The 120,086-nt window shown below is 45.0% G+C and overlaps 1 protein-coding gene across 2 annotated transcripts; it reads left to right on the top strand.

Annotated features, from left to right (window-relative positions):
- The first annotated feature begins 36,852 nt into the window (after positions 1 to 36,852).
- On the top strand, positions 36,853 to 114,002 carry PCGF3 (polycomb group ring finger 3). Of its 2 annotated transcripts, XM_048503583.1 has the most exons (11): positions 36,853 to 37,121; positions 88,036 to 88,078; positions 96,120 to 96,296; positions 99,073 to 99,190; positions 104,131 to 104,227; positions 104,946 to 105,001; positions 106,489 to 106,599; positions 107,983 to 108,071; positions 109,206 to 109,343; positions 111,085 to 111,165; positions 112,867 to 114,002. In XM_048503583.1, exons 3-11 carry the CDS (start codon positions 96,258 to 96,260, stop codon positions 112,912 to 112,914), a joined length of 777 nt encoding a protein of 258 aa, XP_048359540.1. In that variant the 5' UTR covers positions 36,853 to 37,121; positions 88,036 to 88,078; positions 96,120 to 96,257; the 3' UTR covers positions 112,915 to 114,002. The 2 variants fall into 2 exon arrangements, with proteins under 2 accessions (XP_048359540.1, XP_048359541.1); XM_048503584.1 differs by lacking the exon at positions 96,120 to 96,296.
- The last annotated feature ends 6,084 nt before the right edge of the window (positions 114,003 to 120,086 follow it).

Below are 120,086 nucleotides of genomic sequence, written 5' to 3'. Positions count from 1 at the left end.
TGCAAATCAACGAAAACCGAGGCAAACCAATGAAAACGGAGACAAATTTTTCACTGAAAAAATCAATGAGAACCGAAACCGATGAAAATAGAAGGCAATGAAAACCGAGGTTCCACTGTACTTCTTTATTCGATGTGTAGTTGCTAGATCCATTTCTAATGGGTATTGGGAGGTGATTCACTAAAAAAAAAAAAACCTGGAAAAAAACCCTTAATTTACTGAAAAATCCCTCCCCCCGAATAGATTGGTAGCCAAATAGCCTGGGAGCCAATAAAGCCGAACATGATTTGGTTTTATCGGCTTTTGGAGGGGGAGTGAAAACTGGATGCTGTGCTTGGTTCAGCTGGGCACAGCATTGAGTTGCAGTACTTCTCAAGTCCATGTGGGCAGAACTGAGATTTTTTAGGTTTGGTTTTTAACCCCTCCCACAGTCAGTAAAAAATGAACAAAGCTGATGGGTTTTGGCTTTATTCGGCTTTACCAAAAATTTCCAGGTTTTAAAAGCCCCTGAACCTGAAATTTGCCAATAAGAATTATCGGTGCTCGCCCCTTGTGGGTATAGTGATGGCCATGACCATCAAAGGCTTGAAGGGGGATTGGATTAAAGGAGAGCAGGTCTACCAGTGGTTAGTAGCTATAGTGATTAAAGGGAGCCTCCATGTCTAGAGCCAATAAACCTCCGAATACCTGTATTAAATGGCAACATCAGCCTTTGACCTATTTGCCCTGTTTGTTGGCTCTCTAGGGTATCTGGTTGACTACTGTGTGAAACTTGGTGTTGGGATAGATCAGGGGTCTGCAGCCCTTTGTTGGGCGCTGCATGTGGAAACTCTTTTCAGCCTTATACTGCTGGCTCCAGCATGGCCTGGAGGTTGGAGGGTAGCGTGGGCGTGTGCCTCCAGCCCTCCAAGGACAGAGCAGCACTGGAAGGAAAGGTGAGTGGAGGGGCTGAACTGGAGGCTCTCCGGCTCGGTAGATCTTTGGGGCCATGGAAAACGGGTCCAAATGGCTCTTTGGGTGGTAAAGGTTGCCGAGCCCTGGGATAGATAGACCACTGGTTTGTAATAGCAGGGCTTTTTTTTAGTTCTTATGATGTCAACAGGTGCACATATGAATCGGGCCAATTCAAGGTATTTTGTTGTCCAGAGCAAGTTCTACTCACTGCTACAAGCTAAATCCCTGCAGGATCCCTGCTAAATCCCAACACCAAGTTTCACAAAGGCTATGCAGGTCCCAGAAGCTATGAATTCACGAAACTGCCTTATGCTGAACCAGACCATTGGTCTATCAAGGTCAGTATTATCTATCCAGACTGGCAGGGGCTTTCCAGGGTCTTAGGCTTCCTTGGGAACAACAGGTTTCCCCATCACTTATGACCTAGTTTTTTCAACTGTAGGTGCCAGGGACTGAACCTGGGAACTTCTGCATGCAAAGTAGATGCTCTACCACAGAGCTATGGCTCCTCCTTACTCTGAAAACATCCTGTGGTTCAGTTGTCTGCTGTGCTGAGCTTGCTGAAGAATATGTAGAAGACTGGATCCATTGGTATCGTGTTTCCCTGAAAATAAGACCTACCCCGAAAATAATCCCTAGTATGATTACAGATTCCCTGGCACAGCTCCCACCCTGTGCCCCTGCCACACCCTCGCCTACCCCCAGAACCCCCCGGAATGCCTGGGACACCCCCGCCGTCTGGGTGCTACGCCCCTGGGGCACAAAAAATAAGACATCCCCTGAAAATAAGCCCCAATGCATCTTTTGCAGCAAAAATTAATATAAGACCCTGTCTTATTTTCAGGGAAACACGGTATCTAGGATGTGGAGTACAATCTGAAATAATCCTTGAAAAAGTTACACAGGGAGACACTCCTGTAGCAGTGATGTACGTGGCTCCAGAAAAGTGAGCCAGGAGTTGTGACTGCATTAACGGCTGCATGCTTTTGGTGTCTTAATCTTCCTCGGGGGCAACAGCCTTATCTGGCCACTGATAAAGGCTTTCTGATTAACACTTCTTAACAATACGTAGCACATTCTCAGGCTTTCATCTATAAATCTCAAGGGCATTTAAGGGAGATAAGTGGGTTATCCTTTCCTGAGGTGAGCTACTCTCAATTGCCTGTCAGTCTGAAACCTGAAATTCTGGAGATAGCAGCAATCTGTGTTTTTCAGTGCTGGGCTTTGCATCTTCATTGGGGTATTAGGTAACAGGATGGTTGTAGGAAAATACCCAGCTTCCTCTTGACATTGTGGGGACTGTGCTTCAGGTTGGCAGATTTTGATCCTCTTGTAATCAGTACCAATACTGATCTGTTGATTCTACATGTAACTTTGCATCATAATTTTTTGATACCAAGGGCATACTACCCATGGGGACAGGAGGGGTCATATTATCCCGAATGCAATGGCAGGGTGTGTGTGTGTGCAAAATCGCCCCCACCCCTCCTCCCCCACGCTGACCCGACTCAGAAGAGTTGGGTTGGCGCAGGGGAGGTGCCTAAAGACAAGGTCACGGCGCCCATCCGAGCCACCTCCTTCCCTCCTCAGGCCACACCCCCACTCCCTGCAAGCCGGCTTCTGCCCTCCCCAGGGGTGCCCAGAGGAGGTGTTATCCTCGGGCACCCTTTACCCCTGATACACCTCTGCTTGGTACTGATCCGTACCTAGCAGTCTAACTGTACTAAAGTCTGTTGGGGAAATTACATCAGAACGCATCTTTCTTTCGCCATTTCTGCACAGACACTTGAAAATGTTTTGAAGCAGGAAATAAAATGTTTCCTCTGTGGAGTTCTGCTTTACTTGCAGCCTCAAAATGTTTTAAATGAACGCCCTTTTAAAATGATTCTTCAGGTGAAACGTTTTCAAGATGGCTTCATTTCCCTGTGTGGTCCCTTAACATTTCCCAAACCACTCTGCCTTCTCTGCGTTTCTTCCTCAGCACCATTTCCTCAGCTTGCTCCTTGCCCCATGTCAGTTTTTCCTGCAGTTTTCTTTATGGGGGGGGGGGGGGATTAAAGGCAGTGGCATACCATTACAAAATGGCAACCAGAGTTTGCCCCAGGCACCGTGTCCCTCTGTGCCCAGCCCCCAAATGAACTCTCCACCCCCTGCTGCATCCCCTACTTAACTCCCCACGCCACCACACAAAAATCAACAAATCTTTACTCTGTTTCAGTGACGCTAAGACTGGCAACACACTGGGGGCGGGGACACGGCCAAGGAGGGTGTGTTCCTTCCCTCGCCTTGTCCCCACCCCCAGTGTGTTGCTGGCCTTGTAACCACTCAGAAGGAGAAAAAGTTTGTTGAATTTTTTGTGGGAGGGTATGGCGAGGGAGTGGGGGGAGTTCACTGGGGGAATGGTGAGGGAGGCAGGGGAGTTTGGTTGGGGGCTGGTCATGGTGGGGGAGAGAGGGAGGGGGCAGGGACGGATGGCCAAAATGTACCCCCACATGACCCAGGCGAATGGCACCTGGGTTGTCTATCCCCTCTGGCTCCCCTCGATATTCCGCTGATTGAAGGTTGGATTGCAGGAGGGGCAGAGAATTGCAGCACTCAGCTGTGAACCATAAAAGCAACATTCTCCAACAAAAAGGGGCCGAAAAGTGAGGAATCACTTTATGGCAGCCAGGAATCATATGGAGGGGGTGAGTGCAGAAATACATCATGGTAAAAAGGGGGACTGAAAATGTTTTACAAATGCTTCGGGGGATTTGTGCAGAAAGAGCCCTGGTTAATGTTCCAACGAAAATGTGGGAGAGCCACTCAGGATAGGTGTAATTCCTGGTATGCTTGAGAAGATCATAGTGGCGTAGGAGGTTAAGAGCTCGTGTATCTAATCTGGAGGAACCGGGTTTGATTCCCAGCTCTGCCGCCTGAGCTGTGGAAGTTTATCTGGGGAATTCAGATTACCCTGTACACTCCCACACATGCCAGCTGGGTGACCTTGGGCTAGCCACAGCTTCTCGGAGCTCTCTCAGCCCCACCTACCTCACAGGGTGTTTGTTGTGAGGGGGGAAGGGCAAGGAGATTGCAAGCCCCTTTGAGTCTCCTGCAGGAGAAAAAGGGGGGGCGGGGATATAAATCCAAACTCTTCTTCTCTCTTCTACTTGTACTAGCATTGGTTTTGTGTTTGCTAATGTACAGGGATTTGGTACAGGGACCATCTTCAACCCATTAAATTTTACAGATGGAGGAAATCCTGCTAATCAAAAACTGCCAGTGCGTGTATTTCCCCTGCTATGCTTATGCTTCAGGGACACCACAGCGAGCTGCCAGATAGTTTGGACATTACAAAGAGAAGCTGGTTCAAAACAAGATTCCATTTACCTCTTGCTTTTCCTGCCTTCGATTGTCTTAGGTTTAAAATAACGAAACATCAAGTGATGAGGCTGCTGCGATGCAGAGGGTTAGAAGAGACTGATCTATACATTTACTATTTATTCATTAAAAGTAACTTATCTTTAATAAGCCTTTATTGGCATAAATTACTTTTTTAAATTCATTTTTTTATTGTATCATTTGAATTTTACAGTTTATAGTAATTTTCTTCTTCATACATTTTCAAACAATACTTCCCCCCCTTTTCTCCCTCCCCCCATTACTTCTTCTTCATAGTTTTGTCACACAAACAGCAGTAAGTTCATTCTCTGTAGCCTGAGCCTCTTCTCCCATATTTCTTCATTGACTCGAGCTTCTTTCATCCAGTCCACGTATATTATCCATATCTTCAAAATTTCATTCTGTTTATCTTGCCACGTCTTATTTTTGGTTAGTACATCGAAAATATCGAGTGTCACTTGTTCCCAGATATATTCTAACCATTTCTGAAATGTCCATTTTTTCTTTTCTTTCCAGCCCAAGGCTATTGTTGCGTGGGCTGCCTTAATCATTATTTTATACATGTAACTATATTGTTTATCCACCCTTCTGTCTTCTATTACACCCATTATTGGCATAAATTACAACAGTACTGCAGCACATTGGCAGTACCAACAACGTTTGAACCGATGAGCAAAGCAACGTTAAGCCGTCGCAATTTCAAGCAGAAAATTTGCAACTGTCTCACAAAATGTCAAATCAGGACTCTTCAACAATAGTCTGGCAACTGAAAGCAGTTTGCCAAAATTGAGTCCTTATATTTGGACCTGATTTTTTTTTCATGTCTAGGGCATTCAAACAAAGGCTCATTCCGCACATGCAGAATAATGCACTTTCAAACTGCTTTCAGTGCTCTTTGAAGCTGTGCGGAATAGCAAAATCCACTTGCAAACAGTTGTGAAAGTGGTTTGAAAACTCATTATTTTGCATGTGCGGAAGGGGCCATAGAGTGCATAAGCATTTTCGCACTGCCATTATCACAAGGGCAAAATCTTTTGGTTTGATCAATGTTTCTGTACCTTCCCAGTCAGAAGAGCCAAAGGTAGTACATTAAACCTTGCAATTTCCAGGCTCTTCTTTGATTAGGATTTGACAAGAGAAAGATACATTGCCCTGCTTCCTTGCTGGACCAGGATCAACATGCTAATCGGAGAACATGTTCTTTTAGCCACTAACATTAAATTTTGAAACTCAAAGTCCAACAGTTTTTGTTTAACCATTTAAAATGCTTCACAGAAGTTAAACATATTTAGTTCATCAACCAGAAGTTCAATGTTTTCCAGCGTCTTCTTTATAAGGAGATGCCACTTAGAGATGAAGCTATCCACTGACATCAGCCGAGAGTAACCAGTTGCATCTGACATTTTGATATTCAATTGCTTTAACTCGCACATTGCTGTGACAAATTTAATGTGCTGACAGGATATCAGGAGATGCGCACATTCTCTTTGCCCTTTCTGGACAGGGAACATTATTGTTTGTGCTACTATGATGATGAGCCAATCCTTTTTTTCTCAAATGGCTTTTTAAAGAGTACCCTTTCATCTACATCTAAAACGTAGTTTGGTACATGCACACTCAACGGAGAACTGGGACTGGATGGTGGAAATATATGTAGTGCTGATTGAAGGGCAGCTGCCCAAAATGGCAGGCCTGCGTCAAATTCTCCCCTTCCTCTTCATAAAGAGGAATAACATGAAACTGAGGTGAAGAAAGACTCAGTAATAGAAAAGGAGGGATGAACTTGCCACAAGACTTCCACTTTGGGCGGCAGCCTTGTGCTTAATGTGCTATATAGTTCAACCTTTGGTCATTTAGGTACAAGCTCAGATTTACAGCCACAGAATGTATGAAAAAGTATATGTCCTTGTTAGTATTCTTCCAAGAGCTGTGATGAAAGGTAGCTTATATATTCTAGATTTCCCTATTTAAAATTGATATTTTGTCCTTATTTTTTGTCTTATAGGTCTTGCCAAAGCTGCTAGACTCCAGAGCTATAAGTTGCTGTAAGTTGGAGGTGTAAGTTGCTAGACCTGCCATTCTTTAGGGCTCATTCTGTTCTCTAGGGTCTCTTGCTGTTCAGTCTTATTTCTAATGGATATACATGTAAACATATGGGCATGTAACTGGGGCTCCCAGTCACCAGATGGGACTGGGAGATCTCCCACGATTACAAGTAATCTGCAGACAAGAGATCTGTCCCCCTGAAGAAAACAACTAGAGACTGCACTCTATCGTATTATAGCCAAGTGAGGCAGGGGTGTAACGTGAGGAACGAAACTGTATCCCTAGTTGGAGCCATTTCTAGGTTGGGATTTGAATTCGGTCGGCCACTTCACCACGACCAAATTTTTTTTGCACCAGGACATTGGTGCGTGCAGGGGGTGCATTTTTAGACATATCAGCACTAAAATTTCAGCATATCATCAGGAGACTGTCCTTATGCTACCCCCCAAGTTTGGTGAGGTTTGGTTCAAGGAGTCCAAAGTTATGGACTCCCAAAAGGGGTGCCCCATCCCCCATTGTTTCCAATGGGAGCTAATCCCCAAATTGCGTGCCCTATGCAGCCCTTTGGAGTTAGGTCAAAACTCCTTGGAATCAGCCGCTTGGCTGAGGGGCTTTTGGCTTCTGGCGGTAAATTCACTTTCTCTGGGACTGTAATTCCCTGGACCACCGTCCTGTTTCTGACACCCATGTCAACCCCTGTTTTTCCATAATTGAATAAAAAATGGCCTCTATTGGACTTGTCAGGTGCGATTCACTTTGCCCTTTGTCCTATTCAGAAGCTTATAGAAAATTAAAGAATTCCCAGCTATTGGATAGAGAGTTCTCTACCCTAATCACGCATGCCACGAGAAAACATGCTCCCCCCCTGTATTTTCTCTCCCGATTTCAACAAGAGGCCACTTGGCACACTACCTGTATTGCTTAATAAACCCTGCTCAAAGGGAGAGCCATAATGCTTGCCAAGGTTTAATGTTATACCTATCTGCGCTTGTTACATGGCAGATTTAATAAGCAAAAAAAAGGCTAAAAGATTGTGCCCATGTAATGAGTAGCTCCAGTTGAATCCTCTGGCCCGCAATTACTCTGGCCCACCAATGTCTCAGGTTGAAGGAAATCCAGATCTAAAATTGTATGTGAATCTTACTCCTTTACATTTACCAGATCTCCCGTTTTAATTAAATTACACTACTTGTTGGACAATCCTGATCCTTCTCTCTGTATGATAGTGGCAGACTTTCTCCTGGAAATTACTAAACGCTAGTAGATTTCCTTTGACCTAACATTTATTTCCTGTATTGTATATGCTTTTTAATCCATTTTTATTATTGTTGTACGGTTGTCTATGCCAATAAAGGCGTGCAATGGGAGCTAATAGGAGATGGGGGCTACAGTTTTGAGGGTCCATAACGTTGGCCCCTCTAAACCAAACTGCACCAAACCTGGGGGGTATCATCAGGGCAGTCTCCTGATGAGTCCCTGAAAGTTTTGGGACTGTACCTTCAGAAATGTGCCCCCCCCCCAGCCTGCAACTTCCATTGACAGCAATACAGAAAACTCAATGCAGAGCAAAGATTCTTGGGCAAATTTCTGGGATGTTCCTGAAGGGGGCGCATTTTTTTATGTATCAGCACCAAAATATCAATTATCATCTGGAAACTGTCCTAATGGGACCCCCCCCCAGGTTTGGTGCAGTTTGGTTCAGGGGGGGCAAAGTTATGGACCCTCAAAGGGGGTACCCCATCCCACACTCTTTGCTAAGGAGATGGGGGCTACCCTTTTGAGGGTCCATAACTTTGGACCCCCTGAACCAAACTGCACCAAACCTGAAAGAAGCTATCATGACAGTCTCCAGATGATGACCCTAATCTGAGGGATTGCTGATAAGTCCCAAATGCCCTCCTGCAAGAACATCCTGAAATTTGCCCAAGAACTCTTTGTTCTGCATTGAGTTTTCTGCATTGCTGGCTCAATGAAGGGTTGAAAGCTGGGGAAGACTATTCTGAAGGTTACGGTATCTCGAAACTTTCAGAGGTCTCATCGAGAGGAACTTCTAGTGATACCAGCTTCAGGATTTAATTGCAGTTGTCGGGGGGGGGGCAACGTTATGGACCCTCAAAACTGTAGCCCCCATCTCCTATTAGCTCCCATTGGAAACAATGGGGGACAGGGGCACCCCCTTTGGGAGTCCATAACTTTGGACTCCCTAAACCAAACCCCACCAAAGTTGGGGGGTAGCATAAGGAGAGTCTCCTGATGATACACTGAAATTATGGTGCCACTGGTCTAAAAACTGCGCCCCCTGCAGGCCAAAAATGGAAAACCACTAAAATACCCAAAAACGAACCCAGCATTTTGATGCCCCCCACAAGGTGATGCCCTGGGCAGCTGCCCACCTTGCCCAATGGGCATTACGCCAGTGAAGTGAGGTCTCTCCTCTCTTCTCCTCTCCTCTCCCTTTCCAAACCTTGCCCCCTTCAGACACCACCACAAAATCTTGAGGAATTTCCCAACCTACATGTAAGCCAACTACATAGTTCCTATGACAGAGCAGCATTTCTGCTCGTGAAAGAGGACCAATGATTTCCCCTCATTTCTTTCCTTCTACTGCATATCCCTACTTTGTTCCCTGGGCTGTTCCTGAAGATCTTCTGACTTCCCCCTGAACAAAATTTCATGGGGCTCAGTGCAGTAGGACAGAGCAGACGAAAAGCCCCACTCCACTAAGTTCTCAGATGATTGGATACGTGATGTGCACATGAATGTTCGTGCACCGTGACATTTCACTTTGTGAACCAATAATAGCTGGCTGTAGAACTATAGCGCCTTTCCTGTGATGACAAAACACGCTCTTGACTTTTAAAACATTACATGGCTGGTCAGGGTAGATGAATAAAATGTACAGCAAGTAGAAAAGTGCCTTCAGGAATGGGCAGCAGTTCTCGACAGGGATGTTATAAACGTGTTGATATTTTTGTCTGTGCAAAGTGGTGGGGTGTGGGAGCTCAAAGCACAGGCGAGTTCTGAACAGCAGATAAGAGGGATTGAAGTCTTCTATTGAGTGCACGGCAGCGGGTGCTGGTGTGACTCATTAGCTGATATTTCACAACAATCGATGTGTTCTATCTTTTCCAAGTTGTGCCATTAAGTGAAGGGACTTATTTGCCAAAGGTGGCTCCTCAATATCCTGCAGTTGCTACCAAGGCAAAGACTTCCCTGCTCCACAAACATTTTGGTGGTTTAAATTATGTTAGTCAAACCATTTGGGGTGATCGAAAAGGAAATTGCCCTGACCTGAATAGCTCCAGGCTAGGCTGATCCCATCACATCTCAGAAGCCAAGCAGTGGTGGTCCTGGTTAGTATTTGGATGGGTAGCCTACAAGGATCACCAGAGTTGTGGACTGGAAGCAGGCAATTGCAAACCCCCTACAAAAGTCAGATGCTACGAAAACCCTACGGGGTTGCCGTTAAGTCAGCTGTTACTTGATGGCCAAAAAAGTGGAAACTTTACCCTTATCTGGATTGCCCATGAGTGCTGAATCTTATCAGATCGCAGGAGCTAGTCAGGGGTGGCCCTGGTCAATGTGTGGATGGGATTCCACCAAGAAAGAACTCCCCCCCCCCCACTCCCTTGCCATGCCCTCCCACAAAAAATTCAACAATAATAACACAGTAAACAGAAAAGACAGAAAAGACAGTTAACTTTTTTTGGAGGAAAAAACAGTTGAATAGGCACTGGAAAGTAGCGTCTAGTATCAGCAGGAACAGTTCTGAATAAACAACTCTCTCCCTACAGAAACTGTAGACATTCTATTCAAAGTAGGCTTCATTGATTTTTCCAACAAACTCCTGCCTATTGTTGTGGACCAGCCGGGTCCAGGAGTTACTGAAGACTCCTCTGATGAAGAGTCAGCTGGTAGCCCTAGCTCCCGTCCACAGATAGTGATGAAAGTGGTTCAGGAAGAAGCAGCCCCTGGGGGACTAGATGTGAACCCACAGCCAGAAACCAGCAAAGTGACTCCTTAAGCCCTCCAGCTCTGAGCTGGCTGCAGAAAGTCAGATGCCAGTCTGCTAACCTCTTCCATCACCAGAACCTCAGGAATAGCATAGGAAGAGAACACACAGGGCCTCAGGGTAGAAGGCAAAGTGTGCCCCTGGGAGTCCAGCATGGGCAGTAAGTATGAGCGTTTGCAGGAGCAGGTCTGAGGCAGCCAGAAGGTGCACAGTGTTACAGGCCCTCCGAATGGTGTTGTGTTCATAAGCAGCTGGGAAGAGAGTAGCTGTCTGGAAGCATTGCTATTGGCTTTGTGGTTCCTACTCTGAATTCTCTGCTCCATCTAGACCAGTGATGGCGAACCTTCTCAAGACCGAGTGCCCAAATTGCAACCCAAAACCCACTTATTTATTGCAAAGTGCCAACATGGCAATTTAACCTGAATACTGAGGTTTTGGTTTAGAAAAAACAGTTTGCTCCAAGGCGTGTGTTACTCGGGAGTATGCTTGGTGAAGCAACCGTGCAATGCTTTGAATGGGTGAATCACGATCCTAGGAGGGTTTACTCAGAAGCAAGACCAGCCTAGATATATGTGTGTGTGTGTGTGGGGGGGTGATTTTCCGCTCCCCCTACATGACGAACTCTGTGTGCGCGTGCCCACAGAGAGGACTCTGAGTGCCACCTCTGGCACGCGTGCCATAGGTTCACCACCACTGATCTAGACCAAGGGTGTCCAACTCTGGCCCTCCAGGTGTTCATGGACTATGATTCCCATCAATCCCAGCCAGTTGGCAAGGGCTGCTGGGAATTGTAGTCCATGAATATCTGGAGGACCAGAGTTGAACAGCCCTGATCTAGAACTTGGCCTGAATCTCTGGACTTGTGCACTTGGATTACCCTGGGACTGGCCACTTTGAGATTTTGGACTTTGGGGATTGACCTTTGCAACTGAACTTTGGCAACAGAAACCAGGCAGGTTCTGGTGGGTTTTCCAGGCTGCGTGGCCATGGTCTGGTGGATCCACCAGACCACAGCCACACAGCCCGGAAAACCCACCAGCTGAGGGGGTGCAAGAGCGGCAGGGTCAAGGCGGCTGCGTTGTCGCTGCCTCTGTAGTGGGGAGGGCTGCTGGACCCCACGTTACTTGGGGAAAGTAGTGTGCAACAAACGGTGAGTGGGGAAACGGCCAATATTTAACAGATAGGGGCCTCATTTTTTCTCACGGATGTGCTTGTATATTACATGTAGGAAGATTTTTTTTAATTGAGGCATAGTGAAAAATATTCTTCTCACACCAGTAGTCTGAAAAGGCTTAGTGCAGAATTCTACCCAGAGTGACTCAAGTTATTTTGCTGTGAATGTGAAACCCCTGGCCGGACCCCTGAAGCCCACCTTAGACCTCAATGACAGTGGCATCGCTTTCGAATAAGGGTTACAAGTAGAAATGCCAACCTTCAAATGGTGGCTTGGGATCTCCTGGGATTACAATTGGTTTCCAGGCAACAGAAATCAGTTATCATGGAGAAAATGACCACTTTGGAAGAAGGTGAACTGTATGGCAATACCTGCCACTGAAACCCCTCTTCTCCCAAAACCCTGCTCTTTTTGGGCTGTACCTTCCAAATTGACAAAATACCCGAAGAAGAAGAAGAGTTGGATTTATAGCCCCCTTTCTCTCCTGTAAGGAGACTCAAAGGGGCTGACAATCTCCTTTCCCTTCCCCCCCTTACAACAAACACCCTGTGAGGTGGGTGGGGCTGAGAGAGCTCAGAGAAGCTGTGACTAGCCCAAGGTCACCCAGCTGGCGTGTGTGGGAGTGTACAGGCTAATCTGAATTCCCCAGATAAGCCTCCACAGCTCAGGCGGCAGAGCGGGGAATCAAACCCGGTTCCTCCAGATACACGAGTTTTTAACCTCCTAAACCACTGCTGGAGGGTGGGGTTTGGGGCCTGGAAGCACTTCAATGGGTATGATGCCATAAGTCATAAGCCCTTCAGACGCTCTTGGATGAACTTGTTTTAGTGACGCTTCTTTTAAATTGGCCTCTCGTTGTTGTAAGGATGTTGCTCTCTTCTTCTTTCCCAGCTCTCTCGACCTTGGCAGCATTCCTCGATCTGGGCTGTGTGCCCGGTGAGGCGAAGTAACCTTGCTACTTCTTATCTTGTGTGTTTGAAGCTAGATTCTGTCTTTCATGGGAACCTGTCTGGGTTTATGGGGGAAGGGAGGGTTTCAGACTCGTAAAAGAAGTCTGTTTGTTCGGGACGGGTCAGATTCAGCATTTCGTGTGTTGTGTATCATGGAAGCTTAGGAATAAAGATCCTTCAACGGTTACTCTATTCTGGTCCTTTCTGGTTCCTTACATTATGCTGAATCTCACTACATTCTTTTCTCAACATCTGTGAGCCCCTGATGTCGTCCAACATGCAGAGGCTGAGATTCCATGGTCCGCTGAATGCGGAATATGAGGAAGGAACGGTAACTCCCAAAGAGGGTTCCGATCCCCCTCTCCCGGTCTCTACCGAACGAGAGGAACCTATGGAGTCTATCTCTCTAGTAACTCTCTCCAAGCCTCGGCTCAGCCGTAGTATGGCCTTCCTACACCTCGAAGAGCAGGTGAATGAAGCTGCCTGGATGGCTAGACGCACGGTATCTGCCGAGCGTCTCGAAGTCCGCCAGGAATTTTTCGATCCAGGTGGCGGAGTGTCGATGGCTCGTGCCCCTCGTGAACAGCACATCGCCACCCGCCAACATGTGGATTACAAACCGGTCATGAGAACGCTTCCTGAGGAGATTGGATTGTCAACCATTCATGGAGATACCCAAGAATCCTTAGAAAAGTTCCTGGAACGTTACCTCGAAGACCCACCGCCGACCGAACACTGGCAAAGTACCGGCGCGCGTCCGAAGGAGCCACGACCTTTGGTAGAATCCATTCTACCTTCAGCTGAAGATGTTTCGACGGTCACAGTCCTGGTGCCCTGTAGCTCTCGAGTTCAACTTTCCTTCCCGGATGACAGCCGAATCCGAGAACTAACGGAGGATGAGGAGGAACTCCTCGGAGCTACTGCCTTACCGACCAGAAATCCGGAGCCAACCTCCGACCAGAAATCGCAGCAGTGGGCAGAACAAATGGAAGGGTTGAAAAGAACCCAACGTGATTGGGAACTGGAGCGCGAGGAATTGGAAAAAGAACGAGAAGCCTTCCAGGAGGAATGTGACCAGCAACGCCGATTGTTCCAGGCGGAAATGGATCGGGAACGAGAAGTGCTGCGTCAACAGTACCTGCAAGACCTCACCGTCCACGATAAAGTTATGGAACAATCCCGCATTGATCTCCAACATCAACGTGAATGTGTGAAAGCCTTGCAGACGCAGAGCGAAGCAACTGCGGCGGCACAACGGGCCGAGCGAGAGCGCATCCAATGGGACCGAGATGCCCTGGAACTTAGAAGAACCGAGATGACACGCCGTGAGTGGGAGCTACTTGAGAGGGAACGAGCCCTCCAGATGGAATGCGCCGCTGACAGGGCCCCGCTTGCTCAGCCCCCTGCAGCCCCAATGCCAGCAGTTCCCGGTCCTAGGGATTGTTATCTGGCCGCTCATCCACCTCCAAGGAGGCCTCAGCAGTTGCCGCCACCGCAGCCCGCACAGCCCCCGATTCAAGCGCAATGTCAACCCGTGCCGTTGATTCAAGCTCCTCTGCCCGCTCCAAGGGTAGCGCAGGCTCCAGCTAGAGGTTACTTTCGCCCGCCTATCCCGGCTCGTTTTGATGGGACCGCGTCTAAATTACCTTACTTCATTTTACAACTTGATGCTCACATGCTGGAATTCGATGATATGTATAGATCCGAAGCCGAAAAAGTACGTGATATCGGATCAGTACTGGATGGTGAAGCTGCGCAATGGTTCGTTGAGCTTTATGAACTTGGGGCAGATGAAACCCAAACTGTAGCTGAATTGCTTCAGGGACTTCGTCTTCGCTTCCAAGATCCAGATGCAGAAAATAAAGCCATTCAGACTATCAAAACCATCCGACAAGGTAACCAACCCTTCGCTGAATTTGCCCGTGAATTCCGGGCAGCGGCTAGTAAATTCCCCGATTGGCCGGAGCGCATGAAATGCGAATATTTCTTTGGAGCTGTAAGCGATGATATTCGAGAGAAAGCGGTGTTGTATCGTGAGCCCCGAACGATCGCTGACTGGATTACAGTCGGAACATTGATATCCACCCGTCTCACCCGTGCCAGATCCGGAAAACAGCCAATAGTGAAGACACCAGCTAAACAGCCCGTCCCTACGGTTGCCAAAAAACCCGGTGGCACGACTCCAGCAGAAACTACATCAGAACGCCGTCGCCGTTTAGGTCTTTGCCTTTATTGCGGAGGTCCGGGTCACCTGACTGCCAACTGCCCAAAGAAACAAAAAGCTCCTACTCCGGCTCCTCGCACCCAAACCGCGAAGTCTCCACGCAAGCCAGGGCCGAAGAACCAGCAGGGCACTGCAAAAACGGTGCTCGAGGACGAAGAGGAAAATGATGATTTCATTGATCCAGATGGGGGAATGAGCCTGTCGTCAGCCCCGACGGATGGAAATCCTGCGCCAGATGCGGTGAGTGACGGTGGTGCCCCCATTACTTTAATGACTTCTCTTGCTAACCCCACAAAAACACGCGTATCTTGGCACGCGCCCTGGTTTACTCTGGTTGCTCTCATTGCCTGATGAGACCTCAAGTGGCAGAGCAACTCGGCCTGGCGCGCATAGCATTGGTTAAACCCATTACTTTCACCCAAATGGATGGCAGTCCGTTAGGGACTGAGGGACCCGCTCTCTTTAGAACCCAACCAGTGCTTCTACGATGCGCAGAACATTGGGAGAGACGCAGTTTCATTTTGGCGCCTGTAGCCAAACATCCTATAGTTTTGGGAATGCCCTGGTTATTATCCCATGAACCCACAATACTATGGAAACAACGCATTGTCCGTTTTACTGAACCCCCTTGCGGGGATCACATGCATGAAGGGGAACCACCTGAGGACCCTTCAGAAAATCCCACTGATCATCAGCCCATAATAAACAAGGTGTCTCCCAACTCTGAGTTAACAGGAATTCCCCAAGTCTATTGGGATCTTTCCAAAGTCTTTGAAGAACAGGAGTGTGACCAACTACCCCCCCCCATAGAGACACCTATTGCAAGATTCTCCTGGTTCCGGGTGCACAACTTCCCAAGGGTAGGATTTATAGAATGAGCCCATCAGAGGAACGGGAGCTGCGGGCCTTTTTCGATAAAAACCTAAAACGAGGATTTATTCGGCGGGCCACTAAGCAAACTCATGCTGCTCCGGTTCTTTTTGTTAAGAAAAAGGATGGCACGCTTAGATTGTGCACCGATTATAGAGGTCTCAACGCCGTTTCAATGTCAAATAAATATCCGTTGCCCCTAATCAAGGATTTGCTTGATGCCCTTGGGAAAGGACGCATTTTTACCAAGCTCGATCTACGTGAAGCATATTATCGAGTACGTATCGCCGAAGGCTATGAACATTTGACAGCTTTTAATACTAAATTTGGCCAATATGAATATCTCGTATGCCTTTTGGATTATCCGGAGCTCTCGGAGCTTTCATGTCTCTTATAAACGAAGTGTTACAGGATTTTTTATATAAGGGGGTGGTGGTGTATTTAGATGACGTTCTAATATGCTCGCAAAACCAAGAGGAGCATGAACAATTGGTCCGTGCAGTGCTGCAACGGGTTCTCGATCACTCCCTCTATGCAAAACTTTCCAAATGTTGCTTCCATCAGTCATCCATAGATTATTTGGGTTATAGAATTTCACCCGAAGGTCTGGAAATGGATCCAGCAAAAGTTGCGGCGGTTGTGAGCTGGCCCGCCCCAACAACCCACAAGGAACTTCAGTCATTTTTAGGGTTCGCTAACTTTTATCGTGACTTTATCCCCCAATTTGCTAAGCTTGCCCTACCTGTGACTGATTTATTACGTACCAAAGGCAAAGAGCCTTCGGCTGCAAAACCGGGGGCACCCCTCCAGTGGTCCTCTGCTTGTCAAGAATCATTTCAACAACTAAAGACCGCATTTACCACTGAGCCCGTGTTAAAACACCCTGATCCGAATGTACCGTTTGTGGTGCATGTAGATGCCTCGGACAAAGCTTTGGGAGCCGCCCTCTTGCAGAAAAATAAAGATGACAAACTTGTGCCGTGTGCTTACTTATCCAAAAAGTTTACTGGTCCTGAACTCAATTGGACTGTGGGCGACAAAGAGACAGCTGCCATTAAGGAAGTGCTCAGCACTTGGCGCCACTGGTTGGAGGGGTCGAAACAGCCCTTCCAGGTTTGGTCTGATCATAAAAACTTGGCAGCCCTTTCCACCCCCCTGAAAATGTCTGCTAAGCAGTTGCGGTGGGCGGATTTCTTCTCGAGGTTCACGTTTACGGTTCATTTCTTTCCGGGGAAAAATAACAAATTAGCCGATGCCTTGTCCCGCCTACCCAAGGGAACAGACTCTTTGTTACGGGCCATCCCTCGCACCATTCTCTCCCCTGTTCAACTTGGAGTGGTGGTTACCCGATCTCAAGCTTCAACCCACCAGCCCCCTCCTTCTCCGGCTATCCCGGACATCGTTTCCCCTTTCCTTCATCAACTGGTGGAGGTGGGACGAGGAGACATTCCCACGGAGGAATCCGACCCTCTTTTATGTTTGGAAGGGGGTGTATGGAGGAGAGGCGATTGTTGGTACGTCCCGCCTCCTTTACGAAAGTTGATCCTTCTGGCTGGCCATGATGCCAAGCAAGTGGGACATTTCAGATTTTTGAAAACGTTGCACTTGCTTCGTCGTCAGTTCTGGTGGCGCTCCATGCGCAAAGACATTGAATCATACATTAAAGGTTGCCCAGTGTGTGCAGAGGCCAAATCCATCCCGGGAAAACCCCACGGTTTGCTGCACCCTATCCCGGCTGCTTCCCGACCTTGGCAGATCATATCCATGGATTTTATTACGGATCTCCCGGAAAGTCACGGAAACACGGTGTTGTGGGTGGTGGTGGACCTTTTTTTCCAAGCAGGCACATTTTATCCATTGTCCCACCATTCCTTCCGCTCCCAAACTGGCCAGGTTGTTCATACAACATGTCTATCATTTGCATTCCTCTCCGGATAAGGTGGTTTCAGACCGCGGGCCACAATTCATTTCTAAATTTTGGAAGGCATTCTTGGGGTTGTTGGGAACTACCTCAGCTGTCACCGCCCCCTACCACGTGCAAAGCGACGGTCAGTCGGAACGGACCAACAGAACATTGGAGCAGTACCTACGTTGTTACACTAATTATCACCAGGACAACTGGTGTGACCTACTACCTTTTGCGGAATATGCTTACAATAATGCCGTTCATAGCAGCACCTCCAAAACACCTTTTGAAGTAGTGTCGGGACGCTCTTTCCCTCCTTTGCCTCAACTACCATCCCAGGCGTTGCAACCCCCTGAGTTTGATCAATGGATTCAGTCCTTGGCAGAGGGATGGAAGTCAGTCTCAACCTCCCTCAAGCAGGCTCAGGAATCACAAAAAACCCAGGCTGACAAACATCGCTCCGAGTTCCCGTTGCAAGTTGGGGCATGGGTCTGTTTGTCCACAAAAAACCTCAGGGATGTGCACAAATATTCCAAGCTAGGCAAGAAATTCATAGGGCCCTTTCGGATTACAAAAATTAATCAATGATGTGACTGCTCGTTTGGAACTTCCTAATTCCCTGAGTAAAATTCATCCTGTCTTTCATTCCAGCTTGCTCAAACGGGCTCCAGATTCCAATGCTTGGCACGACCCTCCAGAGGCACCCCCGCCAGTGATTATTGACAGGCACAAACATTATGAAATCGACGCCGTTCTGGACTCCCGTGTATTACGCAAACGCTTGCAGTATTTAGTTTCTTAGGTGGGCTATCCCTCTGGGCATAACCAATGGGTATATGCGGAAGATATTAATGCCCCCCCATTAATTTCTGCTTTTCATAAGTCCTTTCCTCACAAGCCAGGGGGAGAAGGGGGGGAGACATCTTAGGGGAAGCGGAGTGTAAGGATGTTGCTCTCTTCTTCTTTCCCAGCTCTCTCGACCTTGGCAGCATTCCTCGATCTGGGCTGTGTGCCCGGTGAGGCGAAGTAACCTTGCTACTTCTTATCTTGTGTGTTTGAAGCTAGATTCTGTCTTTCATGGGAACCTGTCTGGGTTTATGGGGGAAGGGAGGGTTTCAGATTCTTAAAAGCAGTCTATTTGTTCGGGACGGGTCAGATTCAGCATTTCGTGTGTTGTGTATCATGGAAGCTTAGGAATAAAGATCCTTCAACGGTTACTCTATTCTGGTCCTCTCTGGTTCCTTACAGTCGTAACATCTTTCTGTTCTTTCGCAGTTTTCTGTTGCAGTATGGATGTACACTTAAACATTGAAGTGAGCTGTGAGTCATGAAAGCTTATGCTACAAACCATTGTGGTATCTAAAAATTACGACTGGCCTGAAAGACATAGCACTTCATTGATGCTATCGCTCTGTATTTCTAGAATATGTATGATACTATTAAAAATAATGCAAATAACGGACTCAAGAAGGAATGGGAAAAGTCCATTCCGCACAACTCAAATAAAATGTTTTGAGGCCGGAAATAAAGTATTTCCTCCATGGAATTCTGGAATGTTTTGAGCCTAAAACATTTTATTTCCAGCATCAAAATGTTTTATTTACATCTTGTTCCCTAATGATTCTTTTTTTCTGAAAACATTTTCACTTGCTGTACGACCTCTTTAAGACGGTCCACATGCCTCCCGGATTTCCTTGTTTATGCCATTTTCTGAGCTTGCACCAGCTGCCTCATGCTGTTTTTTGGTCAGTTTTTTTAATATTGAGGGGACATGTCTCTGTAGCCCCTACAGCATGAGACTTTGAAGCTTTGTAGCATCGGATTGCCCAGATCTTAAAAAACAAACCTGGAACGTCCACAAAATGGCGGCCAGGAATAATTTTGAGGGGGCGAATATGAACAAATGGGGTGGGAAATTGAAAACACTTTGCAAACATTTTACAAACATTTTCAGTGACTTATGTGGAATGGATCAGAGTGTTCTGGGATTAACTGGCTTGGGGATTTTGTCATTTTACCAAAAACAAAAAAACCCCTTAGAGTTTGTGTATAAATGATGTGTGACTGATTGTGATTGACAGTACAAATAACTTCCTACTGGGTGGAAATGCCATACAATAGTTCCCTTGCTCAGATCTTTCCCTAGTAATTCAGGTCACCTAAAAAGCATGTCAGGGAGCTTACTGAAAGGCTAATGGGGCACTTAGTGTCCACCCATAATGGCTGCTGTTGAAGAATTCCCCAAGAAAGCTCTCTAGGCTTCATGCACAGAGGTTGGCTGCAGGCCACTATTACCAATCACAGTAGTCACTAGTGATTTACCAGCAAACTCACTTTAGTTTGATAGCAAAGGAGGATAGTGCTCCTTCACTTTTAACACTTGAGGGGGTGCACTGGCAGGCAAAAATAGCAGTCCTTGCTGAAATTATTTCTGCTACTTATAGGCACAAGAACCTTATGTATTTACTTCATTTGTAGGCCCCACCTTTCTTCACAATAAGATACTTGATGGCAGTGCCATCTCCAATTGGCATTCCGGAGGTGCAGGGAAGGAGAAGAAGGGAAAAGAACTCCCCACTGTGGGAAGCCCTTCCTAGGGTCCAATGGACTCCTGCCACCAAAAAAGTTGGTATAAGTCCAAGTCCTCGGGCGCAGTGCAACTGGCCACAAACCTGAAGTGGAAGCCAATGAACGTCGGCTCCACTAACATCATCTCCATCCCAGGAACACACCAGTACATGGTGAGTGAATCTCCTCTCGCAGTTGTTTTCCTCACACACCAGCATTTCACACCTGTATTCACATCTGTGCTTATATGGGGCCCAGAACCATTCAGGAAGAACGGCTGGTCAGTGTAGATTTGGGGGAAAACAAGAGGTAGAAGAAGTGTTAAGCACCTTGTCTCCCTGCTTCTTTCCCCTCCAAATCAACCCTCCTGAAGCACTGTTCCACAGACAAGGGGTTGTTGGGCTATCATTACATGTTGCCACAGTCTAATGGTATTTATTGTTAATGTACTGATTGAAAAAACAGGAAAGGAAAGGAAACTGATGGTAATAGTTTTGTGAACAGCTAAAATAGCTCAATTCATTCATCATCCTGTTATGGTATAATTTCAAACCTGAGATGACTCACCGAACCCTGAAAAATAATGGGAGGAGAGCTGCTAATGTACAGAACCTATAAAGTCTATTACTCTGGTTTTGGAAAATCATGGAAATGCAGAGGTCTTTAAGGAAACATGTCAACATTCAGGGTCTCTTTTGGGGAAAAACTGAATTTGATAAGGGAGTGTAGAAATCTTTAGGCCTGGTTTAGATGTGCGGAAGGATTGTACCCCAATTTCAGAACAGCACTTAAACCAAATCAGCACCCACAAAACAGCAAGAATTGTCAGGACCCAAAAAGCACTATTAACAAAAGTCTGGGAAAACAGAATTTGTGGAACTTCACCAGAAAAGGGACGCTATTTCTACTCTGCTGGAAGGTCGTTCCACAGAGTGGGTGTAGGGTTTATTTATTTATTTATTTATTTTATTAGATTTTTATACCGCCCCATCCCCGGAGGGCTCTGGGCGGTGCACAACATGTCGGCAATACAGTTAAATAACAATTAAAATAACATATAAAAGCAGCAATAGAATTTCCTAGTGCATTTATCAGATATACACCCAGATTAAAATTAAGTTAAAATTCAAGATATAAATTAGTTGGTTGGCGTCCAGTGTCCCGATCAAATAAAATCCCTCCCTCCCTACGATAAAGGGAGGCATGGCGAGTCGCAATGATGGATTAGCGGCCCAGATGTTAAGGGCCAATGTCGGGGGCACTATTGGCGGCTGGATCCTCCGAAGGCCCGGCGGAACAGCTCCGTCTTGCAGGCCCTGCGGAACTCTGCAAGGTCCTGCAGGGCCCGGACAGCTGGAGGGAGAGCGTTCCACCAGGCCGGGGCCAGGGCTGTGAAGGTCCTGGCCCGTGTGGAGGCCAGCCGCATTATCGAGGGGCCAGGGACCACCAGTAAATTGGCCTCCGCCGATCGGAGAGGCCGCCTAGGGACATATGGGGTGATGCGGTCTCGAAGATACGATGGCCCCAGGCCGCGAATGGCCTTAAAGGTCAGTACCAACACCTTGAAGATGATCCGGAACTCTACTGGAAGCCAATGCAGCTGCCGCAGGACAGGCTGGATATGTTCCCGAAAACCACTGCCTGTAAGCAGACGTGCTGTGGCATGGTGGACCAGTTTTAAACACCGGATCAAACGCAAGGGAAGGCCCGCGTAGAGCGAGTTACAATAGTCAAGTCTGGAGATGACCGTTGCATGGATCACAGAGGCTAGGTCCGCTCTGGAGAGGAAGGGAGCCAGACGCCGGGCCTGGCGAAGGTGGAAAAAAGCAGCCCGAGTTGTATGGGCCACCTGGGTCTCCATTGAGAGAGACAAATCCAGGTGGACCCCAGGCTGTGAACGGAGGGGGTCGGTGCCAATGTGGCCCCCTCCCACACCGGCGGCTGGAAAGTCCCCTCCCTCCCTTCACGGCCAAGCCAGAGGATCTCCGTCTTCGAAGGATTCAGTTTTAACCTGCTCTGTCGCAACCAACCAGCAACCGCCTCCAAACAATGCTGTAGAGCTGCAGGGGTGGCGGCTGCTCCCCCCTCCATCAACAGAATGAGCTGTGTGTCATCAGCGTACTGGTGGCAAATCAGCCCAAAACTCCGTACTAACTGAGCAAGGGGTCGCATGTAGATGTTAAATAACAGCGGGGACAGTAATGCCCCCTGGGGCACACCGCATTGAAGCGGGCACTTCCGGGAGGCTTGGTCCCCGCACCTCACTTGCTGATTCCGGCCCCGGAGAAACGAGGTTATCCATTGAAGGACAGTGCCCCGCACTCCGGAGGCGGCCAGGCGGTGGGCCCAAAAGATGCGTGGTGCGACCACGTCAAGCGCTGCGGTGAGATCTAACAACACCAGCAGCGCCGATCCACGCCTTGGTCAAGCTGAATCACGGAGAGTATCTGTGGCGGCGACAAGAACAGTCTCCGTCCCATGCTTATGCACAGAAGCCGGACTGGAAGGGGTCGAAAGCCGATGTGTCATCCAGAAAACCTTGAAGCTGCTCCAACACCACTCTATCAATTACCTTCCCCAGAAACGAAAGATTCGAAATGGGGCGGTAATTGGCCAGATCTCCTGGATCTAACGATGGTCTTTTTAAGAGTGGGTGGACCACTGCCTCCTTCAACCCATCGGGGAAGGTTCCTTGCGCAGGGGAACCATTGATGATGCTCAACCGATGGGGTCGTAGCTCCGCCCGGCAGGCGTTCACAAGCCAGGACGGGCACGGATCCAGAGGACAGGTAGTAGGTCTAACAGCAGCTAAGGCTCTGTCAACAGCGGCTTCAGAGAGCAGGGAAAACTGGGTCAAACAAGGACCCGAAGACGGCAAGGGAGTCTCCAGTTCGCTAATTGTAGCAAACGTGGATGGAAGGTCATGGCGGAGCCACGCGATCTTATCCGCGAAAAGCTCATAAATGCCTCACAGCTAATGTCCAATTGGGGATTTGAAGATCTCTCTCCGATAAGGAGGTCAGTGACGAATTAAAAGCGAAATAATTGTGCTGGGCGAGAGCTAGCGGACGAGAGAGAGGAGAAGAAGGTCCTCTTCGCCTCCTTCGTCGCCATCTCATAGGCTTTCATAAGCGTCCTATAGGATGTTCGCGCAGCTTCGTCGCGAGACTTCCTCCACACTCGCTCTAGACGTCTAAGCCCCCGCTTCATGCGGCGCAGCTCCTCGGTGTACCATGGAGCGTGCCGAGAGCGGGGGCGAAGAGGACGCCGGGGAGCAACAGCATCGATGGCATCGGAGAGTCGGGAATTCCAATCCTCCACCTGCTCATCGAGTGTGCCGGCGGGATCGGGGTCCCGCAGAGCATTCAGGAAACCAAGTGGATCCATGAGTCTCCGTGGGCGGGCATAAATCAGCCCGTCGCCTAGACGGGGTTGGTGCGGCAAGTCCACCCGGACCTTCAGGGCAAAATGGTCAGACCATGGCACTCTATCAATAGAGGATACGACCAGGCTTATCCCTGACCCAAAGATCAAGTCCAGCATGTGCCCGGCCTCATGGGTGGGGCCAGAATTTATCAAGGAGAGGCCTAGCGTTGCCATGGATGACACTAGGTCCGCGGCTGCCGTACATGAGGCAGCGTCGGCGTGGACGTTGAAGTCCCCCAAGACAATAAGTCTGGGGAACCGCAACGCCCAGTCCGCCACCACCTCCAGCAGCCTCGGCAGGCTGTCTCCCGGTTCAAATCCCCAATTGGTTGCTAGGTCCCCCTTGGCCACTGGCAGGAGATATGGGGCAGGGAGACTAGAGTTGTCAGTTTGAGGTTGGGAAACTCCTGAAGATTTGGGGGTGGAGTCAGGGGAGGACAGAGACCTCATCTGCTCCTGAGACTGGTGATGAAGGAGGTAAGCAGACTGGCATCTGGCTTTCTGCAGCCGGATCAGAGCTGAGGGGCTTGAGGGGTCACTGCGCTGACTCCTGTCTGTGGGTTTGAGTCTGGTCCCTCAGGGCATGAAGAGAAGTCCTAGGCCAGTGATGGCGAACCTTTTTGAGACCGAGTGCCCAAACTGCAACCCAAAACCCACTTATTTATCGCAAAGTGCCAACACGGCAATTTAACCTGAATACTGAGGTTTTAGTTTAGAAAAAGTGGTTGGCTCTGAGGCGTGTGTTACTCGGGAGTAAGCTTGGTGGTAGAAGGTGGCTTTGCTTTGAAGCAACCATGCAACTCTTTGGACGGGTAAATCACAACCCTAGGAGGGTTTACTCAGAAGCAAGCCACATTGCCAGCAACCAAGCTTACTCCCAGGTAAAGGACCGTGTTTTAGTTCTTCGCATGAAAATCAGTGGGGTTTAACAGCGTTTAACAGGGTTACCTATGCTGCTTCCCCAAAACTAGGACTTAGGTTTAATGCTAATGTAACCCCCATGCCCAGAATGGGTTGGCCCAGAATGGGTTGACCCAGTAAGGGGTGGAGACTCAGAGCAGCAAGAGGCTGCAGGAGAGAGCTCTTTGGAGAAGACAAGGGTACCAGACTCGGACCTTGATTTCTATAAGCCCTTAACACCTTGTTAAGGTAATTGCAATATTGTTGGGAACTACTGGGAAGGTAGTTGTTGTTTTTGCTATGTTGTAAATGTTGGAGTTTATTGTTTCAGGGTTTTCTTTTGTAGGTTGTAATGGGTGAGAATTCTCCTGGAGACCTTCATCATGTTTCAACCTGTTCATCAAGCCCTTGGAGTCTTCAGGAGCCAACCCACTTGCAAAGAAGAATTTGGACTTGGCAATATCAGTAGACTGTAAATAGGAGGACTTGAAATGCAACCTGAACAGGACCTTAACTTGAATTGCGCCAGCGTTAAATGTTGATGTTTTAAAAGTGTTAATTGTAAAGAAAAAGTAAATACTTTGTTGTTTTTAAAAAGGAAATTTGTTGTTGCAACTCATTCCAAGTACTGCCCCACAGAACCCACAAGCTGATGTTTACAAATGGTAAGCCAACATGGGAGGAGACTTGGAAGTGAGATTGCAAATATAAATTGCTTTGCAATGGAAGTGTGCAGCAAGTTGGGGTTTGAATCCACATTATGAACTTTGTTATTTTGTTATGTGATGTAAGGATTCAAGAGATGTTGCTATGTGAATTTGAAACACTGTTTGGAAGTTAAATGAAGGGAAAGGGATTCCAGTTGCAATCCCCATCCCTTCTGCACCAAAGCCTGCTTGGCTGAATTTGCAACATTTGCTGGAAAGTTTTGCAAACTTCCAGTGCAGCTAAGTTTGGAACAGTTGGTTAAATCCTTGCAAGGGAAAGAGACAATGTTCTGCATTCCAGATGCACCAAATGTGGTTCCTCCAAGTACAGGGAATCTCTGGGAAATCATTGTTGAATGATTTCAAAAGTTGCGTGTAAATTACTGTCAGGAGGGACAGAATTTTAGTGGGGGAGAATGTAACCCCCATGCCCAGAATGGGATTGGCCCAGAATGGAGTTGACCCAGTAAGGGGTGGAGAACTCAGAGCAGCAAGAAGGGCTGCAGGAGAGGAAGCTCTTTGGAGAGAGACAAAGGGGTACTGGCAGACTTCGGGACCTTGAGGTTTCCTATAAATGCCCTTAACACCTTGTTAAAGGTAATTGCAATATTGTTGGGAACTACTGAAGGAAGGTGGTTGTTGTTTTCTGCTGTAATGTTTGTAAGAATGTTGGGAGACTTTATTTGTTTTAGGGGTTTTCTTTTGTGGTTGTAATGGGTGAGAATTCTCCTGGAGACCTTCATCATGTTGCAACCTGTTCATCAAGCCCTTGGAGTCTTCAGGAGCCAACCCACTTGCAAAGAAGAATTTGGACTTGGCAATATCAGTAGACTGTAAATAGAAGGACTTGAAATGCAACCTGAACAGGACCTTGAATTGTAACGTTAAATGTTGATGTTTTAAAAGTGTTAATTGTAAAGAAAATAAACCACTTTGTTGTTTAAAAATTGTTGTTGCAACTCATTCCAAGTACTGCCCCACAGAACCCACAAGCTGAGGTTACACTAACAATCGTGCCCAGTGGTCCAGGCCAGCCTAGATGTGGGGAGGGGGGGGGGCTCTGTTTGCAAGTGCCCACAGAGAGGGCTCTGAGTGCCACCTCTGGCACCCGTGCCATAGGTTCGTCATCACTGTCCTAGGCTATTCCACTTCTGGCACCCCTCCCAATCCCACTCCCTCATGACTAGAGGAAGATGGAAGAGTGTTTTGAACAAAAATTAGTACAGCTGAGAATGTTGATGGGTGTTGAAAATTCTGCAATTCATAACCCCTCCTCTAAAGGACACAATATGTTATTGTTAAATACCACTGTAACTGAAAAAAAGGCATAAATAATAAAATTAACACAGTGAAACTTTTTTTTGCCATAACTGAACTTTGTAAATATTTTGTGGGATAATTTTTAGGAAAATGAAATTGTAATTTTACTGTTATATTCTTTAAAAATAAACCTTTGAGCTTACAAATGTTATTGCCTAGGAAGTGTTAATAAGATGATCACGACTACTGACAGTGACAGTGTGACACTCTTAGATCCTACTTTATGTTGTTATTAAATAGTTGGTTTTAGAATACATATTAAGAAACTGCAATCACCAAGTACACGAAGGCTGAAAGTTGTTTAGAGACTATAGTGCATTATGACAGCACTGTGTAAGAAAGGTGTGTGACAGTGTCAAAATCATTATACACCTTGGCCAGAACCCCCCTAGATTTTTAGGCCCTAGACTTCAGCCTGCCAACCCTGTAGGTAAATCCAGCCCTGCCTCAGGGGCTGCTTCTTCCGGTACGACTTCTTCCATTGGCTGTGGACAGGAGCCAGGGCCGCTGACTGACTCTTCATTGGAGGTATCTTTGGTAATTGCTGGACCGACTGGTACATCACATTAGGTATAGGTCAGTGGTGGCAAACCTATGGCATGGATGCCAGAGGTGGCACTCAGAGCCCCCTCTGTGGGCATGCATGCCCAGAATTCGTCATGTGATAATAGACCTAGTTTTGGGGAAGCAGTGTAGGTAACCCTGTTAAGCGCTGTTAAACCCTATTGATTTTCATGGGAAGAACGAAAGTGTGATCCTTTACCTCGGTTGCTGGCAGTGGGGCTTGCTTCTGAGTAAACCCTCCTAGGGTCGTGATTGGAAGAGTTGCACTGTTGCTTCAAAGCAAAGCCACCAACTACCACCAAGCTTACTCCCGAGTGATGCGCACCTTGGAGCCAACCGTTTTTTCTAAACTGAAACCTCAGTATTCAGGTTAAATTGCCATGTTGGCACTTTGCGATAAATAAGTGGGCTTTGGGTTGCAGTTTGGGCACTCGATCTTGAAAAGGTTCGCCATCACTGGCATAGGTGGTTACTGTCAAGTCAGATGCCTGAACTCAGAATGGGGAAGGCATGAGTGGCTGCTGCAAGGAGGGGGCAGCCCAGCCCTGGAGGAAGCACATCTGAGTACTATTAGAGGGAGCCTGCTCTTTTTGTTTTTTCTCCATCAAGTGCTCAGAGCTGTGGCTCAGAGGTAGAACATCTGCTTTGGATGCAGAAGGTCTTAGGTTCAGTCCTTGGTATCTCCAGTGGAAGACTTTTGCTGCCAATCTGAGTATACAGTGTTCAGTATAAGGCAACTCCATGTGCTCAAGTGGCCCCTGTGGTCCATTGGCTAAGACTGCCCTGGATGAATCTGCCCTCTTAATTTTTCCATTTTTCTTTGTATCATAGATATCACCTTCCTGAGAATTTCCTTTATCCTTGGCAGTCTAAGACCTATCCACTTTCGGGGACTGTTATGCAATCTAACAGCATTGTGCTCCTGATGAAAACTTAGACCAAAACCATAACTATATCTTTATGCTCTTTATGCTGGGAGCTAATATTATATGGTGGTTAGAGTGCCAGACTTGGATCCAGGTTTATATCTCCAGTTAGCTGGGAAGTTCACTGGGTGACCATGGAATAGTCAGTTTCTCTTTCTGAGGTTAAGCTTCTTCAAAGGGTTGCTGTGAGAATGTGGGACGCAGATTTATATGCCACTCCTGGAGGAAGGATGGGATAAAAATGTAGTAGATAAAAGATGGATCTCTGTTTCATTAGTCACACACAACACAATCCTAATGCAAGTTTACTTGGAATTGACTCATGGTGAAGACAGTGGGATTTACTCATAATGGATGTGTGTGAGCCACCTTGCCTTACCTGCCCAGCAGCCTCCTTGTGGCGTCTTGGCCGCCTTACCTACAGCGTATCTGTGGCGATGCTTGTACCTACCTACACACACACACACACACACACACACCCCTTAAAGGCCTGTGAAGGTTTAGCAGACCAGGATAAGGGAGGCTCCACTTCTTCTCATCCCACACAACCATTTGTCATATCATGTTACAATCCTCACTCTGGTCCTTCCCAGACTACATTCAGAGAAGAGTGGAACACGGGTGGGGAGCTTTCCCTCTGCTCCCTCATCACCGAACATGTTGCCATGGATACAGCAGGAGGCCAGGTCAGGCCTGCTTTTCCAAACTTGCCCCTTGTTACCTTTACTGGACACAGCCTCCTTCCATCCTTCTCTCTCCTGAAACTAGTTCCTGAGTGCCCCCCTCCCTTTTGTTGTTATTGAGGGAGGGGAGAAGTTTTGGAACCCCACTAGTCCCTCTGGTCCACAGCTCTCGAGATGTCTTTGTAAAAGGGAGAAGGGACAGAGTTCAATGGCCAGGGATGCCAACCTCTAGGTGGGACCTGGAGACCCTTCAGAATTACAGCTCATCGCTAGAATACAAAGATCAGTTCCTCTGGAGAAAATGGATGCTATGGAAGGTAAACTTTATGGCAGTGAACTTTATGGCAGTGAACTTTATGGCAGTGAACTTTACGGAAGTCCCTGCCCTCCGCAGGCTGCACTCCAGTGGTGGGATCCAAACATTTTAATAACAGGTTCCGATGGGGGTGGGATTCAAACAGTGGCGCTGCCGCACACACGCGCCTCCAGTCCCTATTGGGCAGGGAGGTTGCTTTAGTAACCCCTTCTCGGCACTCAGAAAAAATTAGTAACCACTTCTAGAGAAGTGGCGAGAACTGGTTGGATCCCACCTCTGCTGCACTCCGAAATTTCCAGGAGTTTCTCAGTCTGGCAGCCCTATTCCCCACCCACCACTGTTGGCCACGAGGGGCCTGACAACCATCTCCGGGGCCAAGTTTGCCCTTTACTTTCACAAGCCATTTTAGTTAATCCCTGCCATTGGTTAATCCTATTCAGGAAATCTAAGGAAGGACCTTTGTCTGAGAGCTGCTACCAACCAGAATAGGCAGTACTTGGCTTCATGAACCAGTGGTCTAGTGGTCTGTCTGTCATTAGGGTTGTCAGCCTCCAGAAGGGGGCTGTAATTCTCTTGAAATTACTATGGATCTCCAGACTAATGAGACTAGTTCCCCTGGAGGAAATGGCAACTTCAGAGAATAAAGTCTGTGGCTTTACAATCCTCTGAGGTCCTGTCTTCAAATTCTGCCCTGCCCAGCCTCCGCTCACAAATCTCTAGGAATTTTCTAGTTTGGAACTGACAACCCTGCCCCGCACATCGGTGACATCATCGAGAGCTGTGGCCACACAGTGTCAGGAGCGAGCAGGTTAATCTGTCCTCCGAATCTCCAAATACAATGGTTTGTTAGGAGAGACGGAGGGAATGTTGGGAACTGAACTATAAGTTCCCCTTACCACTTATATAATGGTACTGTTGCTATCTAAAAACTGGACAGGGATAAAGCATGCTTCAGAGATTCATGGTGTGCAGATAAATATTAGTTCTGGTGGGTTTTCCGGGCTGTGTGGCCGTGGTCTGGTGGATTTTGTTCCTAACGTTTCGCCTGCATCTGTGGCTGGCATCTTCAGAGGTGTATCACAGAGAAAAGTCTGTTTCACACTGTGTCTAAGTGAGAAGGGAAAGCTTAGTGGGGTATATTGTCCATGTCCCAGGGTGGGGAACCATTCGTTAAGTGTTTGGGTGGAACTTGCTATGCAAAGGTGGGTTGAGTGCATTGTATTGCGGGTGGGGTTATCAGTCCATTTTTTAAGTACTGGGAGCCAGGCTTGCTAATTTTTAACTTCTCTTCTTTCTTATTAAAGTTGTCCTGGTGTTTGTGAATTTCAATGGCCTCCCTGTGCAGTCTGACATAGTAAGCTTCTGAATTGTCCAGAATTTCAGTGTTCTCAAATAAAATGGTTAAGCCGATAGCGTCTTTCGTGTTCCTTAATATGGGTCTGAATGCTGCGTTTTGTGGTTCTTATGTAGACTTTTCCACAGCTACAGGGTATGCGATATACTCCTGCAGAAGTGAGGGGGTCTCTCTTGTCCTTTGATGAGCGTACACTGTCGGCTTAACCATCCTGAAAAATCTGCAGTTGCAGAACATGTGTTAAACAAAACGACATAATATTTTATTTGTCACGTACTTTCAGCGTAACCTGTTTCACAGGAGTGTTGTGAGGATAAAAACAGAAGCTATTTTGGGTTACAGTTGTAAGAAAAGGGGGATATAAATGAATGAACGAACGAACGAACGAACCAACGAACGAATAAATAAATAAATATGCACTGCTTTCATGGAACGTGGCTGGTTGGGCCAACAAGGCAAATAAATAAATATCCTGAAGTGAGGATTAAGAGTAGCGGGATATACATTCTGCCCAAAATACTTTTTTCAGCTAAGAAGAAAGCAAAATCTCTAACATCTTAAAGTATCCTTGTGTGTGTGTGTGTGTGTGTGTGTGTGTGTGTGTGTGTGTGTGTAAAAACAGGATCAGAGATATACTTCATGAGGTGTGTACCCTCGATCCAATTTTTTTCTCCCATACTCTTATTTTTCAATGTTCCCTTCTTCACACTGAACCACTCAGTACAATTCTATTTCATCTAGTCCAGAACAGCCTTAGCCACCTTAGGGTAAAAGATCCTGCTTGACGTACTGGTTACAGCATTGGACTAGGAGCTGGGAGACAGAGGGTAAAATCCTCAATGTGTCATGAAGCTCACTGGTAGACCAAAGGGTTGTCACTTTCTCACAACCTAACCTACTTCATCAGGTTGTTAAGAGGACAAAGTGGACGAGGAGAGATCAATATATGTTGCCCTGGTCTCCTTGTAGAAAGGGCAGGGTAAAAAAGTTTCTCAATAAATAATACAGTGCTGGGCTGATCAGATAGGATCGGGGAAACCCAGGTTCGAATCCGCACTCTGCCAAAGAAACTTGCTGGGTGACCTTGAGCACAGTCACACACTCTTAGCCTTGACCCTGGCAAGTATTTGGATGGGAGACCTGCAAGGAATGTAGTGGTGTATCTAGGAGGGGAACAGAGGGGGTTGATGCTCCAGGCGTCACTTGTGTCACTTGTGATGCTCCAGGCGTCACAAGGTCACTTGTGTCAGCCTCTGCTAACTTGATCTGCCTGCCACTCACTCAGTTGCCCGGTCCACCTGCTGCTCACCCAGCCTGCTCGCTGTCCTGGCCAGGCCGCTTGCTTGACTTGCCCACCGCACACCCAACCTTAGAAAAGTAGCCATAGGTGGTGGAGATGGCAGAAACATGAGGGCGGGGCATTGAGAGGCTTGGGCAGTCTGCGTCCTCCTGGCCCTGGCAGTCAGTTGTGCTTCCACTTTGGGGTCTCCGCAGCCTGCCCCTCCCTTCTCCTTGGCTGGGTTTGTTTCCGCACCTGCCTCCAGCTTCCAAACTGATCTTTGCCTAGTCCTGGAGCTGAAGGGACCATGGAGGCTCGATGGCTTCTCCCTGGGCATATCTGTGGCTTGGAGGGGACCAGGGGAGCAATTTGGGGGGCGGGGCAATTTCAGGTCTTTCCCCGGGTGCCATTCTCTAATAGTATGCCAGTGCAGGAATGCCAGGGGGGAATGTGGAGGCAGACAATGGCAAACCACCTCTGAATGTCTCTTATCTTGAAAACCTTATGGGTTCACCATAAGTCACTTGTAACTTGATGGCAAAAAAACGCCTTCTGACGTTTGGGTCTAAGTGAGCATGAAGTTCCTTTTTTAACTCTGAATTTCAATCATCAGTGTTGTGTGTGTTTCTGAAATTTCTAGGCGTTCATCACTCCTCCCCTTGTGATTCCTTGCAGCCCCCCTACTTGTTAGGAACAGAGTATCTAAATTATAGCTGTCGTACGTTGCATAGGAGAATTTCATATTCTTGGATTATATAGCCGCTTAGTTGAAGTAAACAACCTGTCCAAGTCTATTTTTACTGTCCTGAGGTAGAATGTATTGGATATGGATAGGAATCAAGAACATGGCTACAAGTGAGATCTATGGGGGTGTGGGGGAAGGGGGCGGATCAGGAAGAATGAATATGGTTCTGGTTGTGTGATACAATAGAAACAGATGATGTACAGTCTAAGGCTCTGTGGCTATTGAGGATTGCATATAATCTATTTTGGGAGTGGCCTTACTTGCTCTTGGAAAAGTTTCTCTGGTGTTTGTTCCGTACCTGTACATTTTTTTTTGTAAACAAAACAGATTGTAAAGGGGTAAAAATTAGCCTCTCTACTACACTGCCGCAAGTATGTGGCTAATGGAAAGGGAGTGTACTCATTTGGGGCTAGTGATATGTGCCTTTCCTGAAACTAGGTGTGAAATTAATCATCACCCACATAGCGAAGCCACAAAAGGGCAACCACAAAACCAGTCAAGCAACACATTTGCATTGAGTTTGTTGTAATACCAAAAATCAGTACTGCTAACTGTGTGGCACTGGTAGCAGGCAAGGTGAGAATGTATGGTACTACTCCTGTTTGATAGCAGGAAGGGACTAGATCCTGTCTGTGGCATAGATTTAGATCTGGAGTCTTGCTTTCATTCCTATGTCTCAGCTTGTACCTCTGTTCAGTAGACTAGAGGAAAATCCCTTGGTACTTAGGAAAAGCACTTGGTACTTAGCTCGTGGTGGGTTGCTACTGAATGATGGCAACCTTACTAGAGGAGAACCATGACCCTCTAGAGTTTATATAGCTCTGGATGGCATTCAGGGATACAGTTGAAGAAGAAGAAGAGTTTGGATTTATACCCCCCTTTCTCTTCTGTAGGAGACTCAAAGGGGTTTACAATCTCCTTTCCCTTCCCCCCACACAACAAACACCCTGTGAGGTGGGTGGGGCTGAGAGAGCTCTGTAGAGCTGTGACTAGCCCAAGGTCACCCAGCTGCCGTGCATTGGAGTGCACAAGCTAAACCAGTTCACCAGATAAGCCTCCACAGCTCAAGTGGCACAGTGGAGAATCAATCCTGGTTCTCCAGATTAGAGTGCCCTTGCTCTTAACCATTACACCACTGCTGCTCCTAAGTTAAGGCATTTTCGCACATGTTGATTAATGCGCCTTCAATCCACTTTCAATGCACTTTGCAGTTGGATTTCACTATGCGAAATAGCAAAATCCACTTGCAAACAATTGTGAAAATGCATTGAAAGTGGATTGAAATTGCATTATTCTGCATGTGCGAAAGTGCCCTCAGACAGCCAGGACTCAGGGGGACCAGATTCTGAACCTGACAGAAAGTCTTTGCAAGATGAATGGAACATTGTATTGTCAAACCACTCTGATGGACAGGGAGTCTCAGCGAGTTCCTTCTCAATTTTTAAATATGTTAGAAGACCCAATATCAGCTGGAGTTCTCTCATGGGCTTCTGTTCTAATTGTCGTTCCATTTCTCCAAAGGGAGGGGAGAGCAGGGATCATTATTTTTGAGAGAGCTGTAGTGAGCAAACAGCATCATGTAGAGGTTACCTTCAGTACAACTACGTCTTGAGGGTACAGACTTTCACAGTGGCTTCCTGCCCTGATAAACATACCTAGGAATATAAAGTAAATATTTAGGATGCAAACTGGCAGCTTGAGAAATCGGAAGTGAATGGTTATACATTAACCTGGCAACTTTTAACATTCCTCTTCTATGTAAAGACATAGATCTATCAAGTCTTTTAATGGAAATTAAAATTAGAGAGTCTTTCTATGCAGACAGAATTCCAGGAGGTCTGAACTGTGATATCATAGTCAAACAACTGGAGATTCATGCACTGGGTTGCTTCCTTTCAGCTTAGCTTATCTGGACAGAGCAGTCATTTACTGCATTAACAGGGGAAATCTCAATACACCAATGAGCCAAGATCGTCCCTAGATTCTCAGTGAAATTCTAAGCCGAGTTACACCCTTCTAAGTCCATTAAAATCTAGGGACTTTGAAGGGTATAACTCTGTTTAGAATTGCACTGTCAGTGCAGAGTGAGCGGTTCGCCTGCCACACCTTGACCATGTAGCTCTGGGTTCTGAGATCTGAAGAGTTGCTGTCTCCCAGCCTAAGTTATCTCACAGGGTTGTTGTGCAGCTAAAATGGTTCCCAGCGTGCTCAGTGAAAGTGCTCAGTGGCCCTTTCCCCACTTACCTTAAGCCCCGCACTACTCTCCTCAAGTAGCGCGGGGTCCAGCTGCACTCCCCACTTCAGGGGCTGCGAGAACGCAGCCGCCCCAATGCTGCCTCTCTCGCGCCCCCTCAGCGTGCGTAATTCCTGGCGCCTTTTGAAATGGCGCCTTCGTGGGGAAGCTGGGGCGCGCACCAGGAATTGCGCGCACTGGGAATTGCGCGCAGCAACCCTTGGACAAAGGTAAGTGGGGAAAGGGCCAGTGTCAAGTAACTTGCCTCCTTGATGTACAAATGCAGATGTATAGCTTCTTCAAATGTGAGGCCACCTTAGCCACAAGGCATCTGGGGCAGCAGCCCGGGGCCCTGCATTGGGGGGGGGGGGCAAGCTAGGAATTCCTGCCACCCTTCAGCCAGCTACCCCAACTGTTGCCCTGCACTGACTGAAGATAAAGCTCTCCCCCAGCTGCTGACCCCCTCCACTGCCTGCTTGAGCCTCAGGGTAGCTGCAGGGTAGCTGCCCTACCTCAATTGTCCGCTCACTGTCCTCCTGTCATTGTCTGAGTGATTCTGGGGTCCCATTCTTGATTTTTTTCCTGGCCCCCCGGAAGCACTGTAACCACCCCTGTTCATAAGTTACTGCAGTGGCTGTGGGAGCCATGTGCTTCTTTGTGGCATTCTGTCACACTGATGCTCAGAGCCACATTGACAGAATCAACCATTTAATACTTTTTTACTTGGAAGCTGAGTAAAGTTGGATGCAATTAGTACATGGGTGGGAGACGACCAAGAAAACTGGGGTTGTTGTGCAGAGGAAGACCATGGCAAACCACTATTCATCTCTTGTCTAAAAACAACAACGTGGTTTGGAGGGTTGCCATGGGTTGGTTGTGACTGATGGCACACAGTTAGTTAAATTATGCTATATTTGCCCGGTCAGGAGGGAGGGTTCCAGATTGGGTGGAAAGGATCATGTAGTCAGACTGATCCTTGTGGTTCAGTTTGTCAAATGCACAGCACCCATGAAATACACAGGGTCACTTGCTTAAACCCATAAGACTTAGATTTTGTACACTTAATCCTTACTGTGACCTGACCTAGATGCCCCAGGTTAGCCTGATCTTGTCACATCTCAGAAGGTAAGCAGAGTCGGCCCTGGATAGTATTTAGATGGCAGACCACTAAGGAAGTCCAAAGTCATGATGCCGACTCAAGGTGATGCCAAAACATCAGACTCTGAACATCTCTTTAACTGAAAACCCTATAACATCAGTGTAAGTTGGTTGCAACTTGATGGCACCCACTCCAGATGACCAAACTAGTGGGTGTTGGATAGTTTGACTGTTGTGGGTTTTCTGGGCTGGTAGTCTGGTGGTTTTTGTTCCTAACGCTTCTCCTGCTTCTATGGCTGACATCTTCAGAGGCAGGTCATGGTAAAATGTGTTTCCCTCCATGGCACAGTATGTTGGATGTTTGTTTTTACATCATCCCTCAATGTGATAATGTTGGACATCTCCATATTATAACTAGGGAAGAGGTCATGAGTTGACGATCTGTCTTGCATGCAGAAGATCTCAGGTTCAGCGCTCCCTATCTCCAGTGAAAAAGGATTAACTAGTAAATCATGTGAAAGATCTGAACCTGACCTTGATAGATCAGTGGACTCAAAAGCTAGAAGATGGCTTCATGTGTTAAAGTACTGTACGGGCGACAATTCTGGATCAGGTGCGAAGGGCGCATGTAATCAGAGTCTTGCTTGAAGTCCTGGCATCCAACTATTGCTTTTGGGAAGTGCTGGTTTGCCTATGTTTCCCTTCCATGTGATGATGAAGAGGGCTTCACAACACCTCAGGTGCAAATCAGCACATGTGGTATATGATCCTGTGGGGGGTAGGAGAGAGGAATTCATTTATTTTTAATTTCCTTGATGGAAGACGCTTCTAAGTCCGCCTTCCTCTCAGCTGGGTAATCGGGACCCAAGGAGGGAGCCTCTCCCTCAACCACCTGTAGCGTGTGGAGGACAGAGGAGCCATGACCCAGGTCAGCACTAGCAGCAGCCCGTTGCCATAGGAACAAAAGGTGTAGGTGAGAGGAGGGGGGCGAAGACCACTTGCCCCCGCACCCCCACAGGGCCCCACCCGCAGCAGCAGCGGCCCCAGTCAGGCCCCGCCCCTGCCTCCACTCCTCCCCCTCCGATATGACTGACGGACCGAGAGCAGCCGCGGTGGGAAGGACAGGGAGGTGGAAAGGTGGGAGGGAGGAGAGGCGGCGCGCTCGCTCCGCCCGAAAGTGCGCATGCTCCGTTCTCGCGGCGCCCCCGCTCGGGCGCTTTCGGCTCCGCTCGGCTATTTCCGCCTCTTTGTTGTACTAACTCCCGACCGGAATAATTTCCCCCCCTCTCTAACCTTCTCCCGGTTCCTCTTATTAAAAAAGGAAAATAAAAAAAAAAAGCCACACGGAGCCCCCGAGCGGCCCCCGCGAGTGCCTGAGGGGAGCGGGTCCCCTCCCCCACTGCACCCCACCCGCGTGGCCGGCGCCGTCCTCGTTGCTGCTGCTTCCTCCTCCTCCTCCTCCTCTGCCTCCTCCCCCCCAGCCAGGTCAGTGTCTTCTCTCTCTGCCTTTTGCTTGCCTTCCTCCCTCACCCCCCGATATAGGGGCCGTGCGGGGCTGCCCCCTCCGCCCTCTGGGCCAAAGGGGTTGGCATGGAGGGGGCTGGTGAAGAGCCCTCCCCCCTGCCTGGAGGGGGGGCGACGGTGGTGGCGGAGCACCTCCAGGGGAGGGGGCTTTGAGGAAGGAGAGAGGTGCTGAGGAGCAAATGCCTTCCTCCCCACTCATTGCTGGGGTTTCTTTTTTTTGGGGGGGGCAAGCTAGCATTTTGGAAGGGTGGCTGGCTGGTGGGGTGGGCTTGAAGGGGCGTGTGTGTCTCTTTGCAACTTTCTGTGAGTGTTGCTGCAAATGCCCTCGAGGGAAGGGGTGTTGGTCTGTCCTGCTTTTGAGTTGGGAGACTTTCTCTGTGCCTCCCCCATAATTGATAGCCCCCCTCCCCATTAGAGCGGACACTTATTTTTCGTGACTTCTTCTCCACCACTCTCGTTAAGGCTTGTTTCTTAGTTTATTGTTTTAGAGACTTTCTCTCTCTTTCTTTCCCCTTTCCTGTACAGCTCTCCCCTCAAAATATGCCTAATTCTGGTGATCTCTTCTTCTCTTTATAACCTTCTTCCCTCATGTAGCATTCTTATTTTCATATTTTAGTGACTACTACTTCTTCCTCCTCCTCCTCCTCCTCTACAACTCTCAAGTTAAGATCTGTTTCTTAGTTTATTGTTTTAGGGACTTCTCTCGCTTTCTTTCTCCTTTCCCATACAGCCCACCCCTCAAAATATGCCTAATTCTGGTGATCTCTTTCCTCATGTCATGCACTTCCTCAATTAATAATTCTTATTTTCACATTTTATTCACTCTTTTCTCTCTTCCCATTCCCCAAGCAATCCTCCCCCTCAAAGTACAGTTCATTTCTTTTTAAGAAACACATGCCTTCATTTGGTTACGACCATCTCTCTTTCCCCTTCTCCAAGTGTTAAGATATTTCGCTTGTCAGAAATCAGGTAGCCTTAAGATGGATCCCATACTTTACATTAAAAGCTACAATTTAAAAAAACTGTATCCTTCTCATATTTCTCATCCCCCCCTCCTGCCCCCAAGTATGTGAAGGAGTAGTCTTGCTCACATGGTGACTAAGGGCTTGTTCATATTGCCTGTATGGCAATTCTTGTTGCTTGCGTCCTTTTAATTTGTAAGCTTGCTATGTAAGTGTATATGCATGTGAAAAAACAACAACAGAGAAGCAGTGGTGTTTGTTTACAGGTCGACTGTGCACAATGTCTTTCTTAGGTTGGTTTGCAGAAGTTCTGGCTTGGTGGCAGCAGCAACTTACTTGCAGTTTGCCCTCCTTGGGGGAACCGGGGTTTTTAAAGTTATCACGGCCTCAGGTGTCTGTAAGGAAATACCAGTTTTGAATCTTTAGTCCAGGGTTTGATTTAGTCTGTGGGCATTGTCATTGGGGTAGTTAGTCTTCAACTCCTTAGCCAAACTTTTTATTTCATAGTGGGCATTTGAAAACCTCTATTTGACTGTGGTGTCGAAAGAAATGATTATGCGAGGAGGTGATCCAGGTTAGAGCTGAAATGGACTTTATATGGCACTGACCAGAGTTAGTTTGATTCTGAAACAATCTGTTTTTAAGCACTTCTGTCTGTTTGGGTTAGGAATACTGCGCAAATGTGCATATATATTAGTAAGATTGTAATTTGACTTGCTTGAGATGAGCTTTTTGTGAATGTTGAGATCTTTGCTTCTTATACGGAATACCGTTGTTGAAGAAACATAACTTTTGCTGCTTCAAGTTCTGTTAGTCTCTACAGTACCTTAAATCCCTTCTTGTTGGCATTGAAGTTTTGTGTTGCTTTGGTAATAGTAGCAGTTAAAATCTAGTGGTAGTTGCAAATATGCTGTGGAATGTTTTGTGAACTTCCAGTAATTTGCCCTTAATCTCCCTGCAAGTATAGATCTCCTTTTTTGATATTTTTACTGTATCAACAGCGTCCTTTCGTTGGATGTAGTGTGTCTTACCACAAAATCATAAGAAGGGCATATGCTCTTATGGCAGGGTGGGGGCTTGTAATTGCACAACTCCATTGTTAAAATTCTGTTTTACATTCATACGTAATCTGATATTTCTGTACGTTAATATATTGGAACTATAAGCAGGCTTTGCTTTTCCTCCCGATTCAAAAACTTCATTCTGCTTCAACTGTGGTGACCTCTTTGAAAGAGGGGTCTGCAATACACTTAACTGTCAGATGAGATACCAGTTTTTAAGGAGCACACACAGCGTGTGCTCTTAAAAGAGAACTCTTATTTAAATGTACAAAGTGATATTTAATATAGAAAATAGTATCTTTTAATTTTATTTAGCATGAATCTTTTTCTACCTTACCGTGCGGGAGATTGTTACCCCGGTTTCTGTTTGCCCTGTACAGACAGACTGTACTGACTTCTGTTGCGCTTTGTGCAGTGGCCCTCAGTGTAATTTCTTATAAAGTATGAAATATACAGAGGGAGCTGGAGCCTTGCAGTGACACTAAAAATTTCCTGAGACTTGCATGTGTTGAAATTAGCTTTTGTCCATAAAACCTTATTATTCCATCATAAATCAGGTCTTTAAGGTGTGATGTCTCGTTTTGGTTTCATCTAATCCATTTCTTTTCAAACTTGCTGCTTTCAAGGAACCTTTTCCACTTCATCTCTAGGTGTCTCTTGTGCAAAACAATTTGTGGTGTGTTCCCTGGACATGTTGGGCTCGACTGTTTTCCAGTAGAAATAGAAAATGCCCTTTAGAACCCTCAATAGCCTCCCCCCAGCCTGTACCTTCACATTGCCTTTCCAGAAAGCTGGCCCATTAATACTGATTTCCTGATCGAAGGATCTCTTGTTTATTCCCCACCCCCTGCCCCAAAGAACCCCCCGGGTTGCCTGGAAAACAGAAAATCACAGATCTAGTCTAATTTATATATATGTATTGCAGTGATGGTGAACCTATGGCACAGGTGCCAGAGGTGGCACTCAGAGCCCTCTCTGTGGGCACTCGCAAACAGAGCCCGCCCCCCCCCCCCATCTAGGCTGGCCTGGGCCACTGGGCTCGATTATTAGCATTAAACCGAAGACCTAGTTTTGGGGAAGCAGCGTAGGTAACCCTGTTAAACGCTGTTAAACCTCACTGATTTTCATGCGAAGAACTAAAACACGATCCTTTACCTGGGAGTAAGCTCTGTTGCTGGCAATGGGGCTTGCTTCTGAGTAAGCCCTCCTAGGGTTGTGATTCACCTGTTGGAAGAGTTGCACGGTTGCTTCAAAGCAAAGCCACCGACTACCACCAAGCTTGCTCCCGAGTAACGCACGCCTCGGAGCCAACCGTTTTTTCTAAACTAAAACCTCAGTATTCAGGTTAAATTGCCGTATTGGCACTTTGCGATAAATAAGTGGGTTTTGGATTGCAGTTTGGGCACTCGGTCTCGAAAAGGTTCGCCATCACTGATGTATTGTATTAACAAATGCTTCAAATGTAGTGTATTAGCAGACAAATTTAGTTTGTTTCTGTTCAAGGTTGCCTCTGAAACCCTTGTCTGACCAAAGTTTTTCAAAGCCCCCTTTCAGGTTAGTGGGAGTAGGGATGGAAGACAAGATAAATATATGTTTTAATAAGGAACTCAGAACAGCCAAATTTAATTTCACACCAAAAGTACATCTAGCCTAGCTTGATCAGTTCTTATGCTAACTTCAAGTTAAAATAAAATCTCATAGTCCATTTGTGTACCTAAAAGGTGCACATATTGTTCATCAGAAAGTTGATCTGGGAACTTCTAATTGGTTTTATATATATATATAAGACATGGGGGGTGGGATCCTATCTCTGCACTGTGGGTGGCTCATAAATTTTCATGCAGACAGGAAAAAGAAATTCAGTAAAATTAAACCACACGTTTTAAGCCTAGCCGTAGAGCACATCATATCAAAATTGTACGCTGCTGTTTGTCATGCAGGCTTCCACTGTGGTATATAGTAGCCAACTGGAGTATCTTGGTTCTTTCAGTCTATAAAGCTGTGGGAAAAGTGACATGTACTAACACAGTTTCAATGCCACCCTTTCTAGGTGAAAGGACTTGGGTAGGTCTTTCTTGTAATGCAGCCTCTCTGCCAAACTCCCATGACAGCTAGTCACTATCATATTTCAGGAACGTGGACTTTTTCCAGGATAGCTAACCCTGGATCGGCCAGAAAAGCAGCCAGGGTGGCATGCCAAAAAACTCCTGCTTTCTGTCCCCAGACCACCCCGCTCCATTCTCCCATGTGACCCACCTTGTATGTACAAAAGGCATTTGCTTGAAAATGCTGTGAGATTATCAGATTACTTCATTTATACCTCACTGTTCTCCCCACTGGGGACCCAAAGCAGGTTATATCATTCTCCTCTCCTCCATTTTAACCTTATAACAACTATGTGATGCAGGGGAGACCATGAGTGCGCGTTTGGGCCAGGGTAATCCAGCAAGCTACATGTTTTAAGGAGTGGGCTGTAGTGACTGCCGTGTGCTCTTCTTGGATCCCTGTTGCCGTATGTGTGATGTTTTGCCACCTTAGCCAGCTCTGTGTGTCTCCCTTTTTTTTTCTTTTGGTGTCCTGCTTTCCTTTCAAGGAGCTCCAGGCAACGTACATGGTTCTCCCTTCTGCATAATATCCTCCCAGTACGCCTGTGAGGTAAAGTATATCAGATTGTGAGAGGGTTTCTGGCTCAGGGTCTCCCAGCAAACTTAGTGGCAGTGAGGTGGATTTGAATCCAGTCTAACCAATATGCCAGAGAGTATTCTCAGTTTGCACAGGGAAAAAGTGAGTCATAGAAGGAAGAAGAAGAGTTTGGATTTATACCCTACCTTTCTCTCCTGTAAGGAGACTCAAAGGGGTTTACAATCCCCTTTTCCTGCCCCTCCAACAAACACCATGTGAGGTGGGTGGGGCTGAGAGAGCTCCAAAGAACTGAGACTAGTCCAAGGTAACCCAGCTGGCATGTGTTGGAGTGCACAAGCTAACCTCATTCACCAGATAAGCCTCCACAGCGCAAGTGGCAGAGCAGGGAATCAAACCTGGTTCTCTAGATTAGAGTGCACCTGCTTTTAACCACTACACCGCACTGACTCTCAAGGAGAGGAACAGAGAGGTATTAAAGTTTTACACAGATGTATTTGTATTGTGGTCACCTATTTGCTAACTCAGTTGGAATTGGAATATTAAAGTATGCTCAACTTTCAGGAAAAAGAAACTACTTTTTGCTTGCTTTATTCCTAAAACTTAGATTTGGTAATGCAGGTGTTACAGCAGTTACATTTCACAGAGAGAGAAAAAAGGGCTACTGTTTCATAGATGCTCACAGTACAAATGCATATGAGTTGGATAAAATAATGGCTCTCAAACTCCTCTCTCCTGGCCATAACAGGGAAGCTAGAATTGCGGGCAGAATCTTTTGCTGAAGCCTAGGAGCCGCTTGTAGAAGCTGCCTGGCGTGGCCTCTCTGCTTGGAGAATCACTACCGTGACTCCACCCTACCCCATCACCTTTCCCTCTATCAGCCACTAAAGGTCACAGTGTTAGGAACTGGTATTTATTTGCCCAATTTAATTGGGTGCTCAGAAATCGCGTTGCACTCTCTTTGATGCTTTTCTGTTATGCTATCTGTCCCTGTTTTATAGCGAATGAGAGCTGATCTGTTCACCTCCATCTCATGTTGTGTAATACGTAGAATTCTAAAACTCCCTCATTGTAGAAAGCTAGTTTGTGGGAGGGAATGTTACTCTGAACCCTCTAACTACATAATCTCTCTATGTAGGAGGGTTGTTTTTTTTTAAGTACGGGGGAGATTTTAAGTAGATTATCCCCCTGAAGTGGTCCAGTTCACAAACAGCCTAATTACTTTATTTTGGAATTTATAAACTGTCCAGAATTCAGGTGCTCAATCAGCTGCACGTGAATCTGAAGTGGGGTGACTTCCTCTCTCTATCGCTTTATTCTCCAATAAGCCGAGGGAGCAAAATAGAGCACCGTTGCCTCTTGTCTTCTAAACCGGTCCCTAGACTGTGTTAACTTTTTTTTGTCGTCTGTCATAATATTTGTATCTGTTTCTGCTTTGATGCAGAATGACCGCCTTTCTCTCATAGGGGGGTTTGAACTGCTGAACGTGACCACTTCTTTATTCTCAAACGTGACCCTTGTGAACGACTTCTGACTTCAGTGTTCGAAGTTAAGGCCAGGTGTCAAACAGCAGCTGTTAAAGAATTGTGTGTGTCGTGAAGGTAATCCCAGTTTGTTTGCCTTCCTGCGTAAAGCAGGGGTACGTAGTCATGGTACACATGTCCGGTTGTGGTATTCCAGACCGTTTTGCTCAACATGTAAGCCCGTCTAGGCAACCCATGTGCCTTCTGGTGTGGCAGCAAAGTAATGGCATGTAGCTTAACCCTATTATTGCCTTCACTGGCCCTGGGGTAGGAGCCATGACTAGGGTTAGCACTTGGCATGCCAAAGGTCCCAGGTTCGATCCCAGTTAAAGGATCAAGTAGTAGGTGATGTGAAGGATGCTCCACCTAAGACCCTTGAGAACTGCTGCCAGTCTGAACAGACAATACTGGCCTTGATGGACCAATGGTCTGATTCATTGTAAGACAGCGTCGTGTCCTCACTGCATTACAGGTGAGCCCTTGGAATTCTGGTATTTCCTCTGGGCTTTGGCTTGCTCCACGGTGTCTATCCAAGCTCAGTCCTCCTCCTTCCCCATTTCCTTACTGGCATATCACCATCTTTATAGGTTGCCTACCTCTGATTTGAAGCATTCCAAATCACAGAGATATGCTAACTTCAGTGGGTCATGTTCTGTTGCTTGTGAGATTACTTTAAAACAAGTGCTTGACCTCCTCCCCATCAGTTTTCCTGGATTTAGCATAATGTTAAGTGTAAAGGAGGCTTTGGTTGGTTGCTCTGTGTTGTCATAGATGTGAATGAGTTACTTGTCATTCAGGGAAGTGTAACAACTACTTTTCCTGCATACACTAAAGGCCACTTTGAATGTGAGTTTCTACATGGAAAGCATTTCCAAACATCAAATAGTATGAACTCACAGGTGCATAGATGTGAAAGACACTCAGGTGTGCCCCCCCCCCCCCCCAATAGAGACTTCATTATAATTTGGAAGTACTGAGCCTGTGCTTAAAGGCCATTAAGGGCTGAGTCAAACAATTCAGAAAAGTCAGAAGTGCAGTCAATTGGTAGGGGGAACCAATATGAGAATTGGTATTCTGTCTGTTGTGCATGGGGTCTGTACTTTCCTTGAAAGATCATGTTTGCCACTTAGGGGCGCACTTCTGTCTTGATAAACAGATGATGAAGGTGGCAGGGAGTGCTTTTAACAGTTTGAATCAGCATTCTTAGTTGTAGCAGTTCCTGGAAAAACCAACCTGGTGTGAAATTCAGATTAGATTACTGTAACTTGCTGTGTGTAAATTGCCTTTGAAAACAGATTGGAAACTTTGGCTTATACAAAATCCATACAAAATCTCAAAGGTTAACAGAAAGGTAGGAGAATTGGCATTTAGCACCACTGTTACAGGGGCTTCTGGCTTGTTTCTGAGCCCAGTTCGTATTGCTATTTTTGACCCTTGCAATCTTTTTCACCTCGGGACCACCTATGCCCATATGAACCACACTAAATCTTGTGCACACTGTGTTTGGAGGCTGGCTTATCGTGGAAACCTGCCTTTTCCTAGGTTCGATTGATTTCTTTGGGTACCGGTGCGTGGCACTCTTACAGTTCAATCTGGGGGGGGGCAGGTGGGGGGCAGTTTTTCGGTATTAGGGACAGTGAGCTGTGCTGCCTCCAAAGAGGAGTGGGAGACACGTAATTGAAAGGGAGGTGGGGGACAAAAAACTAACCCCTGACCCAAAACTCATTGTTCATTAGTGGGTAACACCTGCATTTTTGCAGACATAGGTTTCTGGCAGCTGAAGGGCATATTCTTGGGCTGAAAGCACCCAGGAAGCTGACTAAAGTGGACTCTGGAATACCCTATGGTGCTGATGTGGGCCCCTGTGGTGAAGGAGTGCTGGGGCAGCAGCAGCATCTGTGCTCAGGCGCAGTGGGTGGAGGAAGTGCTGTTGAGCTGGCATGACTTCCCTACTGGCAAAATACCCCTCTTGATGGTGTAGGTGTGACTTGTGCTATCTGGACTGGCAGTGATGCGGGCGGCAGGGTCATTCTGGTTCCACAGCACTTCCCTCCCCCACCTGTGGATTGCACCCCTTAGTCTCTAGTGTTGGCCTTCTTAAAAATGTGAAAGCCCCTCTATATTCCAAAAAGACTTTGATAACATTTAATTTTGGTTTATCTGCCTGGGGTTTTTAATTGACTGTATTTTTGTCCCCATCTTATGGGAGTTTTTGTTTGTTGTTTCATTGTTGGTTTTGGTTGTAAGCTGCTTTATGTATTATTCAATGGAATAACATGATGGAAACTCTAAAACAGTAATGGTAACTACTTATCCTGGAGTGTTTTCCTTGTAGGAATTTGTCACATTTTTAGGTGTTGGGGTTCTTCAATGGTGACCAGTCCCACTTCAAGACCAGTTGACAAAATGGCATCAGTTTGTGCACACTGAAGTACATATACATATCTCTCTGCCCCCCCTCCCCCATGTCTTGGGATGTTTTTTGGTTGTAGCCTTCCTATCTGGGGTGTAGATTGGCATGTAAACTGGACTTTGTTCAGTTGCCAGGTTGATGGGATATCTTGCATTTTCCAGGAGTGCAGCTAACCTTAGCTGCCTGCACCATTTCCATAGGTAGGTTGCCCATGGGTTCATCAGAGCAAAGGACGCATGAGTTGAACAATGCTCTCTTTTACCTTTTAAAATTCCACTGCATAAGGGGGAAAGCAGCAACTTGGGTTTGCTAAGTATTGCCTGTCGGGAGAAAAAAAGATTTCCAGAAGGAGCCTTGTGCTGCTTTTCTCTTCCGCCCCTTCTCCCAAGTAGCTTTGAGATAAAACTGCTCATTGGCTAGGACTGCAAAAGCTACCGGGACTGAAACCACTGCTGCCGGGTAAAAGCATGCCAGAGGAGTACGCTGCTGCACTACACTAGAGGCAGCTGCCTTCATGCAAAACAGTATTCAACACTGCTGTTTCTAAGAGCCATCAGGCAGTTAAAATGTATGCAGATGCTTGACCGTCCAAGTTTTACAAACTCGTGCCATTGTTTCCATTTTATTGGTGTTGGGAATTTGGAACTGCAAATACCAACGTGTGCATTTGGGCCAACAATGGAAGCTATGAGAAGAAGGACTCGGAAAGCGGAAAGTGTTGCCAAGGCTATTCATATGGAGTATAATCGTAGGCAGACATAATCTGTGCACGTGAAGTTGGCCTATACTGCTTGTTCCCAGTCCTGTCAACAGGCACGAGAGAGTCACATGATGCTGCCCTCAGGGCTTGATCCCAGGCTTCTGCTTTATAGCACACTGCTGGAGGCTATTGATTGACATTTAGCCTTCCTTATTAATCTTCCTTCTGCTCCTGAAAGCTGTTGCCTTCCTGCATGTGATGGGCAAAGTGAAAACTGCTTGATTCTGACCTCCCGTGTCATCCCGGCGCTCTTCCTCCAGATCAGGGGTTGTTGCCTCAAAAAGTGCTGCTAGGTAAAGTTTCATTTGGCAGACCATGTCCTGAGATAAAATATTGGGGCGAGGATGGCCAGTTTGTCTTCTGGAGCGATTGGACCCATAGTTCAGTCTTCCAAACAGCCACTTACCTGGGGTCAGCAACATTCCTCCCGGGTGAGTAGTTTGCCAGATCTGCTGCTGCTCAAGTCAGCTTGGGACATGCATGGATGCCTCCTGTCAGGTTAGCTGCTAAAGCATATCTGCAGGTCTGTGGGTAATAGCTGTGATATGTATTTCAGATCTAAGGTGAACAGGAGTGGTGGCACATTACTTCGTTGTCCTTAGGAACATGCGGAATTGTCTCATACATTCATGCAGCTGAGAGGAGATTTCTGAATCTATCGGTGTATTTGGCTTGTGAAATAAACTCAGGTCTCAGTTTGATCTGTCCCCCACCCTCCCCCCCCCGAAAGGATCCTTTGCCTGTGGCTTATCAGGGGGTGGATCCAACAGTCCTCCAGAGAGACTTCACCCAACATAAGTGACTCTTCCTCCAGAAGAGCAGCTAACAGGCTTCAAATTTGAACAAAGGGAAAAGTGGAGTGCAAATCCTTCAATAAATAGATTTAAATAATTAATAGGTTTTGCTTAGTGGAGTTGATAGGAAAGGGATAGAGTCCACCCGAACGTTACCAATGTTTATGGAGCGTAATGTTCACAGAGATGGCATAGTATAATCATGGCTGGAAATTTTTTGTTCTCAGGCAGATGCATTGAAGATATGAATCTGCATCAAGTCATCCCATTGGTTTAGTTCTGTCTACTGTATCCAGAATAACATTTTAGGGTTTCAGACAGAGAATGGTCTTTCAACATCTACTTCTTGAGATGTTAAGAATTGAGCCCTGGACCTTCTGCATGCAACCCACAGGCACATAGTTTAAGCTACTTTTGAACTTCTACCTTTCTGAATTGGGGGGCAGGGGGAGGTAACTATGTGTACAAACACTCTGCGACGGTAACGTGTTCCTGTTTGCTCGTTGAAGAAATAGATGCCAGCTGCTGATAATGTGGACAGTCCACTGTTTGGCTGCATACGTAACCCTGATTTTAGTTTTCTTAATTGCAGCCTTGGAGTGTGTGGTTGCCCTAGAAATCTGGTTTGGATATACCCGCATTCAGGTCAGGTGTGATGGTAGATGGATAAGGAAGTGCTTCACGTCCTCACGGGTGTGCATTCAAACAGTGCCTTATCAGACTGTATGGGAAAGGGCAACTCGCTGGTATGTGTTTAGACCTGGCACAGGGGTCGGCAACCTTTAACATCCAAAGAGCCATTTGGACCCATTTTCCACGAAAAAGAAAACACTTGGAGCCACAAATACTTTTTGACTTCTAAAATGAAGATAACACTGTCTTTATTCTCATGCAGGGAGAAGTTCCCTTCTTTGGGGCCCATTTTTACCCATCAAAGCAAAAAGGGGTGTGTGTGTAAAAAGTCTGTTTTGTACATGATTCAAATGACCAGCAATAGAACCCCTGTTTCACACATTTCTCTTTTCTTGTGTTGAAAGACACTGATTATGCCCCCCCAAAAAAGAACCCCCTCAAATTCCACTTGGATGGGGGATCAAAATTGGTGCCTTTAATAGGGTTGTCAGCTTCCGGGTGGGGGGTGGGTCTGAACTTCTTCCCACTCTGAGAAAATGTCTGCCTTGGAGGGTGGCCATATTCCTCACTGAGCATGGCCCCCAACCTGGTCCCAAAAGCCACAGCTTCTGAGAATCTACCCCCAAATGTCCTGGGATTTCCCCGCTGGGAGTTGGCAACCCGCGACAACCATGGCTGAGGATAATCCCAGCCTTCTTCCCTTACACGATCTACAAGCTTACCCTCCACTGGCTTACTCTGAAGTAAACCTTCCAAGATCCACGTGCAAGGCTTTCCCCATGCGCTCCTGCCCTCCTTGGCAATGCAGAAGGAAACAATTCCCACCCACCCCCCTACTCATCAGTTGTTATCATGAGAATTTTAAACTGGTTCTACTGATTTTATTGGAATTGATGTACACCGCCCTGAGCCCTTTGAGGGCGGGCGGTATAAAAGCGTAATTAACACGAATAAAAAAATTAAAACAGCCCTGATGAATGCAACCTTGCAGGGCTGCTGGTAATAACTCATTTAAAACCTGACATTGTCTTTCTCACCTGGACTCAGCCAGGCTGCCATCCGCCAGGAAAGCCCTTAGAGTTCAGTGTGGCTGCTGGGGGGGGGGGGGTCTGCAACCCAAGGTGGTGCTGCTGGGGTCTTCCATGTGGTCCCGCCCCCCAAGAAGGACCCAGGGGAGGGGGAAATGAGGCCACCCAAAACAGGGTCAACTCCTGGTCCCCCATTCAAGGGGGGCGGACTGAGGTTAGGATTGTGCTGAAAATCTGTGCTCCTGCAACTCCCTCCCGTTTCCCGCTCTTCGCTGCTCACCTGTTCAAGAGGATCCACCAGTGGTGCTCCTGCCCCTCCCCGTAATCACTGTCATCAGCCAACCAGGCAACTGGGACAGGGAAGCTGGAAGTGGCTTGGGATAGCTGTCTTGGGTTGTGCCTCTCTAGGAACAGGGGCTCTTTCCCATTAACCCTTAGGGTGACTCTCCAAAGGAGGCTGAGAGGACCCAAGCCACGTGGAGCCGCAGTGCAAGGACAAAAGAGCCGCATGCGGCTCCGGAGCCTCAGGTTGCAGACCCCTGACCTGGCAGAAGAGAGATAGGTGGTGTTGATCTCAGTACTCTTTTAGGATTAGAATCAACCAGGAAGTTTTCCTTCACCAGCTCTAGTGAAATTAATGAGAGGAGAACAGGAACGTCGCAGCTCTTGCATATAGAGCTTTCTGGTGGATTGTATTGCTAGTAATACAAGTCCATGACCTTTTTTACAAAGTTGTGGTTTCTCTGGTAAGCTGAGTCCTGGCTACCCAAATGAATGGTGTGTGTGTGTGTGGGTGGGGGGGGGACTTCTTTGTCCCCCACATGTGCTGATACAATGGCCCACTATGCATGGAACACTTACATCGAGCCTGTTCTTTGTGCAGTGGCTCCTAGTGGACTCTCCTTGCATTTCTCTGTTTATATGCAAGGAGGCAGCCCATAGCCTTCAGTGCAGTTTGTCTGCTGAACTCTGGCGGGTCTCTGCTTCTCCTGATTCTCTTGACTCCACCCATCAACAGCCTTAAAGGCACAGAGCTGATATTCTCTCCCCCACTCCCTTCCCTTCCCTTCCCCTCCATGCACACACGCACACTTTCTGCCACTGTTGCAAGAGAAGAGAGACTTGTTTTAAAACAGAGTCTTGCCTGAAATAAATTTTTAAAAGTCTTCAGCCAGCAGGGAGGGCGGAAGCAAAGCGAGGGAGATGGAGTAGAACCCAAAAGACGCCTGCTTGTACTGTTCCTTGCAAAAGCCCTCTTTGTTATTACTTTGTATTGAAAGATCAATCTCTCAATCTCCCAATATATGCACTTTAGAGAAGCAGAAAGGAGCCGGCAGCATGGGGGGGGGGGGGGTTGAGGGGGAAGGCTCCAGGGCACCTGGCAACTGAGACTGTGCTGTGCTGATGGTGTGCTGGTGGAGGAGAGACTGAACGCAGACTTTAGACAGAGATGATGGGGGTTCTCCCCCCACTATATAGATGAGAGTTTGCTCTGTCAATCTCTTGATCAGTGCACTTAGGGAAGCAGGAAGGAATCAACAGCATGAAGGTGGGGTGAAGGGAAAGGTATGCAAAACACTGTGAGGGAGTGGGAAGGCTGGCCATGGGCCGAGGGAAGAGGTCCGGGGCAAAGTTGTGCCCACTGGTAGATCTGCCCTGCTCTGGTGGCAAGGCAATATTTAAATAGTTCTATAAGTGTTTTGCTTGCCGTGAAGAGAGTGGGAAGTGAAAGTGGGTTCCAGAAAATACGTCCATACAAGAAATCTTACTGTGGCAGTAAGATTGATGCAGTCTCCTGTTAAGTGTTTAGCTTCCAAATAGGAGAGAGTTTGGTTCAAATGTTGTCTGTAAACATTTGCCACTGTTTTTAGGTTAATAACTTGCTTTCTGAAATTGTGAATTCAGTGATTTCATAATGTGTCCTTCCAGAGTGAGTTGTACGTTTCTATAACAGGCATGCCAAAAGCGCCTGTTCTCATGCCATTGGTTGACATTGGAGGTATTCCGTACATTTGGCACTGAACAGTGGCAGCTGAGCAAGGCAGAACATCTGAGGTTGCTGGCCCCTCTTTGCAGTCCTCATTTCTCATAGTAGATTAGACTGGGTGAAAATGATTGGCCCAAGACCCACTTGGCAAGCTTCCGTGACCAAGTGGGGATTCGAACCTGGTCCTCGCTGTAGAGCCAGCCATGGTGCTGAATGAGGTACAAAGTTCTTCAGACTGTATCTTTTTTTGCAGCAAATCTCCTTTTATAGTTTTCTCTAATACTTGCTCTTCTTCTGAATTGTTCAGATCATCGCTTACCTGGGGTTCTCAATAGGTTTCCCATCCTAGTGGCTTATAAGGTGAGAGCTGTTTATCTTTGCCACTAGAACCCTCTCAGGTGTCTTCTGACCATTCCCTGGTCCAGGAAACATTTGTGAAAGACTTTTTAAATACACTCTTCTGAGCAAATAAGGGAGTAGATTCTCGAGTCCACATTCTACTATTTAAAAAATGGCTCATTCTGAATGCAATCTTTTAAAAAGAATTAGTCATTTGATAAATTCAAGGCAGTTCTTCACATGGTTCTGAGGAGATTAATATCAAACTGCCAGGAGCTAAATTGGATAGTTAAAAAAATAATAATTCTAGGAATATCTTATACTTCCAGGAATTCTGGATTCGTGTTTGTTCACCAATAATGTCTATCTTAATAGCTAGACCAAAGGTTTCCCTGGGGAAAACCTAATTTTTATGTGCACTGTCCGCATCTGTGGCGGAAGGCATAAAGAGGTGCTGAAATGTGAACTGTGGCACTTTCTCCTCCCCAAAAGAGAAGCTGACACTATGCCTGCAGGCTTTCTGCACTGAATTGAAAACTTTTCTCTTCTGAGAGTCTTGAATTGGGTTGAAGAAGTATGGTGTTTCCATTGAGATGTCTTTATGAGCACTGGGGAACTGTTCTATCTGATTTTAATTGGTACACTGCTGCAAATTGTTCAGGTGGAAGGGTGGTTGCTTAATAGTCAAATAAAGATTACCCTGTTACTTGACTCAACTTTCTGCAACTATCGCAGCGGGTTATGGCAGAGCCTGCAGGTTTTGTGCTAGAGTGGTTATGTGCAAACTTCCTGTTCACAGTACTAACCATTACAGGTATTATTCCACAGATGACATTGTATACAAAATCTCGTCTGTTTAGGTATTTGGAATTTAGGTAATCTTACAGAAGCTTCCCTTTCAGACATTTTTAGTATTTAGGGTGACTTGGACTAAATTTCTGCCCCTTGCTGAAGTCAGTGCAGTTCAGTCACTTTGGGGGCAGGTTACAATTTGAGCCCTTCATTTTTGGGGAGCGGAGTTGGCTGCCTCTGTTTATAGATTTTTAAAAAATTAATTAAAATGCCGTGGGCTGTATATGTGTACGGACATTTCAGGGCTCTAACTGGGAAATACTTGAACAATATAACAACTTTGACACCCCTTCAGTCAGCCTGTGAAACCGAAGCAAATTTACTTTCAGTATATTTATACCACTTTTCTACTAAGTATATATTTTCTGTAAACTACGTTGGATGTAAACAATTAAGTATACAGAAGATCAACAAAACCATTAGGGTGAATACAGCTGTTAGTATCCAGTCATACACTGCAGCAGTAAGCAGATCAATGGGGGGGGGGGTCCCTATAGGATGAAAATGAAGAGTATAGAACCTTTTTACCTATCACTGAAAGAAGAGGAGGAGGAGTTTGGATTTATACCCCACCTTTCTCTCCTGTAAGGAGGCTAAGGGCAGTTTACAAACTCCTTCCCCTTCCTTTCCCCACAGCAGACACTTTGCGAGGTAGGTGCGGCTGAGAAAGTTCTAAATGAACTGTAACTAGCCCAAGGTCACCCAACAGGAATGTAGGAGTGGGGGAACAAATCCAGTTTACAAGAAAAGAGTCTGCCACTCATGTGGAAGGGTGGGGAATCGGACTTGGTTCTCCAGATTGGAGCCCAACTACTCTTCACCACTACGCCACGCTGGCTCTCACTTAATAATGCTAATAATGTGCCATGTGACCTCCATTTAGGAGGTGATGCCATAATTATGGTGCTGCTTCAATGGAGAAGTGATTTAAACAATAAATTCCATTGCTGGATGGGTTTATGTTGGAGGGGAGACATGGGTCCCCTGGTCCCAGAGCATTTAGGACAGTGGTTCTCAACCTTCCTAATGCTGCGACCCTTTAATACAGTCCCTCATGTTGTGGTGACCCCCAACCCTAACATTTATCCATTTTACAGATGGAGAACACTGATGCAGAGAGTCTTAGGCGGCCCCTGTGAAAGGGTCGTTCAACCTCCAAAGGGGTCCCAACCCCCAGGTTGAGAACCACTGATTTAGGGTTTTCAGGATGGTTATTTGTACTTTGAATGGTGTATGGAATGAAGTACAGCTCGCTTATGGCTGACTCCACTCAATAATGTAGAAGGTGTACTGTGAACTGGTTAAAGTTTCTGAAAGACTCTTGAAAGGTAACCCTATATACAGTCCATTATGGTAGACAGGCCTCTAAGTGTAACTAACTGATGAAATTGTGCCTTTTCATAAGGGGACGCGGCTTACATATCAACTGAAGTTGGGGAGAAAATTTTATGTGTATGTGAGGGAGAGAGATGCAGAATGAAAGTGGTACGGTGCATTTCTCACCCCTTTCCACGGTTAACTATATATAGAGAGCTTTTTTTATTCTGTCAGAATAGACATATGTGCTGACCTGCTGTTAGAAGAGGGTCTGCCTTCATATCCAAGTCTGAAGAGACAACGGAATCCCCTGAGTCCAGCATTCCTACCCATATTCAGCTTGGCTCAGTGTATACTGAACTCTTGACCTTTCTGAGGTACATTTGGGCCACATGTTTTGACAGTAGGCCCATGCCACCCTTTTGCAATCTAAATGTTAGGTGTCTTGCACAAGGTGGGTGCCAAATTGCATTTTTTTCTGGTGCCTGGAAATATTTGAGGGTGCTGTTGAGACCTGCGTGTCGAGGGAAAGTTCACGCAGATTTTACCACAGAAACTGACAGTTTCACAGGAAGTAAAGCTAATCTGGCACCTTCAAGCAGGGACAGCATCTTTGTGATGGAGCACAGGCTCTCATACTTAGCTTAGGTCACAATAGGAAAAAATACAAAAGGCAGATATGGAATATAGAATTCGGTCTCTCTGCTGTATACACACCTTCCTCCTAAGTGAATATGGCAGATTTGTGTTTTTTTTATTACATCTACATTAAAATTTGGTAAAAACTGCCATTGGTAGACAAAACTTACTCAAGTTTTGCATTTGATCCACTGGAAATCCATGAAATAAACCCTTGAGATTTGCACATGTATATTCAAATAGCACCCGATTTATTTAAAAAGGACACTTCAAGTTTCTGGACTATTGGACCTTGAGTGTATGAATTCAGCTACCTTTGTTACAGTTTCCTCTGTGGCACATAGGGAGCAATCCTAAAAGCTGGTATATTTGGAAGTATTCAAACTGAACAAAGTTGGAAGGTTTTCTCCAAATTAGGTGTCTTTTGTGTTTGAGGAAGAGCCACATAAGTCAGAGGAAAGCTCCTCTGAGGATGGTTGGGTTTGGGTTCCACCCCAGCGCTCCTATTATTGCTGCTTAATTAATTTGTTTTAATTAGCTCCAGCTGGGGTCTCCTATGAGCACCGTGGCACCTGCCAGGTGCATTCAGAAAGTGGGTGAGGCTAGGTGGGGCTCTTGCCTGGCAGGGCTTCCGATTACTTGTTTAGGTTAAAAGACATCTTGTTAAACAGAGCTTCTGCTGAAACGTTGAAGAGTTACTATTAGAGTTACATATAGCCTCAATCCCTGACATTTTGTGGTTGGCTCTGCCTCCTGCAGCAGCCATTTTGTGCTTGGCTTCACATACTACTACTAGTCATTTTGTGGTTGTTATTGCCCTGTGTCAGAATTCCTAAGGTGCCCATAGACTCAAAAAGCTCTATAAGGTATACCGTGTTTCCCCGAATATAAGACAGTGTCTTATATTAATTTTTGCTCCCAAAGATGCGCTATGTCTTATTTTCAGGGGATGTCTTATTTTTCTGTGTTCTGTTCGTCGGGCATGCTTCCAAACAAAAACTTTGCTATGTCTTACTTTCGGGGGATGCCTTATATTTCGCACTTCAGCAAAACCTCTACTATGTCTTATTTTTAGGGGATGTCTTATATTTGGGGAAACTGGGTAGTTGGAAATTTTCAGCTAGTTTACAATGGAACCCAAAGACCAGGATATGGCAAATCCCAAGTGCCAGTTCACCACGGTGTCTAGAAATTACGTTGTGGCACCTAGTATTTTCAGTCCAGATTTTATTGTTGTATGTCAGCAATCCTCAGTCTGTGTAAAAAGCTTGTTTATAATTTGTTGTATGATATAGAATGACATGTGCATAAAGTTATATGCTAACTTTACATCATGCAGTACTAGTAGGGGAATCCCTTAAACAGGTAGGGTTTCAGTATTCATTTAAATAGGTCTTTTTAAAGGAATAATGGAATTATAAATTGGGGAGGTTAGAGGTTTTTGTTGTGATGTTGATAACCACATATTTATTTATATACTACAGCACTATTATCATTGCTTAAATAAGATTACTAGAAGGGTTAGGTTTTATGACTGCAGTAATTAGGAAGCATTATAATTAAAATTCAAAACGCTGAACATTATTCTGAAATTAGGCTGAAAAATTAGTCTGGCTGCTAAATTTTTGGACTGGCATCTGGAGCCAAAAAAAAATTGTCAGGACCTGCTGTGAACTTACTGGCTGATATGATGGTCAGAGATCCTATTTTGCCTGTTTTTAAAATGGTACACTGGCTCCTGGTTTTATCTATAAAAGACTTTTGCATTATTTGCGGCCAGGGTGATGCTTTTGCAGTCTGTAACTGAAGGCCCAGTTTATCAAAGGCCTACCTCTGAATTCCCCCAGAGTTCTGAAACTAGGTGGGTCTGATTCAGATGTGGCGTTCTCAGTGCTGGCAGCAATATGTATTTGTCTGGTGGCCAGTCTGTTCTTTTAGGTGCCAGGTGAAGACGTGTTGGATAGCTCAATCCAGATTCCCTGGTGGCAGGATGCAGCTGTTCTATCCTCCCTATGGGCTTACGGCAAGCCCCTAGCGCTGGCATTCTGGCAGGCCAAGGCTGGGTAGAAGCTTACTAATGTCGGCTCCACCCCTGGTCACGCCTCCAAAATGCCCCCACTATGCTGGCAGGGACGCAGGTGTGCCAACAGGGTGCTCTGCACCATGTCTGACCGCCATGGAGGGCTGCAGCAGCTGCCCTCTGGCGAATTTGTTCCTTTGTTGGGGTAAGTGCCCTGTGGAGGGCAAATCTGCTGGCGCAGCCCTGCACACCTCCTTAGGTGGATTCAGCTCCCCCTCTGGATTGGGCTGTAAGTCTCTCATGTCTTTTTAGTTTCCCTGTCCTGTTTTGTCATCAGTTCGTAGCTGATTTGTGGCGGCTCCGTAGGGTTTTCAAGGCAAGAGACATTTGGGGGTGGTTTGCTATTGGCTGCCTCTGCCTCATACCTCTGGTATCCCATGGAGGTCTCCCATCTGAATACTTGCCAGAGTTGAGGCTGAGGGTCAAGGTCACCTTGTAAGTTTCCATGGCAGTGTAGGAATTTGAACTTGAATTTCAAAGTTCCTAGTTTGACACTTCAACCACTATACCTTGCTGGCTCTCCTGTGCTCTGTTATTAGTAGTTTGGGGCTACTTTTTAGATCATGTTTTTAATCTGTTCGTGATTTGATATGGGTTGTTGCTCCTGTTGTGATTTTTTGAATATAATTTTATATGCATACTGTATGCTGCCACTCATATAGAGATGTGGAGATCTACATATTTCACACTGATCAATAGCTTATTGGGAAATACCTTAACAAAGACAGCATTTGAAAGTAGTTGTGTTGATCCACAGATAAATCCTAAAAATGTATGTCTTGCGATACCTGAGAATTTGAACATTTCATCGAGCAAGGTCTAGGTGGCCAGCTTTCTAACCAACCTTTTGAATGTTTAATTTCTGCTACAGGTTTTTTCCCCCCTAGGTTTGATCAGAAAACTACAAAAGCATTTGAACTGGCCAATTTGTATAAGTGATTACTTGGGATGATTGATGTATTTAGCAGAACACTTGCAACATGGAGTGAATATCTTTGTGCCAGTCATATATTCAACTTGGCTGTGGATTAGGGTGTGTGTTAACAGTAGGGTGCTCAGTAGCTCTTCTAATCTCAGTGTTTTTAACACATTCTTAATTAGGTGTGAAGTGACTGAAGTTTGGTAGCATCACAGTGAATCAAGTGTGCTCAGATTTCCTGCTAATGTAGTTTATTTACTTAGGTGGGTAGTCTTTTTAACAGTCGAAGGTGATCTGGATATGATAGGTGAGATGAAACCTTGTTTTGAAAGAAAAATGAAGCATCATTTCTTTTGGAAGATATCCCTGTGCTCAAATTTTTTCTACTGTTTGATGACTGAACCTAGTACTTGAATACATTTCAAATGAGTATTGAAAGAACAGCCTGAAGACAGAACATTTTAAGGCCACTGTTTTGCACAAACTGAAGGGTCAGGTGGCTGACTGAAATAAATATCAGCCCCCAATTTAGGATGGAGATAAGAATTGAGGACAAGAATGGGATTGTTGCTAAAAAATAGCCACCCTGCTGATTTAGTTTTTAACAACTTATATTCTGCTTTGACTGCCTTTGAAACAGCTTTCCGCAGTACAAAAATACAAGAAAGCATAAACAGTGAGCCAAAAACAATCAGTAAAGGTGATGGAACAAGAAATAGGAGTCCAGTTCAGAAAGTCAGCCCCCAACTACACAGTTTCCAGCCGTCACAGAAGTGTTAATGGGCACCAAAAAGCTATGGCAGTAGTCCGACTGGTACCAAGTTCCTTCTCATTTCCTTGGAATGTACTTTTGTTGAAATGAGCTTTTGTCATGCATTCTTTTCTTGCGGTGGCATGTGCCCATCTAGGTGGGTGGGAAGGCTGGCAGTGCACCCTGCTAGAACATGGGATGAGGCTCCATATCTATGGTGGGGGGAGGGCAAAGCTTCACAAGACTGACTTCCAGTTTTCAAACCACACTGCATCTGTCCCGGGCAGTTGCAAGCGATTCAGAAAGTGAAAATTGGTTGGTTAGCTAGTGCTGCATGTTCCAGAAAATCATGGTTAGGAGTGAGCATTCTGATGTCCCAGCAATTAAGGGCAATTTATGTTTTCTGTGGCTGTTCCCATAACAAACATTTAAAGTGTGGGCAATAGATATGTGTCTTTCTTCGTATGCCTGTGTTTGGTAGCCTTTACAAAACAGTGTATTTATGTGTTGGCGCACATGTCTGGATGTTGATTGTGTATCTGCAGCAAATACATTTGATGTGAAGAGTTTGGTGTCACGCTAAGGATACTTTTGGTCTTTTTTTTTTGAGCCTTGAACAAGCCAGGTGAAGATTTAGTTTTATAAAAATGAATCCTGGGCTAAAGTCTTTCCCCCGCTGTATCCTTTTCAATCAATTTATTATTACAGTCAAAGACCAGCAAATTACAGTCAGGGACCGACAAATTCTATACAGCAAATTACAGTCAAGGATCAACAAATTCTATACACACTCTCAACCTTGTAATTCCCAGTGTAATTGTAATATATGAAATACCCTAAAATCAACACTGAACCCCTGTATCCTTTAAAAATCTTGCTATGAACTTCAGCTGAAAGGGGGTGCTATTTAATACCAGAACTGGAAAAAATACTTCCAATTCATGGGTTACTAGGCTTAATAACTCAGCTGAAACTTTATAGTTGAAAATAGGGAGCAGTTTTGTTGTATTTTTCTAAAGCTGTTTTCTACATTTATCTTGGACATAATGCATACACTATAAAACAGATTTTTTTTAAAAAAAATTAACTTGCAATTATAATCCAGTCAAAACTAACCACTTTCTAATTTGATGTGGTTTTCAGTGGATGAGTAAAATGTATGTTTAAAATTCCCCTGTTGAAATGAGGTACTCAGAAGTACTAAAATCTGGTTAGGTCTTGCCCTCCTCTTTTTGAATTAGGATTCAGTTTGTGCGATCACTGCTTAAAATTGTGTGAATGAACGTGATGTCAACCTGGGCTGTGATATAAAAATGGGCTGATTTCTTGAGCTGCTTTCAAAAACCATTCATTCTTTCACCCCTGTTCCTGTAGGAATCTGGAAACTGAATTTTACTTACTAAGCTGCAGTCACAATAGCTTTGTTTGTAGGTAAAACGGTTAAGGTTCATTTAAATTTCAAATGGCGAAATCAACTGAGAGTTGAATCAACTTTTCTTAGGAACAAGATGGACTAAGCTGGATGGTAGCCTATTTAAGGGACAAACCGTTAATGTCAATAGTATATTCATGCAATACATTTCACGCTGGGTATAAATATCCCAGTTCATGATTTTTGGCCAACCAACACTGTGATCTTAATTTCTTCTTGGAAATCTGTTTATCAGAAGCCGCCCCCCACCTTCTGAAAACTGTAGCTTTGCAAAAGTCCTCAGATTTTTAATCCACACAAATTTAGCCCTGTTATTCTTTCATTGGCTAAAAGGGCGTAAAATGCTTGGTCATTTGCAAGTGATACTTTTCTCATGACTGTTTTCAAGCCGCAATGTCTGTTCCAAAGATTACTGTCCTTAGTCTGTCTATCTTGGAGTTTACGCTCTGCTTCCTTTCTGCTAGGCATATCTGAGAGTTCGTCAGGTGTTAAAATGTTTTTGTTTCTGTTCAGTGTGCCACCTTTAATGGCATGTTGAAAAGTTGTTTAGTTAAGGTATTATGAGTTGCTACTATATCCTAAAATAGCTTCATGCATAACAATAAGGAAGTTTTTTCTTAAATATGTAACACAGAAAATGGGGGAAAAATGGGCTCTTCTACTGTACTCATAACAGCCAGCTGGGGTGTGTGTTGCTACCGCACTAGCTCCAGAAGGCTTCAGAGTGGTGCGGGGATGCAGGCAAAAGAAAAAAACCCACAGCCATCTGGAAGCCCTCCATAGGGCTGAATGGAGATATGTGGTGGTGTAATTCCGAGCCCTGGGTTGGGGTGCTCCCAGCTCTAAAACTCAGGGAACACCCCGTCCTGCCTCCCCCTCTCGTGCTGGCATCCCATTGGATGCTAATGTTGCTCTGCAAAGGCCCCGACTTCCAGGTTTCACTACTGGGGAGCTGAGGACTGCCCAACCATTGGGGTATTTGCCCGTTCTGCACTAGGGGAGTGGGCAAACTTGTCAGCACCCCCCTCCATTGATCCCACATTCCTTCTGGATTGGGCTGTCAGAATAAGATGAACTACCGGTATATACAAGTATAGCTGCTAGAACATATACAATATACATGTGTCTGTTAATCCACAAATTATGTGAAACTTCAGAAAGGCATTGTGATAAAGGTAATATTACAACAGTGGTCCAGGAAGGTGCTTCAGGAAAAAAACATGGACTGTGGATGTATAGTATGTATTAGTGGTGTGCATTATCTTGCTACCACTTCACTGCTTTCTACTTACATAATACCACTTTCTACATTGTTAAATATGCCATGTCTTTTTCAGATTTCTGTAATCCTAGCCCCTTTGCATTGCTTATTAGATGTCTTATCCTATTGATTGCGTCGACTTTTGCACTGTGCAATCTGCCGTGAGTCTCAGTGTGAGAGGAGGGCTATAAATAAGTCAACAAATGAATAAGGTACCACTTTCATGATGTTCTTTTTGCTTACATGGTCCATATACCATTTTGTTTTTCCCCCTTCCTGTTCGTTTTGCATATGAAACTGCTGGGGGATGCAGGGAACCCTGTGCTGGATGGCATTAGCCTGGTAAGAAAAGGAATTTAAATCTAGACAAGGGTGGATTTGCAAGAATGGCTTTACAGTTGGGGAAGGGCTGGAATTCCCATTGCTGATTAGATTTACCCCCTTGGGTACCATAGTTTGTGGGGGTGCCCAGGAAAGCTTTCTGTCCGCTCCCCTTCGTAAAAAGGCTGTGGGCTTTCCTCATAAACGCAGGCCCTCATCCGTATCTTTGTAACTTCGAGGATACTGATTTAACAACATGAAATGCATCACTTGTGACTTCCTTAATTAACATATAAAATCACTGTGTTTGGCATCTTTATGGAATTTAATAAAATATAAAAATGCCTTTGGTTGTTGTGGGCTTTCCGAGATGTGGGGCTGTGGTCTGGTAGATCTTGTTCCTAACGTTTTGCCACACGGCCTGGAAAGCCCACAACAACCAGTTGCGTCCCGCCGTGAAAGCCTTCAACAATACATAAATGACTTGGTTTTCTGTAAGAAAAATGTCGAGTATACAAAATACCTAAGAGAATCCTAAATTGCTCCACTCTATGCTATTATAGGTATTTGAACTTTTGCTATCTGAGAGGTAGGGGGGAAAGGGGGAAAGTAGGAAACAAATTCTGTAGTAAACAAAAGAAGCTGAGCAGGGCTGGACCACCAGGGAAGACTGCGATTGCTACACAGAGAAAGGCAACGGCAAAGCACCCTCAATCATCTCCCTATGGAATTCCCAGTGCATCTTATTGAGTCCGTTGCGACTCGAAGGCCTGTTCTTCTTCTGTTGTATCAGAGATGACGCAACAGCTTTTTAGATGGCTTTTGTAATGTTATTTGAATAGCTTGCTTCCTGCAGTGCCCGAGGCAGATACGCTGTAAGCAACATAGATAAGCCCAGAAGCCAACAAATCAAATAAACTATGCCACCCTCCATGTGCCCCCTAAAAATGCGGTTCTGGCCGCTAACACGCAGTATTTTGATAGACATCAAGTACATTTCATGGTTTTTGTGCCTCTGCAGTCAGTGACATCTGTCTATGAAGTGATCATAAAAACTGTTGTCAAAGTTAACTAGATTTATCGGCAGACATTGAAGGCCACAGACATCTGTGCTGTAAACTGCAACTCGGATCTCAAATGATTTTTTAAAAACCTTTTATCTGGTGCCTCTTACCAATTAGATGTGAAAGAAATAACAAATTGCATGGAGGGGTGTACATGGGTATCAGCTGGCTGAAAGTGACTGATCCCCCAAGTGACAGACATCAGTTTACCTGAAGAAAATGGCCACTTTGGAAGGTGGACCTGTGGTACTGTAACCTCACTTCCCCAAACCCTGACCTTATCACGCTTCACCTTCAAAATATCCAGGTATTTCCTGACCTTGAACTGGCAACTCTAATAACCACACCTCATGTCACACTACTCCCTTTTTTTATAGCTTCAAGAAATCTAAGGCTATGGTATAGGTTGTGGTGGGTTTTCAGGGCTGTGGCCGTGGTCTGGTGGATCTTGTTCCTAACCTTTCGCCTGCATCTGTGGCTGGCATCATCAGAGGGGTATCACAGAGGGAAGTCTATTACATGCTGTGTCCAGTGTGTAACAGACTTTGAGTGTTACACACTGGACACAGACTCCCCTCTGTGATACACCTCTGAAGAGGCCTGCCATAGATGCAGGTGAAACGTTAGGAACAAGATCGACCAGACCACGGCCACGCAGCCCCGAAAACCCACCACAACCAGTTGAATCGGGCCATGAAAGCCTTCGACAGTACGCTGTGGTATAGCTTCTTCAGTGTAGTTTTGAAGTTGCTTTGTACATTTTCACTTGTAGAACTTGTTCAACTTTTTCCAGAGCAAGCAGTTTGAACTCTCCTTTCAAGGAAATACAATGTTTGAAGCTCCTCATGTATTTCTTTATTTCTACATTTTGAGGGGTGGGGCAAGTTGATCATCTATCAGCTTTAAAAGTTCTGGGAATTGATGGAATTCTGAGCTGGCAACTATAGCAACAACAGAGATGGAGGATAGCTTCTCTTTAGGATCCAGTTGCAGTGTGCAGATCCGCAGTGCAAAGGCCACATTTAGCAGCTAATAACTTGCGTTTTTCTCACACCATGGAAGCTCTTACCTGCCAGCCCCAGATTTGAACAGAGTTTACTTTGTTGCTGAAACCAGGTAGAGTCAGTGCATGTCTAGGATCTAATGGGAGAGACAAAAATGAAGGATACATCTGCACTGTGTATTAGATTTGGGAAGCAGTTACAAATGAATCGTACCAATACAATAGTATAGGTACAAATAAGTAGTCCAGGTAAAATAAAAATGAGCCAAGGGGCACCTTTAAAGATTGCATTTTATGCCAACATGTGACCTATAGCTCTCTTCTTCAGGTGTTATGATTGGGCTCTGACAGTGTAGTTACTTTTTGAGGAAAGTTTTTTGAGGAAGAAGAGTTAAGGGGCCACGAAATACAGAAGGTGCATGGTGAAATGTAAGTATGTCAAACTGAAATCTGATCATGAAACCATTTGCTAGGTTGATAAGCTTGTAACGGGCACGGTCTGAAGTTTTGCAAGGGTAGTTGACACCTGCTGTAAGGATGGAAACCCAAATCTGACGTGGGCTCTAATCCTCAAATTTATACTCGAATAAAATGACTCTTCAAAAGTGCTGCTAGACTTCTGTGTCTTATTGCTACAATAGGTTAACATGAATACTCACCCTGGAAATACAGCATAGTAGATTTTTTTTTAAAGCTTGAGCACCACAATGCAGCACATTTTTTGGGTAGGGTATTTTGTCACATAATTTTCCTGCCTATATAAAGATTAATTTAGGTTGGCCAAAAAGTATACCCTAGGGCCTAAGCCTTAAGTGACCTTTGTGAAATTTTTGGTCCACAAGAGAGGGACCACCCATTGCTACTCAGTATATGATAGTATTAAAGAAGAATTTTTTTGGGGGGGCAGTGGAAAATGTAACTGCCCCCTCCAAGCAGCCAGGCAGTCTGGACTGCCCTGCCACTCCCAAAAAGGCTTCCTGGTGATGTGGGGAGGCTTCAAAAGCATAAAAGCCTCCCCGCCACAAAGAAGCACCCACTGGGTGGGGTAATAGACTTACCCCACCCAAACGGATGGCATGAGTCTCACGTCTGGCCACCAGCGTAACATGGCTAGTTTCCAGGTGGGAGTTGATTCATGTTGGCTCCTCCCCTGGCCACAGCCCTGCTATGGCGGCGACAACAGCAGGGGCACTGGGACGCTGGAACTGCATCTAGTGCCACATCCCACTGCCAGGGAGGGCCATGGCGGCCGCATGCTGGCGGTTTCACCCCTCTGCTGGGGCAAATGCCCTGGGGAGAGCAAATCCACTGGTCCAGCCGCGTGCTGTTTTTGTCGGTGAATTTAGGCCCTTTGGATGGGGCTGCAAGTCTTTGAAAGAGAGCTTTCCCCATTAACCACTTCCTAGGCAGGTAGTTCGCAATGGGCAAGAGGCATGCGCAAGATCAGAAGGACCGCGCTGCCTGCTTGCAGATAGCATTTCTGGTGCCCCAAGCAGCTGTTGCTTTTGATTTGTGGAGAACTAACCCAGGGTAACATGGGACAGATGCAAGCAAATGCAGTTGTCTTTTCATAGGCTTTTTTTTCAGTTGTGGACTAGCATTTGCATGAGATGTGGGGCCTCAAATGGCAAGAGCCAGGAATGAGGTGGCCGTGTGCAATGCCCTCGTGTCAGATCCCTAGAGAACAGCAGAGGAGGAGGAAAAGAGTTGCTGAAGAGGACATAATCTATGAAATTACATTTTTGTCTGAGTGTTAATTTAACAGTGAGATGGGTAGTGCCTTGGGGTACCTGTTTTGAGCTGACCTTCATCAATTCTTAGATGTCACTGGCTTAATTTTTTTAATCCAGTGATTAAAATGTGCAGTTCAGTGCCAGAGAACGTGATAGTGGCCACAGATGTGGAGGGTTTTAAAAGAAGATTAGACAGCTTCGTGGAGGAGGTTCATCAGTTGTAACTAGAACAGGGGTAGGGAACCTGCGGCTCTCCAGATGTTCAGGAATTACAATTCCCATCAGCCTCTGTCAGCATGGCCAATTGGCCATGCTGGTAGGGGCTGATGGGAATTGTAGTTCTACTGGATGTGGGAGGCATCTTGATGGGTGTTTCCCAACCGGATCTCAGGGAGGCAGGACTTAACCAAAGTTGTCACTTCCTGTGGTCCGAGTGGGCGTCACCTTTCTTCCTCAGTATTATTTCCTGCCTGACAGGGAGAGCAGCACTCTTCTGAGCTCCTGCTCATAGAACTCATTCCTTCCACTTTTTTGTCTCTGTTCGTCTTCTGTGTAAGTCTGTGTAGTCTTGTCTGGGAGGTGGTGTTTTCTGGGGCTTTTTCCCTTTCCCTAGTCGGGAACCTGTTGATCCTCCTTCAGCCCTCCCCCCCTCCCCTCCCCTCCCAGACCCTTCTAACTAGCGGCATGGAGCAATGGGGAAACTCCAGCCGCTTCTCCCCCGAGAGGGAGACCTTCTCTCGGTCCTCTGCAGAGAGGACCAGGGCAGCCTCCAAAGCGCGCTCCCACACATCGGAAGCAAGCGCGCCATCGCATTCCCGCCAGAAAGCGCGGAACGCGAAAGAACCAGCGAACAAGAAGGCGCGAAAAGAAGCCCCCCCCCAAAACGACGGAAAGAAAAAGGCGCGAAAACAGACGCCCAGCACCAGCGCCCTCTGCCGGCTGGCAGAGGAAGCAAATCAATCACAGCTGCGCAGAGGAGACCGCGAAACGGCTCCTCCCAGCCGCAGCGCGGAGCGCGGGACTGAGGGAAGACCTCAGAGCCCCGTCGCCTTGGAAACCGACGCCAGCGACCCGGAGAGGGCCGCTACGAGCGTTGCAGAGGAGGAAACGGCGGAGAACAACGACGGGGCCTCACAGCCTCCCAGGCAAGATCGCAACGGGGGTGGGGGGGAGGGCAGACCCTAGACACTTCCTTGCCAGGGGGTTGGCAGCAGGCCTCCGCCCAAGAACTGGTGGATCTCTTCAAGAAATCAATGAGGGAAGAGATCAAATCATACTATAGGCATTACCATAGGCGAGGCAGATCCCCCTCCAACTCCCCCTCCCCTTCACCATCTAGATCTTCTCGATCCAGCATCCGCCACAGGGACCCTCTCACCTTCCCAGGGGAGGAAGGGATCAGTGAAGGGGAATGCGTGGAATCAGAACACTTCTCAGACCCTGAGGAGGCCACCCCTGAGGTGGGGGAACTAGCCCCCAAATTCTTTAAAACAGAGGACATTTCCTTACTCATATCAAAGGCAATTGCAGCCTTGGATTTGAAAGATGCAGAGGACGCCATTGACCCCTCCTCATCCTCCTCCCCCCCTTCCAAGCCCATCAAGGGCTGCCCAAAAGGGGATAAAAAGATCTTTCCACATGGGAACCGGCCAAGGACTTCCTCCCCATTCCGGAATACTTTGAAAAGCGCGCCAGAAAAGAGTGGGCCAACCCCTCCGCCAGCAAAGGGTTCCCATCCAGTTTCAAAAAATTATATGCCTCTCCAGACTACATCCAAGGCCTCATAACCAGCCCATTAGTGGATGCCCCCATAGCGGCGCTCCAGTCTGGAGGACTCATCTCCCAGGATGGAGACGGCAACATTAGAGACCCCCTAGACAAGCGAATAGACGTGGTTTCTAAAAGACTCCATGAGGTCTTGGCCATGGCCTTTAAGATTCTGGCATCCTCTGCCACCATGGCCAGGGCGGGCATTGTGTGGCTTCGCAAACTCCTTGACATGATTCCAACGTCCCAACAAGGAGTTAGAGAAGGAGTAGAGCGCATCTTGTTGACGGTCTTCTTCCTGGCAGACTCTAATTTCGATGCATTCATTTCAGTGGCCCGTGCCATGGCCATGGCCTCAGTCCCCAGGCGGCTTGCCTGGCTCCGTTCCTGGCAGGCGGACCAACATTCCAAACAACTGGTTTCCGGATTTTCCTTCCAGGGCGGCATCCTATTCGGCCAGGAACTGGAAAGGATCCTAGTAGAGACCAAAGACAAAAAGAAGGCCATGCCTAAATACTATAGATCGGAGTCCAATGCATCAAAACCTGGCTCCACCTTCCGCTCCCACAGAACACTTGCCAGAACACCTAGAGACGGCAGACGCTGGCAACCTCAGCAGGGGTTTCGCAAGAGGACACAACAGGGCAACTTCAACCAGTCCTTTCGTCACCAAGCCAGACCAGGCAAGAACTTCGGTAACGACAGAAACCCCAATAACCCCAACAAATCATGACTACAACGCTCCTGTCGGCGGCCGCCTTCAGGCATTCCAGGACCAGTGGCTGGGCGACCATGCAGACGCTTGGACCAAAGAAGTCATCCAATCGGGCTACTCCATAGAATTCAACCAAGTACCTCCACCTCGGTTCCATGCCTTCCCCATCAACTCCAATCTGACCAAAGCCAAAAGGACGCAGGAAGCCATCCAACATCTCCTGTCCATAAGGGCAATAGAACCGGTACCTCCTGCAGAGAGAGGCTCTGGGGTGTTCTCTCACTTCTTTACTGTTCCCAAAAGAAACGGAGACTGGAGGGCCATTCTAAACCTCCGATTCATCAATCGTCACATCAAATTACAACACTTCAGGATGGAAACCCTCCGCTCCATCGTGGAACACCTAAGACCAGGAGACTACTTGACCTCCCTGGATTTAACCGAGGCTTACCTACACATCCCCATAAAGCCCTCACATCGCCAGTTCCTACGTTTCGCAGTGGGAGAACAGCAGTTCCAGTTCAGGGCTCTTCCATTTGGACTCTCCACTGCCCCGAGAGTTTTCTCAAAGGTCCTCCTGGCCCCCATCGTCCTTCTCCGCCAGCAGACCATACATGTCCACCCATACTTGGACGACATCCTTGTCAGGTCCACCTCAAAGCAGCAAGCGGAAAAGGATGTCGCCCAAACTCAGTCAGTCCTCCGTTGGCACGGATTCCTAATCAACGTCCCCAAAAGCCACACAACCCCATCCCAACGGATGGAGCACCTGGGGGCAATCATCGACACATCCCTAAACACTCTGTTCATCCCATCGGAGAAAATCAGCAAAATAAAAGTTTCAGTGAGTCTGATCATATCAGCCAAAAAGTCATCCCTCCTCCACTTGGCCAGTGTCCTCGGCACCATGGTGTCAGTGTTCGACATGCTCCAGTGGGGCAGACTCCACGCACGCCCCCTACAAACCTTTCTCCGTCCCTTTCAGTACCAGATAATGAAGAAAGAGGATCGATACCTGACACTTCCATGCCACCTCAAAGCCAGCCTCAAATGGTGGACCGTGAAACGCAACCTCTCCGGAGGGAAAGTCTATCTGCACCAAACACGCATAGAGATCTTCACGGACGCGAGTCTACTTGGCTGGGGAGCCACAGCAAACAACCAGTTCATCCAAGGACACTGGTCTCATCAGCAAGCCAAACTTCCCATCAATCTTCTGGAGACCAGAGCTATCTACCTGGCTCTCCTACACTTCCTCCCAATGATCAAGAACTCTCACGTACTGATCCGTACAGACAACGTGTCAGCCAAAGCATATCTAAACAATCAAGGAGGCTCCAGGTCTTCCCTCCTTCACCAGGAAGCGACAAAAATCCTGTGTTGGTCAGAACAACATCTATCATCAATCACCGCAGAACACATTCAGGGGAGCCTCAACGTCTCGGCGGACTGGCTGAGCCGTCAAACCATCCAGGAAGCCGAATGGCAGCTCAACCCGTCCATATTCCAGATGATCACACAGCACTTCGGCCAACCACAACTGGATCTGTTCGCCTCAAAAAACAACCGTCAGATCCCGGCCTTCATTTCCAGATTCTACCACCCGGAAGCCGTGGGAGTAGATGCTCTGTCGGAGTCTTGGCCCAAAGCACTTCTGTACGCCTTCCCACCAACACCAATTCTCCCCAAGGTTCTCCGGAAAATCATAACGGAAAAAGCTTCTCGTGGCACCCTTCTGGCCACGACGTCTGTGGCTATCTTCCATTCTAGACCTTGCGGTAACCACAGGACTGACCCTACCGACCCCGAGAGACATGCTGATCCAAGGTCCCATATGCCACCCCAAACCTCAGTGGTTCAAACTAACCGCATGGCTGTTGAACGGAGATTGTTAACGGAGAAGGGTTACTCGGATCAGGTGGCCACCACCCTCCTGGCATCGCGTCGCGACTCCACCAACAGGATCTACAATTCCTCTTGGAAGATCTTCACCAGGTGGTGCAAAAGGAAGTCCATTAATCCTGAGAAGCCAAGCATCCCTCAAATCCTTGGATTTCTCCAAGAAGGATTCGAACAAGGTCTACGAAGCGCCACCCTTAGAAGGCAGGTCGCAGCTCTAACCACCATCTGCCACTCAGACCACAGGATTCCTCTATCGCGCCATCCCGACGTCATCCGGTTCCTAAAAGGAGTGACCCAACTCCAACCGCCCACCATTCAGCGTTTTCCCACCTGGCGACTGCACCTGGTGCTATCAGCTCTCACTAAATCCCCGTTCGAACCGATTCAGACGATCCACCTCAAGTGGCTTCGTATGAAGACCTTGTTCCTTATAGCCATTACCTCAGCCAGACGGGTTTCGGAACTACATGCATTGTCAGTGGATAAAGAGCTATGCCTTTTTCACAAGGACAGAGTGGTCCTCAAACCAGACCCCACCTTTGTGCCCAAAGTCAACTCCCAATTCCACACCTCACAGGACATCGTGGTCCCCAACTTCTGCCCCAATCCCTCACATCCCAAGGAGAGACTATGGCATAACCTGGATGTGCGCAGAACCTTGAAAGCATTCCTGATTCGAACTGAATCTATCTGCAAATCCAACTCAATGTTCATCAACGTTTCTACACCGAACTTGGGCCACCCGATGTCTAAAGCAGCCATCAGCCGGACCATCAAAGCCTGCATCATAGAGGCGTACAAAGCCTCCAATCAGCCGGTCCCTCATGGAATAGTGGCCCACTCAACACGCAGTGCAGCGACCAACGCAGCACTTAGAACTCAGACATCAGTATCAGACATTTGCAGAGCGGCCACCTGGTCCTCTGTCTCCTCCTTCGTAAGACATTATAAAATACACTCCACGGCAGCTTCAGAAGCTGTTTTTGGCAGGAGAGTGTTGGAGCATATCATTGGAGACTGATCCTGACCCACCCGTTTTGGGACACTGCTCTGGGAGGTCCCATCAAGATGCCTCCCACATCCAGTAGAACGACCCATTGGTTACTCACCGAGAAGGGGTCTTCTGCTGGATTAAGGGAGGCATCTTGGCCCTCCCGGGATCATCATTAGCCTCCAATTTTTTCCGCACTCTCCTGGTCATACCAGTTATGCACTTCGTTTGGTCAAGACAACCTTAGCGTGCCCAAGGCCCTCACAGTTCAGTATTGGGTCCTTCCAGTTACGTTGTTTAATGGTTGTTATGTTGTCTTGTTTCTTGTTACTTCCGTTTTTGTGGTTAAATATAAAAGTTATTCCGAGAAAAGCCTCACTGCTTGGACAGGTGTCTACTGAGGAAGAAAGGTGATGCCCACTCGGACCACAGGAAGTGACAACTTTGGTTAAGTCCTGCCTCCCTGAGATCCGGTTGGGAAACACCCATCAAGATGCCTCCCTTAATCCAGCAGAAGACCCCTTCTCGGTGAGTAACCAATGGGTCGTTCCTGAACATCTGGAGAGCTGCAGGTTCCCTACCCCTGAACTAGAAGAAGAAGAAAAAGAGTTTGGATTTATATCCCCCCTTTCTCTCCTGTAGGAGACTCAAAGGGGCTTACATCTCCTTGCCCTTCCCCCCTCACAACAAACACCCTGTGAGGTAGGTGGAGCTGAGAAAGCTCCGAGAAGCTGTGACTAGCCCAAGGTCACCCAGCTGGCAGGTGTGGGAGTGTACAGGCTAATCTGAATTCCCCAGATAAGCCTCCACAGCTCAGACGGCAGAGTGGAGAATCAAACCCAGTTCCTCCAGATTAGATACACGAGCTCTTAACCTCCTACGCCACAGCCATGATGACTAAAGGGAACTCTCCACATTCAGTGACAGTAAACTTCAAGTTCCAGGAGGCAACATCAGGGGAAGGCTTTGGCCCCTGTGCCCTGTTGTTGGTCCTCCGGGGTAACTGGTTGGTCACTGTGTGGAGGCAGGATGCTGGAGTTGAAGGCTTGGATGCAGCTAATTAGGGAAAAACTGAATCGCATACTTAATGAAACAAGAATTCGACAAGAATCCTTTTGAGATGACTCCACTTTCAAACAAACAAATCTGTACAACAATGAAGAACAAATACTCTGTGCCTGATCTACCACAAATGCAAAAAACCTCAATGAAAACAAATTACTTCCAAAACTCTAACAAAATGAATCCCCATCTGTAATTAATAGATTCCCATTGAATGATTTCAGTTGGTTTAATACTGAATTTTGAATGAGTCAGCCCCTTAAGTGATCAAAGCAGAGAATATCCAGACTTTATTATTGCAATGTTTTGTCCTGTAGTGCTGCTCTTGAAGACTACCTCAAAGTTTCAGTTGATTCTGAACCCTGATCCCACGTCACGCGCTGGAATTTGGCTGGTTGGAAAACATTCTATAGTCCTACCAATTCTGTTCGGTAGGCACTAGGACCCAAATGGAGCATTCTAAAACAAAAACAGTTCAGCCCAGGGGTCTGCAACCTGCGGCTCTCCAGATGTTCATGGACTACAAATCCCATCAGCCCCTGCCAGCATGGCCAATTGATGGGAATTGCAGTCCATGAACATCTGGAGAGCTGCAGGTTGCAGATCCCTGGTCCAGCATGTGGCAAATGAAGTTACAATTTAGGTTTTTTTCTTTTGGTGAGACAGAGTATACCAATATTAAACAAACTATTCACTGGGCTTATCAATCTGTTTAGGTAAGGGCAGCTACCTAGACTAGACTGGCATGCTAGTCTAAACTGGTGAAGATTTCTTTGTGCCATGGGAGCCTCTGACACAAGGACAATCTTAACACCATGCCCAGCTTGTGAACTTCATCTTTGATGGTGAGTACAGCTCTATCCAGAATAGATTGAACTCTCACTACCAGGTCCAATGAACCCACCATCAATGGTACCTTTGTGTTGTCTGAATTGAATTTCTGTCTGTTACCTCTTTTTCAGCCAGTTACCAACTCTGGGCACTTGTTATCTCTCCTGATTCATATGAAAAGTAAACTAATTGAGTTGATGCTTTCACTTAGTTTATTGAGTTACTAGCAATTTTGTGTAAACTGAGGACAAGATAGAAGTTTGGTACCCAACAGCAACAGTCCATAGTGGTAAAGTTCTCTAGTGTCCGCTTGACAGGCAGAAACAAAGCAAGTTAAGTTCCTGATGTGCAAATGGGTCAGAGATGGTACTAGTGTTTGACAATATTGAGAGCCACTGAGATGTCCAGGAGAATTAACAGGGTTGCACACGTTAGAGCACAGATGTCAAACTCGCAGCCCTCCAGATGTTATGGACTGCAGTTCCCATAATCCCCTGCCACGAGGGCCACGAGTTTGACACCTATACAGTGGTGGCGAACCTTTGGCACTCCAGATGCTATGGACTACAATTCCCATCAGCCCCTTCCAGCATGGCCAATTGGCCAAGCTGGAAGGGGCTGATGGGAATTGTAGTCCATAACATCTGGAGTGCCAAAGGTTCGCCACCACGGCATTAGGGCAACCAACCACACTGGTTTCAGTGTTATTTATTTATGTAGATTTCATAGATGGCCTCATCCCCAAAGGGCTCTAGGCCTGCTGTTATCAAACTGTGGGTCACGACCCCTTTGGGGGTCGAATGACCCTTTCACAGGGGTCGCCTAAGTGTTCTCCATCTGTAAAATGGATAAATGTTAGGGTTGGGGGTCACCACACCATGAGGAACTGTATTAAAGGGTTGCAGCATTCGGAAGGTTGAGAACCACTGCTCTAGACAGTTCTATTGAATCTGGAACAGAACCCCTGATGGGAGACTTTGCAATGTGCCAATAGTTGGGGCAGTCCAAAGAGGACTCCTTAAAGAGTAGTCTAACAACTGCCTCCTTTAAAGATGCAAGCAGGTCAACCCCCTCGACCCTGGCATGGGCTTCCTGTTGGCCTTCCTGAAACCCAGCATCCATTAGAAAGGCGGATTCTCATTTCATTGTGTTAGCGGCCTTGAATAAAGGGAGGAAGGTGTCCAGATTGGTCATGCACACCATTTGATGGTGCATCTCCCATACCTATATTATATATATATATAATATATAAAATTTTAATATACTACCTACAAGACAAGCAACATTCTGGCTCCAACAGAATAATCGCACACTCATGAGAAAAGTTCAGCCATTACTGCAGCCTTTGATAATCAAGTCTCAGTGGAGGTAGTGTGTAAGGCAGCTGCGAAATCTTCAGTCTTGAAATTTGTTAGACACTACAGACTTAACTGCTTCTCTCCAGCGGATGCCACCTTCAGACAAAGAGTGCTGCAGCATGTGGTGGTTGATAATTAATTTCCCTCTCATTACTTCGAACAGTGCAAGTGGAAGTCCCGTGCCAAGATGCCCTCCTCCTCTTGATTATAGATGATACCCTCCAAACGCTCAGGGAGGAAGGACCCGTTTTAACAACAGGCAGGAGTTGCCGCAGCTCAGTTGGGTTACTTCATGAGCTAATGAACCTGAGGGCAGGAAAAAAAACAGGACACAAAATAAATCAAAACAACTAAGTCACTGTTAGAGGCAAAACAATAACCAGAGGATTTATATGAGCACCCCCCCCCTTCAATTCTTACTGGGAAATATCAGAAAATCCCACTGCAGAAACTCCCGCAGTGGGATTTTCTGGTATCTCCCAGTAAGAACCTTTGAGGGGGAAGGCTCATATAACTCCTCTGGTTATTGGTTTGCTTCTAACAGTGACTTAGCTGTTTCGATTATATATATATGCTGCTCTAGTTCCCTTGACTCAGTTCAGCATATTATTCTGGACTGTCAGCTACATGCAATACCACGTAATACCCATATCCTTCCTTTAATTCAATCGAAAGACCTAATGAATAAAGACGACATCCTTCGTATCTTGTTGAACCACCACATTTCTGAGTTTACTGCTGTACTTTATTGTGAATTTTATCTAATGCAATATAATACAAATGTATTGTACAAATGCCAATAAAGGAGGAAGAGTAACATGAGCAGGAGTAAGAAAGGATTCGAGCAGGCAAACACATCTTCTCCTTGCAGCTCGGATGGCATAGGTCTGATTGGACTTGGGATTCCACTTTGTGTAAATGTTCTTCTTTTGTTCCTTTCTTTTTGTGTGTGGATGGAGCAAGATTCTCTCCTAACCTCCAAGCAGAGGGGAACCCGACAGCGAGCATTTAAGGTTCCGTTTTTTTAATCAGTCTGTCTTTTATTTAAAGAAAATATAATGCAGTTGGTTGGCTTTGGGCTGTGTGGCCAGGGTCTGGTAGATCTTGTTCCTAATATTTCGCCTGCATCTGTGGCTGGCATCTTCAGAGGTGTATCACAGAGAGAAGTCTGTTACACACTGTGTCCAGTGAGAAGGGAATGTTTTAGTGGGGTATGTATTGTCCATGTCCCAGGGAAGGGAACAAATCAGTAAGTGTTCGGGTGGAACTTGCTATCAAAGGTGTGGTTGATAGTATTGTATTGCGGGTGGGGTTTGCATGCCCTTGGCCTTTGATTCTGGTGTTTTTAAGTATTGGTAGCCAAGCTTTGTTAAGAGTCTCTTCTTTCTTGTTGAAGTTGTCTTGGTGTTTGTGAATTTCAGTGACCTTCCTGTGCAGTCTGACATAGTAACCTCCCGAATTGTCCAGAATATCAGCGTTTTCAAATAAACTGTTATGTCCAGTTTTGTTTAGGACATGTTCTGCTACTGCAGATTTTTCAGGATGCTTAAGCCGACAGTGTCTTTTGTGCTCCTTAATAAGAGTCTGAGTGCTGCGTTTTGTGGTTCCTATGTAGACCTTTCCACAGCTGCAGGGTATGCGATAGACTCCTGTAGAAGTGAGGGGGTCTCTCTTGTCCTTTGCTGAGTGTAACATTTGCTGTATTTTCATGGTAGGTTTGAAGATGGTTTGTAATAATGCAGGTAGTTTATCAATGGCACCTAACACAGTTCTGGTGCAGCACCTGACAGACCACAAGGAGAAATATATATTCTAAATATATAAGCAGGTAAGCCTGGGCAAGAACTTACAGCACTAAAATTTAACAAGTGTGACAAACTTCCCCAGTTGTCTTAACTGAATCCCATATAGGAAGGCCGTTCTTCTAAAGAAAGAAAAGAATTTCATTGTCCATCTGCTACTCAGGTCAGAGCTGGCTCCTGTCTCTTCGGTTGGGTTAGAACATTATCTTCTTCTCTCGCTGGGGGACATTAACATACAGCAGACCAGGACATTCTAACGGGTTGCGGCATGGTCTCATTGTACCTGAAGCAGCTACTCCAAAGGAGCAGCAGTGGCGTAGTGATTAAGAGCAGGTGCACTCCAATCTGGAGAACTGGGTTTGATTTCCTGCTCTGCCACTTGAGCTGTGGAGGCTTATCTGGGGAACTAGATTAGCCTGTGTGCTCCAACACATGCCAGCTGGGTGTCCTTGGGCCAGTCACAGTTCTTCGGAGCTCTCTCAGCCCCACCCACCTCACAGAGATTGTAAGCCCCTTTGAGTCTCCTAACAGGAGAGAAGGGGTGTGTGTGTGTGTGTTATAAATCCAAACTCTTCTTCTTCTGCTCTGATGTCACCCCTTTGGGGATGATCCCCTGTCTGCAGCAGGCTCATGCGAATTATCTTTGGAAATAGCATACTGGGTTCTTGAGCCATCAACTGGATGATGTTGTTTCTTTGGTGAAGGGAGTCACTTGTGCAGCTTGGGGAAAGAGCAACTCGCAGCTCATCTTCCTGACTGACCAGCAGGAAAAAAAGATATGAGGAAGTGAGAAGTTCTTTCCAAATATCTGATGTTTGAGCTTTTCCTGACTGTTGCTGAGGAAGGCGAGTGCCAGGAAAAATCGACTCTCCATCCCCTCCCTCTTTCTCCTGGAGGTGGAGGACATCTTGTGTGGGTGATTTCATACCCTTTTCTCAGGGAGGCAGGAACTAGTTTTTCCCACTTCCTGTCCTCACATGATTCCATTGTACTTCAGTATTTTTCCTGCCTCTGAAGAGAGAGCATGGACTTCAACCGACTCCTTCGCTTGTGTGTTTGTAACTGTGTGATTGTCAGCTATTTTAGTTATTTTCCTTTTCTGTTTCTTTCCCCCCCCTCACCCTTCTAAATTACCCTAAAGCTGCTTTTTGTCCAGCATAGAGAAAGAACAAAGTTCTTTTATCTTTTCCTCCTACCCAAAAGTAGCCCAGTGGAGTGTTTTGGAAGAAACATCTCTCCTCAACCCGCTGCCCCAAGAAAACTGCAGCCTAAGGAACCTTCGGTAAATGCAGCAAAGTTGTGTGTGTGAATACGGCGCATGATTAATGCCAAAGACTAAAGCTGTGGTGTGAATATGTTGTTTTGCTAGACTGAGTCACAACTTTTCATTACCGCCCTCAATTCTAGGAAGCTTATCGTAGTATTGGGGAGAGGAATGTTTGGGAACCTCTCTGCCACCTATGTTAAGTTGAAAGCGGAGCTTCGGTTTCCCCTTACTGTTGTGGGTACAATCGTTGGGGAATGGCCAGAGGCAGAATCTGTCAGGCATGAGTTAAATCACTCCTGGCCCCTGGCTCTCACTGCAGGGTGCATCCTTGGATGAGCTAGCTGAGTGGATCTAGCACCAGTCCACAATGTAACTGATAGCAGTGGAACATCGGTTTTCATTGTCTTCGGTTTTCATCGGGTTTGGTTTTCATCGATTCTTTCAGTGAAAAATTTGCCTCGGTTTTCATTGATTTGCAGTAAGGTGCAGGGGTTTGTGGAGAAAAATCACCCGGACAAAGCTGTTGCAGGCCATGTCTGCAACTTGTTTAATGACAGCGTCTTGCCACATTTCAGACAAATCTTAAAGAGACGTCAGAAACAGACCTCTTTGGATGCCTTTCTGGTGCGACATTGGTCCACTGGCTCTGAAGCTGGTCCTAGTGTTCTTGTTTGTTACTGTTTTCAGCATTAAACACTATGTTTATTCACCCAAAAATCTGTTTTTGGGATGTTTTTTGGAGTGCCTAGAACAGATTAATTGGATTTACATTGATTTCTATGGAAAAGTTTGCCTCGGTTTTCATCGGTTTCAGTTTTCATCGATTCTTTTCAGACGGATTACCAACATAAAACCCGAGGTTCCACTGTATTATGTTTTTGGCTTTGATTAGTTTAAACTGTATTTTTCAAAGCTGCTTTGGTTCCCCAGTGGAGAAGAAAATGGCGGTAGAAAAATACTTTGAAAACAAATTATAAATAAAGGTTGCCTGAATTAGGCTACAACTGCCTTCTGCAGAAAGTGCCTAGTGGCCTTTCCACAAGTTAAAAGATTGTCGGGCTGTTCCTGAGGATTCTGTCACTGGTTTTCATCCAGCTTGGTTCTCAAACTTTTGTTCCAAATTAAGTTTAATTACCTTTCTTTTAGACCTTTCTCCTTATATCAAGTGCTGCGTTGTGGATTAATTTTATACCGAATAGAATTCTTAGAACTTTTGAGGTTTTAAATTCTATTATTTTGTTTGTATATCAGTGACTGTATTAGTACATTATATACATACAAACTCTCTTTCCAGGGGGAATCCCTGCAGGTGGAAATGCCTGCGTTAAAACGGTGAATTTTTGAAAGAGACAAGACCTCAGCCTCTGCCCTGCGATTGCCAAGTTAGCTGCACACACAGGCCGTTCTTGCGCCCAACTCCCTTTTGTGTCGAGGCTTTATTGCTTCTGTTAGAGGGCTTTGGAGCTAAACCTGCCATATCTTATTCTATTAGCACCTTTTTGAAGTGCTAATTTTGAAAGAAGCAAGGAGGGAGAAAAGAGCACAGTGGCTGAAAGCCATTCCAGGATTACTACATTAGTGAGTCATTACCTAATTTGGGTCGTATTTATGGATAGAATGGGTTTGTCTGAGGTTTCTTCAATTCGCTGAACTTTGCTGCAGCGTGTTCAGGTGCCAGGGCTTATATCACATAAGCTGCTTTCAATACCCTGAACAGGAATTTGGCCTTATGTGAGGATGAATCTTGTGAACGACACAAGCTGCAATCTGTTCGGTGCTTGAAGCTTGCGTAAGTTTCCTCGCCTTTGAGCAGTTTCTGCTGCTCCTTTTCTTCCAGTAGGTTGACTGGGTTTTCCATGTAGCCAGCAAGAGCCCTGTGTGGTACCTTCTTCCCCCAAAACACCTGTTTTTGTCAAGGAAGCTCTTCACTGTTTTTAGGGCGATGGGAACCTAAACTACAAAGGAAACTAGCGGTGTTACAAAGGGAAACTGGTACCTTTGTTTATGCTTGTTTATTTGCTTCATTAATACCACATCTTTCTCCCAGGATATTTTCGCACATGCAAAATAATGCACTTTCAATCCACTTTGCAGCTGGATTTTACTGTGCGAAATAGCAAAATTCACTTGCAAACAGTTGTGAAAGTGGATTGAAAGTGCTTTATTCTGTATGTGAGAAAGTGCCCTCAAGGGGGACCTAAAGTAGATTACTTGGTTCTCCTCTTCTGCATTTTATCCCAGCAATAACAACTCTTTCAGGTAGGTTAGGCTGAGTGGGTGGAATCTTGGGAATTCTGGTTCCTTGATGGGGCTCAGATGATGAAGAGGAGGAGTTTGGATTTATACCCTGCCGTTTTCTTCTGTAAAGAGACTCAAGGCAGCTTGCAAACTCCTTTCCCTTCCTCTTCCCACAACAGACACCTTGTGAGCTAGGTGGGGCTGAGAGAGTTCTGAGAGAGGAGCGACTAACCCAAGGTCACCTAGCAGGCTTCATGTGTAGGAGTGGGGAAACACATTTAGTTCACCAAATAAAGAGTTTACTGCTCTTGTAAAAGAGAGGGGAATCAAACTTGGTTCTCCAGATTCGAGTCTGCCACTCTTAACCACTATACAATGTTGAATGTCTGTCACGGCTGAAGAAGGGAAGAGAGAGCTGTCCTCCAAGCTGAGTTGCCACAGGGTTCCACGTGCTGCTACTTCATCCTCTCTTACTCTGTCTTAGTCTCCTCCTTTCCTGAACTCGGTGCTTGCAGAGGCCTGCTTTGGAGGGATGATGTATGCTGCAGTCTCAAAAACAGCAGGGTATGAAGTATTCCTCTGGGGCTGAATTCAGTGCTCTGGTGTACTGCTATTTGTACATGTGGATGCCTGCATGCAGTTCAGATTTTTACACAAAGTGAAATTTCAGCTGCTGACTTCCACTTTAAAAAAAAATCTTGTGGCAAGAGCCCCAGAAATAAAAAATCTGGCTGTGCTGATGTGTGTGTGTGCGCATGTGTGGGTGTAATTTGGCAGCTCTGGCTGCTGTGGAGGTGTTGAACCAGGGGTGTCCAACTGTGGCGCATAAGAAGTTCATGGACTACAATTCCCATCAGCCCCAATTGGCCAGGCCAGCAGGGGTTGATGGGAATTGTTGTCCATGAACATCTGAAGCACCAGAATTGGACACCCCTGTGTTGAACCATAATTTTGACGTATAGGTGTAAACATATTCTTGAGAAATGAGTGTTCCCTTAAGGTGAACTTAAATGACTCCACAGAACTATATTCATAGCGATCTGATTTATGCTGCAACCTTGAGGCATCCTCCAGTCAAGGCAATTCACTTCAAAATCCCATCGATTTCTCTGAGAGTTAACCACAAGCTTAAGCCGCTCTCTCTGAAATCATTGGGAAAAATAAATGTGTAGCTTTGACTGGATTGTGCTCACTGGGGAAATAAGAGACCTCTGGCACAGGTGAGTAGAACTAAAGGATGTATAGGATCATAGCGTTGGAATGGGCTGTGCAGGCCATCTAGGCTAGCTTGATGCTCAGTGCTGGATCAGGCTAAAACATCCCTGACAAGTGTTCATCCGGCTGCTGCTCGAAGACCGCCAGTGAGGGCGAGCGCACCACCTCCCTCGGCAGCTGATTCCACTGCTGAGCTACTCATGTAAAAAAAAAAAATTCCCTAATATCCAGCCAGTACCTTTTTCTCCTGTAATTTATACCCATCATTTCAAGTCCTATCCTCTGCAGTCAACTGAAATAGCTGCTCTCTAAGTAACAACCCTTCACATAGTCAAAGAGAGCAATCATTTCCCCCCTCAATGTCCTCTTTTCTAGATGGAACATTCCCAAGTCCCTCAATCGTTCCTCATAGGACTTGGTCTCCGATCGTCATCGTCGTCGCGCTTTTCTGCACAATGCTTCTCCATTCTGTCCACATCTTTTTTTGATGTGTCGCTAAACTTTCTCATGTCAAAGCACAAATAGTACTGGAGGAATTCTTATATGGGCAGTCAAAATTCTTCATTCTCTTTCCCTGCGGTTAGTTTGCTTGCCTTTTTTCTGTTCTGTTCCCAATAGAGAGACTGTTATACTTGCAAAGAAGATATATTGGAAAATAAAATAAAATAAAAGTAGACGTGTAATTTAAAAAAAAGGAAAAAATTGAAGCCCTCACAAAAATATTTTGTTTCTGATTTTTTAAAGTTTTTTTTGAGGGGGGAGGGATAGTAGAAATATATTCAACATCTATATTCTGATCAAATCTGAATTTCCTGCTTTAAAAATATATAAAATGTGCTGTTTATAAAATGGTATGAAGTTGTACTGTTTAATATGTTAATGGAATTTTAAAGTATACATGCCTTAATTTGCTAAAAGCGAAATTGTAAATATTACAGCTGCTCCCTAATCTACTTTAGGTTATACGTCTTTGGTGTGGGAAAAGTGGACCTTCGTAAGCAAAATTTGAAGTAAACAGACAAGTGTGTATTATTTGGACTGAAAAATTCTCATTCCCTCACAGTAGAACTACCAACATATTGTAATATCAAGTGAACTTTATAACATTGAAATACTCTGAACTCTTCATCAGTATATTGTTAAACACATATAGCATTTTAGCTGTAGGCAAGATTGTTCACACTGAAACGTCTCCTTGAAAATATGTCTAGGAACATATAGGAATTCTTACCTAAGACTGTAGGAGGGCTTAAGTAATTTATTTCATGTTGTATATTTTGAGCAAATCCAAAAGAGAATATTTCATAGGAGTTCTTTCATTACTCTCCACTACATTGTTAAGATTGGAGGGAAAAGTTCTTGGTTTGGGGAACCTTTCCCCCCAAGGTGAAAATTTCACATCTTTGGCCCTTTCTGCACAGAAAACGTATAACGGATTGCACTCAGGATAAAGTAACCCATTTTCACGTTCACATGCATCCGTTCAGGCAGCGATTGGGAGCCCACAGAAACAATCAGGGTTGCTGTCACACCTTCACATGGAGACGCGTCTCTTTTTTTAAACTTCCCACCGATGCATAGCTACGCAGGTATGCACAAATGAACCCCCATAGCCATGCTGATGTCTCATGATACAACCATCTGCACATGTGTAGCTACGCAGATGGAAGCCGCAAATTTTTTGAAAAAGGAAAATGGAGGCAAATATGGCGCCCCTGCCCGGCTGTTTGCTTGCGATTTGGGATTTTTGAAAAGGATTTTTAGATTGGGATTTTTGAAAAGACTTGCGTGGTTCTGAAAAAAACCTGGTTTGGGGGAAATAACACGGGGCAGACTCGTTTTAGGGATGGGATCTGTGCGAAGTTCCCCCCCAAAACAGTTTTTTACCGTCCTGCACCCATGTTTATTGACCCGTGCGGAGGGGGCCTTTAGCCAGAATTCAGTAGATATTGTGCTTCTCCTCATATCACCATCCAGGGTTTAGTAATCCCCCTTCCCGAATTTTGCCTCCAAGAAATTTGCAGGTCAAAATTGACGGTAGGGTTAACAACAATACTACAGCAACAGGAGTATTTAGAGTTTATTATAAATAATCATAGCCATCTTTGTTCTGAGCCAGGGTCTTGGAAGTTGTGATCAAGTGGGTAAGAGGGAACCAGCTAAAACTGAATCCCAAGAAGACAGAAGTGTCGCTCGTGGTGAAGGCAGACAATCTTGATAGAGATCAATACGATAATTTTCAGTTCTTGCCTTGATCAGAACTCTGTATCCTGGGCCCAGCCTTGCTTTTAGAGGATCCTGTTGTCATTGGGAGAGCCTTTGAGAATCTTCATCGCAAAATTAAATTATCCTTCTTTGCTGACTCCGCTGGCGCAGCTATGCTGATCCACGGTCACTGTAACCTGTATGTGATCTGGATTATTGTGATGATAATGTATGTGTGCTTCCATTTGAAGGTATCCTACATATTGTAGTGAATGCAAGACATAGGTGCTGTTCTTTTGATAGTTGTATTCCTGCAATGTGTGTTTTAATTCCAGTTCTGAAATGAGCCATCTGTGCATTTTGAGGTTTAGTTCATGGTGTGGATTCTGAACTATCAAGTCCATTGTGGGCTGAGACCCATAGACTCACTGAAGGCTCTCCCTATTATATAAAAAAGAACAGTATAGGTCCATACAAGAATTGCTTCCTACAATTGTGTATCTAGTCCAGTTCTTCTTGGCAAGATCTTGAACTTTTCCCTGTCCTATTTGAAAGGGCCTTTTTGATTCTTTGCAGACTGTTGTGAATCATAAAAGGTGGCCATGTTTAGAACGGATTGTCTGATTATTGTTCCAGTGAGGCAAGTGTTTCAGTGGTGATACTGCTTGAGTTTTTCGGCAAATAGTCTTTTCAATTTCTTGTTCTTTGTTTAAGTGATTTCTTTCTTCTAGCTTTCGGTGTGGCAGGTCGTACTTTTTAAATACATGTAATTTACAGGCAGGCTGGCCTACACTTGTGGACTACCAACTGTCACCAAACCTCAGTGTGTGTAACTGTTCTTGAATATGTGAATTCTAGTTTGCCTGAAGGGGATCGTTTCATTTAAAGCATACTTAACTGTAAGATTAGAAACTAGGCTTGAAAACTGGTGCAACAAGAAAACCGGAAAACTAGTACAAAGTGTACATTTCCCCTTCACTTATTGCCCTGCTCCCATGGAAACAAAAGCATAAACTGTTGAAGACTGATGGATTTTTCCCAAAGAGTGGGACTGGTCATATATTGGTTTTTAATTTTTCTGCCTTTGTCGGGTGCTTCTTTAATAAGATGCTTCATCATTTAGAATCCTGCTAAGCTCAGAATTGTTCTCTGTTGCAAAAGATCTTATTTGCACTGAACTATATAAAATTGGAGGGTTCAGAAGTTTTGTCTTTAATTGAAATACATGCTTGGAGATCATTGGATAGTTAGGCAAAGTATGAGAGATACATGTTTAATTAGAAGCAATCATATCCTCTGTTGGAACGCAAGATGGGCCAAATTTTGTCTGTGCTTATCATCCACCAGTCTTTTGTCGTTGAGTCTCAACTACAATGGCTGTTTGCAGTCATGAACAGTAATAAGCTGTTCAACACAGATCAACCCCTTGAAGGGATATTGTGGGAAACAGCTATGGAAGCATATGACACCATATTCAGATATATCACTCCTGAAGTGATTGAGGGCGTTTCAATCCAGTGTTGCAAACGTAACAGTGGTTTTTAGGAACATGTTTCCAGATGAAGTATCCAGATATCTTGCTGATTGGTACAGTTAGCTGTCAGCTGTAGCATTTTCCCCCAAGAGACAAAATTGTCTTTGAACCTCACAGAGTCTCCAGTGGTCTCTTTTCCTGCCCCTATGGTTCGACACCTTGCAGATTCAACTGAAAATGAAGTTTATTTTGATTCTTGCTATATTCACGTGTTCTCAGTCACAGTGCTTTTGGAATCACCAATTCACTACTTATTTTGTTAAGTTTCTCACCTGTGATTTACTTAATAGCATGCTCTCTTTTAGTCCTCCTTCCCCCGTACTGTCTGGATGTGAAGGCTTGGTATCTGCCCATGCCATCCCTGTTGGCTGCATGCTGCTGAGATGGTTGTGTTTGTTAATTGATGCCTAGAATTAGAAAGGAGCTGTTTCCTAAGCCTGGAACAGTAAGGAAAGTCTGCTCTGGGACAGGGCAGGCAAAGCTGCCTGACCATATTGATGATGTTTTGAAGTCCATGACCATAAAAGAAATTCCACCTTAGTGTTGTCTCCTCTGTTGTCAGCCTTTTGCTCACTTCAAGTACAAACTCAAGAAGTCTAAGGGACCACCAGCGTTCAGGTGTAAGGGACCACCAGCGTTCCTCTTTGTGTTTGCTGTTGCAGACTAACATGGCTACCCTGAAATTATCACACTTTGAGGAGAGACAGGTGTAAAGCAGCAACTCTCTGGTTATGGTTCTGCCGCTCCAGGGTTTATTGTGCAACTTAACAAGAGCTGGCATGGTGGCACGGTTGGAGTGTCGCACTGGGATCCTGGGAAATTTGAATCGAGATCCCCCTCTACTATGGAAGGTTTTTTTATAAGTACGGTCGGGGGCCATGTCAGGCTCAAAACAATCTGACGTTTTTAAAATGGTCTTTGTATCCTCACCATCATTAATACCTTTATTGGCAAAGTTAAATACAAAGGTTTGACGTCCACTTAACTCTGTTCACTTCATGTATGACTAAGGCAACAATTGGGTTAAAGTCAGCTAATAAATAGATTGCAGTTCTGTCATCAGATGAGGTGCTATATGAGTTTATCAGAGGATGAGTTAAAGTGTTCTGAATATTTGCGTAAAAGCACATGCTGATCAGTTTTTGTCTCCTTCAAGGAACAAGGGCAGAGTCTGTCTTTAAATGGGATTTTGTTAAATCTTCCTTGGAGGAGAGCGGAAGGTAACGTGTTCATTCTGGCTAATGAAAAGACATGTCACTGTTGTGAGGAAATGTTTAAGGTAAGGGGCTACTGATTTGTAAGATGGCAAAATGCCCAAATGCTGAGGGGCGCATACTCTTGATGCAAGGGACTCTTAACTTCTGTAATTCTGTATCCAACAGTTGTCTCTTAATCATGCTGTAAGCCTGGTTTTCCTCCAAAATGTACAGCAATTGAATATCAATACCAGTGGACTTTATCTTCTTAACAACCGAGTTGGTCCATTGGAAATGGGCGGTGTCTTCAAGTAAAGAAAAGGTCAAGCTGGAGGAATTGGATCGATAAAGACGACGCAGCCAGTATTTGACCGTTTGCATTCATGGTCTTGGTAGACTTGCAAGATCAAATGGAGTTGGGTTTGACTAATTGTTCTGATGGTGGTTGCTTTGGCCATAGGAACAGCAGAAGTTGGCGCTCTTTGGTGCTTCCTCTCTGTTGATGTCTAGATTTCTGCTAGGTTGAGGCTTCTGAACAGAAATACAAAATAGGGGCTAGGAAATCAGGAAGTTTGAGGGATGTATAAAGGAAGTGCCAGATTGATTTCTGTCTCTTCCCGTCTCAGCCCTCCCTAATGCAGTCGTTAAAATATGTCTGTCGAGGTCAGTTCTGCCCTTGATTGTGGAATAAGGCTTGAGATTTCTGCTACTACGTTGCCGCTTGACTTTTTGCTGCCTGCACATGGCTGAAGCACACGAGGAAACTATCCCACCTTCTACAGACTCAGCCGGTTTAAATGAGACCGTGAGCCCATGACTAGCACTTCAGGATCTGTTGTAAAGAGCTCTTACCTTGCTTGTTAACCCCAACAAAAGCAGCAGGGGCAGCAAACGACCAGCTGGAGTTAAAGCTGCATTAGTGTGTAAATATTTTGTGTGTAGCGGGTCAGTGCATGAATGTAAGAGCTCTTTAAAGAATACATCAATTTATGTGGTGCTGTGGCTCAGATGAGGCCAAGCCTCCAGCTTAAATCAGCCCCTGTCTTAGTTTCCGTTCAATCACGTACCTTTTTACAATCGTGCGATGCTTCTCCAAACAGAATCTTCCAAACCTGTCTCATCAATCAAGCCCATCTGTCATCACATCTGTCATAACATTAAAAGAATTAAGGTAGTTTGGACATCATGTATATTGTACAATTGATATATATTTCTAACATCCATTGAACCTTCCTGTTATTCTGTAAAGGCATGTGTCTGTCACGAATTTATGAGAGATTCTCATTTTGGGGCATAAGAAGTCCACATCCGGGTTGTACACCTGCAGTGTTTTTAGGAGACAGCCGGATGGGTCGTGCAAGATGCAAAGTTGTGATTGTTTCTTACTATAATAGATTTACACATGGATCTGTTTCTACTCTCCACTTAGAAAGTCATAGATGTAGCCTGAAATTATTGTGCAGGCTAATGTCAGTCATGTGCATAGCGTGGGGAAAACGGCAGAGGAGGCAGGGGCGGCTCTAAGGAGAGCCAGCTTCTCCCCGTTCATTGTGTGCATCCACTGTTGTGGGTTTAGCAGCCAGCGGGTCTGGATTTCAGCATACAACTTCATTAGCTAGACCGTTCTGATTCATTCTTTTGGCACCATCTGTTCACTAAATGAAGCGGGGGAAGAAGGTGGAAGAAATGGCACGGTTATGTAATAACGAGTGTGTTAGGATGAATGATGCTTAATTTGTCACTTGTGGTTGTCTGATGTTCAGCTTTAACAGTTTCTATGTCTGTATAGTGAATAACACAAACTATGATGCAAGTGAACCCTTCTGACATGTCTGTTGTGAACTGATTTTCCTTCTAGAGTAATTGCCTCTTAATTGGTAGGGTTACTTGCAGAAATAAAATAATGTATTCTCTGTGAGAAGGGGTATGTAATGACTAAGTGGTTGTAACTATTTTAACCATGTTGTGCTCAGTTTTTAACCATGTATAGTTGGCTTTTGGACTTCTTACATGGGGAAGGTATTCTAAACCTGTTATCATTTTAGTCACCATTTTCTGTTGTTTTCCCAACTAGGTTAGGGGGATGGGGGGAGAAACATGATGATGTTTACCTGTTGCAAACATAGGGCTGGAGTGGTATAAACTTGGCCAGTCCTACTTTTTTGGTGAGCACATGACGAGCTCTGTTCATGCGTGCCCACAGAGAGGACTCTGAGTGCCACCACGGGCACCCGTGCCATAGGTTCGCCACCACTGAACTAGATGTTGTTTTACTGAGACAAACAAGTCCTGAAAGTGACGTCTGTACTAAAACAACTTATTCACATTGGAGTGGTTCATCTCTCAGAGTCGTTATTCCCTTTTGTTGATAAAACAAAACGCTTGTAAAATATTCTACTTAGAAAATAGGTGGGAAACCAACTTGCTTTGTTACAAACCAGGAGGCTAATTCCATGTGCATTTTTCGTTATTGTGGTGGTCTGGCGGTTGGTGGGAAAGGATGTGAGATATGAAGGGGCCATAGCTTGGCAATAGAATTGCATTCAGGATATTTCAGCGAAAGGAGTCCACGAGCCAGGGAGGAGTGGTAAGTTGCAGCTCACTCCCCACCCCATCTGGGAAAACCTAGGGGAGCGGGTCACAAGTCAGCCGTCCTGGCTGAAGAGTGACCATTCATTATTGACAGTAGCAGGAGATCATTGCTCTGTCTCTGTACGAGGCAGTTGTATACGCTGAATAGGTTAAGATGAGATGGAAAACCTGGAATACGTTAAAATAGATGGAATTTGGAAGGCAGGAAGCCTTTGGCTATCTGACAGCATAAGTTCTGCTTGATGTAAATTTTGACAAGGCTATTGGATTTTAATTGTAGAAAGTTAGCAAGACTTCCTATTCCTGTCGGCCTATAATGGCAGGGAAGAATGACATCTCAGCTGGTTTTCAATTATACAGAAGATTTGTGAATTAATTTGCAATTTCTCAGACTGTCTTTGTCCTAGAATGGTGTGTTTGGGTTCTAGCGCCTTGGGAACAGAACTAGGTAGGCAATAGGACCCAAGTGGAGGATTCTAGAACAAAGACGTTCCAGGTAATTGTTGATGAATTCACAAAGCTTCATATGCTTAACGTTTCTTCTCTTGCCTTTGACACTGTTCGCCATTTTAAATGTCAGCACCACCCTCCAGATTCATTGTTATCTAAATTGCTGAATTCACTGAGAATAATATTCCTTTGGCAATTGTAGTGTTAACTTCCAGGTTGTTTTCTTCTGTCTTTTCAGGTCTCTGGATGGCAGACTCTGAAAAGAAATGCAGTTTTAAGAGGTATGCCTTCCTAGCAAAATGTTACTGTCTTATCTACCGTCCTTCTGTTGCGTTTTTGTCCTTCCCTTTCTCCAAAGAGCTTGGGGCAATATACATATATTCCTTAATGTTATCCTTTTTTTTCAGCTTCCAATGGGCTATTTAACATGTGATAATAAATATAAAGGCAAACATGTGCATATTAATATTCAAAACAAATAGCAAACCACACATACAATTGACAATGTACCTGATATACACGGCAACATACATAAAGACACACTAGAATTCAAGCATGTGTACAGATGCACTCTCTTGGACTATATCGAAAGTTAGATATTATCAAGAAGATGACCCAAGTAAGTCCTCCATTCCTTAAAGTATCAATCAAAAGTCAACTATCTACAAGACGGGGTCTCCAGTGTTCACCCGTTTTGTGGCGGCTAGACCACTTTGTCAGTGACACATAGATACAGTTTGCCCCTGATGGGATATTTCAATTCAAGCACAATTTTTAAGAGCTTGTACATATTCCTGGTGTACCTGGGCTAAGCTTCAAATTTCCATTATGTAAATCATAAATGAAAGAATCAAGCACTCACTTGAGTCATCTTCCTGACAACACACAATCTTTATATATATATTCTATATATATTCTATATATATATATTTATTTTCTTGACATAAACACGAAAAGAAATAACAATAAACATAAACACTTTCACACCTCACCACACCAGGACAAAGCATAATCACAAAATACTGGGAAAAAAGCAAAAAACAAAGTCAAGGAAAACAAGGAAATAGGCAAATAATGACTTCGTGCTGTCTCAGCATTGAATTCTAATCCATTCTAGGTTCATGCAACCAATTAAAATAAAACATCTTATCAGTTTATATCATTTCTAGTACACTATTTCAGTCTGCTGTTTTCTTTTAAGTCTCATTATTTTCTCAATAGTCTGTAAAAGGTTTCCAGTTTTCTACAAATTCTCTATGTGACTGTCCTTCATTAAAATTGTCAGTTTTGCTATTTCTGAATACCCTATATCCAATCTTCCTTAGTTGGTATTTTTTCTTCTTTCCATTTCTGAGCATACAATTTCCTTGCAGCAGTACACATATACATGTGTGTGCTTATTTGGGATATTGTCTCCCAATTAATCCCAGTAGAAAAACATCAGGCTTTCTCTTCATTGTGATTTTCATAATTTTTTTGTATTTCTTTGAGTACCAGTGCTCTAAAACAATAATGCAGGATTCTTCTGTGGCCATTTATTATATATTTTGAGATCTCAAGAATTCCACTGCCCAATTAAGGAGCCACATCCTCCAGTATCTGAGCTGCCAAAACTATGGATTATTAATCAGTATGTCAGTTATCAGTAATGTTAAGCTGTATCTTTTCAGTTGTACTAATGGGCTTTTTTATGTCGGCTCTTTGTGAATCCCTTGCTCTACATTTTGCCATTGTTTGTCTCTTTAATTATAAAGGGTTGCTGGCCCCTGCTTTAGAGTGCAGCATCTCTTCACCAGCTGTACCATGTCAGCCTCAGCCATATAACATGAGTCATTAACTAGATGCCATCAACTGGCTTTTGATATATGTTTTCATATTGGTACAGTATGTATTTTGGGGCTGAGGAAGATACCCCTATCGCCTGGGACTATGAAAAGTCAGAAGAGTTTTTGCGTACAGCACACCAAGCTCCTTCCATGATTTAAAGTGCTTATTTTATTTTGAACGGGTCTGAATTTTTATTTGACGTAGATTGTTCAAAAACAATTAAGAGTAGTATTCACAGGAGGAGAGTTTGGAAATAAAGCATTGTGCTGAATCTGTAAGCTGTCCCCCAGGATGAAGAGGGACTAGAAACAAATGAAGGTCAAATGAATGAATGAAACTATGCAAGGCAGAAGAATACTGTTCACTGAGCCCCTTCCACACATGCATAATAATGTACTTTCAATCCACTTTCACGATGGTTTACAAGTAGATTTTGCTATTCCACACAGTAAAATCCAGCTGCAATGTGCATTGAAAGTGGATTGAATGTGCATTATTCTGCATTTGCAGAAGGGTCCTCAGTTCACGCATACTTGCGAACACAAACTGGACTCACATGATGACCCCCCCCCCCCAGGAAAAATCCCTCTTTTAAAAACAGAAGAGCACAATATATCTAAAACCTGTGACAGATGTCTGACTGCTTAGGATCGCTCATGTGTGGAATTATACAAGAAAGCCTACCTGGATGTGGCGTAACCTGCTACTATTTGATATTCCACCTAACCTCAGTTAGGTATTTGTTTTTCCCTGAAGCACCTGAGTGTTCTGTTTGGATAAATCTGATAGGATTATCTCGTGCGTTTTGAGGATTAGAAAATCTTGTTCGGTGTAATCTCTGATCTCACTGACCTGTGGCACACGGATAACTGTGTATTCTCCTGAAGTATTCAGTAAAGTATTCTCCTTCACACAAAGTATAGTTAAGGTAGTGCAGGATTAAATGCTCAGATATCCTGCTGTAGAAGGCATTTTAAAATTGATTAAACAAAGTGTTACCTTAATAAAATAAAATAAAAATAATACTTATTTGGAAAACTTGGCCCACAAACATAGTTTTTGTAACAACCATTTCAGCATCATCTCAGAACTCCTATTTATCAAAACAGTCAAGTCTCACCTTTCCTGATGGTTCAAGGAGGCTTAAAATAATTGTTTAAGGTGCTGCAACTGAAAACACCAGATAAAATGGAAGCACCAAATCTTTCTTCTGCGCCCCCATGAAAAGATGCTTGCCGATTCAGACCCTCTCAAAAGCCCTGGTGAATAGACCAGACTTTGGCCTCCTGAAAATCTCCAGGGAGGAAGTCCTCTCACCTCTTCAGGGAGCCCCCATTCCACAGAACTGGAGCCATGATGGAAAAAGGCCTAACTGCTTGATGCTAGAGGGATCACACTAAGTGGTGAGATGGTAATGTTTATTTTTTATGGTATCCATTATACAATGGGGCATTCTTATACTGGCTTCTGGTTGATCTCTGTCTCTAAATTTAGTGGCTTTTTAATTGTAAACGGGTCGCAAATTCCAAGTGTGGGAGGTGGAGTGATTGCCCCAAGTAGCAGACTTTTGGAAATGTGGTATTCAGACACTGTGATAAACTCCCACTACCCCTAGGAAGTCTGCCAGATGTAAATAACAGGTCCTAGTTTGCACACAAACTGTGGTTTGTGTCTGCCTCTTGTCCTCCAACAATAGGAGGAGATATTCCCTCTACTGTCATCTTTGTGCTCAGAAAGGCTGGTTCTCTTTCAACAAACAGTTATTAACTTGAATATAATGTGTGGCTAGCAAGCCTGTTAAAAAACTGTAGTTTTGAAACTGGGTTTCAAAACTGTAGTTTTGAAACCCAGCTGGCAGGGGATGATGGGAACTGTAGTCCATAACATCTGGAGGGCCGTGAGTTTGACACATGCTCTAGGGTAGTTTTTTTCTTGTGTGTGTTCTATAGTTTAGGAATTGCTCAAGAAGGCTCTCCTTTGATAGCAGACAGCATAGAACTTTTGGTATCGTTTTTTTTTAAAAAAACTTATAGAATAATTTGTGAGAAATCTGCAAAACTGGTGAATTCTTTTAATCCTTTCATTTTTAAAAAAGATTCAAAATAGTCCAAGTTTGGCTTCTGCTAGCAACTTCTATGTAATTACAAATACGTTCAGCAGGAATGGAATGTGGCGATCACAGAGTTTTAAAATAATCTGGGTCTGTTCTTGTGATTGTAGTTTGCACATTCTCAGATCCAAAGACTGAAGTAAATCGAGAATCTTGCTGCATTCAAGTTGTGAAATGTGTTAAAAAAATTTTAATTACAATGTTTTGAGTAAACGAGTCTCAGCAGCTCTTACTGAAAATCATCTTAATTTGGTGACACCTGTAGTGAGGGAGCCCATTGCAACAGATGGTAAAACCAGTTTTTGCTCCTGTTTTAATGATTTAAGACTGCCTTTCTCTTCTGCTGGTGCACATTTTTCTCTGTGAGAGAAAGTGAGCAGGTGTTTGCATTTTGCTTCTGATAGACTTCAGAAGTTCTAGCACGCCGGTTTCCTGAGATTTGTCTTGTGCCCCTCCCCCCAAGAACTAAATATGCTACTCAAACTTGACTGCAGCTTTTTATCTTCTTTAAAGAGTTGGTTTGGGCTTGTTAGGATTTGGCTAATTTGTTTTTTAATCGGAAGCTTTTCAGACTTTTTGACTTTGAGGCTCCCGAAAATTCTCCTTGATAAAAAAAGAGAGGGAAGCATATGCCAAACCCCTGCACCCCCCCTTTTAAAAAATGAGCAAATATTTGCTATCCCTTACAGACTTGCATTCTGTTCATGCTTTTTAATTGGGAATGGCAATGAACCTAGACAGTATGAGTGCCGATATGAGCATGCAGCCCAGAACACATCCCAGAATCCTCTGCGCTGCGCAGTGGTTTGGCAGAAGAGGCACAGGAGTTTCTTAGGAGATGCTGATATGGTAAAAGTTCCCAGAATGTACAGCACCCTGAAGATACCCTGCTATATCTGAAGCAACTATGTCTACCTAGTTCACTGTACGTGTCTGTTGGGAAATTCTGTCCACCATAGTCCCCAACTAACTCATGCTTTGAAGACTGAACACCACAAGATATAATTAAAGTGACTTATTAAAATTGTACAGGAATATTTCTGAAAAAGAACAGTGAGCTGTGAGGATTAAAATAGCAAAGGCTAAATCAAAAGAAATAAACACACAGTAATAGCATTGGTTCAAATTTCCAGATGTTATCTCCTTTTGTCTACCAGCCTGCAAAGCGAACGCTAAAGACAGGTGTCAAGCTGGTCTCGCCATCCTGATAGACAAGGATATGGAGCTGATTACACTGTACTCTCTTCCTGTGATAATCTAGTCCAGTCTGTACTTTTAAGTGGGTCCCATTGTCTTATTATGTTGATCAATATATATTTTTCTCCAAGTACTAACAAAGCAACTCTTAAATCACTTTGGGCCCAATTTACCCTTTGTGTTCAGTGACTTAGGACCTTGCATCCCGCCGCGGATATAATTATTGCTGGCGATTTTATTGCAATGGTAGGTTGTAATGAGCCCAACATATGTTCTTTAACTAAACTAGACATTGATTTTTTACCACCTGATTTTTCTTTTGCAAGGAGTTCCAAGGATAATACAATTAATGAGGCTGGTCTCAATTTATTTCAATTTTGCATACAATTTAATCTGCTTTACTTAAATGGTCTCTTGTTGCACAATTGCCCTGGTGAATATACTTTTGTTGCAACTAGGGGTTGTAGTGTTATCAACTACATTCTCTTTCCTCCTGGTCTTATTGATGGCATTCAAGATTTTCAGATCCAACATAATTTTCTGATTTTCCACTGTGCCTTACTTTAGCTGCTAATTTAGCTGAACTTCTAACATATTTGAGGAATTAGCTCATATAATCATGTACAATTTTGGAATTACCTCTTCTGCAAACACTCACTGACAACTGCTAGAAACTTAGGTGGAAGTTGAGAGAAATCTATATTAGGTATAGGAATTCAGTCTGTGCTGAACTTCCATGAGAATAGTTCCGTATTCAGAGTCTGCTCCATGCCCAAATTAGACAATGCAAGATTGCAGTCATTAATAAAAACTGGAATGTTCTAATCAAGGCAACTATCGATAAAATTCCAAAGATATTTTGGTCAATTATTTCTGTTATCTCCACCCAGTTAATAATCCCTCTGCCAATATTCTCAGTCATGTGTGGTATCAATACTTTCAGAGAAGTTTTCAATGTGGAGCCTTTTGATATAAAATCTGCTGAGCACGCACTTCTAGAAAATCAGCCAGATTTGCCACCTGTTACTACTATGAAGGTCAGAAGGCTGATTGATCAGTTAAAATGGCGCAAGTCACCTGGGCCGGTCACACTTCCTCCTGAACTCTTCAAGATATTTGCTGATTGGTGGGCTTCTGTCTTGGCCTTTCTTTTTATTTACCTTGATAAACAGGAATAATCTCTCTTTCATGGTCCAGTGCAATAATAATTCCTATTTTCAAGAAAGGAGATGCTACTTTTCCTGCCAGTTAAAGGCCAATCAGCTTGTTATCCATACTGGGAGAGTTACATGTGAAGCATTTGTTTGAGAAACTTTTTATGTGGATTTCTGAGAAAAAGATAATTGGCCCTGAGCAGATAGACTTTACCTCTGGTAAATCTATTCTTGACTACTGTTTGGTCTTGAATGCTCTAATTTCCAAGTACAAGTACACCTGGCATAATAACTCCAAGTTTTTTGCTGGTTTTCTGGACCTTTAAGGGGCGTTCGATTCTATACCCAGAGAACTTCTTTGGACAAAAATTGAGGTCCTTGGGCGTTGATGATAGACTACTTCTCCTTATCAAAGCGTTCTCTATGCCAATAAAGGCTTGCTTGCTTGCTTATCAAAGCGTTCCATACAAATGCAGCTTGTCAAGTTAAATGTGACCAACTAGGCTTTCTCACCCCTAAGATATCAACTAATAAAGAGGTAAAGCAAGGATGTGCTCTTGCGCCAACACTATTCAATTGTTTCCTAAATGATCTGACTGCTGTTCTTCTAGATTTGGATGCCCATGAACCAACTTTAGGGAAATGTAAAATGTAAAATGCCCATCTTGCTATATGCAGATGATGCTGTTCTACTTTCACGTTCTCAAGTAGGACTAGGGCACCTTCTTAATCGTTGCATAAATTATTGTAATGTTAGCAACTTAGCTCTAAATTACTCTAAATCCAAAATTATGGCCTTTGAAATTCAAGGCGTCCTTCAAGTTGGTCTCTCAACAATCATAACTTGGAACAAGTGAAGACATTTAAATACCTGGGCCTCAATTGCCACCACAAAACTGGCTGGGCGCTCCATAGAAATAGAGTGATAGCAACTGGTAAAATTACCAGTAATGCTATCCTTCATTTTTTTTTAATAATAAGGGACATCGATATATCCTGGTGGCGCTAAATATTTTCAGTCTTAAAGTATGTCAACAGTTCTTATATGGCATACCGCTCTGGATACAAGCATGGAATAAGGAAACAAAGCAAAAACAATCTAGGTTTCTTTATAGAATATTTAGTATTCCTCACTTAGTGCTCTATCTCACCCTGTGCTTAGAAGCCGAACAGCACTTGTTGGAAACAAGAACCTTGTGTTGTACTTTTAAATATTTAATACGAATTTGCTTCAAGAATGAGGATCTGCTAGGTCTTGATCCTTGAAGCAGTAAACAGGCTCTGGATTGTTGATCAGAAGCATTTATTGGAAAGGTCACGTAGCACCCAGCTTGCAAGAAGCCTGTTCTGCCCGACGTGGCTTTTGCACCCCTCTATTCCAAACGAATCCCCTTCTGTTTTCCCAAAGAATGTGAGAAAGAGTTACAGCGGAACCTGGAGGGCCCCAAGGTTGGCGACAGATAGAGATAATGCCACCTGGCCATCTGCCCCCACAGAGCAGTGGAAATACTACGCTTCTCATGGGAGTCGAAGGTGTCAGGGATAAGCCTTGTTTATCAAGCGTGAGAAAGACTGAAAATAAGAACAAAGCAGGAATGTTCCATTAACAGAGTGGTTACATCTAGCAGACAGAATACATAGATCTCAAAGCAGTTACATTGACAGGACTGCACCTCAATCACCTAGATAAAACCACAGTCTACATTTATATGGCCTTACCTTGGAACTAGGAATGCCTTTCAATCAATAGGTGCCATCCCTGACAAAATCCCAGTTTTTCTTCTCAAGCTCTGACTTTCCTTCATTCAACTGCTTGGTGGGCCCATCTGAATGTTAAATTACAAGACTTGGACTTGCGTTTAGAACCATTGCTTGTGTTAACTGCCAACGAGGTATTTCGTGTAATAAAAAGAACACTCTTTGATCAAGAAACTCAGAGATTGATTGTCCAAGCGAACAAGTTTTTCTCTCCTATTCACTTGGGCATTCTTCCTCAGATTACAGCAATGGCTTGTTATTTATGTCTATTAACAGATCCCAAATCTCGACGCGCTCTCACTCTGGCGAGATTCAATGTTATTCCTTCCTCTAGAAGACATAGTAGAGAGAAACACCTAGCAATTCTTGACAGAAATTGTAGTTGTAGCCTTGGATCGGAGGAAACTGTCCATCATGTCCTTCATCAATGCCCTCTTTATAACTCCACCTGCAGTAAGTTCATAATGCCCCTCTTGATTGGTCAAGATACTATGGCAGATTCAGACAAAACTGTGTTTTTATTGGATAGCAATTCAACGAAAATACTTGAATCTATGGCCAGATTTCTTTGTGTCGTTGTTGCTACACGTTCTGAATTCTTTGCTAAATAATTATTAATTTTTTTAGCTTTTTTGTTTGTATAATGTGTTATAATGCCATTGAAGGTTTTATTATTATTATTATTACTACTACCAGATGTTGTCCTTCCAGCTGAAATCCTCCAGCAAAGTCCATTCTTTTTGAGAGTCAGCTTGGGCAGACAGCATTTCTAGCCCTTAAAGCAAGTATGAACTCAGGAGGTCCAAGGTGGATCAGGGAGTGATGAATAAGCCACCAAGAGCCAAGCTAGACTGAAAATGCTGAATTTTATGGCCACAGTCTGAGTTGGCCTCATTTGACCAACGAGACCTGTAGCTGGTTATATCAGTTAACCCTGTAACCCCGTTACCAACCAAGTGACCCAAAGACATCCAGGGAGATGGAATGGTGGGGACTTCCTGGCTTTTCAGCTCTCCCATGCTTCTCAGGTATCCAGGCTCATGATTCATTTCCACTAATTAAATGAAATGTGACTCTGCTGTTCTTGACCTTGGAGCCTAGAATGGGTCAGAATAGGAACTGCCCACTCTCAGGACCTGGGTTCTTATATCAGTTGCAAAAGCTCACAGCTTGCTGAATCTCAGGCAATAGCAGTTATTTTCTAATTTAAACATGTCTGTTGTAGGCCTGAAGCCTGAACCAATGTGCAAAAAAAAAATAAGAAACTACATTAACAGCGCAATCCAAAACAAAGTTAACTCCTGTCTAAGGCCATTGACTTCAGTGGGCTTCAACTGGAGTAACTCTGGAGAGACATTATTTAATACTGTCAACACAATGGTGCCAACATGTGGTGCCTGTAGTGATCACCTCTTGTTCCATATTCATACTCATATTTTGTATCTTTTTTTAAAATTATATAATTGCTATTCTCCAAAGCTGCTTTATAAGCAGCTTTGGAAATGGGCAATTTGCTATGCTGTTGCTTCTTGTGTAGCTGTCCTGGAATTTTGCATTTTTAAAAGATACTAAAAAGTGCTTTTACCATATGGGCATAGTTATGCAATGGAACTATGTTTGAAATCAGTTTGGTGCATTCCATTCCAAATGAGACTTCTGTGGGAAAGAGAACTTTGAGAGAGGAAATAACAGTTTGCACATGTTCATAAATGGATACCAACATTAAAGGAGAGATCTTTCATTTCTCTATTGTGTCTTGTGAGAATAAGAGCCAGCCTAGACATAGCTTTTTGCCACAGGTACTGGGAAGCCAGTGGCAAGTTTTCCTCTACCTGATTTCATTGTGAAGCAGTTTTCATCAATTGGATGGGCGCTCCTATGCAGGCCTGCTCAAAAGGAAGTCCCATTGGAATTTCCTCATTGGAAGCATCCTTAGGATCCTAGTCTCTTCAAATCTCCTGTCCAATGTCAGTGGTGGTCAATAACATGAAATGGGGAACTCATTGCCTGATGGCCTCTATTTACATGTTAGTCTATACCAGGGGTGTCCAACTCTGGTCTTTCAGATGTTCATGGACTACAGTTCCCATCAGCCCCTGTACAAATCCCAGGGGCTGATGGGAATTGTAGTCCATGGACATCTGAAGCGCCAGAGTTGGACACCCCTGGTCTACACACTATGATATGACTGGGAGGTAGGACGTTTAACATGAAAATGCCAGTACCTGATATCAGATGATAAGATAACGCCTTTGGCAAGGAATAATGAGTTCAAGTTCCATAGTTCCAAACATGAAGAGCATCTTGACTCCTGTATTAGTACAGCAGTAGAATTAGCTGCCTACTGTTGTGTAGGGTCTCTTGCCTGGAAGGGCCATCAAAGGGGGATGGTGAAGTGAGCATCTGGACAGGAAATTTGCGAAGTGATGGATGACTCCTTCGTTCCTAGTCTGACATTTCTGTGGTTCATCTATCATGCTTGTTTCTTCTCCTTTGAGCATGTGATACTATAGAGGCCCACTTAAGTAGATCTTTGGGAAAACCTCTAAGTTTCACCCTCAAGTTTCTGGCCTCATTTTCCTGAACGAGGTGGAAAGTTTGGACTGTACCATTTCAGAGTTCAAATAGGGAGGGAGTTTGTATAGAGAAGGATGTTTTTTCACCTCAAAAAGCAAATGTAAGGTAGAAGCACAGAAAGGCTAGGCTAAGTTATCCTCACTGACTTGCTGGTTTTTTTTTGTGGGCAGGGTTATATTTTAAAGGAAAATGTGAAGAGGTATTAGATTGTGCAAACCCCTCTCCCACAGTTTGAAGCAGAATCTCGCTCTTCCTTATTCAGTCCTTATGTGTCTTCCCCCCCCCCCCATAAAGATTGTCAGCATGATTCTAAAGTCCATCTCTTAGTTGATGTAAACTGCTTTTGGGGATGGCTGCTGGAAAACAGGATAGAAATATACTTCTTTAGTTGGATGTTACAGCCCAGACAGTTCACCTGCTCTTGGGAGAACCAGATCTCCGTTGAAACCTTTCACCAGCTAGTCACAAAGAAATGTTGCCGCATTTACCTCCAGGGTTCCAATTTTTATGCTCCTCGTTCCCAAACTAATCTTCTGTCAAAGTCTTGTGAGCAAGAAAGCGTTTAGTAAGCTCATCTTGAATTTCAAGTTTTTTTAAGTTAGCCAAATGCCATTTTGGGGGAAAAAATTGCCTTGTCTTGGTTATTTTACAGACACCAAAGATGCTGACGAGAAAGATTAAGCTTTGGGACATCAATGCCCATATCACCTGTCGTCTTTGCAATGGTTACCTTATTGATGCTACCACTGTAACAGAATGCTTGCATACCTGTGAGTATGAAAATCACTGTTTGTATAATGACGTTATGTTTTTTTAAAGGAAGCGCTGGAGGGTCGGTTTTTTTTTTTTTTGCTGGGGGATGAAATAGGATTGGAGTAAGCTAATTTTACAGTCAAGAGAATTCTGTTCTCTCGTATTTATTTATTTACAGAATTTATACTCAACCAATAGCATAGGTGTCAAACTCGTGGCCCTCCAGATGTTATGCATCATGCTGGCAGGGATGATGGGAACTGTAGTCCATAACATCTGGAGGGCCGCGAGTTTGACACCTGTGAATTAGGGCCTCCAGATGACTTCATATTTTTACCTCCAGGGTGACTTAATGTTTTTGTAATGTTCTTCTTTTAGCTGTCAGAAAGCCACGTAAGAAAAAAAAAACGTTAGGATCTGATCAAGTGTTATAAAGCGGAGAGTGCCTTGCTGCAGTTCTCCCTGCCGTCTCATATCCAATTAATCAACATACCAGGTTCAACTGGTTCTGGTGGGTTTTCCGGGCTGCGTGGCCGTGGTCTGTTAGACCTTGTTTTTAACGTTTTGCCTGCATCTGTGGCTGGCATCTTCAGAGGTGTATCACAGAAGGAAGTCTGTTACACACCAGACCACGGCCATGCAGCCCGGAAAACCCACAGCAACCAGTTGAATCCGGCCATGAAAGCCTTCGACAATACATATCGGGTTTATTTGTATCTTAAGCCTGATTGAGCTTGGAGTACAACTGTCCAGGGACAGACAGTGGGTTTGATCCAGATCAAATTGGCATGTTCTGTCAACTCCCTATTCCTGCCACAGACACCCCCCCCCCCCCATTGACATTCCTTAAGGTCCACTAGCGCGCCTCTCCCCAGGAAGCAGCATTTTTTGGAAATCAGCAGGTTACAGCGGGGAAGACAAGTGAGGCAGGGTCTGAATCCAACCTTGTTGAGTCTAGGAAGATTTTTTGATACTGCATTAAGGTATTACTTTTGATCGAGGAGGGTGAAGATCTATGCAGATGCGGTGAAGATCTATGCAGATCCCAAGGCTAGTTCATTTCTGCTGATGCAGCGTGGCTTCTGGGTGGTTACGTGGCCTCTCTCCGAGGAGCAGGGGGAGTGTATGTAAATGTGTGGAAACTAGGTGAGCGGTATGTTGTCAAGTAACCTCTTTGGACATTCTGGCATCATTCAATGATAGGGAGAGCAGAATGTTACGAGGAGCTTTTGGGAAGGCGGGTGGGAGGAACTGTTCTGAAGGATAAAAAGTAATGGAAACCGAGGGGAGGTGGTGATTGTGGCAGCCCCCAGTGTCAGGTCTGTTTGGTGGGAGCACTCAGCTTTTCTTCTTTCTCCCATCTGAAGCAAATGAGTATACTAAAGTGACAGAGACAGGTGACTTGGCTGGTGTTGATGTAAAATGTACTGAAAACTCTTTTGGGCTGACTAATGAAGTGGATGGATGTTTGTTTATTTGTTAAAGTTATTATACCGCCCACCCCCAAAGGGCTCTGGCTGGTGTACAGAAAACAGAATGCCATTAAAATAACATATCATTGCAATCAGGTAATTAAAACCAAAAATAATTAAAACACAACATCATAGCGAAAAGCCTAGCGACAGATGGCGACTCAAGAAAAAAGACCTCCTGCCCCCCTGGGAGGGGACTGGGCACAATAATAGTAGCAGCTACCCTGTTTCCCCGAAAATAAGACATCCCCAGAAAATAAGACGTAGTAGAGGTTTTGCTGAAGTGTGAAATATAAAGCATCCCCCGAAAGTAAGACGTAGCAAAATTTTTGTTGGGAAGCATGCCCATTGAACAGAACACCAGAGCATGCAGCTGTGGAGCGGAAAAATAAGACATCCCCTGAAAATAAGACATAGCGTATCTTTGGGAGCAAAAATTAATATAAGACACTATCTTATTTTCGGGGAAACATGGTAGTTATGATGGCATACAGGGGATGGCGGGAGATATTATACATGGAACATCTGTAGGGTTAGATTGTTATATGTGTGTGTCTGCTAGTGATGTTGAGTGCAGAATTCAGGCCGGTTTTAACATGATTTACTTATCCTCATATAGAGGATGCTAGAAAGTGTTATCGCCTTGGCCTGGACAGAAGCTTCCTGTATCAATCATCTGAATTATATTGCTAAGGATTGTGGGCATGATGGAGACCAAATAGTAGGCTTGTGACTCTACACTTCTATAATTATAACACTTCTCCTCCATGGGAGGATGTACTATCAGCAAATGATTGGTACATTCTGCTCATGTTCAGAGCTTCACCCTGCAGCCTCTCCTTAATTCATATATTTTTGGCCAGTGTTTATTGCAAGGAGAAGCCAGGGGACTGTTTTGTATCAGGTTTTGGTGGGTTTTCCAGGCTGTGTGGCCATGGTCTGGTGGATCTTGTTCCTAACGTTTCGCCTGCATCTGTGGCTGGCATCTTCAGAGGGGTGTCACAGAGCTAAATCACAGTGTGTAACAGACATCCCTTTGTGATACACCTCTGAAGATGCCAGCCACAGATGCAGGCGAAACCTTAGGAACAAGATCCACCAGACCACGCCCACGCAGCCCGGAAAACCCACCAGAACCAGTTGAATCCGGCTGTGAAAGCCTTCGACAATACATTGTTTTGTATCTCTCTGTATTTCTTCGCACATTCTCAACAGGCTCCCCTCTAAGACCTTACTTAGAGTGCCTTGTTCCCGGAACTGTCAAATTCTATACTCTTTTCCACTGAAAGATTAAAGTAGAGTTGTCTATTCAGCTGCCACAAGCTGGACCTCCTTTGTCATAGAATGCTCCACTTGGGTCCTGGTGCCTACCTAGTTCTGCTCCCCCATGTCCATTCACCTTTGGCTGTCCCCTCCGTTCCCCTTTAAGAGGCTGAGGCATGGGGTGTTGCCCGGCTCTGGCTGTGGGCAAATTTGACCATAGGTGGCTGCCTGTGTGCTCCCCCTTGTCCTCCTGCTCCCCCTGCCTGCCAAGTTGTGCTGCTGCCTTCTATTTCTCCAGCGAGGCAACCTGAAGAATCCTCCCCGCTCAGCAGGTTCCTGTCCCTTTGCCCACTGAGCCTCACTGCTGCCACCACCTCCTGCCTCGTCGGCGAGGCGGGCTGAAGATTCCTCCCCCTGGTGGGTTCCTGTCCCACCCCCCACCTACCGAGCCATGTTTAAATAATGCGCAGAATAATGGCTTTGGCAGAGGCAGCACTTAAAAATGAATGATAATTCTCATATTCATTCGGGACTATTTCCTAATGTGAAAGCTTAACATTTCAGTGGAAAAGAGCATATCCGCGTGTGTTCTTTTTGATTAAGGCTTAGAACTGCTGAAACGTGCATTGTTTTGTGTGGCATATAGATGGCACTGTTTAACTGCGGAAGCCAAGTTTTGAAAGCCACTGTGGTATTGCCAGCTATCGAAAAGAGGGAAGTCCTTCATAGAGGAGCTGTAGACGAAGTGAAACACTAAAAGAATTATTACTGTAGGGAACTTCAGCTACCCAACAAAATGAGATGCTGGAACAATCTTGTTTTCTGTTGTAGATATCCCTAACACAGCATATAGCAAGTCTCTTATAAATAGAATTAGCTATATGTGAAGGTGTCAAATTCAATCTAAGTAATAATTCTGCTCTCAGGAGCAGCAGTGGTGTGGTGGTTAAGAGCAGGTGTGCTCTAATCTGGAGAAAACCAGGTTTGATTCCCTGCTCTGCCACTGGAGCTGTGGAGGCATATCTGGGAAATTCAGATTAGCCTGTATACTCCAACACATGCCAGCTGGGTGACCTTGAGCTAGTCACAGTTCTTCTGAGCTTTCTCAGTCCCACCTACCTCACAGGGTGTTTGTGGTGAGGGGGGAAGGGAAAGGAGATTGTAAGCCCCTTTGAGTCTCCTTACAGGAGAGAAGGGGGCGGGGCGGTCTAAATTCAACTCTTCTTCTTCTTCTCTACAGAGAGACAAACAGTGTTATAACAGTATTCTACTTTGAACTGGCCCCTACAGTGAATATTGGTGGTGAAAAGTGCTGTCAAGTCCCAGCCAACTTACGGCAAGAGACGTCCAGAGGTGGTTTGCCATTGTCTGCCGTTGTATAGCAACCCTAGACTTCCTTGGCAATCTCCCATCCAAGAACTAACCAGCTTCTAAGATCAGGCTTCCCTGGGACATCCACATCAAGGCCTATAATCAGTGCTTGAATGAAGTTCCAAACTGCTTAAAATGAAAATTTAATGAACACCCCTCAACCCTGCAGTTCTTGGGCCATGAATAGTGTTAATGTCCTAGTTATTGGTTGTGGTGGGTTTTCCAAGCTGTGTGGCTGTGGTCTGGTAGATCTTGTTCCTAATGTTTTGCCTGCACCTGTGGCTGGCATCTTCAGAGGTGTAACACAGTGTGTATCTGTGTATCTCAGAGGGAAGTCTGTTATGCACTGTGTCCAGGATGCAGTGTGTAACAGACTTCCCTCTGTAATACACCTCTGAAGATGCCAGCCACAAATGCAGGCAAAACATTGGAAACAAGATCTACCAGACCACGGCCACACAGCCCGGATAAAACCAGCACAACCAGTTGAATCCGGCTGTGAAAGCCTTCGACAATACATCCTAGTTATTCTTCAGGTTCCTTTTACTAGGCCACTGTGCTGGATAACTTTTGTAAATCTGAAAAGACCCGGAAGTGCATTAGAACAGTGCAACATTTTCTTATTTTGGGTAAGCACTTATTGGGCGCTTTCGCTTGTAGAAATTGGAAGGTGAATACGTTTGGTCACTGGAATGTGTAATGGGTACAGTTTTGCATGTGTGCTCTTCCTGTTTCACTTGGCAGTACTGGTGAAGACGTTTTGCTCGTGCTTGTTTAAGAGCTTGTTCGGAAGTAAGGGGCTGAAGCCCGTACCCTGTGAATGTTCTGATCACGAATTCTTCTGTGATTAGTCTGCAGGAGCTGCTTGGTGAAGTATCTGGAGGAAAATAACACCTGTCCCACATGCAGAATTGTCATACACCAGAGCCATCCACTACAATACATTGGGTAAGTAGGACGTGCCAGGTAACGTGCAGAGATCCGCTGGGCTTGCTTTTCTAATTAGCAAGCCAGTTTGCTCTTGCATTTCATACCGTTCCGTTTGCCATCATTTGATTGCTAGACACTCGATTCAAATAGGTGTGGGAAGTCACCCATCTTTCCTTTTAGTTAAGAAACATATATGTCCTCCATTGAAGGGATGAGTGACAGGCAGCCCAATGTAGGGGGTGGGGTTTGGAGCTGATGTGGGGCTGTGCCGGTGGTTTTTGCCCGCCCTGCAGTTGTAGGTGGCACCTATATCCTTGTGGAGGGCAAACGGAAAAGTGAGCAGAGCCCATTACAGTGGGGCCTAGAGAGCCACACCAATTTTAAGCTGTAGGCTGGTGCAGCTGGGGGCAGGCTGGGGGCATTTCTGGGGATGGAGCCAACTTTAGGTGGCTTTCACTGAGCTTTGGAGCCAGGAATGCCCCCCGATGCAGGCCTTGGATAGTCTGTTATCCCTTTGGAGGGCTTTCGGGCAGCTGGGGTGTTCCTGGAGCTTGTTGCCTTCCTGCACTGTCTGGAAGACCCCTGGAGGTGGTGTGCCAGTGTGCCAACAGCGAAGGTCCTGTCTGCTGGAGTACTATAGATTGAGCTGTTCAGCGCTCATTCCGGTAATTGTTGTTAAATAACAATTCAGGACAGAACTGACTTTTTAAACTTATTTTTTCTCTCTCCTTGACAGTCATGATAGAACAATGCAAGATATTGTTTACAAACTTGTTCCAGGTCTTCAAGAAGGTAAGTTGAGCTGTATTCTTGAGTTAAAACTGTTCTGGGTGGAGCTTGGAAGTCACAGAACAGTGGGTCCTAGGGCATTGAGCCCGATTACGTTTTTACTGCTTTAACAAGCGAGCGACTCGAAACATTAATTTTGTATGACTGTTCGTCTATATTCGTGTTTGTGCATGTGTTGTTATAGGTGAGAGAAGCTGGAAGATACTGACAGTTTAGCAGTGATCCTTAAGATCTGAAGAAGCTCCATTTACGCTCCTCTTTCTAGATATATCGGACCTTTCTAGATATATTGGACCTGCATTGTTGGTGTCACTTTATACAAATAACAGGGATATGGCTGTGGATTGATGACCTTTTATTGTAAATTATGTTAATGAGAACTGTCAAATAGCTGTCATTTCAGATTCTGCAAGTTGCTACAGAAGTGGTATTGACCCAGTAATGGTACTTAGTATCTGTTCAGTCTCAGAATGGTTTTTCAGAGTTTTGAATATAGTAGAAATGAATGTATCAATAAATGCAGTACAGCAAAGAAATGGTATTTTCAGTAATGTTGATACAGTGGACAAATGGAATCTTTTAATTTAGTAGAAGTTTGAATTATTGGTATCCTATGGGAGAAATATTTTATTTCTGCAATTATTATTTTTTTTAAATCCACAAAATAAAAATAGTAAACATCCAAATGTCATCCTTAATTCCACAACACACAAGTAAAGAACAGGTGCCGAAGAACTAGCAGTGTATGTGTCAAAAACAGATGATTTGAAACAAACATTTCTGGTTGGGCCTTCTAAAATCTCAAGAATGACTGGTTCAAGTGAACATTCCTCAGGTTTCTCATACTTGAAGATGCATTTTTCACATATTTGCATTTTTCGCGTATTCGTGAGATTATTTCTTTTCAGAATTTGGCTTTCTTTAAAAAAGAAAAGTTTTAAATATGTGCGAATTGTTAGCTAGTGTATGGTTTGTAAATTGCAAGGTCCAGTCTTTACAGTTTAGTTATTTAGAAATACCGTATGCCTTTGAGAATTCATGTACGGTAAATGTCATTACTGTGTTTGACTGAAAAATTGCATTAAAAAAACTGATGAAAGGGGAAAAGACTCTTCCACTCCTAATTTTAAATTGTACAAAGTACAACTGAATTAGTGTATGGCACAGAGAGCACTGATTTGTGATTTTAGAATTCCACCCTTGCATAGGTGTCAAACTCACGGCCCTCCAGATGTTATGGACTACTGTTCCCATCATCCCCTGCCAGCATGATGCTGGCAGGGGATGATGGGAACTATAGTCCATAACATCACATCTGGAGGGCTGCGAGTTTGACACCTGTGCAAGAGAATGCATGTAAAGTTGTTGCTCAGCAGCCAAACATTAGAGGGCGCTCTTGGCACATTTGCCGATACAGCAAAAGAGTGAGCTCTTGACTTGGCGAAGTCTACTGATCTTAACAAAAGACACTGTTTTAAAATCTTGAACAGCGGAAATGAGGAAGCAGAGGGAATTCTACCACAAATTGGGCATGGAAGTACCAGGTGACATCAAAGGAGAGACATGCTCAGCCAAGCAACATTTAGATTCTCACCGTAACGGTAAATGGACGTTGTGTGCATTTTGCTGTTTAAAATAAATCCGTGTGTTCACCAAAGAAAAACGGTCTCTAGCTAGTTTGAAATAATGTTGTGTTTTCACTGAATAGCCTTTGCTTAAGAAGCAGGTAGACCATGTCTTGTGACATATGGTGTGCTAACTTTGCTATGGGTTGGAAATTGGGTTGGCAGCCAAGTGGGAACTGGCGGGACGCTCAGTTGGATGGGGATGGTGAAAATGCCATCTCTCCAACCATGTGACATCACTTCCAGATTTGTACAAGAAGTGATGTCATACCGTTCGAGCAACTGTGATTTTCACAGGGTTTCCCTCTGCCACCCTATGAAGCACGGTGTAGGGCCTGGGAGCTGCCAGCCTGCAGGAGACCTGGCAGGCCTGGCTGGAAAATAGTTACATGTATCAGCTTCCTGACTTAAATTATGGCATACTTCATAAACAATGCCTGGTTTTTCCCACACAGGATGGTTATATGGCCATTTGCTGTTGAAGTGGAGGAGGTGACCCCGTAATCCTTATACATAAAAATTCTCTGGTGCAGGGATTGACTTGACTTAACAAAAAATAACCAGTATATAGACACAGTGGACTTAAGAATGCCCTCTCACTGGGAACTTCTCATAGTATGTCTGTATCACAAAATTGATTGTCTTGCCAGTAAAGCAAGGGGCTCAGTGGTAGAACATTTTTCTTTATACGTGGATACAATCCTTGACAATCTGTTAAAAGGATCAGGTGGTATGAAATATGGGAGAGCCTCTACCAGAAATCATGGAAAACTCTGCCAGTCAGAGTATAGATAAGTGGACCAGGGGTGTATGTGGACCGGGGCATACTGCCAACTGTCCCCGGGTGCAACAGCAGTGTGTGTGTGTGTGTGTGCGTGCTCATGCGCGCGTGCAAAAATTGCCCCACACCCCTCCCCCCCACGCCGACCCACCTCGGGAGAGCTGGGTTGGTGCCTAATGACGCCCTTCCAAGCCGCCTCCTTCCCTACTTAGGCCTGGGGAGGGCGTCCTGCCCCCCCACCTCCCTGCAGGCTGACTTCTGCCCTCCCCAGGGTCTGGGAAGGGCAGAAGATGGCCTGTAGGGGGGCGGATCGGGGGGAGGCTTGGATGGGTGCCCCATCAATCTGGCCCAGGAGCCAGCCTGCCGCTGCGGTCCCCATGCAAGCCATCCCAACCCCTGCCCACGAGTGCAGGGGGCACCGGGGGGGGGGCACCCAGAGGAAGTGTTGTCCCTGGATGACATTTCCCCCCAATAAGCCTCAGATGTTGACGACCAACATGCTTACTTAAAAACAGTGAATGAATTTGGAATCATTAAAGTCTTCCACTTCATCATAAATGTGCTTTTCTTCCCAACAGGGGAAACAAAAGCAGATGAGAGTACGAACAAAGAAACGTCAGAAGAAAAACAGGAAGAAGATAATGATTATCACAGAAGTGATGAACAGGTATTGCTTAAAGGTGGCCTTTTTATTTAAGCAGGTGTTTCCCAGCTCAGAGTAACAGTATGCCTTAAGGTTCTAGTAGTTGGACGCTTAGGTGGGGTTTCCCTCAAGTGGGTGCTCAGTTGAAGTTAGTTGTACTTGGGAACTCTTGGTTTGTCTTTGAGGGTCTTCTGTGCACGTGCAGGCCTGTCACGTAGAAAGCTTACGTTTCTGTTCTGTAGCTTTGAGGGGCACTCATTCCCCTTCCCTTTTTTAGATTGGAACCTCCCTACTCAAATGTAGCATGTAAAAGGAGTAGTAGTAGTGCTGTCCTCTCAGCTCTTTTGCCACCATAGATGTTAGATCATATCTTCTGTAGCTTTGTTGGCTGCTTTAGGCCTGTTCAGAATGACTGCAGTGAAGGACACCGTGTTGTTCAAAGAGTGCACTATTTGTAGCATGAAGATGGCGAAGACAGACCCACACAGGGAATGTCCTCTGTGCCTCAGGGAAACCCACAGTCTGTCAACCTGCAAGGCTTGCTTGTCTCTGACTCCTCTAGGCGGTTTTTTATGAAAGAGCTCTTCATCCTCCTGAGAGGACCAACAAATCTTTCCCCTGTAACCTTTCGGCACCGGCTGGTATTTCCACTTCAGCCTCTCTCCAATTGCCCAGGGCAGTTTTCAAGCCCCTCGTTAAACATCTTCAGAAGGAGAAGCAAGGAGACAAATGTAAAGACTCTAAAAAGAGGCCAACATAGAAGGAAAGTGGATCTCCAGATCCTAAGGTCTCTTGGCACTGTTCTCCCTCAAAGTCTCCACCGCGCTCGGAATTGCAACCAAGGGGCAGGAGCAGAGGGATAGCAAGGGGGGAAAGCGCCCAGTGCTCTGGTGCGTCCTCCGCCCCAGAACGCCCCCATCCCGCCCCGGAACGCCCCCACCATGCCCTTTCCACACCCCCACATGGGTGCGCCACGGGTGCGTCGGTTTCTCCCCCGCCCCCTTGGAGCTAAGCCTCTGGGCAGGAGCCCCACTAAGAAACTTCACTGCAATACAGTTAACACCTTTCTTGGAGTTCAGAGTTCTCGTTTCTTAGTTTTTACTCACACAGGGCCTTCCCATTACCAGATTGGCCATTTTTTTTGCTTTTCCAAAACAGGTGAGCATTTGCTTGGAATGCAACAGCAGCAAATTACGTGGATTGAAGAGAAAATGGATCCGCTGCTCGGCACAAGCCACAGTCTTGCATCTAAAGAAGTTCATTGCCAAAAAACTTAACCTTTCTTCTTTTAATGAGGTAATAATTAAGTATAGGTGTGTGTGTGTGTGTGTAGAGAGAGAGAAAATTAACTGTACTATTGTCAACTGTGAACCTTACAGTTCTTTTTAAAAGAAAATAACATCAGAAGAGTTTCAACATGTTTTCTTCTAAGCTTTCCAGCAGCGTGATTTATAGCAAGGGATGACACATGGAAATATTCCCTGGGACAATGCCTATAATATAAAAAGATGGCTTTATGTGAAGATTTAGTCTGGAGCTTTTCATCATCAGTCACAGCGCTCCATCTTGAGTCATTGATATTGGTGCCTCTAGGTGCCCAGGGATGTAGAGGTCCTTGACTTAGAGGCTTACACTAAATGAACTGCACTCTTTCTGTTTATCTATGATGGGTAGTGGAAGCAGCCCAAATGCTTTCAGTCTTTCCCCCCACATGCTGAAGGGTAGGATGCCCATAAACATGGTTTTCCAGTAATAGTTATTTAAAAGTTGCTTCTTCAGGCTTTCCTGAGGCTTCTCTTCCCAGGAGGCAGTTAGAATCCTCCCTTCCCGAATACAGTTAGAATCCTAATGGTCGCTAGCGGGCGCCATTTAGAAGCGGTTTTTTGTGGCGCAAAAACTGAGCAACCGTTTGCAACCGAAATAGCCGACGGATCCTTCTCCCTGGCTCGGGAGAACTTTGCTTGCTCTGCCGCCGAGGCAACTAGAGCAGCGACGGCCAGAGCTTCCTCCGCCCATTCAAGGTCCAGTTGGGAAGTATCCAGAAGCCCCAGTGTCTCCTCAGACCCCCAGCTGTCCCACCCAGGGCGCCAGGGCTTGACAAGTCACGGATCTGCCCCGCCAAATAGTGGAGATAAGCGAAACCGTTCACCCAGCGCTTCAAGGAAAGTTTCCCAAGAGCGCAGGCACATGGAGACACCATGAAAGATTAAATGGCCTTCTAAATGGCCTCCTAGAAAAGTTGGCCATTTGTCTGTCAGAGGGTCAGCAGATTACAGAATCTCTGTGCCATCTCAGGAACGGTGTTCCAAAATGCTGTAGCTGCCACAGAAAAACAGTGGGCCTGCACTGTGTCCAGTTGGACAACTCAGAGAGATGGTTCAACCAGGAAGGAGGCCTTGGCAGGGAATGAAATGGGAGAGAGCCCTCCAAGAAACTAATTATATACATGTTTTGTAGCTTCCACCTTGTTTTAGATCACATACCATGTTTTTCCAAAAAATAAGACAGGGTCTTATATTAATTTTTGCTACAAAAGATGCATTAGGGCTTATTTTCAGGGGATGTCTTATTTTTTTGCTCCACAGGGGCGTAGCGCCCAGGGGAAGGGGTGTTCCGGGGCCGTGGCGGGGGGTTGGGGGCAGGCGGGGGCACAGAGTAGGGGCTGTGCCAGGGAATCTGTAACTAGGGCTTATTTTTGGAGTAGGGCTTATATTTCAAGCATCCTCCAAAAATACTGAAAAATCATGCTAGGGCTTATTTTCGGGGTAGGCCTTATTTTCGGGGAAACATGGTACCTTGTTGCTTGAACTTTAGGTGTTTGCATTATTGGAAGATTCCTAGTTTGCATTATGAAGTGTCTCATGGGAGTTCTTGGAGGCAGTGTCTATAGTTTGCCTCCTGAGAGGCTACATTTCTCCCTTAGGCTGCCAGTTTCTTTTTCAGTTCAGGTATTTGATTATCTTGATGTGCATGCGTTGAACTGATTTTGTGTGTGTGTGTATGAAATAAACACAGTCTTTGTATCCTTTTTAATTAGCTGGATATATTATGCAATGAAGAAATCCTGGGCAAGGACCACACTCTCAAATTTGTAGTTGTTACAAGATGGAGATTTAAGGTATGTTGCTGTTCAGTCTGGTAAACTTATTTTAGATGACGTCTGTGAATGTTTGTCACCAATTTCAGTGGTGGTGAAACCAGCAACCAACGTTCGGTGTTTCGCCTTTCTCAGATTCCTTTTGGTGCTGATCAGTCTTCCATCATGGTTAGAGTGTTGACCTTCTGGAGAGACTTGAATTCAAATGAGCCCTGAAGCTGATTGGGTGGACACATTGTCCCAGCCTTTCCAATCTTACAGGCTGGTTGTGAGGATAACTTGGATGAAAGCTTCCATGGCAGCATTGGGATAACAAACCTGGGACTCTCAGTTCCTGGTCCTCAACTGTGTCTTACTGGCTCTTGATATAAATGTGCCGTATATACTTGCATATAAGTCAAATTTTTTAGCACATTTTTTGCACTGAAAAAGCCCCTTATATGCGAGTGAGGTGTATTTTAAAAAATATTTTAGGGTTTTTACTTTGTCGGCTGCCAGGGGGCGCAGTTTGTAGGCTAGCAGCACCAAAACTCCAGGGTATCATTAGGTGACACTCCTGATGATACCAGCCAGGTTTGGTGAAGTTTGGTTCAGGGGGTCCAAAGTTATGGACCCCCAAAGGGGGTGCCCCATCCCCCATTGTTTCCAATGGGAGCTAATAGTAGATGGGGCTACATTTTGAGGGTCCATAACTTTGGACCTGTTGAACCAAATTTCACTAAACCTGGGTGGTATCATCAAGATAATCTCTTGCTGATACCAGCCAGGTTTTGTGATGTTTGGTTCAGGGGATCCAAAGTTATGGATCCCCAAAGTGGGTGATCCCATCCCCCATTGTTTCCAATAGAAACTAATAGTAGATGGGGCTACCCTTTTGAGGGTCCATAACTTTTGACCCCCTGAACCAAACTTCACCAAACCTGGGTGGTATCATCAGGAGGGTCTCCTAAAGATACTCTGAAATGTTGGTACTGCTAACATAAACATTCCTCCCCTGATAGGCACCCTCAAATTTTCCCCAGATTCTCCCTTTAAATCACCCCCCCTTCTGAGTGGATTTAAAGGGAGAATCAGGACTTACAGAGCTAGTTTACTGTTTTTCTTTGAAATAAATATTCAAAAACATTTACCCTACTGACGCCTCAATTAATGTCATTTTATTGGTATCTATTTTTATTTTTGAAATTTACCAGTAACTGCTGCATTTCCCACGCTCGACTTATACGCAAGTCAATACGTTTTCCCAGTTTTTTGTGGTAAAATTAGGTGCCTCGACTTATATGTGGGTTGACTTATACATGAGTATATACGGTAATAGATCTCTATGCTTCCAAGTTGGACTCTGCTCACCAGTTTTGCCATGCCTTAGCTTGCAGTCCTCCAGTGCATATTGCAGTAGCTCCCCCACATCTCAGCATCCTAGAAGATATTCCCCTCAGAGGATACCCCCAAAGACTTGTATGACAGCAAGGAGGAGCTAAGAGTGTGATGGGAGTATCTTCTAGAATGCTGAGACCTGGGGGAGCTCTTCCGACTGGTGGTGTGATGGAGGGCGGGGTCTGTGGTAGTGCCACTGTCAGGAAGCTCTGGCCTTCCATGCAGCTTGCTGTGGAAAACCGAAAATCCTCGGGGTGAAATAGTTTGCTGTTGCTGACGTTCCACATGCGAATAGGATTCCGTTCTCCTTTTCCTCAAGCAAATGTGTTTGTTTTAATCTTTCAGAAAGCACCTCTACTGCTACATTACAGACCCAAAATGGACTTGCTGTGAGAACTATTCTGTCCTTCTGGACAGTTTTTTTTTTTTTTGCAGAGACTATCATCGGGCACCTTCTTTGTGCATCACGTAATTCACCCGTGATACAAACCAGCAGAATCCATTTCCCCCCCAAAAACAGTAGTGCTCTCTCATCCAGCCATCCTTCTGAATATTTCTTCTGGAGATGCATTAAACTCGACTTTGTGGACAGGAAAATATTTATACTTTTTTCTATGAATAAAAGGAAATTGCAACTTCAAGAGGATACAACCAGCATGGAGTTTACAGACATCGAAAACACTTCACAGCCCCCCCCCCCCCGCCCCTCACACGCGGCTTGGTGTTTGGCTGCCATCTTGCGGTGACACCCAATAGACTAAACAAAAAAAAAGTTACGAAGAGGATAACAGGATTTATTGTCACTTCACAACTTAATGGAAGGGTGGTATATTTTCTTGCAAAGTGTTCTGTCTTTTATACCTCATATCGATCTCGTCTTTTTAGTACAGCCTTCTTCGGGTATTTAAGAATATCTAATCATCCGCGGTTATTTTTTGCTGTGTGACGCTGCTTCTGGGTTACGACCCTCTGTCTGTCGAGCTCATTTGGTTGAAAAGAGGTTACAAAAAGAGTTTCAGTTGGTGCCCCCCCCCCCCCCCACACTTTGTTTCCATTTTGTGTGATCCTCAAAGTGCTGGATGTTTAGGAAGAAACTCTCCTTTGTGGTCTTAATGGGGCTTTGTAAAGCTGGATCTGATGTCAGGCTGAGGGGTCTGCCTTTCCCCGTAAGCTGTCAGCCTCATCTACTTGAAATCCTCCAGTATTGTTCCTTTGAACAACCTGCTGCGTAAAAGCTGCAGCAAGTATTTTCTCCGGCCTGCATTAGCGCGTTGGCCTTCCAGCTGGTTTTAGTTTCCCCGAATTTAAGACCCTGTGTGTTCAGCTGGTTCTCCACTGAACTGCCATTATAGGGTCAGTCTGAGCTGGCGAGGTGATAACTTTCTACCCTTTCAATCTGTGAATCTGCGTCCGCCCCCTTCCACGGTATGCATTATACCCCTAAACAGTATGAACACTCTCTCTATAAACAGTTGAAACAAGGTAATTTGCTGCTTAACTTCTTTAAGGATGTTGAGACTCTGGCCCCTTTTGCACATGCAGAATAATGCACTTTCAGCCCACTTTCACAGTTGTTTGCAAGTGGATTTTGCTATTCCGCATGGCTGCAAAGTGGATTAAAAGTGCATTATTCTGCCTGTGTGGAAGGGGCCTCACTCTCCCTGCTCCCCCCAGGGTGTGTATAGTTGGAAGTGATTTCTTCGACTTCGCACTATACCCCAAATGAGGTTATAGCGTACTACCCTTCATTGGCAGAAGGCATGCAGATCAGAAGTGGGAAGACATCTTTCATCTAGTTTTGACATTGACTAGTGTGGCTGCACCCAAGAACAGGAATGCACATCCTCATGTTTGCATGTTTCCCTATACCACTGGCATGCGTTTCTGCTATCACCTGTGCTCACACAGATACATAAAGGCATGTATATTCTTTGCATGGACACAAAACAGCCTTTCCTCCTCCGTGCGCCACGTTGGGTGCAGCGTATATACCAAGCGAGGAGAGAACTACTACTGGGAATAACGGGCAAGAGGTCTGTCCCAGTGGTTTCTCACGATGCTTTGCTGTGGTGTGGAATGCTGCCTTGAAACCAGCACTTGCCTCTTACTCTTCATTATAATCCTGCTTCTGATTAAAACGGGTGGGATTGGGGTTTGGTGGCAGGCAGGGAGCAGCTGCATGAATAAGGCCTCATCGTGGGGGGGGGGGGGGAGGTGTGTTTCAGACAGACTGATAGAATGCGGAGTGGGGGGTGCAGAAGTTCTCTAACCGTCGAATAAGGTATCCTTCCACCTAGGGACTTATTTCTGAGCAGTGATCCAGACTGAATCGTTAGCAGTTTGCCAATCTTCATTTTCTCGTTTTTCTGAGCTCCTTTTCTCTGTGGGAACGGGTTTTCTGTTGTAGATTAAGCCCAGGCCAAGGGTACATTGAGGAGTTATATCCTTGGGGTGTGGCCTGTACAGCAATCTGAAGTGGAATGGTGCGTTTTTTTCTGGATAAGTTTGAGATTGGTTACCCCTGTTTTACAGGTCTCAGCTAACAGGCTCTCCATTAAAATTCTGTCCTGTTCCACTGTCTCATGTAAATGATACCACCTCCACAGGAGATCCTCCAATTTTATCAGTAAGGAGTAGGTGTTAGAATTTCTTTTACGAGTTCTGGCTACTCTTATTTTCATCTATCAGAATAAGGTGGGGGTGGGGGTGGGGGGAATCACCCTTGGAAACAGCCAAACACTCTTCCAAATGTCAACACTAAACAGGAGGAGTCTTGCACCTTGAAGACAAACGTTATTCCAGCATAAGTGTGTGTGTGTGTACATCTCTCTCTCTCTCTCTCTCTCTCTCTCTCTCTCTCTCTCTCTCTCTCTCTCTCTCTCTCTCTCTCTCTCTCACTAGATCACACTTCTTCAGGTGGCCAGGTTTTTAACTTGCTGTAAGTGTTAACCATCTGGGATTCCCCACCTGCTACGGGAGTTGACTGATTTAGTGCAACAAACACATTTGACGTATTTTGGCATTTCAGTCCATCATTCTGCATTTTATGCCCACTTGACCTTTCCCCGGGACCCCTTTTTTCATACCTCTGGTATATAAGATGACAGCATAGTGAAGATCCACACAGAATCTGAACAAGTGAGTTTTTAGTCCACAAAAGCTTGTACTGGACTAAAACGCGTGTGTATGCTGCAGTCCTGTTTGTTTTGGTTGCAGCAGGCTAGCGTGGTTTACCCCTCTGGCATGATTCCCGAACATCGTTTGTCTTTCCTCCATTGGCCCGTTGCGGTGTTGGAAGCCCATTAATAATGGTGAATATTGGATGTCTGGAAGTCAAAGGAATCAAGCCGAGCAGGGGTGTCCAACTCTGGCGCTCCAGATGTTCATGGACTACAATTCCCAATCGGCCATGCCAGCAGGGGCTGATGGGAATTGTAGTCCGTTAAAATCTGAAGTGCCAGAGTTGGACACCTCTGAAGTAGAGGATCCAAGGGGTGGAAGCCAAGCAAGTGGGAAGTATCAGGATGAGGATGTGAAGTTGCAGCTTAGCACAGGAAGAAAAGAAAAGGCGCTTTTCCGGGTGCTCGTGTCCCGTTGCAATGAATGGAAGATCAAGCATGTTCTAATGCCCTCCCATCGATTTCAGCGGGACTCTTGCACAGGAGGTTTTCCCATTGGAATGTGCCTTTAATATTCAGTTCTCATGAACTGATATTCTTACGGTAAGCAGTTGCTCATTTGACAAGACTTCCTGCTTGTTGTTGCCCAGAAATACCTTCTAAGATGATTAAACCATGAAAAAGTTAATGGGGGAGTACATAGGGTTGGGTTTTGTTTGTTTTTTTGCAGAATATGCATGAGGCCATCCAAAAACACAACAGTATAGCCTTAAACGAGGTTTTTTTTTCCTTAAATCCAAGGGCCGTGTGGTGCTATTTGAACGTGTATTGGCTAACGCTTCGTTGTGAGCCTTAAACTGAGAGGTCACTTGATTCAGTTAAACTTTTTTTAAAAAAAGGGGTTTAATGACCATATATATATATACAACTATTCAGTCTACCTCAGACTAGATACACAGCCGAACTGTAAGACCTTCGCCATCGTAAAATGTGGAATCCAGCTCCTTAACCCCGTGTAACTGAAACTGAGGTATTAAATAGTATCAAGATGCAAAACACAAGCCCACATCTCTTGACTGCAACAGTCTGCAAAAATCTGTATTGCTAAGTTTCTAGCAAGTTTTTGAAATCACTTGAATTTGATACGGTGCTATATAAATATATTTAAATATATATCTAGTTGGGTGCATGAAACCAAAACCAGCCTTTTGCCACCGGGAGCTGGTTTTATTGCTGATAAGTTTATCTCTGCTTTTATAACAGCCTGACAAGGATAGATGTGGCAGGAACCCCCTTTTGCTCCCCTTATTTTTGTAACTGTTTCTCAGAATATCTTTTTTCTTCTTCTTCTGGGGAAACTGTGTTCCTTGGGTGTTTGTGGTTTCGAAGACCTAGCTGGGCTTTTTTAAAAACAAAATGAGGAAGGCTGCATACAATTAATTCCAACAGAGAAGAGCCTTGTGATAGAAGTTGTCTCTGCTGTAAAGCTTTTAAGAGACCAGGTTGCTCAGTGGCTGTGAAATATTCAGTTGATCTTCTGGCTTTTAAGGTCTTCAAATCACATTCGGCTTGGGTGACTTGACAACATAGAGTTTCTTCTGGTTTGTGAATCAATATATAAAGTTACTGTGAAGTCTTTTTTTTTTTTAAAAAAACGACTGCTTTCAGCTGGTAAACAAATGCAGTAAAAATAGTCTTGTTGCATTATCCTCGGCAACAAACAAGACAAACACAACGCAGGTTCATGGTCTCGCTTGGTATAACTTTCTTTTAAAATAGAGAAATCAGAATATATAATATTGAATTTTAAAATAAGATTTGGGGGGGTTTAAAAGTTAACTTTATAAAATTATTTATTCTATTTTAAGCCTTCTGTCTTACTTTTTACCATCGAAGTATTTTTTGTTTTGTTTTTGTTTTGGTTTGGATGGTCCAGCTTTATTTATGGGCATATAAAATGAAATTGTGAGATGTTTTTACAAGCTTCTTCTTTTCTTTTCAGAGCCAAATTGCACATTACACTAATGGGCAGCTGGTGCCAAAAAAAAGGCAGAGCAGACATCCTCTTCTCCTCTCCCCCCCCCCCCCAATCAATCATCCTGTCTAGTACAATTTACCGGTACTCTGCCATGGGTGATGTTCTGTTTCTCTTCTCTTTGTACAGCAAAATGTCAGGGGACAGGTAAATTGTGCAAGACCCTACGAAGTGGTCGGTGGGGTTGGGAACAGGTTTAGAGACGCCAATTGTTTTTGGTGGCAGTCGCCAATTCACGTATAATGTCTGGTTTGGTCTCGAGTTGATTTTTTTTGTACGTTTTGTTTTTGTATGGATAAAGAGCATCGTTTTATGCTTTTTGTGCAATAGTCTTTGAAACATGCTTTTGTTAGGCATACATTTTAAATTGTAAATGTAGCATCTACTAACCGCAGCTCTGAAAAAAGGAATGTAGGTGGGTTTAAATGTACATTCAAATGGTTTCTTCTGGTTTTTTTGGTTTGTTTTTGTTTTCTGTTTCTTGGGATTTTAAAGAGTGATATTTGGGACTTGTGTCTATGTGCAAGAACTACCTGTTAGCAATATTTTTAAAATGATCTGGCAAGAAATCTTAAATGTGAAATGTGGAAGCAATTGGCAAGACTTGCAGCCCATCTGAATTTTATTTTGCGTCTGCCTTCGGTATGTCTGGTATCTCTCTCCCCCCTCCCCCCCCCCCAATTTGTTTCTGTGTCCCATCTAACTGGGAAATATTTTTCTTTCCTTCTGAGTGGTTGTGCCGTGCTCTGGATGAAACATTCTAACCTCTGGGGAAAATGCAAAAAGTTTTAAAACGATCAGACATCAAAACTATGATGGTGCTAATTTTTTTCTCAGTAAGATTTGAGCCTTTTTGAAAGCTTATCTGGCTCTTATTGTTTTCATAACAATATAATTGGTCTCGAGAGATTGAGTATGCTGTTTCTTTTCCAATGGATGATAAATCTATTAGCACAGGTAAATTTATTCGCAGTGATTTGAAATTAAGCTGTAGGTCCAATGCAACAGGAGAAAGCCAACCAGTTTGTACATCCACACAATGACTATTTTATAACTTTCTATTGTCACCCGTACATAAAGAAACACATTTCTTACAGATAGCAAATCTGTATTTTACAGGGAAAAACAAACAAACCTGGTTCCTGTATTTCCTCAGGTAATTGCTCCATTTTAAACATGTCACATGATACCTTATATTGTGCATGCGTGCCCTTGGATGTAAATCTTTAGGAGACGGGGCACAGGCAGGCGATTGCATGTCAGAATTGCAAGTGGATATGTTCACCGAGAAGTTGAAATGTGTGCTTGGAAACACAATCCTTTTCTTAACAGTGCTTATTATTGGCTTGGCAAAGCATTCCCCCGCCTCTATTTTTTGTTTTTTTGGTAGCCTGGGGGAACATATCCCAGCAACTTGTCTCTAACCTTAAAGTTGGCTGTCGTCATTTGGTCATGACTCCCCTCTCGAACGCGCACAAGCTATACCCTAACGCAGCTCACAAGGGCCGGAGCTCCTTCTGTGCAGTGACTCGGGCTTGGGAACCGGAGTCTCCAGCATCCATTGCCAGGTAGCAGGAAGGTTTGCAGTAGAAGGGTGGTACCCACAGGCAAAGGTATCTGCAGTTCTGGCTTGGGGGGGGGGGGTAATAAAACAAAGATTAAATACTGTCTCTGGTTCTCTTCCACTCTGCTGTAGATCACTGCTTTACCTCCTGCTTTACAGCAGATAATGGAGTCCCCAGACCTGGGGCTACTGCCAAGTCTGTAGTTCTGGCGAAAAACATCTGCTGATATCGAAGATGTTTGCTCAAGCGTGGCATGGAACCTGTCCAGGATGGCTTGCAGGTCATCTTTCTCATTTAACATTCGGAGCCAGTAGCTGGTGTCAGTGGGTACCTTTAAGGCAGTGATGGCGAACCTTTGGCACTCCAGATGTTATGGACTACAATTCCCACCAGCCAATTGGCCATGCTGGCAGGGGCTGATGGGAATTGTAGTCCATAACATCCGGAGTGCCAAAGGTTCGCCACCACGACTTTAAGGTAAGGGCTTTAACCTCCCAAGGAAAGTTACATGAGGTGCATTGCACACACCTGCTAGGTAAGAAGGTATTGCACAATACCTTATGTAGAAATTGGTGACGGTGTAACAGACTTGAGACGAGTAAACCTTTCTTCTGTAACAAGATAAACGTAGGGTTCTAGAACAATAAGCCAGGGCAACCATTTAAGCCTTTATTCTCACTATAAAAGATATTGAAAACTCTTGCCGTATTACAACAAAAAATCATATTTTTGACTTCGTTTCATTTGAAAGTTTACATTTTTTTTACACTTTGTGTTGCTGTGTAACTTTTGTACTATTGGTGGCTAGTTTTTGTCTAAATAAGCCTTTGGGGGGATTATTGCTTA

This window comes from Sphaerodactylus townsendi, linkage group LG07 (assembly GCF_021028975.2).
Source record: "Sphaerodactylus townsendi isolate TG3544 linkage group LG07, MPM_Stown_v2.3, whole genome shotgun sequence".
Taxonomy (NCBI): Eukaryota; Metazoa; Chordata; class Lepidosauria; order Squamata; family Sphaerodactylidae; genus Sphaerodactylus; species Sphaerodactylus townsendi.
The sequence above is the reverse complement of the archived record's forward strand: the minus strand, read 5'-3'. Positions and strand labels throughout refer to the sequence as shown.

Excerpts from the sequence above, each read along its gene's own strand:
- PCGF3 (XM_048503583.1), top strand. The coding sequence starts at position 96,258 with ATGTCCTTCATCAATGCCCTCTTTATAACTCCACCTGCA. Across the intron at positions 104,228-104,945 it reads CATCCACTACAATACATTGG|TCATGATAGAACAATGCAAG; the intron begins GTAAGTAGGACG and ends TCTCCTTGACAG. Across the intron at positions 109,344-111,084 it reads ACCTTTCTTCTTTTAATGAG|CTGGATATATTATGCAATGA; the intron begins GTAATAATTAAG and ends CTTTTTAATTAG.